Below are 144,179 nucleotides of genomic sequence, written 5' to 3'. Positions count from 1 at the left end.
TTTCACCTCCAAATGACATTTGTCCCCACCCCAGGATTCTGCACCCTCTCTGTTTTAGTTTTCTTCAGAGCATTTAGCACTTCTAATGGATTATATAACTTATTTATTGCTCCCTCTCCACCTCCTCCATCCCATAATGCTTAAAGATTTTGTCTCCTCCCTGCCCCCCCACCCACCTCCTGCCATATCCCTGGTTTTTAGATAAGTGTCTGGCATGTAGGAGGCTTTCAGGACATGCTTGAATGAATGAATGAATGAATGATGTGTGATTGACTGAGCCTCCCCCAACACCAGCCACGCTGGGGGCTAAGTGAAGACACTGCAGTCCTGGGGAGGGAGGGCGGGTTGGCTACAAAAAAAGCCCCACTTGCTGCTACTAAAACCCTGAAGTCCTTCTATCTCATTCTTTATCAAAAATACACATCTTTCTCCTTCCAGCACAATCAGTTCAAAATCAGTAAAACAGAGCATCTCTTTTCATGTCTGTAAGAGCCTCACTCCTTGCTCCTCAGCGCAGATGCTGGCAAAGCTGGCCTGCCCTCCAGGGGGGAGGGGTCTGCACCCTTCGTTGAGGTTGGAGGTTTGGGAGACCAGGGATGTTCTCCTGTTCCGGTGGGAGCACGGAGCAGAGACGTCTGCCTCTCTGGCAGCGCCGACCTCAACTGCTGGGACTGAATGCAGGGGTGCTGAGAAGGGGTCTCTGGGGAGTAAGCAGAGGCCGGCTGCAGAATGGGCCTCCCGGGATGGCTGGGAGTGGGGGAGGGGGCAGGTGTGAGGAGGTGAGAAGGGGGACACGGAGATGTCTCCCCCACACAGGTAAGGCAGTGATAAATTGGGGCCATCTGTGCTGTTGTTAGACATTCTAAGTGGAGAGCCAGACTCCCAGAACAAAGAAAACAGCTCTTCAAAGAGACAGGGAGGGAGGGAGGGAGGGAGAGAGAAAAACACAAACACAGCGGCAGCCCGCTCACACTCTCACGCCCCTCATCTAATCATAAAAACATATTCCAAACAGGTTCCAGAGCTGTCCTTGGGAAGGATGTTTGAAATATATATATATATATAGAGAGAGAGAGAGAGATCCCTGAAATTCTAACTGTCAGATCTCTCAGGAAATGGCTCTGCTTGAACAGACTTTCCTGGACCTTCATTTCATGAATGTTGAAAACAGAATTTTTATAAGACAAAGCCAAACAGAACTGGTGACAATTGTGCTTGGAAGCTCTTTCTTATTTTCTCTTCCTCCATATCCACCCGCACCCTCCTGCCCCTGTCAGCTGCTTTTCCCGCATTCCCCACAGACCCCCATGGCTTCTGGAAGCTCTGAGGGCCTTCTTTTCATTACGTGGGGTCAGGAGCATGAGGAGGGCTGGAGACTGTGGGAACAGCCCAACCTCAGGAGCAGGAGCTGGAGGGCTGCAATGGGGCAGCCCTGGTCCCTGCAGGGCTGCCGTGCTTGGCCCCTAACCCTGTGGGGGCTCAGTCTTCTCATCCCTATAATGGGAATAATGTGCCCATTGCATGGAGCTATGGTGAGGAGTTGAGGAGACAATGGATGTAAATGGGTGAGGGGGTCCTTGGGTCCTTGAGAAAGTCTCTGAGGACTCTTTCCCTCCTGAGCTTGGAGGCAACCCCAGAAGGCTTCCCAGCCAGGGGCACCTGGGTGGCACAGTTGTTAAGCCTCTGCGTTCGGCTCAGGGCATGATCCAATGTGATCCCAGCGTTCTGGGATCGAGCCCCACATCAGGCTTTTCCGCTGGGAGCCTGCTTCTCCCTCTCCCACTCCCCCTGCCTGTGTTCCCTCTCTCGCTGGCTGTCTCTATCTCTGTCGAATAAATAAATAAAATCTTAAAAAAAAAAAAAAAAAAAAGAAGGCTTCCCAGCCAGCCTTTTGTGTCTGGGCCACAATCTCCTGGGATCACAGCTATTCCCTCTTAAAATTTCTGTTTCTCTCCGTTTCTTGACAAAAAAGAGGTGGGCTTGTAGGCAGGTAAAAAAACAGTGTAGGGGGACGAGATGAAGGAGTTTGTGGCTGTTGACAGGGAGGGAACAGACCAAAACAATGTGTGTTCACAGGTTCCTCTGTGTCAGACTCTGAATGTGACATTTTATGAAATCTTACCCATCCCTCCGAACCTCCCTGCCAGGAAGTGGACACTCTTACCCCATATTCCAGAAAGGGAAGCCAAGGCTCTGACTGGAAATAATTTGCTCAGAATGACCCAGCTAGGTTCAGTTCAGATCTGTCTCTTCTGGGTCCTGCTCCCACTGAACTTGTCTTCCACGGACTGCTGTGTGACCTCAGGCATATTGCCTCATGTCTCTGGGCTCTCTTCCCCACACCCGTAAAGCAAGAGGGGTGGACCAGAGGACCCGAGTGTGAGGCTTCCTGATGGGACAGATTGTGTATTGTCAAGATAGTCCCGTCCATCCCTGAAGGTGGGTTGTGACTTCTGCTCCCTCTGGACAGGCTTGCCCCGGCGACTTGCTTTCGCCAGTGAAATCTAGTGGAAGTGATGTGTGCGGGGTGCGAGCAGAAGGTGAAGAGCCACTCCAGGCTCCCAACATTGCCTCTTCCTGGCCGGGGGGGTGGTTTGCTCGGGGCCAGCTGGGTCCTGGAGTGAAGAGGGTGTGGAACGGATCTCTGCAGACCCACCACGAACTGGCTGTTGTAAACCCCTAGGATTGGGGTCATTTGTTACTGCCACTGGACTTCGCTTAAACTGACAGATACAATGAGGGAAGGAGCAGGAGGGGAGGGGACTGATGCTGCCCCTCCCTGAGAAAGCAGGGGACAGGAAGTGCCTGGGACTTCCCCTGATGTGTAAATAGCTCACTGACTTCATCGAACTCCCACTGATCTTCCAGAACCGGTGTGTGAAGATTGTGGGCGTGGCAAGGGACGCTAATGTCCTGGGCACCGTGGAGCTGCCTGGTCAGAGCCTTGCCATCCGCTGCTCAGGTAAGAAAAGAGAGAGAAGTAGACAAGAGGTCCGTCCTACAGAGGATGTTGCGAGATGGTTCTTCTGTTTCTTTCAGGGCAGCAGACTCGTGCAGGTGATTTAGGACAGCCCCCTTACTTCACAGGTAAAGAACTTGAGGACCTGGGAGGTTAAAGGACTTGTATGGGGGTCGTGCTGCCAGCGAGGGTAGGAGCTGAGACTCGGGCCCAGGCGGAGGAATGCTAGCCTGCGTTGGACTTTCTTGTTTCCTTTGAGGGATTAGCAGTAAAAATTCTCCCAAGGAAAGGGCAAGTTATTTGACTTGAGGGCTAGTAAGGGAGGTGGGAGCTGGGGACGGGGTTCCCCCAGCCCCCCCGGAAAGCGAAGTCGTGAGCGGGCAGAGCAGGAGGACAGGCCTCCACTTCCTCCAGCAGGTGAGCATGAGGATTTAGAAGGAGGGGGTGCCCTGGGTGGTGAAAGGACAGGACCCGGCGGTGAGGGCCTAGCATGCACAGGCTTCGGATCACCCACTTACCATATTTCATCTCGCGCAGATCCTATGACACAATCAGAAGATTCCTGTTTATTATATGAGCCACTCGGGGCTTAGGGAAGTTACAACAGTTCCCAAGCTCTCACCGCATGTAAGTGGCAGATCTGGGCAGTGGACTGCATCAGCATGACCTTGCTGAGGGAGGCGGCGGAGAGAGGGTGGAGGCAGGGGGCCCTGGGGGGNNNNGGGCGGTGCCCCACCTCCCTGGCAGCAGCTGAGGAATGAGCCAGGTTGCTGGTGTGGTCGTGCGGAAAGATCCGTAGGACCCCTGGAGCCCCCGGGGGCTGCCTGCTTGGGACAGACCCCAGCTTACAGACCCGTCAGTACAGGATTCTGGCAGGGAGGGGCTGGGCCAGGGGAGAGCTTGACAGAGCCTGGCTGTGGCCCAACGCACGTTTGTGGCTGGACATTTCCTCCCAACTAATAAACAAACAATCATTATTTTTCTCTGGTCAAACGGAAGCTAGTCTCCGAGCGCTCAGCAAGAGAGCAAAACTAGCAGGTTATTGACAGACAGGGAGCGCTTAAGAGGCCACAGACCGATGAGGATCTGAGATTGATTATTGGAACCCCTTCCAGCCTCCCCAAGGGGCTCCCCACTCTGTTTTCTCTCCCGGGCAGGGCTCTGGCGGCTCCCCCAGCCATTAGCTGGACCGTGGGGCGGGCTGGGCCCCGTCTGCCCTAATTCAGCGGGGAGGGAACATATTTGTAACATGAGGAACGTGAGGGCTCTCAAAAGTGCACGGCTTCAGCCGCAAACCCTGGACCCACATGGGTCTATTTGCTTCTGCAGCAGGGCAAAACCAGCACATTTCATCAAGACAGAAAACACTGACCCCAGATGTAGCACCTCCCCCCACGCCCCCATTTTTACCCTCTAGGAACCAGAGCCCAGGGACCTTGGAGTACCCTCTCACCAGGAGGTGGGGCAGAAGGAAGGAGGGGACAGCTGTCCACCCCGGTCTGCCGCTGACAGTCAGAACATGGAATGACAAAGCGACCGGGAACCAGGGAGGCCAGCCAGCAGGAGCTACGTCCATGACACCCTGAAATTCCGGTCAACCCCTAAAATTGTGGATAAAATATTGTACATGTGGTCCATGGCATTGATGAGATTTTCAAAGGGCCCAATGCAAGCTGAGTACCGGGACGTTGGCCACCCTCCGCCTTTCTGGCATGGAGTGGCTGCTCCTGTTGGTGTTTATTCGAACAGCCGTGAGAGGACACCCCTGAGTGTTACCTGCCACCACCCTCTCTCTGCCCCCACTGCCCAGCGAGCAGCTGCACGCTTCGATTTCTGAACATGGGGCACGTCATACTCAGCCAAGTCAGCTGGTAGGGCCCCCATCCACTGGCCTACCAGGCCACAACCTCCTGGCCCTCCTGGGGGGACAGCCCTGCCCCACCATTCCCAGTCCTCAGCACACACACGAAGGGAGAATGGGCTCTGCAAGAGCAGCTCCTGAGTGCCCATGTGGCCCAAGTGTGTGTCCAGCCTCCCTCATGCTGCAGACAGGCGGGGCCTCTGCACGCTGGGCCGTGTGGCCTGTGGGCAGGCTTCCCGGGCAAGGAAATGCCAGAGGCTCTGAGGATGCGGAGGAGGACTTAGCCTCTTCTCAGGCCTCCTTGAAGGAATCACCAGAGTTTCCAGAAGGGAGGCACCAGGATGGTTAGTGGGCCTGCGCGTGGTCCTGGGGGAGACGGAGGAGACAGAATTAGCCTGAGAGCTTGAGGCACCATGCAACGAGGAAGACGTCCCAGCGATGGCCTGGTGCGACAGCCTCACGAGGACCTGGTCTCCAGTGGAGGGGGGATGCCGGCCAAGGCCTGGGGCTTTCATGCTACCACAGCGAGAGGGGAAGGGAGGAGACCAGATGGTGTTCTCTCCAAGCCCATTCCCCGGCCCTGCCCACATCGAGGGCAGGGGACGCGAGTCTGCAGCTGGTGCAGAAGCCACTGTTTTCTCCAGAACCCCTGAGAGCATGGGCAAAGGCATCCTCAAAGACAAAGGATGGCTCCCCGACAGCAGTGGCACGAGCTCCAGGAGGCCTCTTGGGGGCCTCCAACGGGGACCCGGGCACGACTGTGCCAGAGGAAGTTTCCGGAGATGCTGCCATCAAAGGCGGAGCCCTGGCCAGCAGACTCCCCATGAGTTCAGGGGGTGACACAGGACACACAGCACAGCAGGGACCTCTCTCTGTTTCACACCAAAGGACATCGGATGGCTCTCCCAGGGAGGGAGAAAAATAACAAAGTGCTTTCCAGCCTCACATTAGACAAGTCCATTAACTGGTCACTTGTTGTCTTTCATCTGTGGTTCAGTACCAGCCACTAATGGTCATTAATAAAAGATAAAGGTGGTTGAACTTCACAATTCTGGCAGTTTGTACCAGGTTGCACTTCACAGTTTGGACGGATGGACAACACTTAAATTTGCAGACTCTTGTGAGTTAGACCCACAGGCCCTCCTGCCCCTACCTTGTCCTTCCGTGTGTGTGTGTGCGCGCGCGCGTGCGCACGCACGCGTTTTAAGATTTATTTATTTATTTATTTATTTTAAAGGTGGGGCGGGGGGAGAGAATCTCTAGCAGACTCCTTGCTGAGCGTGGAGCCCGATGCAGGGCTTGATCTCATGACCCTGAGATCATGACCCTGAGATCATGACCTGAGCTGAAATCAAAAGTTGGTCACTTAACCGACTGAGCCACCCAGGCGCCTGGCCACGTGGTTCTTTGCCTGAAACTGTCATCATTAGAATCCTTGCCCCATCGCCTAGGCTTGTCCAAATTGCACAGAGTTGGCTCTACTGAAGAGCAGGACTTCTCCCTACCTACGTCCTTCCCAAACCCGAGGTCAGGTGTACAGTTTGAAAAACTCACCAAGAGGTCCAGAGTCTGGTCAAGGCTTTACAGTCCTTCCTTAAGTCCAGTTCCTGCCCTGGACTCATGCCCCGAATCCTAGATGTCACCCCAGTGTTCAGCAGGTGACCTGGTCTGTGAGGCACCTGCTGTCCTGCCGGGAAGCCGTGGACAGTGTCGGTGCCTTGGGGTTCAGCCACAGCGGCCTCAGGCACCAAGACAAATGCAAACTGAACATTGAGGCTTTGGGGACCATGGTACAAATAAAAGAATAATTAGCACACTTCCGATTGCTCTCTCTTCCTGGGATCAAGAGGCACAGACACGAAGCGCCCGCATCACACACAGGCCACACTCCGCACTAGAGGCGGGAACCACGAGTGAGCAGAGCACCCGACGTTTGTAAGTCAAGTCAGGGCAGCCGGAGAGAGCGGGGACCAAATCTCACCCGCTTAACGTTTCCAGGCATGTCTCTCTCTGCGGTTATTGTCTTATCAAAGATTTATATCTGTCTCATAAGCATCGTTCAATCCTTGGTGTCTGGTGAGGCCTAAAGCCAAGAATTGACATTTCTTCAATGTAAATAGGAAATATTACAGGATGAGTTGAGATCATTTTTTTAAAAAATTGCTTTCTTGACTTTTAACCCTGCGGTCTTGCCGACTGTTTAACTCCCCCTGCAGTGGCTCAGGACCGAGCCTGTGATTTCTGTCATGCGACACCGGGGTTTCGAAGCCCACCATCCACCTCTCCAAACAGTAGCTCAGGTCTGCCGGTCCAAGTCACCAAACGAACCCCAAAGTTCCAAGAGGGCGGGAGGATGGGCCTCGAGGGAGACACGTGGCTGTGACCATGTGCGTGGCCCAGCCTGGGAACGAGTCTCCTTCATGACTAGGAGAATCGCGCGGGCACTCGGAGGGCCTTCCCCAGGGAAACCAGGTTAGTGACAGCAGGTGGCGTGTGGGTGGGTTCAAGGTAGTATGTGCAACTGTCTCTTTACGGAACCGCCGCTCTGTGCCGTTTTAGAAACATCACTTCTTCTGATGCTCACAGCTGCGTGGCGCTAGTCCCAGGAGTCCCCAGTCGCCAGGCAAACACGGAGACATCTGTAGGCCAAGGGTCATGCTGAGGCCACACAGCCCCACGGTCACTTTGACTGTGGTCCTAGGAGCTGGTCTTGCGGAACGAAGGCCCACCTGTGCCCACTGAGGGCCCGGCCACGAGCTGGTGGTCACATCTGCGGTGAGGAGCTCGATCTAGGAGGCAGGGATTGAGGGTAGAGTGTGTGTGTGTGCAAGCATGTGGGCTCTGGTGAGGAGCAAGTTGAGAGGAGAGGGGACTGGAGGGTGGGATGGGGAGACAAGAAGTAAGGGCCACTCCCCTGCCCCTTCTCCTGCCTCTCCTGTCTCCATGCCCCCTGGCCTCCTCCTTCACATCCCCTCACTGCTTCTCTGTCCCTCAGCTGCCATCTCTGCCCTGGGCCGACCCCTGGTGCCGGGGAGGGGGTGGGTGAGGGCCTCCCTGGTGCTGCCTATCAGCGGCTGGAATGGCCGAGACACATAGTCCTCTCCAGCTCGCAGGCGGTGGAGACCGCCAGCCTGTGCTCAGGGTAGGGGCTCCCTTCTTCAGTAAGGCCTGAGCCTGGCGTGGCTGGCTTCTAGAAACTTACAGATGAAGCAGGTAAACTGTGGGGGGTGTGCACGTGTGTAAGCATGTGTGTGCACATGTGTGTATATGCACGTGTGTATGGGTGTGCACATGTGCGTGTGCCCGTGCAGAAAGTGTGTGTGAGTGCCTGTGTGTGTGGGTGTTTACGTGCCTGTGTGTGCTTGTCCCAGGTGTACGTGTGCCTGTGTGTGTAAGCATGTATGTGCACACGTGTGCACGCGTGTGTGTGCAGTGACGAGCTCACCTAGGTTGCCTCAAACACGGAGCTGGCCTGGTGCACGTAGAGCCCCATTCAAATGGCAGACATTCCATTTACGCGCCCGTGTGTAGAGACGAACAAAGGGAAAGGCACCTACAGACAGAGATGAGGAAATACACTGGTTTCTGCGCTTTTCTGAGGATTTCCCCTTCTCCTATTCAGGCTCCACTTCTCGGAAGCATTCCGGTATTCAGGTTTCTATTTCTCCGGGAAGGAGAGAACACGGCCGGGACTGCCTCCAACCTCCCTGTCTGGCCCCGTGGGCCTCCCATCACCCCTCCTGGCCTGGCGCACTGCTGGGTGCAGAGCGGAAGCTCAGAACAGTCGGGGGAACAACGAGCATTCACCCCTCCCGCCCTGGCCTTGCCCTCTGCCCTCCCGGCCCCCCCTTGCCCCCAGCTCTGGGACAGCAGCTGTATTTTCTGCTTTGCTTCCTTCCAGCTCCCGGCTCCTCCTTGGCAGAGCTGGGAAGCACAGCGAGCGAGCGCGTGTGGCCTTGAGGGATGCGGCGGGCAGGGGACCCCTTGGCCCTGCTGGGGGTCCAGCACCTCTTAGGGCCCCAGCCGTGTGCTCCCGGGACTACTAACAGGAGGGGCTATTTCTGGGTCAGAGGAGAGAGCTCCTGAGGCCGACTGGGAGGGTATTTATAGAGCCAACCTTGGAGAATGGGGATGCTCATATCCCTGGAACCTTCCCTCATTTAGAAGTTTCTAAAGATAGAGCTGTGTGGCATCTGGTATGAGACAGGGTCCACTAATTCCTTTGAAATCCACCAAGAACATTCTCCTAATAAATGCTGACCGGTGTTCTCAGTGCTGACTTCTTCCTCTCCCTCAGCTCCCTCCTCCATGCTGCTCCTTGGCTGTCACTGGTGCATAACTGTCCCCTGCTGGGGAAACTGAGGGAGCAATCAGTAAGACACCTGCTTAGGGTAACGGAACATCTCTGTGGAGGTGCCCAACCGAGGGCTGGCCTCAGCAGCAGGGGAAGAAAGGGGACGGCAACTCACGTATCTAGTCACTTGCAGGCGCCGTGCCAGGTGCCAGAGGCAGGATGGCATTTCATCCTTGCAGGGTCTCTGTGAAGTCGGTGCTAGAATACCCGTCTTGCAGATGAAGAAGCTAAGGCTCAGGGACTTGCCTAAATTGCTCTAAACTGGTGAAGTCGAGATGCTGCTTACCCAGCTCAGCCTAGGACACCGGGGAGGGAGACAGGAGAATAGTGGCACTTGTCTCCAAATGTCACATGTGCGTTTAGACTCATGACCCCCAAAGCTAGTGGGTTTTAAGGCTGTACTTGGTGACGACTCCTTCCTCTCATCTTTGCCTGAAATGAGAACGATTTCCGCACACCAGGCCCGGTAGGCACAGTGTCTAGAGAGTGACAGATTCCCTCTCTCACCCCAATGCGGGACCCCCTCAGGTACCTTAGGAAATGTCCCCATTCCACTACCTGTCCACCATCCTTGACAAAATGAGGCTGGCAGGCGAATGGGTGGGTATTTGTTGAGTGCCTGCTGTATGCTAGACATCGCCTCTGTCCCGCGAGAAGACGCAGGGTTCTATCTGCTCCCACCCTCCGGGCAAGCCTGGGACTGAAGTGTTTCCTGTCCTGGTCATGGATGACGTGAGGACTTGGAGAGGTTAAGTACCGGCTCAGTGTCCCGCAGACAGCCCGAGGGGGCCCGGCCGAGATGCCGACCTCGGGAACGTCTGCCCCAGTCAGCACCCATCGACTTTCCGGCTCGGACAGCAGGTGGCACAGAGATCGAGTTCAGGAGCTGCCTGGCTGGTGCGGTATTTTTGCCGATTCTCCATCGATTGCTCCACATCTGACAACATCTCTTGTGCAGTGGGTAATGGGATCTGATGGTTAAGGTGACCCCAGCTCAGCCGAGCCACGGTCCATCTGTCCCTATTCCAAGCACGAGCTGCCTTCCAGCTGAGGCCGGGAGGGGGTGGGGGCCAACACTGAACTCCTGTGTTTGGACATGAGGCTGCGTGGCCAGGGCTGCCCGGGCAAGTGGCTGGAGGCCTGCCCCTCTCCAGGCCTGGGGGAATCTGGGGAACTCCCAGATGTCTTCTCGGCTCTTCTCCTGGGAAGCTAGGAGGGAGTGGACAGGATGGCAAGACCACCCATGAGAAAGGGAACTTGGGGTCTGCCGCTTCCTGGCTGAGAATGTTCCGATCTGTCCTGATGACTTAAACTCTACTCATCCTTAGGGGCCTGTCTAAAGTTCCCTGCTTCTGGAAAACTCATTTCTCTACCTACCAGAACACCTGTTTTTTGCTCTACGCATTCTGGAGCTACAAAATCAGTGAACTTCAGAGAACGCAGTCGCTCTCCTAGCCAGCTCTGGAATTCCTTCCCCATCATCCCTCTAACATCCATCCTCTTCTAGCCTCCCTACTTCTCAAAGCAGCCCATTCCTTGATGAGACAGCTTGAAGCATTTGAACATTTCCTCCCTTTGAACAGAAATATGGTGGCCCATCACTGAGCCCTACCCTCTGGATTTGGTCCCTTGGCAGCCTCCAGATCTTCAGAGAAAACTCTTAGGGCCCCTCCGGGTCTTCTCTTTCCCAAACAAGACTATGGTCTGTCCTGCAGCTCAGGCGGCCATCCATGTGAAGACCCCTGCAGAGCTACCCAGAGGCCAGGCAGGATTGGTGGGGAACATGCATTTCGGCCTTCCGGGGAGCAGCTGGTGTGAGAGCAACACGGCAGGTAGGGCCCCGCCCCACTGGGGGAGGAAGTCATCCTTGTGCCCGTGTTATTCATGAAGGACTGAGGCCGCGAAGTGAAAGTACAAGGTACAGCATTTCTGTTACTCCAAACTCATGCTCCTTTCTTCCACCGTGGTACCTACTTGTTCGTTCTCTTCCTGTTTCATGGGTGAAAGTCTCAGGTCCCCCGGAGGTTGCTTGATGTCTGAGGCCCCGACCAGGCCTGTAACCCCTCCCACCCCCACTGCGCACCCATGGGTGGGAAAGCAGGGATCATGTGCCTTACTCCTCCTGCCTCCCCGTGGCTGCGGACGCCCGTCCCCACGCCCAGCTGGCCAAGGCCTCCAGAGCTGGCAGAAAATGTCCCTGTGCCCTGCCCCCACCCCAGCCTCCGGTGACCAAGGCATCCCTTCAATTTAACCAAGAAGGGGTAATCCCTGCCCCCACCCACTCCTCAGGGACTTGAGAGGTGGCTCTTTGAAGAGAGGTACTAGGTACGTGGCGTCATTCTTCTTACCGAGAGACTCATAATAATCGTCTTAGCAGCCACTGATTTTCCTGGGGCCCCACTGTCTCTCAGGAGGAGTCCCTCGACCCAGTCCTAGCCTGGGGCCTGCCTCCCCTTGTGCCGAGCGGTGCCCTCTGCCGGTGGGAATGAGTCCCAGGGTCCCGGAGCATCTCCGCGCGGTGATCAAGAGGCAGGGGAGGAAGCCGATCTCACGCTTACCTCCTTCGTCCTGCCTGCGGACTTTCTCTCCTCCTCTCTGTCCTCAAATGCCACCCCAGCCCGTCTTGGAGAAAGAGCAAGTGGCAGCACAGAGCCTGACGATCCCGCCCCTGCCCCAGCGGAGCCGGAGAAGAGCTTGTCACTGTCCCCACAGTCCCAGTGAAGCTGGGGGCTACCGAGGCGGGGCCCCAACATGGGGAGTCAGCAGGGCAGGGGGTGGGCTGGAGCTGTACGGAGCCCTGGTGCCGCAGCTTGAGTGTAAATCACAGTGGATTGGGCTGCTTGGGACAAAGACACATGTCGGGCCCTTGCCTTTGTCTTTGGGAACGGCCTCCTCTCTTCCCCTGAGCTTTTGCTCCGTTGTGGCCTCTTGGTCACATCATCTCAGTTTCCCCAGACGGAGCTGTTCCGTTCCTCTTGTGTCCAGAGCACTTACGTGTCTCTGTGCTCCATTAGCAAGGAGGGGACCGGGCAGGGAGGTGGTCAGCTCTGCAGCCGCATGCAGAGCACTGCAGGCTTTTTAGAAGAGAATTTTGGAATGGTTACCATGTGCCAAGGTCTATGCAAAGAGCTTTATCTATATTACCCCACTTAATCCTCGCAACGATTTCTACTGCCATTTTACAAACGAGGAGACTGAGGCTTACAGAGTTCAAAGTAGCCCAACGTCATACAGAAAAGACAGGGTGGGGGTTCAAACAAGGTCTGGGGGATTTCTGGACCTACACATCTAACCACTACCCCATTCAGCAAGGATCACTGGAAGGCAGCAAATGTTTGGGGACTGACTAAATGGTACACACATGTGAGGGAGGGAGGGACAGAGGGAGGGTCTACCTGTACAGCCTGAATGACCAGCTGCGTGCTGGCCCTGATCTGTGATTGTAGAGGCATGTTAAGGACAGACACTAGCATGCCCTGGTTTTATTTATTTATTATATATTATTATATATATAATATATATTAAATATTATATATTATTATTTATTTATTTTTTAAAAGATTTTATTTATTCATTTGACAGAGATAGAGACAGCCAGCGAGAGAGGGAACACAAGCAGGGGGAGTGGGAGAGGAAGAAGCAGGCTCCCAGCGGAGAAGATTGGGATCTGGGATCTGGCTTGATCCCAGAACGCGGGGATCACGCCCTGAGCCGAAGGCGTTAAGCCCTCAGACGCTTAACGACTGAGCTACCCAGGTGCCCCCGCATGCCCTGGTTTTAGGACAGAGCCCAAAGGCCTGAGTTTGCCCTGACTTTGTGAGCGGGTGGAGGTGAGAGGGTGGGGCAGCTTCGAGCACATGCTCCAGCCTGTGCTCTGGAGAATGACCTTCTGGAAAGCACAGCCTATTTTGTGTTCTCACTCTTCTCCCTCCCTCCCTCCCTCCCTCCCTCCCTTCCTTCCTTCCTTTTTTTAAGTCAGCTCCAGGCCCAAGTTGGGACTTGAACTCACCGATCAGGAGGCGGGTGGTCTAACCGACGGAGCCGGCAGGTGCCGCTGCGTTCTCACTTTCTAACCCCCCTCTTGGAGACAGTGGATGCTTGGTGGGTGCACATGCGATGCATTCATTAGACCATTGTTTCTACTCGTTAGTTCACTCACAGGGGGCCAGTCCTTGCTTCCATGGTCCACTCTTGTACAGAGCTCCCCAATGGGCCGTGTTCCCAGCCTCCCCAGCAGAGAGAGCCCCCGGGCCCTGGTATGGGGGACACCCCCCTCCTCCAGGCCTCCTTCAGTCTGTGTAAAATCCCACAGTGGACCTGGTTCTCGAAGTGCCTCCAGCTCTGACTTCTCCACCTTAAGATCCAGCCGGGCTGGGGCTTGTCCACGCGGCTCCCTGGGACGCCACTGCCGGCCTTCCGGACCGGCTGGGCCTCTGGCAGGTGACTCCCAGCACAGCTGGGAGAGTGAGCCGCTTCTTCTGCCCAGACAGCAGGCGCTGGAAATTATTCAGGAATAACAAACAGGCCAGAAACATTTGCATAAGGAATCACGCAGAACAATACATGTTATTTAAACCATCTCTGGTTGGCAACAGAAGCAAAAAGCAGCTGAGACAAATCTGCAATGCAAATCAGGCTGATTTGGAGCCGAGGCTCAGCGTGTTTGGGGGTGGGGGGCGCTGCCAGAGATGGGGAGAAAGAAAGCACCATTGTCTCCACTGCCCCCCCAACTCCCCCTTCTCTGCCCGCCTACATTTTCCCATTTCTCTCCTTCCTTCCCTTCTTCAGAGATTAATGGAAACAATTTGTCTTCTAATGTGACTACAGCTTATGAATTCTTTGTCTCACTCTAATCCTTTAAATTATCCACATAATAAAATATGTATCCAGTGATTTCAGGTCATAATTCGATCTTCCAGGGAAGGTGGGGAGGGGTAGGTGAGCTGAGACTTAGCTCCTCCTCTCCATTTGTCTTTACTTGTCATCTTTTTTTTGTTTTGTGGTGTTTGCTTAATGATCTTCCTCTTGCTGCTTCTTACCGTGCTGGGGTCAGGGCACAGGTGCGGACCTGAAGAGGGATCGCAGGACTGGGGGCCGTTCGGTCTCCTCAGCAGCGGCCGCAGATTCCTGCCTCCCCAGGGGTGGCCAGCTCTGGAGAACCAGGCTTTGAGTACCCAAGGTCCAAAGGGCCTTCAAACGCCAGGTGTCCCCAGTCTGTGGGTCTCAGGCAGGTGACAATTCAACATTGAGCAATCTGGGTGTTCCCTGTCTGCAGGACATCACAGGACAACTCCCTGCTGAACACACAGGCCAGTCCTTCCCTTGAGAGTCTGGCAAGCTTGCCGTGAGTCCCTGGAGGTCCCCAGTGTTGGCTGCCCTCAAAACTGTTTAAGAGGTGCCTTACCCACTGTGCATCTGAGAACCGGCCCTGGAACAGCAGACCCCAGGGGGCCATGCACTAGGCGCTGTCCTCGAAGCCCCACGGTATTCCATGAGGCAGTCACGGCCTGTGGTTCTGCATCGCATGGCCTGCACCCCGGGCCGAGCCAAGGGCTGGCCTGCGCACGGAAGGGAGGTCTAGTTGTAATTTGCATGAAAGCATCGGAAGGACAGGCTTGGCCCTGTCCTCATCACCATTCCAGTTTGCACGGGCATTGGGTCCTGGCTCCCCAGTGGCCTCGCCCTGGCTCCAGTGACTCAGGGAACCCCTTGGAAGTCTCTCCTTCCGTGTCTGCCCTTGGGCCTCACGGTGAGGGTGCACGCCTGGTCCGCAGAGCAGGGGGTGCCGGGGATGACCACAGGCCCCCTCCCCTAGTCTCCTTTGGCGATGCCTCCAGTTGAACCAACACTCCTGTTTACATGCCACTGCGCCATCATCAGAAACCCCCTCTCTGGGGCACCTGGGTGGCACAGCGGTTAAGCGTCTGCCTTCGGCTCAGGGCGTGATCCCAGCGTTAAGGGATCGAGCCCCACATCAGGCTCTTCTGCTATGAGCCTGCTTCTTCCTTTCCCACTCCCCCTGCTTGTGTTCCCTCTCTCACTGGCTGTCTCTATCTCTGTTGAATAAATAAATAAAATCTTAAAAAAAAAAAGAAATGCAGAATCCTAGACCCACCCCAGCGTTCTAGACCTGGTGAATCAGAATCTGCATTCAAAAAAAAAAAAAAAAAAAAGAAACCCCCTCTCTGTTGCAGGACAAGTGATCCCCCAGAGACAAGAACACAGTCTAGGCAGTGAGAAGCACCCCCCCCTCCAGGTCTTGCAGGGATGGGAAGGAGCAGCCAAGAGAAGGGAGGGAGCAGCGCTCTCAGGGACAGGATAAGAGAAGTGGGCTGCTGCAGGCCACGGGATGGGGGTGGGGGCTTTGAGTGGGCGGAGGGAGCAGGGAGGGGGAGGGGACCACTGGGAGCTGAGTAGGTCCTGGCCCAGGTGGAAGGGGAGGCCAGGACTAGCTAGTTAGGCCCTTACTCTCTTAGGCGCAGAAACCAGAAAACAGAGAGGCTTTATGAAACTCATTTGGAGGCAAAACCTGCCCTGAACAGAGGCTATTTATAGTCTTTTATTTATCCCCACTTGGCGTGAATATTCATGGCTCCCCTGCAGAAGTATTAATGTGCCTGATTGCTGGGAGTTGGCCCAGACCTGGCTGGGATGTTTTATACACCAGAGGGAATAAGCATCCTGTCACCTCCCTAACGTCAGAAACCTTCCAGATTCCAGAACACATCAGGCCCCAGGGGTTGGGGGTAGGTGCTGGGGACCAGGATGCATGGGAAAGCACATTTCGAGTGTGAGGGGGTAGTGGCAGGCACAGAAGGGCAGGGGCGGGGGGCCAGGGGGTTTGAAGGAGGCCTGAGAGGATCAGGCAGTGAGAGGGAGGATGGAGGGGACAAGGGTGGGGCATGAAGACTGCAGAGGGGGCTCAGGTGACTGGCTGGAGAGTGGGGGCCCTTCTTCGGTTTGCCAGCAGTGATGATGGGTTTCCAGTCAGATGCTTTCTATCAGAGCCTGTCTTGAGAAGGGGGTGCCCGAATGCACTGTCTCCCCTGGGAAGACAGGCTCAGCTCAGGCATCAGGAAGAGCTGCTGGGGCCCGATTATGGAACCACGAATGGTTTGTATCTGGGGCGCCCAGTGCTGTAGGCCCTTCGGCCTCTGGTCTCCAGTGTGATGGGGCTGCAGCCCTTATGGAGCCTGGAGGAAAACAGACAAGCAGATCATGAGAGCAAACCCTCAGGTTCTGCTCAGGGATTCTCTGCACAGATCTCTGGGTAGGGCCCAGGGCCTGGGGCTCGGGGATCCCACTTTGGGAAACAGAGCTCAGGCAAATGCCCTTTTCCAGAAGCGGAAATTAATCCTTCCCAAGAGCCCCATCTTCCTCCCTCTCCTACCCTTTCACTTGCTGTCCCGGGAAACATCTCTGCTAAAGTGGACTGTGACACGGAGAAGCTGAAATGACGGGAAGCCATATCACCGGGCTGTGATACCCCAAGGCCTGGTACCTCACAGGCGACAGGAATGCCTCAGAGGACTGTTTTCTTCTCTGCCTCTCCTGAGGGACAGCCAGTGCCTTGCTGTCTGATGTAAAAGCTTTTTTTCTTTTTTCCTCCCAAAGAATATCAGAGTTGGCCTGGCCTTAGAGAATATTCAGTCTGCTCGCCCCACTTTACAGGAGAGGAAACTGAGGCAAAGGTAGGGCAAGTGGAACCTGACTTCCGAGTTCCTTCTCCCTCCTGTTCCTCACCGGCCCATCCCCCAGAGCCTCCCTTCCTCATTCCAGGCTAAAAAAAATTCTCCTTCCTGAGGACTCACACGTTTTAAATATTTGGAGACTGTTGTCACGTCACTCTGTGGTTGTTGCTTAGCCCAACAGTCCAACAATGTATATTTAAATACTTTTTTTTTTGGTTCTGGTGCAGTCTTCCCTGGGTGCCTTCTTCCCCCCTTCGGTCATCCAGCCGGTCCCAGCGCTTCCTGTTCTGCTCTCCGGGCCTGGGAGGATGGACGGGGCCCCCGAGAGGCACAGGGAGAGGGCCCCGGGGAGGTGGGCGCAGGGAGGAGCCTGTTGCCCGCTCCGAGAAGAACTGGAGCCCACCGCTTCACACCCTCTGCGGGCACGCCGAGCACGGGCAACCCAGGGCTCCCCGGAGGCCGCTCACGGCAGAGAGGAAGTTGGAGGAGCCTGGACTCTGGATCCAGACTAAAGCCCGTGGAGCCCAGCTCGTGTGCGATCCTCAGTGTCTGAGCCTCTGATTCCTCATCTGTGAAGTGCCGTAACAATCGCCACCCTAGAGCGAGGTCAGGACCAGGACCTCTGGGGTTACCCTGACCTTGTTCATTGATGACATTTTCGACCTCCAATGCAGGACAGGCCTGACAAACCAGTTTAGGGGGGCAATGGGAGAAATTATTTGAAATTGGATTCTCCATGAAAAATCCAAGAATGCCTACTTGGGTTGTTCTTTTCATTGGTGATAATTGGTATTTAATTATAATTATTAACTAATAAAAGTAATTACCATTTATTCAGCAAGTTTAGGTCATTTTAATATGCATACTATATTTTCATTTAATTCCCATAAGAATTAAGTCGAGTAGTTTTTATTATTATTATTATTATTATTATTAAAGTTCCCATTTTACAGATGAGAAAGATGAGCTCAGAGAGGTCAAGTGACTTGACCAAGGTAATCTAGTGAACAGAATCAAGACCAAATTACCAAATCTTGTCTTCTAGATTAGTTAAGGCTTATTCCATGTTACCACATTCTAAAACTAGGAAGGCAAATTACTTTCTTGCCTACAAAACCATTCCCATGCCACAATTTTAGGCCTTTCAGAATGGGAACTAGAGTGGTTACATAAATTGTAGCATTTCATGCAACAGAATACTACATATCAGTACAAGTAAATAAGCTAGATCTACATATATCAACATGAGTATGATGGAAGGAGCACGTGTTGAGAGAAGTGAGGTGCAGAAGAATATACACAGTGTGATACCATTATATGTTGTTGTTGTTGTTGTTGTTTTAAAGATTTTATTTATTTATTTGACACAGAGAGAGAGACAGCCAGCAAGAGGGAACACAAGCAGGGGGAGTGGGAGAGGAAGAAGCAGGCTCCCAGTGGAGCAGGGAGCCCGATGTGGGGCTCGATCCCAGGACCCCGGGATCACGCCCTGACCGGAGGCAGGTGCTTAATGACTGAGCCACCCAGGCGCCCCCATTATATGTTTCAAAGAAGGGTCATATTTAAAAACAATAGCATGTGCTTACCGTAAAGCTCAGCAATTGGAATCTCAGCCATTCACATCAGAAGCATGAGAACTTATGTTCACAGAAGAGCTTCTGCACAAGTGCTCCCAGCAGCTTTATTTGTGAGAACGCTAAACTGGAAACCCCCCGGCCATGTTCCACCTTTTACTATTTGGCACATGATATCTGAAGGAACCCAGGAGCCCTGTACCATTAAAATAGCTCATCTTCACATCCCGGCCCCACCAACCTGCGGGCGTCATTTCAGCAACCAGAGAAAGCAGGCACGAACGGGGGACGTTATTTTAAGCAGAATAAATCAAGGTGTGTTGTCTGTCCAGTTTCTCCGAGGGCTCCCCAGCTGAAGAGGGGACCAGGGAGTGGGCAGAGAAGGGTTAAGAGGGAGGGAAGAGCTGGAGCATAAGGAACCCGCTCAGCTGGGGATTGTTGGCAATCAGTGAGAACCAGTTGAGCAAAGCCTGGGGAAGCAATGGAGTGTTTCCTGGGAGCCCCGGGAGAGGAGCATCAAGGTTTTGTTGGGAAATTGCAAGGATTTGGTGTCTGTCAAGTGTCATTAGTGCATTGGGAACTGGCTGGCCTTGAGAGCCAGGCTCTGGCCTTGCCTCACAGGCTCGTCAGATAAATGACATGGGGTTGGGACTCACATCACTGAAGTTGAAAGAGCAGCAGCCTGTGGTTTCTTTCTCCAGCTTGTGCTGAGGGTAAAACACCCCATGGTCCCCCAATATCCTTTTTCCACCTGGGGGCCACACGGTAGCCCAACCAGGCCCCCAGGCATCCAGGTGACAGTATCAAGCAGCACACTGTGTCTCAAAAATCAGCTACTGGCCCTAAAAAATGACAAGAGACTGAAGATTCAGGTAAACCTTGAGAGAGGCAGCAAAGAAAGCAGACTGTCTTCAGTTTTCCCCACACTGCCTTCCTGGCTGGCTACCCCACTTAGGCTCTCCACCAGCGGGGTGATTTAGAGCTGGGGGAAGAGCACATGAAGGGATAGGAAGGTCAGCTGAGAGTCAAAGGCAGAAGGGATGTCCTGGAGCGGTTTGCATTCTGCTCTGAGTAAGGCCGTCAGCAGCCCACCATGTATGGTGGTGTAGGATGTACACTGCCCAAATCCGGGAAGGGCCGTGCACATGATAATCTATGGGACTGGTGTCTCCTGGAGTGGGGCAGTGTACAACCTGCATCACTGTACGTGAGGAGACCTGGGATGAGTCTGCACGCCACAATACACCGCTAACATCTGTTAAGCACTATCTGCATCAGGCACTGTGTGAAGCGTTTTCTGTGTGTGATTTGATTTTCGCAGTAATTTGGCAAGTGGGGATTTTGCCGACTGTTACTGATGTACCAGGGAAGATGCCAAGTGTTCGCTTGCCACGTAAAGGTGTTCTGCTTTCATCAACTTCAAGTGCAAGTTTTAAAAGTATATGTCCAGCCTGTTTAGGTGCTGTGTAGGTGTCCACGCGCACGCATGTGTGGGAAAGTAGGATGCGTCTGAATTCACCTTGGCCATCGGTTATGAGAAGCCCGAGTCCTCATTCGTTCCAGGCGTATGATCCCTGCGGCTTACCTTTCTCTGGACCGGAGTTTCCTGCCTCCTTTATCCTGCCCCAAAGGGCTGTGGAGCTGGGCAGGGTCCTGTCTGATGATGGTAGCAGTGTGCAGTCCGGGTGGGAGGCCCACGGGAGATGGCCTCATCTCGGCGGTTTTCCTGCATGCTCATCCACACCAAGGGAAGAGAAAGCTTTCAGCTGCCTGGCTGTGGCCTCTCTCTGGCAGAGGCTCCGGGAGGAACCGGTGGGCGCCGTGGGGCGCCGTGCGTGCTGGCTCCGGCTCCCTGGCTGCCGGCACCATCAGGGCTGGTCGGGGGCTTTCCTCGGAGACTGCTGGCCTGCGGACGGGGGCATGATGACTCTCGCTCCATAGACCAGGTGATGGAGGCTAACCTGAGGTTCGGCAACTTGCCCGAGAGGATCGAACCAGAGCATGGCAGAGACTGGACCCCATCTGAGCCGGACTTCTTTATGACGAGTAGCCTCTCTCCCAAGCTTTGCCAGTGGTTCTCATTCCCAAACTAGAAAGATGGAGGAGCCAGACCTTCCCTGTGTGTGACAGCTCCTGGTCCCTGGAGCCTCGGTCTTGGGATATTAGAACACTTCCTCCTCGGAGTCACCACCTGCTTCCGCCGGCTCTCCCCACCTGGGCTCCCATTCAGACGACTCAAGGGAGGAGCCCTGTGCCAGGAGAGGCTGCTGACACCTGTAGGCAGCTAGTCTGCACCAGGCACAGCGTGAAGGGTTTACGTACGTGATTTAATCCTCTGTATGTGATTTTGCTCATTGTAGAGCTGCAGTAGGAAGAGGCCAAGTGTTCGCCTCCCACTTGAAGAGCCCATTGGGACTGCTGACTCAGCCTGTCTGACCGCTCGGATGATGGTGGGAGACAGAGAGGGGGTGCTTCTACCACCTGTCACCCGCAACTCAAAAATCCACCACCCACCAGCAGCCCTGCCTCAATTATCCTGGGATGTCATCAAAGCCTGTGAGAAACCTTTGGGGATGGTCCTTCATCCAGAGGGTCTCTGCATTAGTTAGAGGCCCCTGGCCCTAGAGGGGACCAAGGAGAAAGAAGGGCTCCCTTCTGCAGATGAGGTCCCTGGGCTGACCCTTTATTTTCATGGTCCACTTCTGAGTGGAGGTACCCCAAGTGCTGACCTCTGAGGTGCTACTTGGAAAGCAGGAAGTGACTACAGAGTCGAGGGAGTCTTGGGGGACAGCCACAGATGCCCAGCAAGGACAGCCCTGCGGAGCTGTTGATCAATTTGCCCAGCTGACGTCCCTCTGGGGCCTATGCAGCAAGGCCCCCTCTCAGGCTTCTCCAACAATTCCAGGTTCTTTCTGCCTGCACTCCAGGCAGATCCTATATTTCAGAGGGCTGGCTGTGCCCTTCCTGGATGCTCGCAGCCCAACAGCTTTTCTCTAGCACCTTGTCCTCACAAACTAACCGAATTCCAAATCTGCAGCTGGTCCGTGTCCTCTTGGTCCCACCCACACCTTATCTTGGATTTCAGACACCCCGGAGTGTCTGTCCGCATCATTCTGCTTCCAGTGGGCTAACGTCTCTCTCATTATGCACACACAGTGCTTCCCACCCCCACGGGACAGTGGCCTCCCACCGCCACAGCTGGTTCTTCCAAAGGGTTCAAAACAGCTTCGGGCATATGATCCCCTGCCTTCTCCCTGTGAGCTGCAGAGAGGCAGGGAGGAAGGGACTAGGGAAGATTTCTACTTCACGGCATTGCTTGCCAAAGCATCAGTCAGTTAGTTGACTCCAGATAACACAGTAATTAATAATGTGATACAATGCAATTTATAGGCACTCGTGCCTGAAGGCCTCTGGTCCCAAGGCCGTTGGTAAAAGGTAAACTTAAAAGCATCCATAATCTCAAAGAGGACATCGTGAACAGAGCTCACTGAGACTGAAGGTGACTGGGGGCCACCAGTGGTCCACACTCAGTGGACAGCAGCCGAGGCTCTCAGCTCGCAAGGGAATCCCCGCCCCTTGAAATCCAGACTCGACAGGGTAGGCGTTGGGCTGTATACACTTGACTGCTGACGTCCCCTGCACAGAATCACAACAGACTTCTTAAGAAAAACCTGCCATTCTTTCTCTCTCCTGTTGGAAGGGGAGGGACAGGAAAGTCATAGATGGGCATAAGTTGGAATCCCAGCTCTCTCATTTACTGACTACTGACCCCAAGTGTCTCTGTGCCCCCCACTTTCCACTCTATAGGATGAACAGCTGCACACCCTCTGAGCTTACAAAGTGCTTATTTGCATGCATTATTTCCTGTCATTCTTTAATGACTCTCTGGGGTTTTACAGCCCAGACTACCTGCCCAGCGTCTCCTCTCATCTGCTTCCTTGCTAACCGATGCCTCCTTTTACTGTAGGTGGTGATGTGCAAGACTAGAAGACATTTCCCAGCCTCCCTTTCCTGACGGCCAGGGACGGTCAATGAGATGTAAGCAAAAAAAATTTTTTGGGGGGGCACCTGGGTGGCTCAGTCGTTAAGCATCTGCCTTCAGCTCAGGGCGTGATCCCAGCATTCTGGGATCGAGTGCTGCATCGGGCTCCTCCTCTGGGAGCCTGCTTCTTCCTCTCCCACTCCCCCTGCTTGTGTTCCCTCTCTCGCTGGCTGTCTCTCTCTGTCAAATAAAAAAATAAAATCTTGGAAAAAAATTTTTTTTTGGGGGGGGGAGGAGGAGGAGACCCAGGAAAATCCTTGAAAGGAGCTGACTCAGCTGGGAGTATGCCCTTTTGCCCATCCCTTTTTCTTTCTAATTTCTACCTAGGATCCAGCACCATGGTTGGCATTCTGACAGCCATCTTGGACCATGGGATGAACTTGAAGTTGGAAGCCACATGCCTGGGATGGCGACATTGTAAAATAAAGCCTGGAGTCTCCCATGGCTATGGAACTGCCGTGGCATCTTGGAACGACCTACACATGACAGGATAATAAGCTTCTATGTTGTTAAAGCCCAAATCTGCCTTACATGGTACAAGATGATTATCCTGTCTTTCAAAGGGGAAACTGCAGCTAAGCGAGATTAAGCAACTTGCCCAAAGCCACCCCTTTAGGTCAAAGAGGCTACAGTCACATTGCTGCAAGAGAGAGCACTGCCTTTCCACATTCCTGAAACGTTCTTCAGTTTGCAAAGATCTGCAAACATGGAGAATCAGATGCTGTTCTTTTGCTGGAGGGTGAAAGTATCTTGCTGCCCTCTGCAGCTGCCATTTCCCGAGGGCTCTTTTTATCTCTCTGGATTTCTTTTTTATTTCTCTATCCTCTTTATCCTTGGCTCACTGCTGTTCTGTACTTCCCTAAACCATTTTACCCACCAGTGGGAGGGTACTGCTTGGCAACTCCGAGCCCCAGAGCACAAAGTGAGGGAAGCCTAGGACAGGGCAGCCCCTGCTTCCGCATGTCCCCGAGAAGAGGCTGAGCCATTCCGTCCCTGGAGCTCTTGGACTTCACAGCCTCGCTCCCCAGCATGGCTGGCACAGAGGACACATCTTCTAGCTGTCGATCAACCTGTTTCCCCACTGAATGAAGAAGGAGTGGACAGGGGTGCGGGAACTTCTGGGAGGTCTGTGAGAAGCTGGGACGAGGTGGCCTGTCACAGGAGGGGGAGCTGGGCTCAGTCAGGCCCCCGGTGTGCTGGGGCAGACAGAGGAGCAGACGTTCCATGTCCTGGGGAGATGTACAATTTAAGAAGGAAACACCAAGTTTCACCATGCCCCTCAAAGGAAAGCCTCGACACGGACATTTGGGCTTTTGCCGTCCGCTGATCCATCTGCTGGCTCTGGAAACCCCGAATGTTGGTCTTTAGTTTGGCAGGGTGGATTCATGAGCAGTAAGTAGGGCCGGGGCATCCTAAGAGAGGGGAGCTGGCTGTGGGCACCATATGAAGGGGCAGCTCCCATTTCTGGGACTGGCGGGGGTTTTAATTGCCATGAGAGCAGACAGGGAGTGGCAGAGATGTCCTCAAGAATTGGGGACCGAGAAGATACTAAAGACTTTTGTTTGTTTGTGTACAAAGTATTCTGAAGGGAGAAAGGAGATTCGTATTAAGTTTTTCACTCCTTACTCAACCCCACAGCAGTGGAGCCTGGGAAAATGATTCTCTGCCCCACTGACCAACCAGATGAATGAAACAAATAATAGTGAGAGCCAACATGTCCACACCAGCTACTGTGCTGGGTGCTGCTGTGTTTTTTATGATAACTTTCTGTAGTAGGTGCTATGATTATACCCATTTTACAAAAAGAGAACACCGAGACACAGAACAGTTTAGTGACCCGCCCAAGGTCCCCGAGTTGGAGAGTGGCGGAGACTAAGAGGAACTCATTGCAGCTATGAATTCTCAACAGATGCTGAACTTTGGGGTTTCTGGGAAAGCATGGAGACAGAGCCCCTTTGGTTCAGTCCCCGGCTCTGCCACTCACTAGACTGGTTTTACCACCAAATGTCCCAGGCCAGATAACTAGGACATTAAAATCTCTTTCATATGAGGAATGTGTGGAAAATGCCTGGCCCCACTTATTCCATAATAATCCATTATTTTGAATATGGTCTCTCTCTCTCTTTTTTCCCAAATATGTGTTCATTGCTCTTTTAATATAGTCACTGGAACCTCACCACCTACCTCTAGGTCAGATAAGAACAAGGTCAGGCGCAGTTATGCTCACTTTATATATGAGGAAAATGAAGCCCAACAATGTTTCCTGAACTCCTTCCAGAGCATTTACTATCTTTCTTGCCTTTTAAATATTAAATCTTCTTTTATTTTTTTAAAAGATTTTATTTATTTATTTGACAGAGAGAGGCAGCCAGTGAGAGAGGGAACGCAAGCAGGGGGAGTGGGAGAGGAAGAAGCAGGCTCCTAGCAGAGGAGCCTGATGCGGGGCTCGATCCCAGAACACCGGGATCACGCCCTGAGCCGAAGGCAGACGCTTATCGACTGAGCCACCCAGGCGCCCCTAAATATTAAATCTTCTAAATGATTCACACAGTACAGAAGACTATACTGCGGCTTTCCCGTGCTCTTTCTTGGCATTCCCCACTATCAGTGTTCCGGCAGGTGTCCTTCTAGTCTCTGTTCCAAGCACAGAGCCTCCTCACGGCTGATTCTGAGGCAGCACGCGTGTGCTCCTGCTGTATTCATTGCTGGCCTGCTGTGTTTCACAGTATGTCCCGCCCTAGATGCCTGCTCCTTTTTTAAATGGCTCCATGACACTCCCTAGTATAGATGTATCATTGCTTATCCGTTCTGGAACTGTTGGACATCTAGGTTAGTCCCAGTTTCTGATGACTGTAGTAGGTGTTGCAATGATCACTCTAACGTGTCTGCTTTGGTGCACACGTTCAGTGGGTTTTGTAGATTTCTAGAAGTGTAACTACGTGTCTAATAGCACAGATATTCTAACATTTTAAGTACTACCAAATTGTAATCCAAACAAGTTTTGCCAAATGACTTAGCCACTGGGGCGTCTGGGTGGTGCAGTCAGTCGAGTGTCGGACCGTTGGTTTCGGCTCAGGTCCTGATCTCAGGGTTGTGAGATCGACGTCCGTACGGGGCTCTGCGCTCATTGTGGAGTCTGCTTGGGGTTCTCTCCCTCTGCCTCTGCCCCTCCCTGCTGTGCTCTCTCTCTCAAATAAATAAATAAATAAATCTTTTTAAAAAAATGTCATGTCCGCTGACAGGGTTCAGGAGTAGCCCTTCTCTTCTCTCTTGCCAAGACTGGGTATGTTCAATTTTCTGAATGTTTATCTCTCTGGTGGGTAAAAAACGAACACCCTATTTTTGTTTTCTATTGAATTTCCCTGATTACAGCACAAGCATCTTTTAAAAACATTTAATAGCCATTTGTATTTCTTCTTTTACAAAATTGCATTCATATCCTTTCCCTCTCCTTCCATTGGGTTTTGGCTTTTCTCTATTGATATGTAGTAACTTTCCATAGATTAGATACTGATATTTTTCCCCCATTGACTATATTGCAAACGTTCAGCATCTGGTCTTGCTCTCTCACCTCTTAACTTTGTGATGTGATATCTTTTGACCTATAGATGTTTTAAACTTCTAAGCATCGCCTCTCTTAATATTTCAAATTATCAATTGTTCCACGCTTACGGACAAATATAAAGAATATAATTCATATACTTACCACCAGCTCTATAAAATCTTAATACTTTGCCACATTGAAATATTTCCACCATCTTGTAATTTTTGATGGCAGTTTAGTTTTACCTTTTTAAAAACAAAAAAAATAATATATTTTTTTTTACGGTAAATTGCAATGACACTTCCCGGCATGTTTTATAAATTGCTATGGTCCCCATTGCTCCTTGTGATCCGTATCTTCCCTATGGGTTTACTTTGTTTCTAAATGAAGTATGTCCTTGATAATGCTTTTAGTGAGAGGCTGTAAAATTCTTTTGGTATTTTTTATGGATAGAAATGTTTTTCTTTTGCTTACACTCTTAAATAATAGCTGTGGCAGTACCGCTAGCTGCCTAGCCCACACTCTTGTCCTCCTTCTTCCTTAGAAACAGAATTGGAACACTAATTTTATTTGGGGCAACTGTATGCTCAGCAGAAAGACTACATTTTCCAGACTCTTATAGTCATGAGTGGCCAATGAGATGTAAGCAGGAAACACTGGGGGGGGGGAAATCTTCCTAAAGGGGCCCAACTTAGCTTAGAGGGACACACTTTTACCCTTGTCCTTTGGTGGGACATGGGAGCCTCCATGTGACAATGAAGAGAGAAGCCACAAGCTAAGGAAAGCAGAGCCGAAGCAAGGAGAGTGGGTTTCCAGGTTTTGTGATAGCCTCTCTAGGCTGCCCCTTCCACACTCCTTTGATTTGAGACAGTGAACTCTTTTTTAAAAAAAGATTTTATTTATTTATTTATTTGAGAGAGAGAGAGAGAGAGCAAGGGGAGGAGCAGAGGGAGAGGGATAAGCAGCCCCCCGCTGGGTGCGGAGCCCAACACGGGGCTCCATCTCACAACGTTGAGATCATGACCTGAGCTGAAATCAAGAGTCCTACGTCTACCTGACTGAACCACCCAGGTGCCTCGGACAATGAACTCTATCTGATTTAAGTCTCTGCCCATATTTTGATTTGATTATTTGTTTCACGTGTATTGAGATTGAGAAGTTCTTTGTAGATCTTGGGTACTAGTCTTTTACCTGTAGTGTCATTTGCAAATATCTTCTCCCATTCCGTGGGCTGCCTCTTAGTTTGGTTTAAGTCTCTGTTCTTAGGTCTTTGATGCTAACAGCAAAATTCAGTCCTGGGTTTATATTTACTTTCCCTTCACCCATTGAGGGTGATACTCTACTGTCCTTGGCACCTGCTTTTGTGGGTGACAGGTCTGCTATTAGTCTAGTCCTTCTGTCTTCTTATCTGGTAACTTTAACGATTTCTCCTTGAACCTTGGTATCTGTTAACATGTCTGTGACTGGATTTGCTTTTATTTATTTTACTAGATAACTTGAATGTATTTTTCATTTAATGACTCACATCTTCATCCAAATTTGGAAAGAGTTCAGCAATTATCTCTTCAAATACTGATTCTCTGTCATTCTTTTCATTTTCTCTTTTTCTGGAATTAGATGGATGTAAAAGCCTCTCTTTCGATTGTTCCTTCTGGTTTCTTAACTGTAGTGCGTAAATTGAGTGAATTCCTTGGTTCCATCTTCCAGATTATACAACCTTTCTTCAATAGTGCCCTGTCTGAGCTTTTACCAACGATTGAGCTTGTTAAATTTCAGTGATATTTTTCTTTAATTTCTCAGATTTCGGGATGCCTGGGTGGCTCGGTCAGCTAAGCATCTGCCTTCGGCTCAAGTTGTGATCTCAGGGTCCTGGGATCGAGTCCTGCATCAGGCTCCTTGTTTGGTGGGGAGCCTGCTTCTCCTTCTGCCTGCCATTCCCCCTGCTTATGCTCTCTCTCTCTGACAAATAATAAATAAAATCTTTAAAAAAAATAATTTCTCAGATTTCTAATGGGTTCTTTTTCTTATTTCACTATCTTTATTTTTTTATTGTTTAGTTTAATCGTTTCTTATTCTTTTCACTTTGGAAGTTATTGTTTCACTTTTCTCTAAGGAGGTACTAAAGATAAAGTACTGAAAAACCTTTGTTCAACTGTTGTGTAAAATTAACCTTATCTAAAAAGTTCTCATCACAAATAAAAAAAATTTATAACTATATGTGGTGCTGGATGTTAACTTGATTTACTGTGCTGATCGTTTCACAATATATACACACAGTGAATCCTTATACTATACATCCGAAACTAATACAATGTTGTATGTCAATTTAAAAAAGTGTTCTATAAAAAAAAGAAATGTCATAGCTAATTATTAAAATATATACATCCGCTTCTGCTTAAAACCATTTACAATGGGGCACCTGGGTGGGTCAAGGTTAAGCGTCTGCCTTTGGCTCAGGTCATGATCCTGGGGTCCTGGGATGGAGCCCTGCTTCGGGCTCCCTGCTCAGCGGGGAGCCTAGTTCTCCTGCTCCCTCTGCCATTCCCCCCACTTGTGCTCTCTGGCTCTCTCTCTCAGTCAAGTGAAAAAATAAAATCTTTAACAAAATAAAAAAAATTATAGCTCTTTACTGCACATAGAATAAAATGATAAACCTAAGCGAGGCTTGTGTGAACTGGTTGGCCACTGGCAACTGCACAACCTCATTTCTCACTGATACCCTCTTCACTCCAGCCATTCTGGTCCATATTTAGTTCCTTCAACACAACAAGACCTTTCCTACCACAGGACCTTTGCACATACTGCTCTCTTTCTGTGCTGCTCTTCAGTTAGTGCTTCACAAGACTGACTTTTTTTCTTTCTGTCCTTCATATCTTAAGTTAAAAGGCACCAAAAACAGAGCAGTGATTATCTATCTCTCCATGGTACAACGTGGTATAATTTATTTATATTCCTTATTTATTTATTTACTATATTTTGGCTTGGACTTTTAAAATCTTTATTCCATATACATTATTTTCAAAAAGGAAAAAAAGACCCAATAAATAATTTTGATCTTTAGCATGCTTGATGTGTTTGGTAAGAAATAAAATAACTGATACTACATTAACCCCCAAATAAATAGATTAGTCTCACTGCCATTTGTTGAAAAAAAGAATTTCATCTGCAGTGAATTTGTGTTGCAAATGCTTTGCTGGCTGTCTGTATGAGTTTTAATTTCTTTACATATTTTGGGATTTTGGTTTGAAGCCTCATTTTGAATGGAAAGTTTTTGGTTTTTTTGCTTTTTTTCTCTCTCCCTCTTCCTTATCCTTACCCCTCTCTATCTAGCTGTTTTGTGGTTGCCCTTACCTGACTAGAGTTACCAGATAAAATAGGGGATACTCCATTACAATTGGATTTCAGCTAACCACCAAATAACTTTTCTTAGTGCGTGCCTCAAATATTGAATGAGATGTGCTTATGCTATAAAATTATTTGTCATTTAGCTGATATCCAAATTTCAATGAGTATCCTGCATTTTTATGTGCTAAATCTGGCGGCCTTATACCTGACCTTCTGTGTCCCTATCGAGATTTTATTATGGGGATTTGGGTTAGCACTCCATGTGATATTTAGGTTACCAACTAAAACAAAACAAAACAGCTGCCTTTTTAGGGCCACAGGGAAACAATCATGCTACCTGAGAGAGGAGAATTTCCTCTTCTGGGATGGGAGCTTCCCTCCTGCTTGCAAGCGTGAAAGCCCAGTGCTGGAGGCCTAGCCCTCCCTCAGCTCTCCCGGGAACCTCCGGAGAGCACCTTTTCTCTGATGCCACTGTCCGCCATGTCAACAGAACCTTGATGTGTCTTGTACAGAGGTCAAAATAGTTAGATGTCGTGAAATCATGATTTACCAAAGAAAGAGAAAAAGCAGTTCCTGTCTCCAAAGAGTTTGTATTCTAGTTTGAAGTCAGAACAGACACAGGAAGAAGCACAAAAAAAAAAAAAAAAAAAAAAAAAAAAAATTTCAAAGCAGAAGCAACAACAGTCAGTAACAACGTGACGCGAAGGCTGTTAGCGGAGGGAAGCCGTGAACGGAGATGGTGTTCCAGAAAAGGACGGTGATGCTTGCTGAGCATGTATCATGAGCTCCCAAGATGATCTCACTTAATTCTCAGTACAGTTTTATGAGGCAGAACTGAGCATCCTGATTTTACAGGGGAGGAAGTGGAGGCTCAGTATGATTCAATGTCTTGTCCTGTGTCACATGATTAATAAGTAGGTCTTCCATCCACGCACTCTTTTCCCAAAGCCAAGGGTCAGTGCTGCTTAGTTGGCACGGGAACCGTTGGAAATGAGGTCAAAGAATAATGGTCCCATTTTAAAACCTCAAAATGCAAAGTTGGAAAAACACCACAGCAATCTTGTTTGAAAAGGACTCCCCTGCAATGTTTTCCATTGTTTTTTCCTGTGCTTTCCTAGAGACAGACCTTGGATGGATCAAAAGATATTGACCAAGGTCGCAGCAGAACAGAAAAGGAGTTCAGAACTATGGCTATCGATGTTTTCGTCCGTCTGCTTCGATGTCTACACCCTGCCTTCCTTGAGCCCTGGACTAATTCCGGAGGGCTTAGAGTAATTTGAATCACCACCCTAAATGCCGTGATGACATAAACTGTGGCTGGGTTTTGATGAATTCCTTTGGAAGGTGAGTTACGGTGCTCTGAGAGAGCGGGGTGCTATAAAGTTTTATATCCCCGAGTCGGGAACGGCTCTGTTTCCTCAGAGTGGCAGAGACGCCAGTAACTTATTTCTGTCTTCTCAAATATGTGGCAATGAAGTTTACGGCATCACAGACCATCAACCTGCACGCGCTCACAGCTCTTTCCTGGCGTCTCTCAGCTTCGTCCATGTCATCTGGGGGGCGTGAGACAGGAGGAGTGTCTGCCACGGGTTGGGCTGAGCTTGTAGGCTGCCTGTGAGTAAGAGGGCAATGGCACTGGGCTGCCCATGCGGAAAAGGACAGGATGTATGCGAGTGACTCTGAGCACTGAATGGGGGAAATGGTTAATGGCTGGACTGGAAGCAAGTTGGGAGACCCGACCGCTGAGTCTGCGTGCCGTGCCTGAACCCAAAGGACAGGAGACGTTGGAAAGGCGGGGGAATGTGTTCCCCTGAGCCTGCCCCTCCCTCCAAAAAGCCTTGAGAAGAGAGATAGAGAGAACTGAGCCCACAGAGTGCAGACGAAATTATCCACCGCACTGCTTCTCCGTGTTAGCAAGCATGATGGGAGATCGACTGAACCCCATCATTGCTTTTGTAATGGAAACTTACGTTTGTGTTTACTTAATGATTTTCCACTTCCATGAAGCCATTGTCTTGCACATGCATTTCTTCATTCAGTGTTTATTGAGTGTCTACTATGCGTTGGGCATGTTATCGAGCCCTGGGATGCAATGAAGAATCACGCTAACATGGTCCCCCCCCCCCGAAAGAGCTTGTCTTTCAGTGGGACAGCTGGATAGTAATCAGTCAAAAGCCATCAAGATATTACTACCAAAAGGAGTTCACTGTATTCTTTTTATTTATTTTTTTAAAGATTTTATTTGTAAGCAATCTTTGCACCCAGTGTGGGGCTTGAACTCACAACCCTGAGGTCAAGAGTCACATGCTGTCCTGACTGAGCCAGCCAAGCGCCCTATTCACTATATTCCGAAGATCCGTTCTGTGTGTCAGGCATTGTCCGAGGAGCTGAGGACATAGCAATGAGCAGAGTGAAATCCTGCCCTCATGAAGCTTATGTCCTAGCACAGGAGACAAAACACAGATAAACATATAATTTCAAAATAAACATACAATGTTAGTTCAGGTATTTATATGTGCTGTGATAAAAATAAGGCAGGAGGATTGGTCAGAATGTGACTGAGTGGCCACTTTAGGTAAGATGGCCTAGGAGGGCCCCTCTGGAGGGATGAGTCTTGAGCAAGGAACAAGGAGAACTGGAGGAGGATCTGGGGGGAGATCATTCCAGGTCAAGAGAACAGCACATGCAAAGGTCCTGAGGCAGGAATGGTGGGAATGAGGTCAGTGGGAGGCTGTTGCAGGAGCCGAGCAGGGAGACGCTGGGCACTTGGGCCAGGTTGTTGGGGGTGGAGGAGGTGAGATGGTGTGTGTTTTGGAATTTCCTTTATTATAAGAGGATTTGACCTGGTCAAGGAGGTCAGGACAGGCTTTCCCGAGGAAGTAACATTTGCATGAAGATCTGAAAGCCGAGTAGAAGTAATTAGGCGAAGATGGAAGGACCCAATATTCCAGCACATAAATGAGCAGGCCCTGTGGAGAAGCAAGTTAAGCTTGAGACCCTGAAAGGAGGTCAGTGTGCCCAGGCAAAAATGAGGAGTGAGGTGAAGCTGGAAAAATGGGCGGGATAGGTCACAGGGGGTTTTGTGAGCCCTGTGGAGGACACTGGCTGTTTTTCTCAGTGCAGCAGAAGCAACCGAATCAGATATGCATCTTTGAAAGGCTTCTAAGCGCAGAGTCGGGGAAGCTCCACTGTCTTATTGATACCTTCTGAGAGAGGTTCTTCTATCCCCACTCTACACAAAAGGAAATGGAGTCTCAGAGAGTTGATGGCGCTTAGCCAGGCACACAGCAATGCTGACTCTGGAGTCTGGAGCCACAGCCCATTGTACCTGTTCACCTTTGTTACTCTGTCCCCTCCCCAACCCAGCAAGCCACCCCCTGCCCCCAACCAGAGCACTCAACAGTGACCCGCACAACTATGGTTGTTTCCACCTGTTCCTTCTCAGACTGGGGGGCGCTTCATCCCCCTTTCCATCTTTCCAGGGTTGTGACTTCTTTCTTGGGGTTGGAAAGTTTCAAGGATGCAGACGTGGTCTTCATTTCCCTACCCCAGTTAGCTTTTTCGAAGTAAGCGTTCTCTTTTTCATGGAGTCGTGGAGCGGTGACATACTGTTACTCCCATTCATTGATTTCTGTCACATCATTCCTCCTTCTTTCCCTCCCTTCCTCAAACTTCTGCTGGGCTCTGGGCTCGCACTAGGCTCCAGGGTTACAGAAACAATCCTTGGCTATCTGGAAGAAGAGATACGCAAACTAGCAATCGTTGGCTAAACTGGCAAGTCGGCCAGATGTTTCCCCTTGCTGGAGACCCCGGGGAGGTAAGGGTGTGTGGAGGGAGGTAGGGACTGGGCCGTGAGACAGGAGAAAGGAGGCAGAGGGAGCTTCCCAGAGAAACTTAGCAACTTTCTTGGCGATTCGCTCCACTAGGAGCCCCCGAGTAGAAAAAGCCTCTATGAAAAGCTGTGAGGTGCTTCTGGCCCTCACAGATCGTGCTAACAAGAAAGATGGGAGCTGACAGAGTATGAAATTTTCAACAGCTCTGGCACCAGAGGCCCAGAAATGGGGCTAGTGCTCCTTGAGACCACCAAGGAGAGACCAACGGTTCCTCTGGGGGGTCCCCGTCTCCCCCTGCCCTGCTGGGCGCACAGAGGTCAGCTGGTCCCACGGCGTGAGGAAGGCTGCTCCGGGATCATGGTGTCGGGTGGTTGTGGGTTGTGTTTCTTTGTTTACTGATTTATTTCGCCCGTCAAACTCAGGCTTATTGACAGGCCTGAGCCTGCCCCTGCGTAGATTCCCCCCGCCGGCCGCAGTGCACACAGAAATAATTAGTTGCTGAGGTGTCGGGAGCAGATGTTGAACTGACATCTTCCCTTTACTAGTGTCAAATTCAGCAGTTTTCCTGCTTCCCTATAAATTACGGGCTGCTTGCTGCCTTCCTCTCGCCACGGCCTACCTGGCGGGCTTTCCTCCCTCATTAAGAGCAGAGCCAACCCCTCCACGCTGACCTCGGCCTATAAGGTGTCCCCTCCTTCCCCCTTTTGGCCTTTTGCATTTTATTTTTTCCTTTTTTGGTGGACATGGGGGGAGGAGAGGGGGGCTGGGGTAGGCTGTCTCCCTCCCTGCTAAGAAAAGCCGTGGCTCTCACTGCTTCTCAGAGACCTGGGGCCCCTGGAGCGGGGAGAGTCCATTAATTGCTTCCTATCAGGGCCGTGACCTTTGTCTCCATGGGGCATCCTGAGGCCTTTTAGGCACATGCTCTCAAAGGTGGCTGTGCTCTCCAAAGCCTTGCTGGGTTCTGAACAGCATACAACCTCTGTGTTCTGAAACCACTAGAAAAGGCAGGGTAGGGTGTAGGGGGCATGTCAGGGATGGCACCTGTCGGGGGCTGGGGAAAATCTCCGGAGAACGCTTCAGAATGCAGAGCTGTGCTAAGCCTTGTGTTTTAGAAAGAGTGTCACGAGCAGGGCTGACACAGGGGGTAACACCAGGGCTGGCAGGAAATGGGTTTATTCATTCACTCAACTAATGTTCAGGGAGTTCTTTCATGGGCCAGTCATGGTACTAGGTCCTGGGGGTGCTGTGCACGGTCCCTGCTCTCACAGAGCCCACAGAGCAGGGGAGGCTGGTGGGCCATACTAAGGAAGCGGACCTTTATTACAAAGGTGCTCGGGCCTCTGAGCATTCTGAAGCAAGGGGGTGATGTGAGCCAATTTGCATTTTAGAACCATCACTCTGGAGGCCGAGGGAAGACTGATTGGGGCCGGGATGCTGAAGGACACCAAGGACCTCATTAGAAAACTTGTAATAGTCTGGCTGAGATAGGACTTCGGTCCCAAGAGGCTGAGGCAGTAGGTATGGAGGGAAGAGGAATTTTGGAGGCACAGATAGGAGGACTTATGGATTGGGGCTAAAATGGGTTTAAATCATGATCTCACCGCCTGGAGAAAGGTAAAGGATCTATGCCAGGTCACGCAGCCTGTAGGACTTGGCAGGACCAAGGTGTGATGCCAGCATACTGACTGCCTCTGAAGGGTCCTGGTCACCAGTCATGAGCAGCTACTGTCCCTCCGGATGAAGACCTGGAAGTTGCCTCCCGTCACCTAATCTACAGAACCTGGGGTTTGGAAGATGGTCTTGAAGGTGGTTGTGTCCAGCAGTTTACATACTTAGCAATCCAGCCACAGTCTTCCCACCAAAGATGAATCCAGCACCTGGACGCAGGGAGCTCACTATCCCCGTGGCTGCCCACTTTACCCTTGGAGAACTTCTTCCCCAAGTTACACCCAAATCAGTCTCCAATACGCTCTGCTCCGTGTTGTTAGTCCCATTCTGGGAGGTCAATAAAAAAACCACAACACAACACCATACAGCAGATTGCAAAGCTCCTGACGGATAGTGAGTTCTCATTCCAGAAGCAAAATCTACCTGGACAAGATGCACGAGCTCAGACGTTGTCAAGCATCAAACATCTGGGGTTGGGCACAGTGGGGTGAGTTGTGCTTCTCACCCCTGTCCCCTGACTGAGCCACTTCGAGCAGTAGGTGAGGACCCTTTTCAGCTGGGCAGTGCAGGAAACTCATGGATACTATCTCCCTCTCCAAGCCCTGGATTTCTAGGTTCCAAACCGAGTGTCTCCCACAGCCTGCTCTCTGTGACGTACATACGGATCCATTGGAACCTTGTTTGTTCCCGTGAACCACTCGCTCGTTCCCTTCTGCGTGCGCATGAGGGGTGGGGCTGCATGAGATCTCAGCGCTGCAACACTGTCCTGTTTCCTAATCCTCTGCAACCAACCTAATTATCTGATTTATCGGCTCCACTACCAACGGTGGTAAGGCTCCGTTTCTAACTTTTAATTGGCCGTAAAGTCAGGTGCCACCATGACCTCTTGCTAAACTCTTCCCATTAAGCTTCCATGTTTACGTAGCACCATAAATTTGCCTCATCAGTCCTCCAGAAACTTCTCCAATTTCTGCTTGTTTTTGTGAAGGCAATTATCTTCCTGTTTCTCTTGCAGGTCTCCTCAAAGCCCAAGATTTCTTCACCTGCAGACGCAGGGTGTGTATCTGCTCTTCCCTCCGCCCCCCTGCCCAGCCTGGAGATGCTCCAGCTCTTGCCTTTGCTCCAGCCACGTACTGTTGGAAGCCATCCTCTGGCTTCCTCTTTTTCATGCATCTCGAGGTCAATTCACACATCTGCCCCTTTGATCACCTATAACTTTGATTTTTTTTGGACCGCTCCTCAGCCAGGCAATTACACATTTCAACAATGGTCAAAGAACCCTGTGCCCTCCCTCCCTCCTAAAGTACCCTGAATTTATTAATACAAGTTTTGCAGCAGAAAAGAATAAAGAGAGCTGTAAAAGCTGGGGAAAACCATGAAACAGAAGTGAAACCAACGTACACCCAAGCCACAGTTCAGGCAATGGAGAAGATATGCCTGGAAAAAAATGAAAGAAAATTTAAGGTTATTATTCACAGTAATAATAATAACAAAAATAAGCACAAATAGATCAAAATTATAGTTGCCTAATACATATCATGTAAAAACGAAATATTGTTAGAATTGAAAAAGAGACGAGCACCGACCCCAACAATAAATGAGTGAGGCATAAGATGAGCTGGAGAATTAAGAACATAGTAAGATTAAATAAACGACAAAATAGGAAGATTCAGTCTCTGGCAAATAGCAGGAAAGCTTAACAACTATGGAAATAATACATGAGGACATAATAGGAGAGTGTTTCCCAGAGCTATTTAATATAGAATTTAATCTGTATAGAGTCCCTTTCAGAATTAATCACCAGAGAAACATGATCAGAAAATGCCACAACAAAGCTTTAAAGACCAAGAAAGTATGTATCAAGGAAATAGAAAGAGGAGAAATGGAATTTAAAGTAGCTGGGGTCTTGTGACCCAAACAATAGAAGCAGGGGGAGTAGGGGAAGCGTGTAAGATTCTTACCATGTCCCGTATCTACACTCCTTTATTCCAATAAGAGAGAAGGAAAACCTGCCCTTGAATGACCCAAGGCTGTGTTGTTCAGGATTCTCCAAGTTATCTTACAGATCAGATCCTATTAAATAAACAGCGAAAAGACTCCATAGAATTAAATAGAAGTTATTGCAAATCGTGATACATAAGAATAAAAACAGCTTGGAAAACTTTGTCTGTTTATTCTTCTGTGAACATTTGAAGAGCCTCTAAGGTACGCCAGGTACTGGGTTGTACGCCAGGCACTGGGTCTGTTGCTAGAAACTTGCCCTTGCAGGCATTTTTTGTTTCACAATGACAGTTATTAAAATGCTCTAGCACTGGCTTAGAAACAGAATATAGGTCACTGAGAGATAACACAGATTCCAGAAGGAGACTCTAAAGAAGAAATATTAGGAGAATATGTGACAGGTGAGTGTAAGGAACCACGGGGAAACACATAATTGCGTGTTTCATTGTGATCACTAGAAGCTACGGGGAGAAAAATCAAGACCCCTAATTTATACCATAGAGCGTCATAAATCTAGGTGGATTCAAGATACAATATTAAAAAAATAATAAAATAGAATCTTATCCTTAGTAAACTGTGAAGGGGACCTAATTTCTTCCTTGCTTGAATTCTAACATTTTCAGCAATAAGGATGACAGGTTAAGATCCACACGGATTTAAAACTTCATGAGAAACAACAGAATCCAGATATAAAGGAAATGAATAGGAAACACGTATCCCAGATATGACAAAGAAAAGTTTGAATTCCAAGTATATAAAACACACATCATTAGGGGATGAAACCGCGTGTCTGTTGAGCCTATGTCTAGAGAATGTAAGTAAATCTCAAATGCAATAATAAAGTTAGTGAGGAAGATAATCCATCTCACACCTAATTAAAAAAAAAAAAAGGAAGATAAAGCAACTGTGAGCTCCCACATACATCCATTAGCAAAAAAACAAGCTAAAATAATAAAACCCAGTGCTGATACAGCTCTCTGCAGACAGTTGTCTCCTATCACCAGTGTCAGCGTTAATATTCTGGAGGACAGACCACGAATAAGTAACCCACACACAAGCACATACTCTGAGGCAATGTTTCTCCTTCTTTTTGCCATTAGATTAAAATCTGTTTTTATACGGATGTTCTGGGAGCATTGCTTGTAACAGGGAAGGCCAAAATACTCACAAACTGGGGAGAGGTTAAGTAAGTGGAACCTTATCAGTACAAAAGAATATGATAAAACCACCGGCCACAAATTGAAAGTTATTCACATATATGGAAAAAGTATATACAAAGACTTGAAGAGAAAAGCACAAAATGTAAGATCCATTGACTATCATGAATTTTTTCTTTTTCTTTCTTTTCTTTCTTTCTCTTTCTTTCTTTCTTTCTTTCTTTCTTTCTTTTTTTGTTTCTTTCTTTCAATGATTTTATTTATTTGTTTATTTGACAGAGAGATAGAGCCAAAGAGCACAAGCCAGGGGAATGACAGAGGGAGAAGGAGAAGCAGGTTCTCTGCTTAGGAAGCCCAATCCGGGGCTCGATCCCAGGACCCCAGGATCGTGACCTGAGCTGAAGGCAGATGCTTAACCGACGAAGCCACCCAGGCGCCCCACACATCCTGCCTTTCTCACTCACTTCTCTCTCACACCTCTTCCTTCCCCATTTAGCACCAACCTTCCTTAAAATGATTCCAAAAGCATTGTTTTGTAATCAGGCTCTCTGTCTGAGCCAAACGTCTCCCTGAAGGGCCTTTGCCTCGCTACTTCGCCTCCCTCATACTTCACTCACATCCCAACAGGCAGAAAAGAAGCATTTTTGAATCCTTCTACGTGGTTTCCTCGAAATAACATTCCATTTGAGATCAGGTGGCAAAAGAAGGCTGAGCTGTGATGGAGACCTCCCACGAGTGGTGAGTCAGCCAACCCCGGGGTTTGGGCAGCTCTGTTGTGCATCATAGCGGTTCTGGGCCTCCCGCAAGTGCCTGGAAGACTTAATCATTGAGCCCCGCCTGAAGCAGGGGCTGGGAAACTAAGGCCTGCCACCCATTTTATTACAATCTGCTGGCTAAGACTTGAAACTAAAGCAAAAAGAGTATTTTTTGGTGACGTGTGAAAATTACGTGAAATCCAAATTTTAAACATTTATAAAGAAAGCTTAACTGGAACATGGCCACCCTTATTTTGTGCCCATTTGAGTAGTTATGACAGAGGGGTCCTGACAGCCTAGAACATCTACTCTCTGGCCCTTCACAGACTTGGCTATCCCCGGGCTAAAGGAAGGGCTCCTCTCCTTGAAGGCTGCCTGGCCAGCTCAAGTGTGCCCCTTTGCAGGGCAGCGGGAGCCCGCGCTGCTGGGGACTCCCTGTGCCTCTGCTCTAAGCCCTCATGTGCAGGACTCCATGGAAATACTCCTGCTCTCTCTCGGACCTGCGCAAAAGACCTCTCATCCCCAGGGGACCTCCTTTTTCATTCTAGGACCATGGAATGAGTCTCTGCAGAGGAAAAACGACATTCATGACCGTACTCATGGCCCAGAGTGGGGGCTGAGGGTGGGATGGAGAGGTGAAGGCTGTCTTCAGAGGGCTTCGATATTATCCCCCAGGTAGAAGCTGAATGATTCTAGCATGTTCTCAGCACTAGAGATATGAACTTGGTCCAGTGGGAGCTGAGTCAGAACCATCAGAACACAGCAAGCCCGCTTACCTCACCTGAGATGCTGGGTCCACCCACGGGGCTCACCACATGGGAGGGCTGTTCTCTTTTTTGGATCTTCTATCTCCCAACTCCATCCGTAGAACGCTCAAGATGGAGTTTTCACTTAAAAACAAAACAAAATAACACAGCACAAGTTCAGCCCCACTCTCACCCCGGAGACTTTATCTTACTAAGTTGTCTCAGCAAGAGAATCGAGAAGTACTATGACTCATTGTAATAAGGTAGATATTGTGACAAGAAAGATGTTAACATCTTAATGAAAGCCCTAAGGGGAAATTTGCATAACACAGTCTCTTTGTTGCTTAAAAAAAGCCACTGATGCCTTATTAAAAAAAATCAAAACCCAATTTTGTTAAATATTCAATCTGGGAATGATTTGGAATATTCCCCTTATCTCCTGGGTGTTTTTTTTTTTCTCCTGACAGAATCACAGATGCTCTGGGTTGGCGAGGCCCATCTTCCCTCAGCCCACCTTCCTTGAGGGTCCTGTGGTGGTGCACTGTCTGATTCCTTCCAGAGCCCTGTGTGTTCTGAAACCCCGGAAGAACCAGAGGACAGAGACTGGAAACTCTGAAAAGGTAACAAGAAATCCCATTGCTCACATCCCCCTCTATTCTTACACACATCTGTGCCCTCAACTCCATTAAAAAAAAAATCTCTTACTCTTGTCGATTGTTTCCTTTGCTGTGCAAAAGGTTTTTATCCTGATGAAGTCCCAAAAGTTCATTTTTCCTTGTGTTTTCCGAACCATAAGAGACTCCTAACTGTAGGGAGCAAACTGAGTGTTGCTGGAGGGGAGAGGGTAGGAGGCGATAGGGTGACTGGGTGATGGGCATTGAGGAGGGCACTTGATGTAATGAGCACTGGGTGTTATATGCACCTGACGAATCACTAAATTCTACCCCTGAAACTACTAATTTGGTATATGTTAACTAAATTGAATTTAAATAAAAAATTAAAAAAAGAAAAAACCTCAATTGGATTTGAGTCTCCTGAAATCTATTTTTCATTTTGAAATCTGTCCAATGTTCCTTGAACACACCCACTGACAGGGAGCTCACCACTTCTTCAGGCGGGATAGGCTACATGGGGCGGGAATCTGCCTCCCATTAACCTCCCCTACTGTCCTAGCCTTTCCTTTGGGATTAATAAATGACCTAATCTCTCTTTTTTGTGGCAGCTCTTCACGTGGTTGTAGACAATGACTGTATATATTCTTAGGGTCCTACAATAGCAATTTTTCTTTTTCAATCATATAGTAACGTTAAAAAGTTCCATTGAGCCCTAACCCTCTGGCTGGTTTTTGATGGCAACACAATGTCAATAGATTTTCCACTAAAAAACATCTCCATCCTTGGAAGCCAGGTGGTACTCTCCTTTTATGTCGGTGCACCCCCGAAAGGAAAGAGCAGGGGCCAGAACTGTATCACCCCTAGCAGTTAAGGCAACTTGGCACAGGGCAAAATGTTTTAGCTGCAAGGACATCAATTATTCTTTACAAGAAGAGATGAATTTACACTCTGCACCCCACTGGGAGACATGGCGAGGTCTGCATGTGTGCGTGTGTGCATGTGTGGTGGGGGCGCGAGGCGGACTCGACAGCTCCCGCTGACATCAGGTGTGATGGAAGGTTTGGAGGAGATGCTTGTGTCCTCCTGGGTATATGATACCTAGGAAAGGGACTTTACTGCATGCCAGGGGATAAGGAGAGCAAAGCGTTATAGGGTCATTTGGTCAGCGGGGACTCATTGGATAGGAGGAGAAGGAAGAGGGTCCTAAATGAACCAAGTCAAGGTTACTGGCCTTGCTCAAGGTCAGGAGGTCACTCAGAAGTGGGTGGTGAGCAGAGGTTTCCTTCTTTACTCATTCAGCTGACCACATCCCCCCCTGCAGTCCAAGGAAGTCTCCTCGCCAGTTCTGCAGATCCAGAATGTGTTCCTCAGTAGGGCACCAGCAGCACCAACGGCAGCTTGACTGCCACAGGCACCCAAAATTGTTGCTGTGTTATCTGCCTCCTTACACTGCAGCAGCTCTGCGTTCTGGCCTGTGGCTGCAATCACCATTCTTGGCAGAGACTCGAGTGGGGACAAAAACCAAACAAAACAAATGGCCGGCCCTTTTGTGGCCCAGTTTCCAAGGTAGGGCATCTATATATAGCCCTTCCAGAGCAGGTCAGCTCCAGGGTGAGGGCCCTGCTCCTGAGGCTCAGATGGAGGCAGACCACAGAGGAGAGGTGAACTCCCAGGAGAATGTTCTGGGCCTTGCTCAATTTTAAGCCAGCAGCCAGTCTCACAGAGATTTTATGGATACGGGGGAAAAGCCCTGCAAGAATCATCTCTGTTTTTCTCCTCCATCATGGCCCTCCTCCGCTCACTATACTGTGAAGAGAGGGCCGGTGCAGTGGTCTGAATCTGAGCTTCGTGCCTCCCTTTCTTTCATCCTCCTTTTTACTAAATGAGTAGTTGGGGCACCCAGAGTGCTGACAGGTAGGCTTTGACAACTCTGTCTCTAATGCCACCTCAAAGGTCATTTACTCAACCTTGTGTTTTTTTTCACATGAGAAGAACAGACTCTGGGTACCCAAGAGCAGAGCCTCTCAGATGTTTGGAGGGACCTGGGCCACTTCAGTCTTTTGCACCTCCTTGTATATTAAAATAAAAGAAGCAGTTAAAAATGAGAGTTACAAAAATTGGGCATATCTTAAATGTTTACATTTTGCAAATCAGAACTCTTTACAGAAAAAAAATGCAGTCCAGTGTATCTTGATAGTCACAAAATCTTAGAAAAATAGTGCTGTGCTGTAGGCAGTGTTGTATAGTCACAAACTTAAGTTTAAGGTTGAACGATGAAGTCTTCGTTCTTCAGTCCCATGTATCTTTAGGACGGTCTGAGGAGCTTTATTTGGGGAGGTCAAAGGTCTTATTTGAGGCCAGAGTGAATGTGGAGCCTAACTGGCTCTGCTGCCGTCTTTGCCTCTTCTGAGTTCTTCCAGCTGTGTGAGCTGGACCACCCATGTCTTCATCAGGGCAGAGAACATAACTTGGTGTTTTTGGCTTTCTTTGATTTAGTATCTTATTAAAGTTCTGCTTGTTTAAAATACATAAAAGTCAAAACTTTTATTTCATGGTGGAGCCACGAGTGAAGCAAATTTAGGGGCAGAATGAAGATCCTGGTCATAGCAACCTACTGGTGCTGTGGTAGTCACTTCCAAGATGGCTCCCAATGATCCTGGCCTACATATCCTTCTATATTGAATAGGACTAACCCTGCAACCAATAGGAGACTGAGGGAGCGTGACTCCCAAGGCTTGGTCAGCAAATACATTGTGATTTCTGCCTTGCTCATTCTTGGACTCTGAGTGAACCCAGCTACTATGTCCTGAAGACACTCAAGTAGCACAAGAAGATGACCAGGTGGGGAGGAACTGAGGCCTATTACTGACAACTAGTATCCGGTGGATCCTCCCGCCCCAGTTAAACCTTCAGATGAATGCAACCTCCTAAGACATCCTGAGCCAGTCCCAGATTCCTGATATTCAGAAACTGAGTGTAATAATAATTGTTTATCGTAAGTTGCTAGGTTTTGGAGTAATTTGTTATTCAGCAATAAATGACTAACATTGTCATTTTATATAACAAACCTAGTAAATAACTAACGTGGGTCACCCAGGTCACTGTCTGTAGTTATTCACCACCTTCTCCTTGTCTGGCGTGGTGTCTGAAATTCTTGAATTTGGGGGTCATTCTCTTCTGGACGTACTTTTCAGGAGTGTCATCTTAAAAGGCAAAGAGCTCTGTACATGTTTTTATCTTAACCCTTAAACTGCAATGTGCTAACCCCTGAAAGGACACAGTTCACAGCCGGCTGAGAGAAGAGTACTCCTGGGAGATAGGACTTATGGATAAGAGATGAGAACACACTTCTGCTGTTGAGGAGAAAGCAATGGAGTATAGACTCCAAGTCAGAGAACTCAGTTTGAGTTCTTGCTTCATCTGTGTGAGTATGGGCAAGCCATGTCACCTCATGAACCTTTGTTTCTTCTACTGTACAATGGGAATAATATAAGTATCTAACTCATAGTTTCCCCCCTCCCCCAGCCCGCAAGGGATAAGCAATAGTAAGACACACAGAAGCATTTTTTAAATATTTTATTTTATTATTTAAAGATTTTATTTTTAAGTAATCTCTGTACCCAGTGTGGGGCCTTGAACCTGAGATCAAGGGTCACACGCTCTACTGACTGAGCCAGCCAGGTGCCCCCACACAAAGGCACTGTATAAGTCAGAAAGACTGATACAAAAGTTAGCTTGTTTAAGTACAATCGCTAAACAACAAAGTCAGCTTCCCAAGAGAGGAATACGGGCTCTTTTCCCATTTGTTCGGTGCCTTTTCTGTGCCATGAATTATTAGGAGTAGGGACATACAGATGAATAAAATAAGTTTCCTGACCTCAGGGGGTTCATAGTATGTGGAGTGATAAATAAGAAAACAGGCAATTACAATAAAATGTAAAAGGTGCTAAGCACAGGGTAATTAATTCCTTTCTTCATCAAACATTCATTGAGTGCCTTTCCCCACAAGTCAATGTGCTGGATGCTATTGGTACGTAAGCCATGAATAAGAAGCCCACTGAGAAGGCTGCCGGGGGGAGGCATCGTTGAGATCTCCGTGAGGTCTGAGGAGGAGAGAGTCCAGTGAGGTTTAAGAATAAGGGTATAGAGCAATGTTCATAGCAGCATTGTCCACAATAGCTAAATCGTGGAAGGAGCCGAGATGCCCTTCAACAGATGACTGGATTAAGAAGTTGTGGTCCATATATACAATGGAATATTACTCAGCTATCAGAAAGAACGAATTCTCAACATTTGCTGCAACATGGACGGCACTGGAGGAGATAATGCTAAGTGAAATAAGTCAAGCAGAGAAAGACAACTATCATATGATTTCTCTCATCTATGGAACATAAGAACGAGGATGATCAGTAGGGGAAAAAAGGGATAAAGAAAGGGGAGGTAATCAGAAGCGGGAATGAAGCATGAGAGACTATGGACTATGAGAAACAAACTGAGGGCCTCAAAGGGGAGGGGGGTGGGGGAATGGGATAGACCGGTGATGGGTAGTAAGGAGGGCACGTATTGCATGGTGCACTGGGTGTTATACGCAACTAATGAATCATCGAGCCTTACATCGGAAACCGGGGATGTACTGTACGGTGACTAACATAATATAATAAAAAATCATTAAAAAAAAAAGAATAAGGATATAGAGGCAAGGTGCATCAAGGCACAGAGGCGGCACCAGCAGGGTGACTTGGGGGTACGTTCTCCCTCTCAGCACTCTGGGTAAAGTCGACACTGTTGAAAGGAACCCTCCCTCAAGGATGACTGGCTGACCCAGAACTCTGTTTAACCAGTTTACTCTAGGTAAAACAATGTGCCTGATATCCCGAGTGGGGGTGCCTGTCAACTCCCAATTACCCATCAGTGTTAGCCTAGCCCGTCTCCGGGTTCTGCTCGGTTATGGGCCCTTTTGCACTGTTGAGTGACTTAGAGAATACCAACCAACTTAAATATTAGCCCAACTGATAATTAGGTTAATTAAGCTAATAATTAGGAAGATAAATTTATTGTGCAAGAAGTCATCTAAAGTATGCCAAGGCCAATTAAAATTAAAATTAAAATGATCTGCCATTTGGGGTTTCCTGTATCCCTGACCTCAGTGTTCGCTCGGACCATCCATCCTTGACTGTGCACAGGAAGGAGCCCCTCTTCCTCTACGCTCACGTCTGCTGCTCCGAGCTCCTGGCTGCTGAGACAAAGCGGAGAGAGCAAAGTGTTCTTTGGGGTCACAAGCCTATAATCCGATGCACAGAAATATCTCATTGCCTCCAAATGACTAAAGTAAAAGATCAGCTGATTTCATTTCCTCATCAAGATGGATGATTTCCAAGTGCCAAAACTGAACTACGCGCTTAAAGCCATTTGCTCCCAAGGCCTGGTCCTGGCAGCGTCCCCTCCCTCGGCTGCTGTAACCAGCCCTCGGCGACAAGCAAGATGAGCTCAATGTGGACGGGCATTTAATTTGATTTCCAGGCTAACATATCCCTCGAAGGTACAGAATTCCCTAAGGAGATATAAGATGGGCTTATTATTCACTGGGTAGAGTTATCCAGACACCCCTGAGTATAAGACAGAGCAGAAACAAGTCACATGAACGGGTGCTAGGAGTCTGACGTCTTTGCCCAAACAGGCTCACTGTTTTGAGGGCTTGCCCTCTGGGCAAGGAGCCTGAGGATTTTGTGTCACTCCTGCTTGTCTCTCACATGCAGACCTTGCTCAGCCGTCTCATCCTGGCCGACATGCCGAGCTCTGTGTCATTTCTATTTAGGGTAATAAAAGGGATATGATCGTCATGCTGACAGGAGGAAAGGATTTGCTTGTCTCTTCGGGTTGGTTCTCGCCATACTACACTGCACACGGCGTTGCTGAGCTTAGCTCCGCGCTGGGTCTCTATCTCAGCTCAGATCAGCTTGTCCTGCTGTCCTCTCCCTTTGCCAAGGTTCCCAGTGACCCAGCTCTCGGCCACCAGCCACTCTGCCCATGGCTCGCTCCCCTCCCTGAGGTTCATTGCAAAGGGCAGTGCTGCCATCTTTGTTTCCTCCATCCCTTTCTCTCACAGACCCCCTTTGCCTTGAGTCACTTGCTATAAATCCTGAGCTTTGGCCCGCAGTTTTCATTGCTGAGTGTGTGACTCAACAAAGCTCATGGTGTTTGGCTCTCTCACTGCTCAGTGATTCACTCACCATCCGTGGCCATATAGCATATGTGGTTGAGATTTATGCCTCTGCAAAATCACACACCTCCACGTGTCGGAGATTTTGGGGGCTGCTGGTAACTGGTGAAGGTGATGGTGTTAGCTTCTTGGGTGCCAAGGATCTGCTGAATCAGAGTGCTGCTGGGACACAAAGTATAAATAGGAAGCAAGGATTTAATTGGCATCAGCTACTGTTATTATTTGCTTACGCAGAGCATAGCTAGTATGAACAGAACCAGTCTTCGTGTACCTTCTGTCCTGGTAGCAATGCTCCAATTTTCTTGGGCAGCCAGCAGCGTTTCAAGCCCGCTTGCTTCTGTCTCCAAATTTTCTATACACCTACTACCTGGGCTGTACAGTTGTCAGGTGACTTTTTTGCTTTATGGTGACTTTGAATGTGGATCTGGTGTTAATTACCTGAGAGAACCAATCACTTGGTCTATGGGGGAGAAAAAGGAAATGTTAAATATCAACTGAGATTTTTGTTTGGAAACTAAAGGTGTGAGATAAAATACAGGGCGATCTGGCAAAAGGCCTTTGTAAATCCATGGCAGAGACAGGGAGGACTTGAAATCAAGAAGTAAGTGGTAGTGGGGTTGGAGAGGAAGAGATGGTTAGGAAAGGCACTTAGTAAGTCAGGTAATCAGAACTTCGGGACTAATAAGCTGGGAGAAGTAATTGAAGGAGACTTTTAGATTTGTTGGTATATTTCGAGATACAGGAGATACAAGAAGGATGAAGGCATGGTAGGGAAGTTTAAGAAGTTTGTAGATGTGGTGGGACAGGAAATTAAAGAAGCTCTGATTAATGATCCTTATATTTTTGCCTGTAAATTTTTTTTCTGGTCTGTTTACTGGACTTCTTCTTTGTCTCATTAATAAATTCAGTTTTGGATATGTTTGAGCATCCTTGTCTGCACTTGAGAATTAGAAATCTGGGTTGGGAATAATATCTGGAAGTCACCCATGAGTAAAGGATGTTAAAGCCATAGATCTGGACTAGATCATCTAGGAAGGGTATAAAGCCTGGAAACAGAAGCAAAAAGAAACCTGAAGAAGGGGTCGTGGGGGAAGACGATGAGCACCTGAAAAGGGGCAGTAAAGAAAAAAATAGGAAAAACCAGAAGGGAATTCTGTCTTGGAAGATAAAGAAAAAAAAGTTTTAGGGAGTCAATGGCTGAGACTGTTAAATGATAGAAAAAAGTTAAGTAAGGTCAAAGTGGGAAAATATGTCACATTTGATGTTTAGACAGTTTGGGACATCATCAAAGCATTTTCAGGAGATAGCAAAGAGAGAAGTGAAAATGCATTAGGTTGGCTGTGAATAGTTAAGAACATCTTGAATAAGAAATATAAATCTTTTCAATAAATGATGCTAGGTCAGTTGGATATCCATATAAAAATTAATTTTGGACTCCCCATGTACCAATTTAAAAAATCAATCACAGATAGATGGTAGAGAAAGCAATAAAATTTTCTGAAGACAATGTATGATAATATCTTCATCATCTTGATGTAGGCAAATATTTCTTAAACAGAGCACAAACCCACTAAACATAAAAGAAAAAATGATAAATTGAACTATAATAAAATCAAGAGCCTCAATTTATCAAAAGGTATTATTAATAGACTGAAAAGACAAGCCATGGAGTGAAATAAAATACCTATAATACTCACATCAAATAAAGAACTCATATCTAGTATATATAGAGAACTCTTACATATCAATAAGAAAAAGACAAAATGCCCAATTAAAGGTGAGTAAATAGCTTAAAAAGTCATTTCCCAAAAGAGGAAAACCAAATGGATCAGTAAACATGAATAGATGCTTAATATTAATTAACATTCATCAGGAAATTGCAAGTTAAAACTACAATGAGCTGCTACTATATATCCGTTAAAATGGCTAAAATTAAACACACTGATAATACCAAGTATTGGCAAGGATATATAGAAACTGAAACTACCTCACACTTCTGGTGGAAGTATATATTAATACAACCATTTTTGAAAACTGTTCGCAGTGTATTATGAAGTTGAGTAGGGGGGAGGGGGCACCTGGGTGGTGCCACAGTGGGTTAAACATTCAACTCTTGGTTTCAGCTCAGGTCATGATCTCAGGGTCCTGGGTTTGAGACCCATGTCAGGCTCCACTCTCAGCAGGGAATCTGCTTGAGGATTCTCTCTGTCCCTCTCCCTCTGCCCCCCAGTCTCTCTCTCTAAAATCAATCAATCAATCAATCAATCAATCTTCAAAAAAATAAAGTTGAGCACGGGAAGAAGTAAAGTTGAATGTGGATACAAATAGTATGTAGGTATGGTGGGAACTGGAAGTTAAAAGAGTTCTAATTAATGATCTTTAGTTTTTGCATATAAGTTTTATCCAGCCAATTTAGTGGATATCTTTTTTACTTGCTCTAAAACTTTTTCAGTTAACTCCTTTGGATTTTATAGATAACAAATCATATTATCTATAGATAATTGAAATTTAGTATTAAATTAGTCAATATTTATACTCTTAAATCTTTTTCTTGTCTAATTGCATTGGCAAGGATGTAAAAAACAATAATGAATAGGAACATTATTAATGAGCGTCTTATTTTATTCCTGATTTGAGTGCAAAGCTTCAAATGTTTCACCATTAAGTATGATGTTGGTTGTAGATTTTTGGTAGATGTACTTCAAATAACAAAGAAGTTTACTACATTTCCACTTTACTAAGAGTATTTTATATTAAAAATGGATGTGGAATTTTATTAATGCCTTTTACCATCTACTGAAATGACTTGAAGAGTCATTTTCTTTATTAATGCAATAGTTTGCATTATTAGATTTCCAATTTAGCCATCTTTGTGTTTCCAAATAAAGCCCTTGAAAGGTTAAAATAACAAAGTAATTATGTACCTTTTAAAATTCATAGACTTCATCTTTGAAACTGACTGTATATAGAGACTTCTTTGGAAGGGAATTTTTTTCCAATTATTTTTTTCTATTGCTTCCATGGCTATTGATCTAATCTGGCATTATATTTAAAAACAAATACTTTTAATAATATATAAATTCCTAGCAAATAATCCTTTTGATCTAAACTTTCATATTCAGTGGTAAATGTTGTACATGATACACTTTCACAATCGTTACTATTTCCTAAATAGCTGTGGTTATGTATTTATCTTCATTTATGTTTTCTTTCTTGACCATATATGTCAATAAATTGTTTTTCCTTTTTAAGAACCAGCATTCATTAAGTCTATTTTATCTTTTATTATTATTATTGAACTACAGCAGACACACAATGTTTGTTACATTAGTTTCAGGTGTACAACATAGTGATTCGACAAGACTATACATTATGCTATGCTCAACACAAATGTAGGTAACATACATACACCAAACAATGCTATTACAATACCATTGACTATATTCTGTGTGTTGTAACTTTTTTTATTCTATTCTTTTTTGACTATATTCTGTATGCTGGATCTTTTTTCTTTTTTAAAAAATATTTCATTTATTTATTTTGAGAGAGAGAGAAAGAGATAGAGAATGAGCAGTGGGGAGGGGCAAAGAGGGAGGGAGAAGCAGACTTCCCGCTAAGCAGGGAGCCTGATGCAGGGCTCCAACCAAGGACCTTGGGATCATGACCTGAGCTGAAGGCAAATGCTTAACTGACTGAGCCACCCAGGTACCCCTGTATGCTGTATCTTTCATCCCTGTGAATTATTCATTCCATACCTGGAAGCTTGTCCCTCCCACTCCTTTCATGCATTTTGCCCATCACCCCTCATTATCCCCTCTGGTCCATCAGTTTGTTCTTTGTGTTTATGGTTTTCTGCTTTTTCATTTGTTTGCTCATTTGTTTTTTAGATTCCACATACGAGTGAAATCATATGGCATGTATCTTTCTCTGACTGACTTACTTCTCTTAGCCTTATACCCTCTAGATCTATCCATGTTGTTGCAAATGGCAAGAGCTCATTCTTTTGTATGGCTGAGTAATATTCCATTATCTATATATTTATAAATATATCTCATCTTCTCTATTCATCTATTAATGAATACTTGGACTGCTTCCATATCTTGACTATTGTAAATAATGCTGCAATAAACATAGGGGTGCATATATCTTTTCAAATTAATGGTTTCATTTTCTTTGGGTAAATACTCAGTAGTGGAATTCCTGAATCATATGAATTTTTGTTTTTAATTTCTTGAGGAAGCTCCATACTGTTTTCCGCAGTGGCTGCACCAATTTACATTCCCACCAACAGTGCATGAGAGTTTCCTTTTCTTCACATCCTCGCCAACACTTGTTGTTTCTTGTATTTTTGGTACTAGCCATTCTGACAAATATGAGGATTATTAGGTCTATTTTAAAGAATTCATTATTTTTCAGTTATATTAATTCTTTCCTTCTGTTAAAATTATTTTGCTGTTTTTGAGCTTCCAACTCCCTCACTTATTTATAAATTTGAATTTTGTTTTTTATTTGACTTTTAGCCTTAGCTCAGCATATATACTCAATTTTCTATTACTTTCTACATTTCATTAACTCAGATAAGATGTACAGACAGCTAAATGAAAAGATTTCTAGGCTACAATTTCATAGATTTTGATAAATGCCTGTAGTCCTGTAAAGATATAGAACATTGCCCTCCCATTCACACCTATTCTGATTTCTATTGCCTTATAATAACTTTACAATCACTTTATTGTCTTATCATAACAGTAACTTTGCCTGTTCTTGAACTTCATATAAATAGCCAGAAAAGCAAGTGTTGGAAGTTCCGGAATTAAGACTCAGTTTTACTCATTCTTAAACTTTATCCTCGTTGGTTCACAGATCTTCCCTTTGGCCTCTTGGTTCCACTTTCTGAGTCATCCTTCCTCTTCTACAAAAGGTAACATGTGTTTGCAGTGAAAATTTTCTTAGCCTGTTTCCTGTCAGGAGAATTTTAAGGGTCCAAAGACTTCTTTTTATTTTGTATTTTCTCTGTCTTTTCCATCTAGGCTGGCCATGTTTTTGTTGCTATCATTCCATTGAAAGCTTTGTGGATCTCCTGGGAATCTTATCAAAATCAACTCCATTAAACAAAAGCTACACCCACAAATCTTGAGAAAAATTCTTCTCTACCTTGGAATTTTGCTGAGGGACAACACCCTTAAACTTTTTAGAAGCGCTATTATTTGTTCCAGGAGGTCTGTTAGGTGTAGCCTTGAAATTTTTAAAGAGTCTTAATTAATTAATTAATTAATTTATTTATTATTTATATAGACTTTATTTTTAAGTTATCTCTACACCCAACGTGAGGCTCGAACTTACAACCCCATGATCGAGAGCGACATTCTCCCCCGACTGAGCCAGTCAAGGAGACCCTAAAGGGTCTTTTCTAAATGGTATGGTAGGCCGAGGTACCATCTTTGATATTTCTGAGGTTTTAACAAAGAACATTATAGCCATAACCTCAGCTCACTTTAGAAGATGTGTTCCTGGTAGTGCCCTAGATTTGATCTTTGCTCAGAAGCCATTTCTTAATTTTAACATCGTTTCCGACCTAGGGAGGCTGAAGGATTTTCAAAACCATAAATTTCCAGTTCCTTCATGTTTCGCAGTCCTTCTTTTAGTATATATTTCTCCTCTTACATTTCCCATAAATATTATAAGCATTTTGCCTGTAAATATTTCCAGATAGGTCACCCAGTTCATTGGGTATATTTTTTATTTTCCACATCACTGCAAGTGACAGTATTGCTAAACTTCCTGCCACTACATAACAAAGACCCCTTCCCTCCAATTTCCAATAGCCAATGAGCCATATGAAACTGCCACGTTTATATATAAAAAATGGTTGGATTTTGGCCAGTTTCATATAGTTCAACCTAATAACCCATTTCTGTTAGTTTCATGAGTGGGAGGGATTACTGACAGTTGGCTTCTATTTAGCATATTCTTAACCTTGCCTGCACACGAAAATCACCTTGGGAGCTTTTAAAAATCATGATGCCCAGGCTTCACCTCAGAGCAATTAGATCCAACCCTCTAGAGCCTCAACCTCGGCCTCACTGGTTTCCAACTTCCTAGATGATTCCATGTGTGGCCCAACTTGAGAACCATGGCTTCAGGGTATGTATGTAGCTTCTTTCCTGGGCCGAGACTATTCAATGTCGCTGTGGCCTTACGCTATCTGGAACAGTACTGATTCTCTAGCCCTGACACTGACTTCTACGTTAAAACTTTAATGTTAGAATTCCCATTTTCGAGAGCAATATTTAAAATCTGACTCAGGTAAACACTAAAGTTATTCTGAAAGTAGGAAATTAGAAACAGCTGTTCCATCACCCTGTGATTCATTAATTTCTCTTATTTTATCCTCTGGTGCCTGTGATTTGAAAGGGCCTGTGGAAGACCAATGGAAACCCCACTCTTTTTTTGTTGAGCTGTTCTTTTTTTTCTCTCATTGGATTCACAGCTTCCTTAGTTTTGTGGGCTTTGTTGTCGATCTTTTCCCTCTTACCTGTCAGAACCTTCTTCTGATGCGGACTGCTCGTTGGCTTCTTGACATTCCAATGCTGCTTTGGATTTGTTTTTACATTTCTTTTGCCACTTCTGTGATTATGGAAGAGACAGGGGGCAATATTATGTGGTTGGTCAGTTAATACTTACTGAGCACTTGGTATGTGCCCACTCCCCTTCTAAAAGCTCTACATCCATCAGATTATTGACCCAGCTTGTGAGGAAGGGGTCTCAGGGTTCTCCAGAGACACAAAACCAATAGAGAAAAGGTTTGCTATAAAGAATTGGCTCACTTGACTGTGGAGGCTGACAAGTCCCATCATCTGCAGTTGGCAAGCTGGAGACCCAGCAGAGATAATGGGGCGGTTCTATCTGAGTCTAAAGGCCAGGGTACAGGCCAGCTTTCCAGTTCCAAAGCTGGCAGCCTCGAGATCCAGAAAGATCCAGTTTTCAGTTGAAGTCCAAGGGCAGGAAAAAGCAGTGTTCCAGTTCAAAGTCAGTGAGACAAGAGGAATCCTCTCTTACATAAGGGAGGGCCAATCATTGTGTTCTACTCAGGCTTTCAGCTGTTTTGATGAGACCCTCCCATATCAGGGAAAACAACTTGCTTTACTCAGTCTACCAACTAAAATGTTAATCTCACCCCAAAACACCCTCACAGAAACACTCAGAATAATGTTTGACCATATATCTGGGCACCTGGTGGCACAGTCGAGTTGACATATAAAGTTCACCATCACGTTCTCATCTTATTTTGTAGGTGAAGAAACCAAGGCAGCGTGCAGCTGCTGAGGATGGAGCTGGGATTCAAACCCAGGCTGCCTGGCTCGAGAGGGCATGTTCTTCACCCCTACACAGGTTTGGGAGCACAGGTGAGACAAGAGAGGGCACAGGTGAGCCTGGAGAGCCAGGATTAGCGTGCCACTTAACTTGCCAAGTCACAGCTCTCAGGGCTGACCAGACTTCTAGAATGGGGTGGGACACAGTCTCCCTAGCTGCTCTTTTCTTTGCGGGCTCTTAAAATAGACTGACAGACCTTTTTTGCTTTAACAGTTTTATTCCCAATACTTGAGAAAGGGCAGGAATAAAGGGGTTGGAGGTGTTAAACAAACAAACAAACAAACAAACCAAAAACCCCATCTTGGGGGGATTTAAAAAGCTTCTAGAAACTTACAGGATTCTCATAGGAAATTACCTTGTTTCTGATTCTTGTCCTACGTTAGTATCTGGAAGCTTTGATCATCTGCTTTTGTTTTCAGTTTGTGAGGGTGGAACTCACCAAACCTTCTCTCTTACTCAGTCTGCTGGAGTCTTCAGACAAGCAATTTACAAATATCAGGAGCTTTGGGGTGCCGGGGTGGCTCAGTCAGTTAAGCATCCGACTCTTGATTTCGGCTCAGGTCAACATCTCAGGGTTGTGGGATTGAACCCTGTGTGGGGCTCCCCGCTCAGAGGGGAGTCTACTTGAGATTGTCTCTCTCTCCCTCTGCCCCTCCCCCATGCATGGGTACACTCTCTCCAAAATAAATAAATAAATAAATAAATAAATAAATAAATCTTAAAAAAAATATCAGGAGCTTAGTTTTTTCCCCTGACAAAATATTATTCAGTATCCCAGTATGTTAAACACATAAAGGCAGCATTTTGTTAGTATACATTTATTCAATAAATTCATACAAACTTTTTCCTAATTTTTACAAAGTTAATCAAAGAGAAAACTGAGTTTATTTTGATGAACACAAAAATAGGAAATCATAGCTGTATAAGGCATTTGCAGTCTTATACAAACCTCAACATCCAATTTATTTCTGTAATCTCTTTTGAATATACAATATCAAGGAAATCCTGATTTAAACAGATAAATCCTGACTCAAACAGAATCCTGATTCTCGAGTTTCTCTTTGATCAAACCAATCCCAAAGCACTGAAGGGAACTTGTAGGACTTTTTGTTCCAAAGTCAAATCAACAACAATATCTAATAAGTAGCTTATTTCCTTATCATAAATTAAGAAAACAATCAATAAACATCCATGCTTAAAATAAATGCTAAGCTTGTCAATTTCATGACAGTAACACAATGAAAAGTGTTCTGATTTTCCTTGTTATTTCTTATTAATTATAGCTCCGTACAGGCTGAGTAAATGTGCCTGAACCTTGTTCATAGCTGTATGAAAGTGCCTCAGAAGAGCCTACCCCCTAGTAGCCATAAAATACATGTTTGTAGAATGAATGAATGTACAAACCAACTTTTCCTAGTATCTCATTAAGTATTGGAGTATACATACATTTTTGTTTTTACTTTTTAAATTTTCATTTGTGCATGTGCATGCAAACTTCATAATCAATGACTCATTTACAAGACTTCCAAATATATTCCCAGAAATGGCAGTAGAAGTTCTCTAAGGTCTGCGTGAAAACGAGTTCATGAGGCAGGGTGAAGTTAACTCATTGGTTGGTTGTCTTCAATATCAAAGTTAGCATTGGGCATAGTTGAGCTTGTGATGAGCTTTACTACAGTTGAAAACATTATATTACCACCTTGAGTCAAAACATTTGTGGAACCCTACACATGTCATGGAACTCAGGGTTAGCCCTTGGGTTCCAAGGAGCACCTTTGACAACTGCTTGTGAAATTTATGAAGTTTATGTCTCTAGCACACAGCTCTGAAGGCAGGGAGGGCTCACAAAGGGCATCACAGGTCACCATTCAAGTGTCCCTCCCCCCTTGGTGTGAAGAAGGTACCCATCTCTTAGTAAAACCACAACAGTTTCATGACTGATTTTTTTTTTACCTCTATGTGCCAGACCAGTGTTCCAAGGACTTTACATTTATTGATTCATTTGTTCTTAAAACAACCCATTTGAACAGGTCTTATCATTATTATTCCCATTTCATAAGGGAATGAGGGAGCTGAGTTAGAGAAGGCACCCAGCTGGGCAATGGCCGAGCACGGAGCTGTCCTGCGTGGACTAACTCGGAAGCCCGTGAACCCGCTACCCCGCACTGACATCTGGTGGGGCTCCCTGGAGCCAACTTGTTGGGACTTACACGTAGAAACTTGCAGCCTCACAGTCATTTCCATGTTTAATTTATTTCTTTACTCTGACTTCAATAATAATAATAATAGTAATGACAAGAGGCACCTGGGTCATGCAGTTGATTTGAGTGTTGGACTCTTGCTTTCCGCTCAAGTTGTGATCTCAGGGTCATGAGATTGAGCCCCAGGTCCGGCTCAGTGGGGACCCTGCTTGGATTCTCTCTCCCTGTCCCTCTGCCCATCCCACTCGTGTTCTCTCTCTCTCTCAAATAAATAAATAAATAAATAAATAAATAAATCTTTAAAAAAATAATAGTAGTGACAAGAATACACTTTAGTACATTGGTCCAAATGATATTAGTGAATTTAGGGCTGTGTTTGCTATTTCAGGACAGTCAGATCTCAGAGCTGATCAAAATGGCCTGCATGTCAATCTCCAGTGCCTGTTTTAATGAGATGCTATCTAAAAATTCTTTAAAAATATCTTATTTACTTGAAGAAAAATTTAGTGTTGCAGATTATTTTTTTTAAAGCAGATAAATTAAACACAGATTGAATGCACCATTGTGGGAGAGTAGATGTGGTGACTCTGTTCTTCCAGCAATTGTTTTGATTAAAATTACTTGGCAACCTTGTGCTCAAAGAGAGTAGCTCAAAACAATTCGGCCTTCTGTCGACAGAAGGTAAACACGAGCACAGAATCCCACAGTGCTGTTAGAAGATGACTCTAGCATGTAATTTCATTACTTTTTAAGGTTGTGATTTTTAAAAAGTAAAAAAAAAAATCATGTCAAGATTTTGAGGAATACTGAGAATATATCCAGAAACAGTCCCCCAAGGAGCTCTCCCAGGATTCTGGTTTGGGAAGCACAGACTTCACAGTGTTTCCTTGCGTCCCAGTTCTCTGCATGGTGCACTGACCCCAGCTCCACGGAAAGAGAGGAGAAAAGGCTCCCGCAACGACACCCTAGATCTCAACCTCCTTTCCCAGGAAGGCAGCAACACTGGAGTTTATCCTCCGCTATGGAAATGGGGATGAGAGATGTGTGAGTCAGACAGGAGCTGGGAGGTGAAAGCTGGCGACGTCAGAACGCTCCATGGGCCCATCTGCCAGATCCAAATGTCAAAGGAGGCTTTGCTTGCTCTGCAGCTGCAAGGCGAGAAGGGCACCTTCCCTCACCGCCCCCAGATCAAAGAGCAGGTGGATTTTTAACTTGAAGAGGCAGCGGAGAGGCATCTGAACTTTATTATATACAAATATATGTATAAATAAACATCAATGTGAATATAAATAAATATATTTATTACTGAGATAACTGGGGAAATTTAAACACAGTCTGAGCACTAGATTAAATTCCGGAATGATGTTCGTTGGGATAATGGTTTTGGTATTTTAATTATGTTAAAAAAATGGCAGGAGGTTGGGTAGACAGATGAAAGCAGCTTGGCAAATGTTAGCAAGCTGGGTGATGAGTACATAAGGATTTGGGTTTTTTTTTTCCCCTCTACTTTGTTTTGTGCCAAATTTTCCATTGTGAAGATTTTTTTTTTAAAGCAGGAAAAAGTGATCTTTATATTTGAAAAAGTTGGGAACCACTCTTATAGAAACGATGCAAATAACTAATTCATATTCAGTGACAGAAAGCTGATTATTCCTGATTTGACAACTTGGTGTGATTCCATTGAAATAAAACCAAAATAAGGAGTCATAAAACATGATTTCCAGTATAAACCAGGCCACTTACTTTAATCCCCCTGGGCCTTAGATGATTCCTCCTCCGTGAAGACAGAATAACTTCCCACTTATTTAAATTAAACAGACATTTATAAAGCCTATAACATTAAATAAGATCATTCACATTTAAACTATGTAAAATAAGAAATTCTATATGAAGGGATGTGACTGTCACCGTAGTAGTTATTTTCATCAACATCGTTATCATTATTCAAATATATTTAGTTATAAGAGAGTGACAACGAGTAGATTCGGAATATTTCCTCTTGAAGGTAAGCCTGTGTAATGTGCCTGGGTGTTTGGCAGAGAGGATATGATCAAATGGAACAGAATAGGGTTGGATTCTCGTCTCCTGGTTTGAGAGACCTAGATATAGAAGACTCTTGTGCCTCTTAGGCCAAGGCAGCTTTTCATCCATCTGTCCATCCATCCATCTATCCATCCATCCATCCATCCATCCATCCATTCATCCATCCAACAAACACATGCCAGGTACTTCCTACTATGTCCAGACAGTGTGCCGGATGCCAAGGATGAAAAGGAGATCGAAGTTGAGTGGGAGGGACAGACATCTAAGAAGATGATTATAACAGAATATGACGTCACAGAAACATGGAATGGAGAAACTCAATTCAGCCTTGGAGGGGGAAGGGGAAATATTAGGTAGGCTTCTTGAAGCTATGTTGGTCAGATAGAAAGAGTGGGGGAAGAGCATTCCAGTAGAGGGATAGCGTGACCAAAGACATGGAAGATGTGCCTTAGGAAACCACAAAATGGCAGGGGCGCTGTTTTTTTTTTTTTTCCAGAGGCAGGAGGACCCAAAGTTGAAAGTACCTATCAGAGCGGAGTCAGAGCAAGATAACAGGCCAGAAGCTAGACCAGAGGTTGGGCCAGGCATGGAGAGAGCAATTCTGAATGATTGAGGGACAAGACTGCAGTGGCAAGTAGGAGTTTATTAAGGGTTGGCAGGGGTGGGGAGGGAGCTGCTGGGCATTTCCCCGCATTCTGGCTCAGTTCTATTTAAAGGGCCCTCAGGGTACACAGCCCACTTTAAGCTGAGGAAGCTGAGGGTACTGCTCAGGTATAAGCCACTGGCCTGAAGGTGGTCTAAACAACAGCAAGCTCTAATTAGAGATGCCACAGAGGAGTGCACGTGCTGAGTGCACATTAATTCAGGCCTCGCAGGTGATCCAACGGACGTACCACTTCCAACTTGGTAAGAAAAATGGTGATTATGTATATATATATATATATATATATATACACACACACACACACACATATATATATTAAATTTTATATATAATTTCACTGCCACTGAATATGAATTAGTTATTTGCATTGTTTCTATGAGAGTGATTCCCAACTTTTTCAAATAGATCACTTTTTCCTGCTATATTTTATTTTTTTTCTTTTAAAGATTTTATTTATTTATTTGAGAGAGAGTGAAAGAGAGCATGAGCAGGGGAAGTGGCAGAGGAAGAAAGAGAAGCCGGCTCCCCACTGAGCAAGGAGCCCAAGGCAGGACTTGATCCCGGGACCCTGGGATCATGACCTGAGCCGAAGGCAGACACTTAACTGACTGAGCCACCCAGGCACCCCACTTTTTCCTGCTTAGAAAAAAAATCTTCACAATGGAAAATTTGGCCCAAAACAAAGTAGAGAAAAACCCCCTGAATCCCTATGTGCTCATCACCCGGCTTGCTAGCATTTGCCAAAGCTGCTTTCATCTGTCTACCCATTCTCCTCCTGTCATTTTTTAGCATATTTAAAATACCAAAACCATTATTCCAACACAATTAACAGTAATTCCAGAATATAATTTAGTGTTCAGACTGTGTTCAAATTTCCCTAGTTAGCTCAGCTAGTTACTTTTCTGTTTGTTTCGGTATCTAATCAGCGTCCATACACTGCATTGGGTTGCTATGTCTTTAAACCCCTGAGAGTTTTTCCACTGATTTTTTTATTATGCCATTTATTTGTTGAGAAAACCAGGCCATTTCTTTTTCTTTTCAAAAGATTTATTTATTTATTTTAGAGAGACAGAGCAGGGGGAGAGGCAGAGGGAGAGGGAGAGGGAGAATCCTCAAGCAGTCTCCCCACTGAGCATGGAGCCTGATGTAGGGCTTGATCCCAGGGCCCTGCAACCATGACCTGAACCAAAATCAAGAGTCAGCCACTTAACTAACTGAGCCACGCAGGTGCCCCCAAACCAAGTCATTTCTGTGGCAGAATTTCCCACATTCTGGATATGGCTGATTTAATCTTTCTGGTGTTATTTGATATGTTCTTTGGCCCCTGATTTTTCAGAAACACTTTTTAAACTTATAAACTTTTATAGATTTTCTTCTCCCCTGTCTTAGCTCAGACTACTGGAGCAAAATACCACAGATTAGGTGGCTTAAAAAATAGCCATTTATTTTTTCACAGTTCTGGAGACTGGAATTCTAAGACCAGGGTGCTAGTACGTTGGGTTCTAGTGAGAGCTCTCTTCCTGGCCTTGCAGGTGTCTGTCTTCTTGCTGTGTGCTCACATGGCTTTGCTTAGTGTGCGCACATGGACAGAGATCTCTTTTTTCTCTCCTTATAAGGCCACTAATCCCATTGGGGGGTCCCTCCCCCACAACCAATTCTAAACTTAATGACTTCTCAAAGGCCCCACCTCAAAATGCCATCACATTAGGTGTTAGGGCTTCAAAATATGAATTTTGGTGGGGGGACACAAACTTTCATCCATGACATCCCCCAAGCACAGGCCACAATCAACACACAGGTGTGGCTGCTTTTTTTTTTTTTTTTTTGCAGTTTCACTGAGAAAATTCAACATGACAAAAAAATCCACTGTGAATTCCATAATGCTTACAATCAACAATTGGATAATATTTATGACCATAGTATTACATATATTTGATTTTAGCAAAGTCCAGCTTATCAATTCTTTCTTTCATGAATTGTGCCTTTGGTGTGGTATCTACAGTACCTAGAAATTGTCCTTCAGATTCATCATGGGAAATTTTGGAAGAGTCATAAGAACAATCCAGAACCATGGTGCTGAGAAGCACAATGCTGGGCCTACAGAAGCGAGTAGGGAGGCGATGGGAAATGCTGTAGGCTTTGGTTGTACAAGAGTTCAAATGATCTACATGAAACTGTTCCAAAGATCACAGCTGTTTAAAGTAACTCTATGGAGAGAAGTTCTATGAACCTCCCCGAATTTAGCACCCATGATAGACAGAAAACCTGTAGGTATTTTACCATTGCTTTAATCTATCTATCTATCTATCTATCTATCTATCTATCTATCTATCTATATGTGCATATGAATGCTGCCTTTTGCAATGCTTACCAGAAGAAATGTTAGTTCTAGAAATGGACTATAGAAAATACTTGTTTTTGCAAAATAGCCTGAGACCAAGGTCATTCTATAAAGGAGTTCTGTCTTTTCTTTTGTAATGGAAATTAGCAATTTATCTTAAGAAAGTTATTGAGAGCCTATTTCATTTATTTGCATAATGATAAAGTGTGCCAGCATTTCTCCATTTGCTAATTTGCTATTATCAATGAAGAGAGACACACAAAACCTCAGGAAAAAGGCATTAAAGGCACCCAAGCATCCTTTGGATCTCCTTTATGAATCAGTCTGCTTTGCAAAATGAAACTGGCGCCTCTGTAAAGACATATTTCTATATAAATCTCATGTAATTAATAAACCTTGTTTAAATGCATGGTAGGCAAAATACTACCTTCTTCTTGTGTGGTATCTCCTTATGATGTAATCTTAACACACAGAGACACACGCCTCTCTTCTTCCAATATCTGCGTTTAGCTACTGCATAAACAGAACAACACTGCACAGGAAATGGGAGCAGTTCTTGATAACTTATTGGATACGGGGATTGAGAAAAAGGAGAAGTCCAGGATAATTCCCTGGTTCTGGCCTTAGTGTCTAGAAAAGCCATTGACAGAGATAGGAGAAAGCCCTAAAGCTGAGTTGCCTTTTAACATTAAACACTTTCAGAACAGAACAAAATCTCTGTGATTGGTTTTAAGATCTGATATCAGACTGAGCTAAAAAAAATTGTTAAATATTTTCTGAAGCCCAGACATAATAGAAAGAACTGACCTCCAGTGGAAACACTGGACACGAAGGTTCGGGTGAGCTTCCCTGATTGGCGATACTTTACACGGGCTGTCATACATCATTGCTTGGAGAATGGAATGTATCCCATATGACTCCACTGGGAGTGGACGCTTGGAAGCACATGCCTGGTTTCTCCTGCACTTTGCCTCACATACCTTTCCCTTTTGCTGACTTTAATCTGTGTCTGTTTGCTGTGATAAACTATAAACCTGAGCATAACTGCTTTTTTCAGTCTTACGAGTCCTTCTAGTAACTGATGGAGCTTGAGGGTGGTCTTGGACACCCCTGACACGGAATCTCAGAGACAAAAATTTGGATGGAAATGACAGGTTGGAGTAAACTTGAGAGTGTCCTGAAAGACCCTGAATTGCATAGGAAAGCAGAAGGGTTACAATAGCTCTAGGTACCAGTACTTTTGAAGTGTATCCTGAAAGTTAGAAGATAGATTGGACTTGAATTTGATCCTATAAGCAAAGAAAGGATGAGTCTGTTGACAACTCCAGGGAGAGACTCTTCAAAACTTTTAGACAGCGTTCAAGAGTAGAACCTGATACAGATGTGACTTTGGCTCTCACCTCATGTCTGTGAATGACCTTGACCCAGAAATAGGATTTTTGATATGAAAGTAAAGACTGGAAAGGGAACTGGCTCCATTGCTGGATCTCCAACATTGCTGAACATTTTCAAAGTGCTTTAGGACAAAAGAAGAATAAGGCTAATGTCTTACAGATAAAACAACTAGATAGTCCCATCCTAGTCAATAAACTCAGGTAAAGGATCCTCTAATTTTACACGCTTGTAGACACTATGAGCAAAAAGGTCATGGGACGAACAATTTTCTTCTGCCAACTAAGAAACTATAGGAAAAAATAATAGGGTGGGACATGGACAAGGGCCCCAAGCTTCAGGTTCCTTTTTGAACATCTCCAAAAGGGTTTCATATGATCTTCCATAATGATTTTACATATGACTATTGTTTGTTTTTTCTCAGGATGTATAGATTCTTTTCCTTGTCAGAGAGCTATGGCTCTGAAAAAAATTCCCTGACTTTGTGTTCCCAACCTTGGGAATTGTAATCCATCTCTCTGGTAATCTATCCCTCAGGAATATACATTTTATTGGGAGTGCCATTTAAAGAGCTTTGCAAAGCCTTTCCACCTGGGGACTTTACTATCCACATCATCCCCAGTCTTTGGAAAACTGAAAAATACAAATGGAATTCCAAACTAAAATTAGCAAGACTCTCAGACCTCTGGAACATCCGTGGCCTAAGGTCTTGCTACTGGTTTTAATGACAATGAGATCGACTCCTGGGGTTCATCAACTGTCCCTTTCTAAGTAAAAAGCTGACCCACGTGTCTAGAGATATCACTTCGGATCCTAGACTCTGCTCTATTTCATGCAGATTTCATTTGTCCCAATATGCAAAAATCTTATGTAACACACCCGATTTTAGCATTAATAGGTATGGGCAGCCTTCCTTCAACATCTTTCTGAACAACATTTGCATGACTTAAACCTCTGAAAAAGTGGTTTTCTGGAAGAGACATTGGAGACAGATAGGCTTCAACCTTCAATAAAAATACCCTTAGTAGGTACTGTCAAGAAATGGATGTCTGGCTGGCTTATTCGGTTAGGCATCTGCCTTTGGCTCAGGTCATGATCCCAGGGTCCTGGGATTGAGTCCCACATTGGGCTCATTGCTTAGTGGGGAGCCTGCTTCTCCCTCTTCCTGCCACTCCCCCTGCTTGTGCTATCTCCCTCTCTGACAAATAAATAAACAAAAATCTTAAAAAAGATAAAAGAAAGAAAAGAAATGACTAGCATAGCCATAAAATTCCAAGGGGTTGGCCCTTGGATTTATGTCTCTCAAATAAAGAGACACAAGCCATCCCCAAATCACTGGAAGACTCTCCCAGCCGGAGCCTATAAGCTGAGGATTCTGATAATCTTCAGAGAGGAGGAGACAGCTTCTATCCAATAGCTAGATCAAGTAGACAACAAAGTAAATTGTTCCTGCAACTTCTACCCAAGACCCATCAAATAAAAGCCAGATTTCCAGAGCCACAGATTATGATGCTTTAATTTGCGCTTCGTGTTCTTTCTTTTCCTAGCTGGTTATTCTTTCCTTTCTTTAAAAATCTGCTCACAAGTACCGTAACCCTTAACTGTGGCACCCATATGGCTTCTGTCTTAATACTGCTCTTTGCATCCCCAGCCACTTCTTGGTGAGAGCCCGATATCTGGCTATGATTTGCTAATGATTTGTAAAAAATATACAATAAAATTAACTGTTGGCTTTATACTCATTTTTCTTTGGTTGCCATCTACTTTTCTTCATTCTGGGTCCCTTGTAATGAATTGGTTGGTTTCCTCAACCACTTGGTGACTTTTTAGGTGGCAAACACCAAAAAAGCTCTAAGAGCCAAAAATCTGAGACTTACTTTCACATCACAACTTGGAAGGAAACATCCTATTTCCACTGAAACAACACCTGGGAACCTTTTATAGGAAATGGCCTATGTAACTGAATGTTCCCAGAAACAGACCTTGGAAAGGGATTATGAGACACATGGGCCATGGGTCTTGGAACATCTTTGAGCTGCCCTACTTTTGCAGACCTTAGCAGAGAGGCTCACTGTTAAAGCCCAACTTCATGCTTCTTTGTTTCAGATGGACCTAATGATCTGTCTTCTATAAATCTCACCGGCTAGTGACAAACCATTCTTATCAAGCACTGCCAAAACCAGATTCAATAACTTCATAGGGATATTTTGGCTGATCACTGATCATTGGGAGGTTCCCAATGACTAGGATTGGATTTAGGGCCAAAAAGCCTATAATTCACAAGCCAGATGGGGATTTGTAATCTCGAAAAACTGATGCCTGCCTTCAAATAGTCTCTGATACTACCCAGAATATCTTTTGGCCTATCCATTTTCCCTCTTGGAAGAAGAGATTGTTAGATAACTCAGAAAGCTGGGCTTTGATTTGATGCCCCAAATTGTAATCATTAAGGTGAATTCTGAACAGTTCCTTCTTCTTTGAGACTCTTTATTTCATGTCTGAAATAAAGGCCCCAAAAGTCTAGGAATTTTTATATTTTATTGCACTGAGAAGGGCGGTAGGCCATGCTGCTACAGTGCTGCCATAGACGTCCTTACTCGAGAAGTTTATAAGATTGGGCAGATGGTGATTCACAATAGAGCAGCCCCGCGATATAATATTGGCCTTTCAAAGTGGAACATGTGCTATTTTAGGAGAAGAATGTTATACTTAAATTTCTATAGATCTGGAAAACAGGCATAGAAATTAGGAAAGTAGGTAATTTAACTAATATCTCCATTTATGGTTCTGCAAACTGCTCCCCCTGGAATGGACTCTTTTCTCTTGGATATACTTGGTTCCAGCTTTCTGTGGACAACAGAACTCTGATCATCGCCCCTCTGTTATTATTAGTCATACCGCAGTGTTCAAATACTCGTGTGCACTTGCCATTCTGTCTAAAGATCTAACAAATTATCAGCCAGCAAAAGCTGTGTATCAGTTTTCTATCACTGCCACAAGAAATTACCTCTAACTTAGTGGATTTAAATAATGCAACTTTATGGGGCGCCTGGGTGGCTCACTCGTTAAGCGTCTGCCTTTGGCTCAGGGCGTGATCCCGGCGTTCTGGGAGCCTGCTTCTTCCTCTCCCCCTCCCCCTGCTTGTGTTCCCTCTCTTGCTGGCTATGTCTCTGTCAAATAAATAAATAAAATCTTAAAAAAAAATAATGCAACTTTATTATGTCACTGTTGTGTAGGTCAGAAGTCTGGGCTAGTTTGTTTCTTCCACTTAATTTTCAAAAGGCTGAAGTCAAGGTGTTGGCAGACTGGACTCCTACTGGGAGGTTCTGGGAAGAATTTGCTTCCAAGCACATTCAAGTTGTAGCCAAAATTCATTTTCTTGCAGCTATAAACCAGACGGTCCCTTTTCCTTGCTGGCAGTTAGCTGGAGACTACCCTGAGCATCTATAGGCCTCCCTTTGGTCCTTGCGCATGGGTCCCTACTTCTCAGAGCCAGCAATGACATGTCAAATCCCTTTTGCACCTAGAATCTTCCCGGCTTCCCCTTCTGCTGTATCTCCAGTGCTTCTAGCTGGAGAGACTCCTTAGCTTTTCAGGGGTCTCGAAATTAGACAGGGCCCACCAGATAACCCAGGATGGTCTTTCTATTTTAGGATTAGTAACCTTAATTATAATTGCAAAGTTCCCTTTGCCATGTAATATAACATATTCACAGATTCCAGGGATTAAGGCCTGGACATCTTTGAAAGGCCATTGTTCTGCCTACCGCAAGCAGGAGAACCCGATGCTTATGGAGGTAGCAACAACTACTATCAGAAACTGACACATGACCATGACACCTCAAACATTAGTGCAGATCTGGCTTGACCACAACTCTAGAAGTCAATGGTTTATTCTCCAGCTCAGGCGGAAGAATGACCACAAGGCAGGACTAAGGACTGAGACCTCTGTGAAAATGCAGTCATCTGGTCTGCAAGCCAATTTATGTAGATAAACAGTTTTCTTATGTGTGCTAACATCTTTCTTAAACCAGAATAATAATTTGCTTACCCAAATAGACAAGTTTGTTTAGCAAGCACAAGTGTGCATATCAAGATTCACATCAAGGCCTTCTCTTTGGTGTGTCCACTAAACCTAAACTAGTATGTCAGGAACTGTCTTATTAATCTAGGTCCTTCCCTTAAAAGACCAACTCTTAAATTCTTTGATTCAAGATCCCAGAGAGCTGTAAATACTCTTCCTTAACTTCCCGTTGAAACACCGCTACGACTCTGACAAGATGGTGTTCTCTTTTTTGCAGTAAGTTTAATAAACTCAATTTTGCTTGTTCAAAAGGTTTAGGTTTAGCTGATGGGCTCTGAGGGGCAGTTGACACCTCCCCATAGGCAGCGCATCTTTCTTTGATTCCTGCGAGGCCAGAGTGGAGTGGGGAGGGGGCCACAGCAGAGACTGAAGAAGATCCGGCCAACATTGGTAGGTTTAGCTTGTGCCATTGATGAGATGGAATGCCGGAGGGGCCGTGTCTGCACAGCTGTTGAAGCTCTGCCATCCTGTGACAGCTCTGCACAGACTCTCAGAATCCGTCTTATCAGCACAGCAGCACACGCTCTGGCCCAGAGTGAGCCTTCAGTTGTCTGAGGAGAATGGTGTGTGTAACTGTGTCATTCAGGCATGGGGCAGTGCTCAAGCCTACTTTCCCCTACAAAGCTGAGTGAGTTGGAGGGAGAAGAATGAGGGAACAGTTCTGTCTTGGATTCTTTATTCTAGAACAGCACCCAGTTGTGGGGGATTGGGAGGACGTTGTTCACTGGGCTGTGAGAATTTGAAATCCTCAGTGTTCCCAGCTTTCCCCCCACAGGGAAATATGGGCAGGAGGTCAGAGGGTGAGGCAGAGGGGTTTAGGACAAGCCCCGAGAACTTCCTAGAAGTCTGAAGTAAGGGGACTGCCATGTCTGATGGAACTAAGAACTTGTCCTCACCTCCGACGACTCAAGGCTCCAGGTTTCTTTCCAGAACATTCAGATCTTGGAAACAGGCAAAGATGGATGTGTGGGTGAGGGGCGCAAGGATGGCTAGATGCTTAAATTCTGTTGGTGGACTCATGACTACTCACTAGAAAAGAGGAAACTTCCATTTGCCCAGTGTCCTGTCACTGAGGAAACCTATTCCCTCATCTTTTTCTTTTATTAGAGTGAGATTCTGGTCCCTTGGTTCCAGGGGTCGTAGGAGGCTACCCTGCTGGGATGGGACTAAGATGGGTGCTGTGTGGGCCCTGCTCTTAGGGGACTGTTCTAAGAAGGGAGGAACAGACATGGCATCCATGCCACAGATGTTATGGAGGCAGGCTCTCAGGTAGCATTGGCCCCGCACACTCTGTTACTTCTCCATTCCAGAATAAACAGCTGAAAAGAAAGGAAGGAAGAAGGCAAAAGAAGCAGGAGTTCCGAGATCTGAAGCTTTGGGGCTGTTACGGGCTGAATTGTGTACTCCCCAAATTCATCTAAGTTCTAACTTCCAGAACCTCAGAATGTGACTGTATTTGAAGGCGGGGTCTTGAGGTGGGTAATTAAGGTAAAATGAAGTCATTAGGTTGGGCCCTAATTCAGCGACTGGTATCTTGATAAGAAGAAGAAATTTGGATGCAGAGAGAAGCCCAGATGGATGCGCAGGGAGAAGATGGTCATGTACGAGCTGAAGAGAGAGACCTCAGAAGAAACAACACTGCTGACGTTTTGATCTCAGACTTCCAGCTTCCAGAACTTGAGGCAATAAATCTCTGTTGCTTAAATCACCCAGTCTGTGGTACTTGGTTAGGGCAGCCCCAGCAAAAAAATGCCAGGGCTTGAGGCGGTGGTGCCTTGGGGGGCTGGGAGCTGAGGGTGCATCGTTGAACTGTCAATTACTGCTCTATTTGGGGCCTTTATTCCTGCGGTTGTGGTTTTTCTTCCTCCCTGTCCTTTACTATTTCCTGTTCTCACTTCCTTCTGTCCCTTTTATTACCAATGGTCCTACTTTCAGATTTGAATATGCAACAAGTTTTGACTCAGAGATTCAGAGAATTGATTTATTATTTATTCCTTATAAGTCAAAGCAAATGCAAAAGAAAAAAAGAAAAGAAAAGAAAGAAAGATAGAAAGAAAGGCAAGAAAAAAGAACAAAAGAAAGAAAGGGAAAAGGTAAAGTATCACATAAAATTAAACTTAAAACATCACGTAAGGGGCGCCTGGGTGGCACAGCGGTTAATCGTCTGCCTTTGGCTCAGGGCATGATCCCGGCGTTACAGGATCGAGTCCCACATCAGGCTCTTCCGCTATGAGCCTGCTTCTTCCTCTCCCACTCCCCCTGCTTGTGTTCCCTCTCTTGCTGGCTGTCTCTCTCTGTCGAATAAATAAAAAAAAATCTTTACAAAAAAAAAAAATAAAACATCACATAAAACTCCCTTTGAGTGCTACCATGAGCCCTGGTGAATTGAATGGGGGCAGGGAGAATGGATATTTGGGATGGAGGAGGGGTAACATTCCTCAGTGTTAGCAGAACATTTTGCTGGATGGAATCTTAAAGCCACCAGATCCAACTTTCTTTCTTTTTTTTTATAATAATATTTTTTATAATAATATTTTTTTATTATATTATGTTAGTCACCATACAGTACATCCCTAGTTTTTGATGTAAAGTTCCATGATTCATTACTTGCTTATAACACCCAGTGCACCATGCAATACGTGCCCTCCTTAATACCCATCACCAGCTTATCCCATTCTCCCACCCCCCTCTCCTCTGAAACCCTCAGTTTGTTTCCCAGAGTCCATAGTCTTTTTATTATAAGTTGTCACAACATACAGTACTACTCTAGTTTTGATGTAAAGTCCATGATTCATTACTTGCGAGTAACACCCAGTACCATGTGCACCTCACTTCATCACCAGCCTACTCATTCTCACTTCCCCTTCTGAGCCTCAGCTGTTCCTAGAATTGTAGTCTCTCATGGTTCATTCCCTCTTCTGTTTACCCCCCCTTTCTTCTTCCCTTTCTTCTCCTACCGATCTTCCTAGTTCTTATGTTCCATAAATGAGTGAAAACATATGATAATTGTCTTTCTCTGCTTGACTTATTTCGCTTAGCATTATCTCCTCCAGTGCCGTCCATGTTGCAGCAAATGTTGAGAAATCATTCTTTTTGATGGCTGAGTAATATTCCATTGTATATATGGACCATATCTTCTTAATCCAGTCATCTGTTGAAGGGCATCTTGTCTCCTCCCATGATTTAGCTATTGTGGACAATGCTGCTATGAACATTGGGGTGCATATGGCCCTTCTCTTCACTATGTCTGTATCTTTGGGGTAAATACCCAGTAGTGCAATTGCTGGATCATAGGGTGGCTCAATTTTTTACTTTTTTAGGGGACCTCCACACTGTTCTCCAAAGTGGCTGTACCAACTTGCATTCCCACCAACAATGTAGGAGGAATCCCCTTTCTCCATATCCTCTCCAACATTTGTTGTTTCCTGCCTTGTCAATTTTTGCCATTCTAACTGGCATAAGGTGGTATCTCAATGTGGTTTTGATTTGAATTTCCCTGATGGCTGATGATTTTGGAAGATCGGTAGGAGAAGAAAGGGAAGAAGAAAGGTGGGGGTAAACAGAAGGGGGAATGAATCATGAGAGACTATGGACTCTGGGAAACAAACTGAGGGCTTCAGAGGGGCGGCGGGTGGGGGTATGGGATAGGCTGGTGATGGGTATTAAGGAGGGCACGTATTGCATGGTACACTGGGTGTTATATGCAAGTAATGAATCATGGAACTTTACATCAAAAACTAAGGATGTACTGTATGGTGACTAACATAATATAATAAAAAATATTATTATAAAAAAAAAACAGGAGAAAAGTCTACAAATTTTACTGAATTTTTACATGTACATGGGAGTCTTCACAAGAGAATGAAGACTTAAAGAAGTGACCTGAGCAGAAAGCTGTTATAGCTTTTAGACAAAGAAACAATAAATTTGTGAAGAATTGACAAGACAGAGAAGACAGTTTGGGCTCCAGGTAGTAAATGGTGAAGAAGTAGCTAGGAAGATAGAGTTAGTTCAGAACGTTTTGTTTGTACAGATTTCTAAGCCCCAAATTCCCTGTCTCTGGTGATAAGAGTGTCTCACTTCCTCCTGGTACAGAGAAGGTACCTTTTACATGGGAGATTCATCCCTGTTTCAGGGAAGTGAGGTGAAGGGCAGGAGGTCAGAGTGACCTTCCTACACCTCCTGTCTCCTCAGACTCCTTCAGCTTAAGACACTCACTGTACCAAGGCGCCATATTTTGGGGGTAGTGTGTCCTGAATCCTATCCCCACTCTATACAATTTTATGCAGGTTAAATCAAGTTAATTTAATAGTAATATTAATTATGCTTCTTTATTTAAAAAATTGAAAGTTTTTTTTTTTTAAGTGTTAGTGGTCTACATCCTTCTTGATTGTTCACTCTTGAGTCTTGGCGGCAGCTTTCCCACCGACCTAAGATAATTTACTGAGGCCTTAAACTAACGAAGGGCAACACCAAGTTTGCCCCCATGCCCCGCAGTCTGTGCTCCTCCCGCTGTGTGTCAGGATCCCATCATTGCTGCCCCTCCTCCTCAGCCTGGTACTTAGATGCTGGAGGACACAACGCCTAGGAAAAGCCTTCTTCCATTCTTTCATCATTTACTATAAAATATTTTTGTGAACCTCAACTCTAGGCATAGCTTTTCCAAAAAGGTTTATCTTTAAAGTGTGGGAAATTATTCCTACTACCGAGTTTTAAGGATAAAACAAGGTACTTTTGTGGTATCTTGTAAGCTCCAAAGAACCAATGTCTGCCATTTTAGTCATCATAATAATAAACTCAGAAAACCAGTAGAATGGAGGGTGTGAGTAAGATCCTTAGGAGTGGACAGACAATACACTCAAGCGAACTGCGGAGGAAAAAAGTGTAAGTTCAACCCCAACAGAGTTGCAGGAAATGCTAATTTTCCTTCCCTCGTTTTAGGAAATGGGCAGAGAAGACACTGTGGTGATTGGGACTTGAGCCAGGCTCAAAAGTCAGGGTGGGGGTTAGAAAGCCAAGGAGGAAGAGAGGAGACGCTCCTAATCGTGGAACAGCAAGACAGCCTCACAGAGACTACCACACGGACAGTGTGTCTAGCGGACAGCGAGGGGCGCAGCTTGGCTGAAACAGGTAGATGGGTTTTGAGAACAAGAGGTGGGCAAGGAGAGGTGGGGTGGAGTCTCACTGGGGAGGCATCCCCATACCAGGCTAAGGCGTTTGGTCCTCAAGTGATGGGTAACAGACAGCCCTTAAAGCTTGGGGGTGGAGGACTGACCCTACCAAAGTGATATTTTAGCAATCTGACTGTGGAGCTTACAATGGAATGGAAGGAGAGAGGTTACATGTTAGGACCCCAGTTGCTTGGTCTAGGAGTGAGGCCACCAGAGCGCTGCCCTCAGCAGATCCTGTTGGAATGGAAAGGGAAACAAGAAGAGACTGGACAAAGAAGGAATAAGAGGGTGTAAAAACTGCCTCAGTTTGGTAGCCGGAGAGACAGATTGCGAGGTAAAGCCAAAATGACCTCAAATCTGGGTGACTGGATGAATGGTGATATATTAGCAGAAAAAAGGAAGTCGCTAGGTGGCCCTGATTTGGGAGCGTGAGTAGTAAAATCCAAAACGAGGGATTTGAGTTTTAATTTAATACTGGAACATTCAAGTGGTGGGTCCCATAGGCAATGGGAGGTGAAATGCTTAGGAGAAAGATCAGCCCTGAAAATAGAGGCTTGGACAGTATTCTCCATGAAAAGTAATAGATTTGCAAGAATAAACACGCTTTCTGAGTGTGAAAGTCTGAACACCACTGTCATCTTTTAAAAAAATATTTCCAAGGAAAAGTTATTTTGAATGCCAGGTAATTTACAGACGAGGTCAAAATGAGGGCCAAACAAGGCTCCAGGCCCTTTTGAAAGTTGCTACGCTCACCTTGCCTTTTAGGCCGGAACTCATGTCCCTGTGTAGCATCGAGCAGAGAAGAGCTGGCCTGCCAGTGGGGTGTCCAGGCTTCCAGGCACATTGAGGCTTGGTCCGTGCCTCGGGATTTGTGCAAACAGGCGTTGTCCCAAGAGGTGTGAGAGGTGAGGGAGAGGCCAGAATCTTGACTTGCTGCAGGACAGAAGCATATCAGAATCAACAGAAGTGGGGCTTTTAAAAACAGCACATATACCCTCAATTTTAACATGCCCATCCATCTCACATGGGTCACCCCCATGCTGAGCTGAGAGGGGGATGTGTCCGAGGTGTGGGGCATGAAAAAGACCAAGGACACTGGCGGCCTGAAGGCTGAGCAAGGAGACGTGGGGAGTGAAGAAGAAGAGAAGACAAGGAGCTGGAGGAGGAAGATTGGAGGAGGCTGGAGACTCGGAGGGGAAGCCAGATGGAGAGCCACTGAGGGGAGGCCCTTTCACAAAGGAGGCTGTGGCTGAGACGGTTGAGGCCTGGCTGGAGAGGGGAAAAGTGGAGGGAGGCTGTGTCCTGGTAGAAAAACCTTTGGATTGACTGACCCACTGTGGTTATGCAACCACCTCAAAATCCACTCTTTTGAGGATGACACGCATTACACATAATTTATTCTAGGAGTGGGTTACACAAGGGTCAGTCCTAAAGGCAGTGAAAGCATTTCACTGGAAAGCGGTGAGTTTAATGACGATGTGGAGCTGAGTCCTCAATGAGCAGAAAAAAAAATCAATGGGACAAAAATGAACTATTTTCCATTCATTGATTTTGTTGCCCTTCAGAGTCACATCAGAGGCACTCAGTTACTTTTTACACTTTTCAGGCTCCTCATGGGGAGTCCTGTCAACACCGAGGGTGACTCAGGAACATGAAGGGCCGGACTTCTCCCCAGACAAGGTGCCCGGGCAAATGCGTGAATTGGCCACTGGCCACCTCTCTGCATTTCTGAGGAGAAAGGGGCTCTCCCAAGGGAGCGCTGGCCCCTCGGCATCGCGGACCTCACTGCTCTGCTGTTCTGCTTCACCGTCTCCTGCTGAGACCTGCTGAGCATGGTGCTGCTGCCCCTCCCAGGCCCTGGGTGGCCCTGGGGCATGGCGGGTGCCCGCTCCTGGCTTGACTTCCTCGTGCAAGGCTCGCAGTGGCCAGTCCACATTTTCTCATTCTTCTTAAGTCTATTGTCTTTCTGAGAGTCTCGGGCAAATCGAGACCTCCTTGTGCCCTCCTTCACCTCCCTTCCTCTTCACCTGTGCATTTCTTCGCCATGTCCCAGAGGCAAAACTGACGGCAAAACTCACCTCAAGTCTCTTCTTTCTTGTATCTGTGCCCCTTGCAATATGACTTCGTGCTTCCTCCAGTAGAAAGGTGGTACCGCCCCTGCTCCCCGTGAATGGGAGATGGCCTTGTGACTTGCTTAGCCCAAGGGCATGGGACAGAAGTGATGATGTGCCCCCTCCAGATTAGAGCTCAAGAACTCTCGAGGCTCCTGTTATATCTCTCTCAGAACCCCTCCACTGCCTGAGCATAAGCCCAGGCTACCTGCCGGGAGATGGGGACCATGGAGAGGGACAGCTGAGGTGCCCAGCAGAGCGACCTTAGACCAGCCAAGCTCCTAGCCAGCTCAGCAGCTGACCACAGACACACGAGCAAACCTAGCTGATGTCGACCACACTTGGTCCAGAAAACGGAACTGACCAGCCTGCACGTGCCCCTGTAACACACATCAAATATAACGCTTTAAGTCACCGAGTTTGGAAGTGATCTGTTACACAGCAATGGCTGACTGATGCAGAGAATCTTTTCCTTTCTGGGGCTGATCTGTTCTTAGTCACCTCCTTACCCATCTCTAGGGGATCCTGGCTTTCTCACTTCTCTGTTTTGAAAAAGCCTTTCCCTGATGGCCTCCTCTGTTCATGCCTCCAGTGGACACAGCTTCTACATTCCTTCATTTCTTCTCTCTGTTGCTAGATGAGGGGGCAGGGGCGGTTTCTTCTGTCGGATTCTCCCTCTGATCTCTGGCAGGCAGGCCTCTGTCCCCAGTATCCTCCTGAGGACTTTTCTCAAAATGGGCCCATTGACCAGGCCACTTGCTCTCCAGAGGATCTCTCAAGGTCACCATTAAAGTCAGGGTTTGAAGGCCTCTCTGTGGCCACTGACACTGTTTAATACACTCCCATGGCCTCTGCTGTATCACCTTCTCCTCTCTCTTGTCCCTTTTCCCTAGCTATGCCTTCTCCTCGCTAACCAGCTGGCATCATCCACTTCGTAACTGCAGACATCTCCAATTTTCTCTCACATGCTTCCATCTTGCAATTTAATTTACTTTAGGCAAATGACACACACACAATCTCAAGTCCTGGCCTTAAATCCAATCCTATCATTTTTAAAGGTCTAATTTGACACTTTCACTTGGCTGTCCAGCTCTCACCTCCTACTCAGCATTTCTGAAGATGCTCTTGCCTTCTCCTTTCTAACCACACCCCCTTCAGTATTTCCACCACCATCACCTACCAAGCTCGAAGTCTTTGATTTTTCCCTGCTTCTAGTCCCCACGTCTAACCTCTGTGGGGTCTCATAGTTTTATTTGTTCCCCCATCAGCACAGCCCCCTCTCTCATTCAGGCTGTCATGATTTCTTGTTTAACTATTACAGAAGCCACCCAATGCCCCTCCGTACATCTAGTCTCTTCCCCGGCACCTCACCCTGACACCCAGGCCAGATTATCTGCTTGGAACACCTCTTACCTCATGCCAGCCCTCTGTGCCAGAACCTTCCATGGCTCCTATTTTTCTTTCTCCACTCTGTTTTCCAGAACACTTTCTTGGAGAGCTACTTAGAGATAGGCTATTGGATCTCCCTACGTGGGGTGGTGATGCAGGATGATGTAAGGTGTCCCAGCTCCTCCTTTATACGGGGTCAGGTACCGAAGCCTTCTTCCCATCACACCATCCCTGGAAGCTGAATCCCATGATGAGGGCCCCCATGGTGATCTCAACTATAGACCACTGCCCTTCCTATGATGTCCTTCTCTGATAATGAGGCCCCTACCCCCTGGGCCCTGTATGTGCTCCACTTTTTCTGGACTCTCGTCTAACTTCTGACTTTCCCCATAATCTGCCTGGATGGTTAGTGGACCTCCTCAGCCCTTAAGGTCTAGATCCAATTTCCTCCAGCTGCTAGTGCACGTTCCGCGGAATTGCAATGCCTACATCAAGATGACCCTGCTTCTGTGATGTGTAAATTCTCATTGTTGCCTCGGCCCTGAACGCCTGCCTCCGTGGAATGAGCTCATTTTATGGATCACCACATTGTCCCATGGCATCAGCTGCTTCTCTCTGCCCCACATTGACCCAGCTTGGAAATGTGTCTGTTTTCTTTGATTCATGATCTTTGAGCATAAAGCAGACTTTGATATCAATTTGGAAGGGGAATAGGAAGGTGGTTATTTACACTGCAGCAATCCACATCTTCAAATTAAACGCTAGATATTTTTGTTCTGAAAGTCTTGTTGGCCATCTGCTCCTGAGGCTGCTTTGAAGGCTTGTTTGTCTCTATATAGCACCCATCCTCACTCCTCACTCCAGGTTGGACCCCTGGACCTCGAACTCTTCTTGCTCTGTTTATGCAGAGCCAGACAGAAGGTGGTAGAGAAGGAAACTACCCCCTGCTCCCTGGGTTATCCATGTCCATCAGATGCTCAGCAAAACTAGAGCTTCCATTTAACCAGCCACACCTTCCTTAGAAAGCTATGTGGTTTAAGTAAATATCTCCTGATGTCCTCTCCCTACCACTCAGCAGCTCTTTCCTAGGTTTGGGGGCATACTCCTTCCAGCCCCTTCCCTATTAACCCTATTCCTGATCATTCCAGCCTGGCTACCACTATGGCTCTTAGAGTCATCTGCTGCCTGGATTCTTTGTTGCTACCAATTGTGAGAATGTTCTGGAAATTCAAAACTTCTACGTACACCTGGGAATTTGATTTCCTGAGCCTCTTCCTGCTCTTGGGCCCTGCAGGTTTCCGAGGCAAGCTTGCTGGTAGAGGGCAATGATTTCCCATCCACAGGCGAAGTTCACTCCAATTAATTTACTGCAGGTTGATAGCAACTTGGTTCCCTGTCTCTGGTACCTAACAGGCTAGGTCCCTGGCAATGGGCTTGCAACATGAGTGCCCCCTCTTTGTCCCAGGCAGTGATTTTCCTTGCAAGACACAGTGGCATAGGCTCTTTAGGGTCTTGGGGATTTAGTGAACAGGCTTCTTTCAGAGTGCTTCTATGACATAAGCCTATGTGTTTGTCTTGCTTTCAATTTTGGATTCAAAACAGCCATCTTGGATGAGCTCGTCTGAAAAGTTGCTGCCACCTTTGGAAGGCAAGGGGTACTCTCCCCCTTCGCTGCGGGTCCTATCTCATACAGAATGAAAGCCAGTGGGGGCTGAGGTGTTCCCCAGATCATTGGCCTTAAAATGAGCAATTCTGCTCATGTATAGAAACTGGTGATGGTATTGTGAAGCGGGGTCTTACAAATTACACAGTGGAGCATGAGCTGTATGTCTAACCAATATGCTATAGGGAAGGACGGCCTCTGCCTATACCTGGAAGCCACTGATGGGGGCTCTGAGGCCCTCCCCCCTCTCCCTTGGCTCATGACGGATGGTGGGAAGGCCTAACAGGTAAAAGGTCACGTGTGCAGCTAGCTTGCTGACTTTCCATGCTTCCAACCCTACGAAGACGATGGAGGCCCTCCTTCTCACAGACCTTCACATGTAGGCCTGTATTTTGTAACATGTTTGCCTTTTAGAGCCTTTGATGTTCACTCATGGATCTAAGAAAGGATTGTCAGTGGGTGAGGAGGGAGACAGGCACTGAGAGTTTTCTGTCTCTTCAAAGGTAGCCATTTATCCAATGAAGTGAAGAGAAGTGGTCTCCGAAATCAGGGACCGTGTGATCCCGCAGAGCCAATGATAAGAACACGGGGGACAGACACATTCTTCTCTTTGAGCCATGCATTCGTGAGACACAGCACCAGGTGCCTGGGCACACAAGGGAACGAGGCTCTGCCCTCAGGGGGTTCACGTGTGACGGAGACACAGGGATGCAAGGGGCTTATTACCGCACGAGGTGGCGAGCACGGTGAACGCACGCACTAAGCCTGGTTGGAGTCTCTGGGGAGAGTTCATAGGAACAGTGAATTTTTAGTTTAATACTTAAGGTTGAGATTAATTTTTCTCACAGAGAAGGTGGTTCTAGCAACAGAAACAGAATGTACAAAGTTGTGCAAGCATGTGGACTGGCAATAGCCTCTGATGAGAAACAGAGGCAGTAGCCTCTGATGGGGAAAAGGGAGACTAGAAAACACCATGGAAAGGACTGGCACTTAGCTGGGCAATGCGGAGGGACTGAAGCATTTAGGCTGAAAGGCATAGTCAGATGTGTAGGTTAGAAAAACAACGGAGGAGGGGTGGGAAGAGGGGATTGGTGGGTCAGGGGGAGAAAAGTTGGAGCCCATGATGGAGGCAGTTGTAATTGGCCCAGAGGTGAGGAAGGAAAAAAGGGAACACTATGTCCTTGAAATTGAGCCCATGGGGCCTGCTGACCACCAGGTGTTGTGGGAGAGACAGGGCAGTGACCCAGGCTCCAGTTTGGAGGGCTGGCTGGCCTGAGCAGAAGCTTGGAGGAGAGAGAGCATGGTGCCCTGTGGAAACACACTGGGGATGGAGAAGAGAGTTCCACTCAGCTGGTGCACGATGTAGGAGGGAACATGGCTGGATGGAGAATTGGGGGCAGATCTTGGAGGGTTGTACACGCTTGACTAAAAAATGTGACATTCATTCTGCAGGCTCTTAAGTGCCACTGAGGGGTTTTAGGTAGGACAAAATGTGAATGGATTCATGTTTCTGAAGTACGGCTAAGTTCATAGGTGATGGTGGATAAGGCTGCTTTGGAAGGGGTATAGATTGAAGAAGAGGGTCAAGCCTGAACCCTGCAGATATTCTTGTCTACGATGTGATGTCAGGGGTTTGGGAGAGAGAAGCAATGAGAAAACTGCTGAAAGTCTAGCGTGGTGATCCTGCAGAGGAGAGAGGGGCATGGGCTGGGTCTGCAGTCAAAACCTTGGGACTGGAAGCAGGGAGGGATATAAATATGATAGGCATATGGGGGGTGGGAGAGAGTTGGGGTAAGGGGTCTAACTCAGGGACTGGGCCTTCTTCTTGTGACAGATGGTGCGGGGACCCTAGAGCCAGCCATCCGGAGGCTGCCTCACCCATGAGATAATGGGAAGGGCTAACCACAGCCATGCCCCACGCAGGGGTCTGGTTGTGGGGAGAACTTCAAGTCCTTCCCAGGGAATTCGAACATCTTTTGCAGAGGAGGTCCCTCCCAGCCCCCAGGACTGGCCCAGATGGACTTCCTGTGCTGAATTCTCTTCCTGGGAAGACTTTGAAATATAGCAAAGAAAAATCAATGGTTGAGTCCAAGAAAACTCTAGCTTCCCTTAAGCATTGAGGTGATGGAGCCCTGGGACGGAGTTGGAGACATGGGAAGGTCTGGGACCCATGTTATTCGGCTCTCCATTTCTCCAGGCTGGTGCTGCTCCCAGGCTGTGTGTGTCGTGGCCTCATTTGCTCCTGTTGTCTTTGTGACCTAACTCTCTGTTGGCCAGTGGGCCACACTGCAGCTCCCCCGTCTTCACCACACAACAGACAATGATGTCACGGGCCATGCTTATTTTTAATAGCTCCTTAAAATTCTGGTCCCTTCCCAGCACTTACACAGCTATTTCTGCTGAGTGCTTAATCAGTAGGTCCAAGATGTGAGCTGGGGCCATGCACAAAGGAGCAATCCTGCTTGTTGGCTTTTATGTGGGATGTGGACCTCTGTGTGCCCCATGACAGCCCATCCTGATACCTGCCTCCCTTTACTTCAGGAGAAACTCAGTGCAGCAAATATTTACCAGAAATCCCTATGTGCCATGGGCTGACACTAAAAATGGTCACCCTCTTGTTTGTCTGCCTTTTAAGAAATTAAAGTCTGGGCTGGGAATGAAGACACAGAGCTATTAGAAACTCCAGGCCCGCCAGACTCTGCCCCTTAATGTCACAACCTGAAATGCTCACTGAGTGTGGTTTCCTGGGCACCTGGGCATGACTTTTAGCTGAAAAACAATGCACATACTTATATTCACACAACGCATGCATAGAGTAGACACTTTTTTCATATAGTAGATACTTTTTTCAACTAACGTGACTAGACCTGAAAAGAAAATCCAATCACTCAATGAATGATGAAGGAAGTCACTGCTGGGATGATGTCAAATTAGTTTATGACATGAGCTGGTTGTCACCTGGGAAAGCAGAGGCCTTGGTCTTCGAAGGTAGAAAGATCAGGGTTCAAATGCCTTCTTCACCAATTACCAGCTGGGACATGGGGAGAGTTCGTCACCTTGCTAAGCAAGTTTTTACTAGGTGATGCTCACTGTTATAAGCGCTCATTGAGTTTAATTCCCACAACACCCAACCAGGTAGATACCACAGCCCTGGCTCTCCTGGATGGTGATGGGCGTTAAAGGTGGTCATGCTAAGAGCACCAACACACCACTTGCAAACCCATGGTACACACAGCTGGTCTTCACACCACCAGCATGGGACACAGGACACTTAAGTTCTGATGATGTACGGAGGACGAGCTGCAGGAGGACGGCCCCTGGAGCCTGGGTGCTTGGTCAGCTCCACGATCTGGGAGTCTGTCCGGCTTAGTGCCCTGAGGGATGGTGGCAGCTGGATTAGTCTGCTCTGGCTGCCAGAGGAGAATGCCCCTGGCTAGGTGGCTTAAATAGCAGACATTTATTTTTTTTACAGTCTGGAGGCCAGAAGTTCAAGCCCAAGGTGCAGACAGGTTGATTTGTGGTGAGGCCTCTCTTCCTAGATTGCCTCCTCACTGTGCCCTCACGTGGCCTTAGAGTGCCCTCTGGTACCTCTTCTTTTTTACTTTATTTAAATTCAACTAATTAACATAGAGTGTATTATTAGTTTCAGAGGTAGAGTTCAGTGATTCATCAGCTGCATGTAACACCCAGGGCTCGTTACATCCTGTGCCCTCCATAATGTCCATCACCCAGTTAGCCCATCCCCCCAACCATCTCCCCTCCAGCAACACTCAGTTTGTTCCCTAGAGTTAAGAGTCTCTCATGGTTTGCTTCCCTCTCTGATTTCCTCTTATTTCATTTTTCCCTCCCTTCCCCCATGATCCTCTGTTTTGTTTCTTAAATTTCACATATGAGTGAAAACCTATAATAACTGTCTTTCTCTGATTGACTTATTTCACTTAGCATAATACTCTCTAGTTCCATCCACATTGTTGCAAATGGCAGGATTTCATTCTTTTTGATGGCTGTGTAGTATCAAAGGATGCAAACATAGTGATCTGGTTCCTCTTCTTATGAGGACACTAGTCCGATTGAATTACGGTCACACTGTTATACACTCATTTAACCCAATCACCTCCCCAAAGGCCCTATCTCCAAACATAGTCACTTTGGGGGGTTAGGGCATCCGTGTATATGTTTTAGGGACAACAAGCATTCAGTCTAGAACACCTGGTGGTGTCAGGGACAGGTCAGCAGTCAGCACCTACACAGGCTTTGCCTCTTCAGCATAACGTAGTGGTTAAGAGCGGGGCACCTGGCTGGCTTGGTCCCTGGAGCATGGGACTCTGGATCTCGGGGTTGTGAATTCGAACCCCATGTTGGGTGTAGAGATTACTTTTTAAAAAAAGGGCAGAGACTCTAAGATCGGACTGCCAGGGTTTGTATCCCAGCTCTACCACTGACTCTCTGGGTAAAGATAGTAGTACCTAACTACTTGCGCCTCAGTTTCCCGCATCAGTGAGATGCGGATGCCAATACTACAGCCTCATAAACTAATTGTGTGGATTACATGAAATAAAGCGTAAAAGCTGTTAGTACCCAACCGGGCACATAGTGACACTGCGAATGCTTGTCAAACCCAAACCCAGGGGAATGGGTAATTACTGACTCAAATCTCTTTTGTCCGAGTGTTTGCCCAGCCTGTGTAAAATGGAGCTTGGCTCCATTTTAGACTGTGTGTGTGTGTGTGTGTGTGTGTGTGTGAGAGAGAGAGAGAGAGAGAGAGAGAAAGAGAGAGAGAGAGAGAGATTAATTTAAAGACAAAGGCTTTTACTTTTTTTTTTTTTTTTTTTGAAGACACAGGCTCTTTCCTCAAGAGCCTACAGTTTTCATAGGGCCATTTATATCCAGGAAACTATTAAAGGGGAACAAGGACACTGTTCGGCATCCAAGGCATTTCCCTGATGGCCCGTCCAAGGGCTTTCTAACTCGGCGAGGCCACTCTTGCTTGCATTTCCCTGGGAAGAAAGTTCAACAGGGTCCACTTACAGTTACAGCTAAAGCCATCTTGCGTTAACCCCCCCACCGGGATCCTGTGACCCAAATCCTTCCTTTAACGGTTCTTAGTGGAGGCTTTCTTCTTTGCCCTATTGTTTTGGTATTGACTTTTGCCTGTAGCTGTACAAAGACAGTGCATTTCTGTTCTAAATCCTTTCCAGGGAAGATGTTCTCCATGTCTTCCCAACTTTCTTTCTTATGAGGGCCACAGAGAGGGGCTCCCCTGTGCTCACTGCCTGTTAAAATCCTTCTAGTGCTTCTGGTCATTGACTTCACTTCCTATTTTCCCAGGAGTGAAAAGACGACTATAGGACAAGGCTGGGCAATGACGCATCTTGACTCTTGCCTCACACCCCACCCCTTACACACCCAGGGAGCCTACAGGCTTATTTCCAATTAATTAATTACTAGAGCACATGTTATGCATCTGTGATGTGCTGGGCGTTGTGCTAAAGGATGGGAATGCAGAGCTGAGTTAGGCAGCCCTTACTCAGAGTCTCATGGGGAGACAGACGAGGCGACAGATACAGAAGAGCATGACGGGCCCTACGCTGGATGCTACGGGAAGCCATGTGTGGGGAAGGAGGGCCTGATGAGACCAAGTGTTCGAGAATGCCTTCTGGCAGAGCTGATGCTTGAACTGAGTTTTCAAAGATGAGCAGTGGTTTGGTAGCCACGGAAAGAAGTAATGGCAGAAGTCAATGCAAATAAGAAAGCTTGGAAGCCTAGGACGGTAGCGCGGCTGAAGTTAGAGTGTGTGGCAGGAGGAAGAGGGGTGAGCCTGGAGAGATTGGCCCAGACTTCTTTTCATTAATCACAGGAAGGAAGACATTATGCTATTCTTATTTACAGGTGGGACAACTGAGAGGTTACCTCTGGTCACAAAGTCGGGTCATAGCAGAGCTGGATGGAGTCCAGGGACATAAACCCAGATGGAGCATAAACCAGGATCCAGAACTAGGAGGAGCAAGGGATTCTCACTGCTTCTGCACTTCCATGTTTTTCTGGGCGGCCTTTCTTCCCTCCTTACTTGACTTGCTTGGCTTGGAAACATTCCCCCTGTTTCCTTCTGACTTATCACATTTTCTCTGTAAACTCTGCTTCTGGGAAAGCACAAGCCAGCCCTTTCTCCTCCAGCTAGTCTCAGGAACTGCAGGCAAAGGCATTAAATATTTTCGGTGGATTTACTCCTGTATTTGTGCTCTGGCTCAGCACCCACCTTCCAGAAAAGCTGTAAAATTAAGCTCCTAACTGTAGTTCTGTGCTGAGAATTCCCCCTGCAGCTAGTCAGTCTCAAGGGCAAATGGGCCCTTGGAATGTTCAAGCAAGATGGCTAAGTGCCTTCTGTGTTCTAGAAGCTGTGCTGAGAGTGGGGGTACAGAGAGGAGCACGGTGCACGTGCTTCCCTCGATGAATTTATGGACGGACCTGCAAACAGATCATATGGAATCAGATGGCATGGGGAGGGCTGGGTGGTCGAGGTTGGTGTGGTCTCTGGACTTTGACCAAGTGCACTGGGTGATTTTTCTGCTCTTAGGTTTCAGCATCACTGCTCAAATGGCTGGGAAGGAATTGCCATTCAATTCTGATTACTTCTCACATAAGAATTACACACATGTTCTTTACTTGAGATGATGAATGTTTAACCTCCAAAATAATTCCCAGCTCTAAAAATATTGCTAGTTATTACTTAATGTTTACTCTGTTCCACGTATTGAGTAACAGGCTTTACTCTCTATATGAGTTAAGCGCTCCAACAGTTTCATGACATCTATATTATTACCCCATTTCACAGATGATGATTCATGATGTTAAGTAACTTGCTAGTCAATGGGTTCCTGATTCAAGCCCCTCTATAACCCTGACCAAGGTCCTCATCTTCCTAGAGCTTCTCATCTCCGTGCTGTGACTCCAGGTCAAACACCCACATCTCTTTTCTGCCCTAAGGCCTCCTGGAAAGATGAGCCGATGAGCCTCGAGGTTGCCTGTGTGGTGGAGGAACAGCAGAGGGCTCAGCATGTGGCAGCAGTGGGCTGGAAAGCAAAGGGCCAAGCCAACCGCAGAGAGGGGATCCAGTGACCCTCAGCTTCCCGCCTTCCCCTGCCCTCCCAGCTCTGTTTGTTGTCTTCCCTGTTTCTGTGTTTACATTCCACCTTGTAATTAAGCAATCAGCTTTTTCTCAGTGATTACTCACGATCTCAGCTGGCAAAAGTCACTTGATCTTTGGCTCTATGCCTTCCCATCAGAGTGTCGCCCCGTGCATGTGCTAATCACCCAGAACCCCCCGCGGCCCTGCTTGGCATGCTTGCTTTGGAGCCAGCTCAAGCCACGTGCCCTCTAGTTGCAGCTGCCCCACCTGGCCTGGCCAGGGTGACTGTCACCTGAAGTTTCTCCATGGGAGAGCAGGGCTTTGTAGGTTTTGTCGCGATCTGCCTGTGGCCATTGAGTTGGGGGTGAGGGCAGCTGCCTCCTGTTCACACTCGATGGGGATGGCACTGTCAGCCCCTGAATGAGGAATGAAGCCCACTTGGGAGGAGTTCTGCAAATAGGCCGCCCACTGGTGTGTCCTTGCAGAGCCTGCTCTGTTGCTGGGCAAAGAACAGGAGAATAGATGGTGCCAAGTGAGCCCCTGAGAGTAGACTTAATCAGAGCGGTCCACCCTTGACATTTACGAGGAGGCTGAACAAACAGTCTGCAAGCTCAGAGTCGAAGTTTCTCACCTGCTTACTAAATAACGGCAAGGTGGAGGGTTTTTAAAAATATATATATACTGAAGTTTATAGTGCGAACATTTTATGGCTGCAAAAGCCATTCTTTCCTCTCAGTTCTATTTCTTTTCTCTCTCCTCTCCCTTATCTGTACATTTCATTCTCCGCCTTGCCAATGCAGTCAGCTGCTGTCCCTGGGCTTTCTCTCCTTCATCTCCCTTCATCATCATATTTTGACAATCCTTCGATCCTTGTATAATCGAGGCAGCTGTTCAATTTGCTCCCAGCTGACTCACAGCAGAGGGGGGCTCTGATAGAAGAAAGCTCCAGGAACAACAGAGGTATCTGAGGACTCATTGCCTGGACTTCAGTAAGCTCCTTGAGGACACAATTTATTTCTCAGTATTCTTTATATCTTCTTCCATCCCTCCCCTGTTACTAGTATTTCATACGTGCACATTTAATCAAAAGAAGGCAAATGCAGAAGCAAACCGGAGCTCACATCTCGTGTTGCTTGGAGCCCTCAATTGTCATCTCTGAGAGGATTGTCTCCAATGATTTCGCAGTCCCCTTATTATGTCTGAGGTTTGCCGGTTTTTGAGTGAAGCAGCCAGTGACAGGAGTGTGGGACCTTTCCTCTTCTATGCAGGCTCCTCTCTGTGGGTCAGATGAGCAAATCCTACAGCCCGATGACGTCTTCTTCTGGGGTGTCTGATTGGCCTTCAGTGAACTTCTCGCTTACACGCCAGTCTGATCCTGTCCCCAGTTGCAGAGGAGGAGGAGGAAAAGGAGTGGGGAAGGGCAAGGTGAAAGGTGGTTCAGGGGTACAAGTGAGTCAGAGTGCCTCTAGAGAGAGGACACAGTACATGAGGTCAGAGAGAAAAACCTACACAGCTACACATTCAGTTAATATTTACTGAGCATCCACTATTTGCCAGGCATGGTGGTCAGTGCTGGGAGTACAATGGGGCAAAAACACCCAGTGCTGGCCATCAGGAATGTTGTCTTCTAATTTAGGGTGGAGCTGCTGATTCTTTAATGGACATACAGATCATCTGGGGATCTTGTTGTAATCAGTGTTCTGACTCTGTTGGTCTGGGGGGCCTGAGATTCTGCATCTTGAATAAGTTCTGAGGTGGCCCCCATGCTGTTGGTCCCACGACAACATATTGAAGACCAGGGATCAAGAGGAGAAGGCGAGTCTTGAAGGGGCTGAAAATCCTGGAGGGAGGAGGGAGACCCAAACGGTGTCAGTAGCCGAACTGGACAGGAGAACAGTTTAGAACAAATGGAGTGGTAGGCATTTGAGGAATCAAGGACGTGGTAAAAGGAAGTAGAGGAAAAAGACAGAGATTGATTGAGAAAGGAACACAGAGAAAGAGATCGGTGGTAGGAACAGACAAAGAGGTAGAAAGTAGGAATTCTAGAGATAAAGGTTCAGAGCTGCTCTTTCTCCAGAAATAGACTCACCATAACAGCCAGCCCAGGATGGACAAGGCCATGGGCTGAAGCCAGAGGAACTAGGAGGTCAGGAATGGAAAGGCCCTTGGAATCTGGGCCTCCCACATTGGAAGAAGGAGAGAGACAGAAGATGTCAGTCAATAATACCGAGCTAACGTGCAAGTGTAGTAGGAGAGAGCTAGTACAGATTAGAGAAAAGCACCAATTATAGAAAGAAATGATTCATTCTTCTATTGTTGAGGAGATCTTGTAACCCAAAGTAGGTGAACAAAGGCTAACTAGATCTTAAGGGGCCTCCTTAAATGAAGAGATGAGAACAGTTTGTCATCAACCTGATAATATACAGGTGCTATATAAATGGCCCTTTACGATGGCTAAGGATGCTTGAAAACAGCTCTTCCTTGCACACTTGAAATATTCTGCTTGCAGTTTAACGTCATGCGTTAGTGATGTCTGAGTGAATGAGGGCCCCTTGAGCGCACATCCCTATGACTACCATCTCTGGTGGAGTGGTGCGGTTTAGCTGATGGTGGTTCCAGGAATGGGTACACCATGGATGGTTCTGTATGAAACCCCCCAGGGTTTCCTCTCCCTATCTCCCTTCCTCCCCTGCCTTGGCCTTCAGTGGGCCCTGCCAGCCAGCAATAACACAGGGATGAGATGCGAGGTCCTGTGTCTGGCTCTTGATAATCAGGAAAGTCTATGCAACCAAGCATGGGGTCAGTGGCTCAGAGGCTCTGTCACCTGAACTCTGTTACTGTTGAGAAAGCACATCATTGAGATGAGGAAAGGAAATGCCATCTGTTTATACCTGACCAGTCCTGTCTTCCTGGAGCCCTTTGCTCTCTCCCTTCCTTGCCTCACATGTGGATTTTCTCGGGATCTCTTGCTTTCATGATGTTGTTGTCACCAGAAGGGAACAGCAGGCAGGGAAGGAAGAGGCCAGGCGTTTACTGTGCTGGCTGTGAGACACCTGGACACTTCAGCAGCTCCTGAGACAGGCCTCCCACAGAGCAAGAAGCAGTGGGCCAGCTTTCCTCCATTCCTTTTTTTTTTTTTTAAGATTTTATTTATTTATTTGACAGAGAGAGACAGACAGCCAGCGAGAGAGGGAACACAAGCAGGGGGAGTGGGAGAGGAAGAAGCAGGCTCCCAGCAGAGCAGGGAACCCAATGTGGGGCTTGATCCCAGGACTCTGGGATCATGCCCTGAGCCAAAGGCAGATGCTTTACGACTGAGCCACCTAGGCACCCCAGCTTTCCTCCATTCCTTAAAAGAGAGACAGGAAACCTGACAGAGACAGATTAGATGTGAGGAAGGGATTCCATAAGATCATGAACTGTTGGGACTGTGACCAGCCATGAGACCACCCCAGGGGTCTAAAAAGACAAGGGCGATTTTTATTTTTCTTGGGATGTTGGAGTGTGATCCCACATAGAAAACACTGGAGTAATCTCCCTCCTTCTGATGCTGGGTTTGTCCTCCCCGTGTCATTTGGGTATGATCAAGGATGCTTCACCAGTTGCGGGACTGATGGAGACCATGCTTTCCATGTCAGAGACTTGCTCAAGTCCGGCCTTGGCCTCCCAGGTATGGAGAAGTGTTCCCTGTGGGGCCCACAGGAGTAGGGCACCTGGTTCTGGGCAGAGTCCTGATGTGCCTTCTGCTCCAACTGCTGAGGTGGGGCCATGGGTCCCAGTGGTGGCCGCTCTGGGTTTGTGGGCCAGCTGGCCACTTAGAATAATCCTCCTTTGTCACTGCTATTGACCCCAGTTCTTCTCCTAAGGAACCCAAGATAGTAGTCCACCCACAGGCACAGCATTCCCTATGTCCATACTCTAGGCTCTGAGTTAGGAATTACTGGGACCACAGAGGAGCACGAGACCTCATTCTTATGTGAGCACTTCAAGAAATATTCAGACTACTTGAAAAGACCAGAAATACTCACCAATAGACAAAATGTAATCTGCCAAAGATCAGGAGCCCCACACAAGGATAAGATGCTGTCAGCAGCATCTGAGTAATGAGTGGGACCAGCTCTGGCATGAAGGATGCAGATGCCCATTGGGGCCAACGCCCTTCCTTTGTATAAACCAGCTGTCAGTTTGGGGTCTCCACATCCCTTGAAGGTAGATGAATTGCTTTGAATAGGCCTCCAATTGCAGGAATTATTAAAGTTAAAGGCTTTTCCAAGATTTTGACTAATCTCGGAAACAGTGGATGGGTTGATTTTAAGCAAAATGAAATGTATATTGTCCTTACTTCCTTTGCCTAAAAGATTCCATCTTTCTAGCAGGATATCTCTGTCCCTCTCCATGCTGACCCCAATGTGAAACTTAGATCTTTGCAAAGCTCTTCCTCCCAAACCAAAAAAAGTCACTCTCGCTAAGTAGTACGCTTTTGGGTGGACTGTACTACAGGTCTTGGAAAGCACCACCAGGCAGGACAGACTTCTGCTCTCTCTGTGCTCTCTTTTCTCCTCTCCTTCCCAAACCCCTCTCAGTCTCTGCCTCTGAGGGCTCTAGCCCATCCCTCCATTCCTTCCCTTCCTTAGAGCCTGGCGTTACTGGATTTCCAGGGGAAGGGCCTCATTCCTATCATAAACACTTGTCAGATTATATTCCCAACAAAGACTGTTTTTTTCTGAAGAGAAACTTGGCTACCAGCTAGTACAGTAGTATAGACTTCCCCACTTTGCTACCTTGTAGTTGGATGGACTTTGGGCACCACCCTCTTTTCGTAAATAAGGAGGCTGAGACTCAGACAGTTGAGTGAGATAAGAGGTGACAGCTGTATCATGTCGTGGAAAGACAAATTTCAGATCAGGCAGAATTAGTTTAAATCTTAACTCTGCACATCACTAGTTATATGACCTTGAGTAGATTACTTAGTCTTTCTGAGCTTTGGTTTCCTCCTCTGTAATTCCTACCTAGCCATTTTATTAGGAAGAATAACTAAGATAATGCATGTGAGAATGTCTTGTCCAATGCCTGACATAGAAGACGGGCTCTGCTCATGGAGTGTTTGGCCTGAAATTATGGACTGGTGGTGGCAGGCATATCTCTTGATGGCCAGGGCACTATCTGATGATGGCATCCCACTGTATCAGTCAGGGTCAAGCAGAGAGTCAGACCAGCAGGAGACATATACTAAGTGAACTTATTGCAAGGAATTGGCTTGTATAATTGTGGGGCTGGACAAGCAAATCTGAAATCCAGAACCCAGGCTGTCACGAAGGGCATGCTGGAACTCTCAGACATGGCTTGGAACTGCTGTCAATAGGAGGAATTTCTTCTCCACTGAGGAAACCCCAGCTCTGCTTTTAAGATCTTTCAACTGATTGAATCATGCCCACCCAGCTCATTAAGGGTAACCTCTTTCACTTAGAGTTAAGTGATTATGGACTTCAATCACATTTACAAAATACTGTTGCAGCAACACTTAGGTTAGTGTTTGAGTGAATAACTTGAGACTGTTACCTGGCCAAGTGTGACACATAAAACCAACCATCAAACTCACTAACCTGTGAGCTTTCCGAAGGCAGGAGCCATGATTCCATCTCTGCGTTCAAGCTGCCACTGGCAGGTGCTCAGTGGAAGTCAGGTTGTAGAGTCTCTTGAAGGTGCTCCTCAGGAGGTTGAATTTTATCCTAAAGGCAATGGGGAGCCATTGCAGGATCTTGAGCAGGAGTGGAAGGGATGTAGCCACTGCTTATTGCATGGAAGCCCTGTGCCAACACATGGCTCCTCTCCGAGGAAGGGGGGAATGGAGTCTGATGCCAGTGTTCCTCGTGGGTGGATTGCTCCTGCTGGGGAGGCATTTCTCTTGAGTTCTTTCTAAAGGGTAGAGACTCCCTGGGGAATGTGTTCCAGACAGGCTGCTAAATATAGTCCTCTGCCTTTTTACAAACCATGATATTTTACCCTGAAATTATGCCCAGGCTTTGGAGGAGAGTGCATCCCCTCAAATGTGACCCTGGGGGCTCCTTTCTTTGACTACTACTTGGGGACAGGGTAGTTAGATCATTCCCACTGGTGGCTGGATTGTGATTTGGACAATCACGTGCAGAGAGGAAGCAAGAACAGATGTCAGCCTTACTGGTGTCCCTGCCCTAGAGGCTTCTGTCCCAGGGAAATTAGCCGTGCTGCAGTAGACACGAAGCGAGAGCTTCTCACATCTTGATTAGAAAACAAAGGCCAAGAGATCTCATTTACTGCTATGCACCCAAGCCACTGCACGGCTTCCACTGCCTCTGACCCAGAGCAAAACCCCATCAGAAAACTTCCTGCTGCCCTGCTGATGCAGGGGTGTTACCGGCAGAGCCGAGTCCTACATGCTCTTGCTGATTTCCCCAGCAAAGCAAGCTCATCTGGCCCAGGATGGAGCCACCAAAGGGCCACCTGCAACCTTGAACATGGAGTAATGTATTAATTTCATCTTTCAATGCTCGGATGAGTGAATTGCCTCATATCCCCTCCCCTCACATAAAGACCTCATTTTTGCTTTTGAAAGAACTTAATATTATTTTTAATCACATCATTATTATAATCCTGAATGAGATTTTGGAGGGTTTTCCTGCTGCTTCTGGGGTTCCTTGAGGATGTCTGAAGATTCCCCATTGATTCTAGAGGTCTGTAGAGTGGAGCCTCACACCAGATCATACTAAACCCACGGACCAAGAGGCCCCCGAGAGGTTGTTCAGTTCATCCTCTGGTCCAGGGCTGCCCCAATCTGAGTGAGTTTAGTTCCAATCAGTTCAACCCATATTTATTAAATCCCTCCCATGTCATTCTTTGTGCATAAAAGGGTGAGCTGGATGTGTCCTCAAGGGGCACTGCTAAGTTGGGGAGACAGACTATGATGATAAGGGATGGTACAGGCAACACTAAAGATATGTCCAGGCTGCCAAGTAAGCCTGGAAGAGGGCACTGCATTCATTGTGGCTGGCACAGGGTTTCTTAGATGGAAAAACCTAGACTGAACCTTGAGTGATGAGTAAGACTTTCCATGTGAAAAGAGGATGAAGCGAAGCAGAGGAGAGAAGGGTGTTCAGAGCAGAGGGGCTAGAGTATGCAAAGTCACAGAGCTGAAAACAGCCTGGGTTGGGGCAGGAAACAAAGACTAGATTGGTGCCGCTGGAAGGCAAAGGTGTGAGACACATGGTAGGTATCCCGGCCTTTATCTGGGAGAGGGACTGGTCTGGTCAGACTTGGTTTATAGATACCTCTGTCTGCTGCACGAGGATGCTTTGCAAGAAAGCAAAACAAGAAGCAGTTAGAGGCAACCCTGCTGTGTAGGTAAAAGATAATGTGTCCTTGACCTTGGGGAAGAGAGGACAGATTAGGGAGATATTTGAGAGACATCATCGGGCTTTGAGAATTTTATACCATTCCCTCAAACATTCTGAAGCAGCACCCCTTATCGTGTGAAATTCTTTCTCCTATCTTGCCTGAATCTTTCCTGATGCAAGGTAAGCACATTCCCTAGTGCAGCCTTCACTTCTTTCCAGTGAGTGCTGCCTCTGTGCTGTGTCAGGGAAGTCTAGAACTAAGAGCCTTGGATGCAACCTCCATGTCTCTTTGTTGGATCAGATGCTTGTCTCTGATTCACCATAACTCAGGAAGAACGTGCTAAGCATAGTTGGTGTGGGAAACCTTGGTTTAGGGCTTCTGAGAGCCTTGGACTTCTCTCCCAGGCCTTTCATCCCCTATCTGGCATCCTAGCATTGCCCTCTGCATCTCAGATGAGCATGCCTACAGATTCCCTTCAGGGTCAGGAGGGAGCAGTATTCACTCAGATGATTAACAAGTCCAAATTGGGGTTCAGAAGCCCCAGTTAGCATGTGACTGCCAAAGTCTCCATGCCTGATGCAGGTCAAGCTCTTATCCTTGGTGGACATCTGTTTGCTCATCTGTCAGGGGAGCTAACCATACTGTCATCGCATGATTCTCACTGGAATCTGGAGGATTCAGAATGTGCCTAGGCTAGTGCCTAGGTAGGGCGAGCCACGTGGCGTGGGCTGCGAGGGCAATGGGCAGAATTTGACCACTTTCAGTTCCATCCCCTAAAGAACCTCTCCCTGTCTCTCACATTCTTGGGAGGCCCTGGAGCTGAAGGTGGGTGTGTCCAAGTAAAGCACCGTCCTAGATGCCTCTCATCTCCAGACAAGGGAAAGGAGGAGTCTGCTTTGCCCTGTCTGCTGTTCTCAGCCCTCAGAAGGAGGCCACAGCATTCTGAGCTCACCCTCCTTCCCTTCACTCAGAAAATACCTCACTCTTACTCTTGGGAAGAGGTGGATGGCCACTTGCTTAAAGAGCTCATCCTATCATGTGCTAATCGGAGCCCTGGGCCAGGAGCTGCTCATCTTCCCAGGAGGCTAACAATGAGATGTAAAGGTAAAGCTTTATGGACGGAGCCGAGCCCTAAGCAGGCAGCCCTGAGGTACTTAAGGCGGCTCCTCACAGCCAAACAGCAAGGAAATGGGGCTTCTGAGAATTTCCTGAGAAATCTAAAGCTCCTTTTAAATAGCAAGAAGACGTTCTGACGGTGGGGAGGGCATTTTCGGTTGCTACGTTTCGTTTGAAGACAGCCTCACTTCCAAGGCACTCATCTGTCCTCTGCACCCAGAGCTGGAGACCGTCTTTATAGGAAACCTCATATTGGTCTTTAAGCCCAGACCCTCGGCCTCCCCTTGCACACATGAAGATGAGGGAAGAGTAGTTTGAGCAGGAACAAGGTATGTTGAGGAAGTATCAAGTACAATTTCCTTACTCCAGAATGCAGTAACAAACGCTTTAGGCTTTTCTTTACATTTCACAACCTCCAGGAGCCCCCTGTTAGGTGGGGGCAGATATACTTTGGTTTTATCTCCATTTTAAGAATGAACAAGATGAGTCAGAAAATGGCAAAGTTTGTGCAAAGAGAAGTGGAGTAGGGATGAGGAAACATGGCTGCCCGTCATGAGTGCCCTGAGACCTGCAAGTGTCAGACCCTTCATTGGTAGAATGAACGACCAGGGTGTGAGGTCAGTGGTTTGCAGAATGGAATTCTTGGGACATGAGCGCCTCTGTGCCCATAAGAGCATGTAACGGAAGCCAGAACTCAAGAATTTTTATGCCAGCTTCAGTCAGAGCTCTCCACTTTTATCTCTTACATACTAAGATTCCACGTGGAATTTCATTTGAAGACAGGGTTTCTCAGTTTGAAAACCACTGAATTAAATTGTGTCTAAGTTCCCTTCCACTTCCAAAAGCTGTGACTCTCTTGAGTCAGGTCTCCTTGGTCATGATCCTATGCCCTCTCTACCCTTTCTCCCAGATGGGTGGGTGTCCATGGAGCAGGGCAGCGTCTCCTCCCTGGGCTGGTGGCCTGCCTCAGGCCAGTCACCTTTACTTCGATCAGAAGTATCTCCACCATGGAGATGGAGTGGGGATGGGGGACTTTCATCTTGGCATCTCCAGCGCTCGTCACGTTGTAGGCAGTCCTAAATGAGGGTGGGAAAGCTCCATTCCAAGTAGAAAGACTTTTAGAAGAACCTACCCTCCAAACAAATTACTTGTCTTGACCCTGGGCCTCTGGAGACACTGGAGACTCTGGAGCTGAAGGGAGGAGCCACTAGGAGACTGTTCTTAAGCTCCAAGATTAACAAGTTAATTGCTACCAGCTAGTGGGTTGGGGTGCCATTTGTGACAGATTTCTGCTAGTAAAGGAGATACGAATAGGGTCGTGGGTAATGAATAGTGCAGAGGGTGGTCAAAATATCTGGTCATCCCATGGTTCGCTGCCTTTGGAATCTTTCAGTTTTCTGCCACTTGCTTTCTTCTCATTTGAATATAAAGGGAGTTATGATAAAGGTGAGATCTCCTAGATAGCTTCAGTCACTGGTGACAGGGGGTGAGGGAGTATTGTGATCTCCAAATACATCTCTTTACTTCCAGTGTGGTTGTTTTCAGTTTTTCTTTTCACCGCAAAGCAAGGTGGTGATTTTTAGATGCTGGAGGTAACCCATGCCACCATAAAAATAAGGATCGGTGGACTCGTTGAGGGAAGCAGAAGTGAAGACATCACCCTGAGCTCTGCTATGACACTGGACCGAGTGCTTTGCCAGAGGCCATCACCACCACCAACTACCACCACGGTGCAGTGAAAATGACTTCCAAGTACTCTTTTTGTCTTTTGTTGTATCTTTGTATTTTTTGTTCAAGGCTCAAAGTCCTGATAAACAAGATGTAATTGGCTGATTCCTAAGTGATTGGATTAAGTCATACAGTTAGTCTCTGGTTATAAAAGTAGTAGAGGTTTCTGGGCCACTTGGCTTCCATAATGGGAGGTGGCCAATGAAAATAAGAACCCAAAACTATCCTCTGTCTAGATTTCACAAAATAAGAAAAAAGGTAAGTCCATGTAAGTAATTTGGGACATATAGTGAAACTACCAGCTAATGACCAAAGTTCTTTTCTCTTATTCCTGGGCACAGAGTTAGACTGCATTTCCTGAAGTTCCCTGTAGTTGGGTGTGGCATGTGACTGAGTGCTAACCCATGAATACATGGGGACGTGATGCCATTTCCCACGCATCACTTTCATGGATAGCCCTGTGCATGCCCGTCCATGCTCCTTTTCCCTCTGGCTGGCTGCAGTGGAGATAATCACCCAACGTGATCTTGAGAGCCATGAGAGCCGTATGTTGAAGATGGCAGATCCACAAGACAGAAGAAGCTTAGGTCTCTGAATTACCTCCTGGAGGAGAGGTGTCTGTCTCAGCTGTTAGGGGGAAAAGAAGCATGTTCATTATGTTGAGTCATGGAAGTTTTGATGTTTGCCTGTTATAGCTAGCATTGCCTTCAATGAATATTGAGTGTTACTACGGAAAGGGCTAGAAGATGGACAGTCAAGCCATTTACACATCTCCACCTTGAAGATAGGCAAGGTCAGGACGGGTGTTTGGGATCAGTCTGCAGAGGGTCTTGGAGGCCTAGATATCCAAAAATAAACATACGAAGTTGGATTCTCTTTGGTCATCATAACACCACTTGGAAGATCAGCAGTGCTGTGGGAATGTTAGGTGGACTCCTGCAGGAGGGTTCAGACAGACTGATTAACCCACCAGGAGTTGCTTTTCTAAGACAAGCAAGAATATCGGCAATTCACCCATTTGACTTGGCAACTTGAGGATGATCTAATGAGGGTGAAGTGGGGCTACTGCCAGGGCTGTCAAAGTGATGTGCTGAATGTTCGATGTGTCAGTTCCTCAAGGACCCTCATGGGTCCAGCATCCCCTATGCCCCTTGTTCCTGCCTCACCACCACGCACACTATTTTCCCTTCCTGGTCACGGTTCCAGAAAGAGCACTGGACTGGGAATCAGGGAAACTAGGTTCAAGTCCCCATTCTGCCATAAGTGGTTGTATGGCCTTAGGAAGTTTTATCAGTTCTCTGGGCTAGAAAATGAAGGTGTTGGACTCGATTGTTTGGTGATTTTTCCCTCCCACCCTATCACTCTGCTTAGATGGCTTTCTAAACGTGCTACTGATCTCTTGGCCCCAGAGCGGTAAATAAACAAGCTTCCCTGCTCTGTGTGATACCTCCTTGGGTGCCTTCAGCCCGTGCTTTCCCATAACCCAGTTTATCCAACTTGCCAATGGGCAGTGCTCCCGAGTCCCTCCCATGCTTGGCGTCGTGAAGAGTTCCAGAAGAGGAAGGCAACTCTGTCTTAGAAGAGCTCGAATCGGATGTGAGTCTCTTGACTTCTAATAGTAGCTTAGGGGGTTAGGGAATGGGCTGCTTTTTATGAGTCTGTCGTTTGGGGGGAGGGGAACGGGGATGCAAATCAGCTCCTCAAGAGCGCGAAACCAAGCCTTCTGGGTCCTAGTCAAGTGTGCAGGTGGCTGGGCTTTTGCCTGCGAAGATTTTTTTTGTGCTCTGAGGACCTCTTTAACTTCAAGTGAGCTTGTGCTTTCATGAAGGGCAGGGATGGACTTGAAAGGAGAGCTGAGAGCTTCAGCTGCCACTGTAGGGTGGGGGCGGAGGCTGAGAAAGAATCAGGGGTTCGTGCCTGTTCCTGGCGTCCACGCTGCCAGGTTGTTTGACCTGCTGTGGGGAAGGGACGCGGTGGAGGAGGCCCCCTCCCTCGCTTCCCCAGGCCTGTGCCGGCTTGGAGCAAAGAAAGGGCTGAGTCTTTGTCCCCTCTGTCTTCCCCACTCCAGGCTGGCAGGAGATTGTTCTCTGGGGGCTTCTCCGCTCCCTTCTCGGGGCTACTGAGGCCTCCCTTCCAGCTTTGTCAGCCTCTCGGTCAGTGTTAGGGTTACTGTGTCACGGGACACTTGGCTCCAGGACCAAAGGCCCAGGGTTAAGAGTGTGTGTGAATCTTGGTCAGGCGGGAAGCGGCTCCAAGTCTCGGCTTTAAAACAACTTGTTTTCAGAATACTGTGTGTGTGTGTGTGTGTGTGTGTGTGTGTGTGTGCCCGCGCACCACGGTGAGGGGGGCCATGGCAGTGGGGGAGAGGTAGAGGTCAGGACAGTGTCGTCATTTTCTAGGGTTGCTGTGACAAAGTACCAAAAAACTGGGTTGGGTGGCTTAAAAAAATACAAATGTATTGTCTCCCAGTTCCGGCTGCTGGATGTCCAGAATCAGGTGGTCGGCGGGCCTGCTGTGTCTGAAGCCTGCAAAGGAGCGCCCGGCCTGGTGTCTCGTGCCTGGCAATCCTTGGTGTTTCTTGACTCATAGATATATCACTCCAATCTCTGCCTCCCATCTTCACCTGTGTTTTCCCTGCGTGTCTCTGGGTCCAAATTTCCTCTTCTTATAAGGACATTAGTCACTAGATTAGCGGCCACTCTAATCCTGTATGAGCTCATTTTAACTTGATTGCACCTGCAGACCCGACTTCCAAATAAGGTCACGCTCGCAGCTGGCAGGGCTGAGGGTTTGAACATATCTTTTTGGAGGACACAATTCAAGGCACATCAGGAAGGTGCCTGTTTGAGGTTCTTATCAGCTCAAAGCTTTGAAGGAGGTGGAGCCTGAAGCATTGATCTCTTACTTCATATAAGCCTTGGGAGGGTGCAGTGTCCTGGCGCCCGCGCCCCGGAACTCATTCCTCAAGGCGTCATTCACAGTGAATCAAGAAAAAGAAAATGAGGGGCGCCTGGGTGGCACAGCGGTTAAGCGCCTGCCTTCGGCTCAGGGCGTGATCCCGGCATTCTGGGATCGAGCCCCACATCAGGCTCCTCCGCTATGAGCCTGCTTCTTCCTCTCCCACTCCCCCTGCTTGTGTTCCCTCTCTCGCTGGCTGTCTCTATCTCTGTCAAATAAATAAATAAAATCTTAAAAAAAAAAAAAAAAGATTTAAAAAAAAAAAGAAAAAGAAAATGAGAATAAAGCCACTCTCCTGTTTTGTTTTGTTTTGTTTTGTTTTGGTGAATCGAATTCTTATGAGCACAAACTGAATGGTGAGTGGCTGGCCTTTCTATGTGTCCCTTTTTTGCTCGTTCTTTCTGGTGTTCCTTGGGTTACTGTTGGTCATTTCATCTACTCAAGAAGAACCTGGTCCCTGAAGACAGGAGCCGTGTCTTTTTTTAAAATTTTTTAAGATTTTATTTATTTGACAGAGAGAGAGAGAGAAAGAGCGAACGCAAGCAGGGAGAGGGGGCAGAGAGAGAGAGAGAAGCAGGCTCCCCGCTGAGCAGGGAGCTCGATGCAGTACTCAATCCCAGGACCCTGGGATCGTGACCTGGGCCAAAGGCCGACGCTTAACCGACTGAGCCACCCAGGCGCCCCAGGAGCCGTGTTTTAAAGTTCCTGCACGCCTTAAGCATGGAACCTAGTAGAGAGACACAGAGTGGATTCTCCCTGCTTGAGAAAGGATAGATTTATTTTAAATTCCTTCTGCTCCTGTCCTTGTTGTGCCTTGAAGGTCATTCTCTCCATTCAGAGTGCCCCTTCTGAGTGAAGGATGAGGGCCCCCGGAGTCTTCAAGCCGGATGAGGGGCCTTCCTGTGCGAGGCCCTTGAGTCAAGTGGGGCTGTGGGAGGGGCTGGCTTGAGTTTGGTCCCATCATCAGTATTACGCTGTGCTCCCCAGAGCTCTTCACAGCTCCACAAAGACCTCCAGGCACATCATGCTTGGCCCTTCAGACCAGGAGGCCTCAGGCTTCAGAGTTCCAGGCAAGAGCAGCCCAGCAGGTCTCTGTATTTTACCCAGGCCGAAGGGCCTGCTGTGGCCTTGGAACCAGAAACAGAGGTGGGGTGAAGACCTGCAGGGAACTGGGGCTTCCTTATCAAAAAAGAGAAGAAAATAAATAAATAGAACTTGATAAAGCCAATAGCGTTCAGCCTTGGGAATGGTATTGGCAAAGCCAGCAGGCTACCTGCATTATAACCTTTTATCTTATTTCACACAGTTTGGGGCATTTCTGATTGTATTAAGGCCCAGACTCTTGCTCTTAGCCAGTTCCCCCGCGCAAGGACTATGGCTGCTGTAAACATATTCGGAATTCCTAGGAAAGCTGAATGGGGGAAAGCAAGTGGAGTGGCATGGTTTCTCTCTGGTCCATTACTTAGCTCTTGTCAGACCTGCTGGCTGACTCTGCCCCGGTTGCTGGTCAGTCCTGCCATTATGCTTTACTTTCATACCTGGAAAAATACACTGTAGGCAAAAATTCAGTTTTAATTGACATATAAAAATGTATAGTTTCAATTTTATCCGAGTTTGCTCTAGGATCAAGCCTGTTGGGACATCCCATGAAGCAAAGCTCTGAGGGGTCAATGGCAGGAAGACTGGGGACTAACTCTTGAGTGGGGAGAGATGCAGCCGCTCACACTTATTTCAAGGGCAATGAGCCATCCCCAGAATGGAGGGATTATAGCCTCCATGGAAAAATAGCCATGGCCTTCCACTCCGATTGCCTTCATTCAGCCCCCATGGTCTGATGCCTGGACCCTGGGGTTGCCAAAGAAGCATTGTAAGTACCCAGGGTCATTTCTAGCTCCTCCGAGAGGCACAAAGAACCTCTCCTGACAGTAGCCTCGGGCTGGTGTTGGCTGCTTCGGCAGCAGGTTTGCTAACGGGAGTTGGAGGTCTGGGTCATGGTCTTGGCTTGGAAGGAAGCAGTGCTGGTCACCTTGGCGGTGGCCTTGGTATTGTGGCTTGGCTGTGGAAGCCCTGCCCGCTGGGGTTCGTGATGCAGCTCTGGGCCCAGTGTTGGCCGGAGCCCCTTTTAGCTTTCTGATGCCCTCGTTGACAGAAGCAGCACCTTGGGGGGGGGGCTTGGGGGTCACCAGCAGTCATGTAGTGACAGAAGTGGGCATTGGTGGCATTGCTGCCATCTGGGGGCACCTAGAGACACCAGCAGAGCGAGCCGGATTTGCAGCATAGGAAATGGCACTGGTGCACGCAGCTAAGGCGTGTTCTGGGAATCCACGAGGCCCCGCCAGGCCATGCCTGGATGGAGTGTAAAAGGAACGAGAATTCCCACAGACTGGAAGGGTGTGAAGTGAAGAGTCCTGTTTCTGCCTGTGGTCACTGAGTCACCCAGGAAGGCTGCTAGAAGGCTCAGCCTGCAAAGCTGGAACATTCCCCTGGCACCTTGACGGGACCGAGGCACGTGTCGATCAAACCAGATAGCCAGGAGTCTCAAAGGGAGATGATAATTTTTTTTTTGAAGGCAGACTTTCTAAAAATGTAGAGAAGGGGCTGGACATCTATCCTGATTGAGAGGACCAGGAGACATGGGACCCCAGAAGAGAGAATGTGCCAGAAGCAGAGCTGGGCATGTTACCTTGACATTGCAGGCCCAGCTGGTGACCTCGTCAGAACCTCAGGCTGATTATTTTCTCTCTACCCCAAGCCCTTGCTCTGCTCTTCACAAACTGCTTTCTTTTTACTTTCCAAAGCCAAAGGAGTATTGGCATGAGTTGTTCCCACAACTCAATTTAGTTTCTTTCAGTTCAATTCAACAAATATTTATTGAGTGAAGCAGTCCTGAGAGCCTGGAATGCAGAGAACACATATATGAGAGACACTGCTCTTGCTGCCCACAGGTCTGTGATTCCTGTGGTGATGGAGGTGGGGTAAGACCGGCACGGCCTGCCCCCGTAACGCGCACACACCTGTCAAGGGTCTTTGAGGCATATTGGGAAAGAGAAGGGGTAATTGAGGAAGTCCCAGCATCCCTCAAGGAGGCTTGCCGAAGACACTCTCTCTACCCGCTGTAGAGGGAGGAGTGGGGGGGGGAGGCTTACTTTGCTTGCTCTGTGCCTTTGTCCTCACAGGGTAACTCAAGGCAGTGGGAGGTTACCAGCGGGCTGGGGTAAGCAGATGATGTTATGGGTTGAACCAAAAAGATATGTTCAAGGCCTCACCCCTGCTACCTATAAATATGACCTTATGTGGAATTAGAGTCCGAACATAATCAAGTAATGAAGTTAAGATGAGGTGGCCCCTAGTCCAGTGACTAACGTCTTCATAAGAAGAGGGAAATGTGGACACCAGCAGACATGGTGAGAGGAATTCCATGTGACGACAGAGGGAGAGGTTGAATTGCTTGCAGCTGCAAGCCAAAGAATACCAAGGAATATTCCAGCAGCGACTGGAGGTTGGGAAGAGGTGAGGAAGAATTCTCCCCTACAGGGCCCAGGGGGAGCACAGCCCTGCTGACTCCCTGATTTTGGACTTCTGTGAGACAGCAAAGTTCGCACCCGCTGTGTTAAAGCTGGAACCAGGTACCACTCTTCACTTGGCTGCGGGAAGAAGCTTATCCGGGGACTTTAATCCTTCATTGGGATCTCATGGTTGGCACACCTCAGCCCCACTCTCCCTCTCCTGTCCTCAGGACTGTCTTTGCGAGTGTCCCCCCTTGTTCCTTGTTCTTTTGGTGGTTCTCCACACATCCAAAATGCCCACAGGGACGGGTCTTTCCCCAGGATGTGTCACCGCCCTCCAGGAGTTCATGACTTCATGCTTGGTGGATTCGCGGTAGAGTGACATCCTGAGTGAGAGCCTTCAGCAAGACATTTGTGCCTCTCTGGAGCTGGACGGTGGCTTGGATGGACATGCGCACTCCACGTGTGGCACCTTTGGCTGGTCCCTCAGTGTCCACTGCATATTTCCCAGTTGCCCACATCTCTCTCTCTCTCTCTCTCTCTCTCTCTCTCTCACACACACACACACACACACACACACAGACACACACACTCAGTAGTGCTCAGAACCCCTATGTTCTCTCAGCTAAGGGTGGCAAACTCAGCTTCAGATTCCAACTGAACTACACATGCGGTGCTCTCTCTTGCCTTGTCTGGAGCCCTGTGCTTCCTATGACATGAGCAATTCATAAAACAAACAACTGTTCGTGACGGATTGAGAATGGGAGCTCTTTAGCGTGGAAGACCCTGGCAGGGTTTTAGCCTGTATTCAGGCTGCACGTTTCTTCCACTCTGCAAGCCAATGAATTGAGCGGATGCTTGGAGTTGAGCACGACTGAGAAGTGGGAGATCCTATTATTGGACTTAGTGACCCGGGAATGGAGAGAAAGGAAAATTTTTTTGTCCTCCTTTTTTCCCCCTTAACCTGTGATTTCTATTTCCATCTCCCTTTAGGGATGGCGCCATGCTCAGGTCCGCGATCACAGGACACCGTGGCCCGGCTGCATGCCTTTCCCCACAGCACAGAATCCCAGAATTGGGGGGCACAGGAGGGAGCGCCCCCTCACCGGCTGGTCTGCTGTGGCAAGCTGGCTCCCCCACCCCAGGCTTAGAACAAACGCCCTTCCCACCCCACCCCGCAGCTCAGCTCTGTTCAAATATCTCATTTTCTCTCCTGGGCCTTCCTACAAATCCTCTGTTTATCCTGCTCTTTCTCCCACCTGCTGACTGGCAAGTTCTTTCCACCCTGGAGTTGAGGCTCCCGGCCCACACCTTTGCCTGCCTGTGCTTCCCATCTACTCTTTTGTCTTGATACCAGGTCATTTAATTTTTGATTGTAGGGCATTAGATGGGTTTAAAGATATCAGTTCATCGCTGTTTAGATTCCAGTCAAACCCTCTTAGTATCTCTGCTGTTAAAGTGCCCTGCCCTGACTGCCCAGCCTGCCGGAGCCTTGGGCCCGGCCACTTCCCGCTCAACCGCCAGAGGCGCCCTTGGTGCTGCCTCGGCCTCCGCCTCCAGACCCCAGATGGACCTCCAGACCCCGCCTCCAGCTCTGTCAAGCTGACTTTTCTGTCGGTTACTACTAAGCTGGAGATGGCAGGTCCTGGCTGACCAGGAAAGTAACCTAAGGTTCCTGGAACCTCTTCTGGGCTTCGGTCAGTCTCCCCTTTGGCATAAAGAAAGTGTGTGGGGTGAGAGGCAGTGAGGGAGGGGAGGTCCTGCTTCTCGTGGGGGGTCCGGGAGTAGCAGGCTATGGCCGGACCCCACGCACTGAGAGCCCTGAGCAAAGTATCACTGTTGGAGTAACGTGTGGTTCTGAGCTTTGTTTTCACCTCTCCCTCCCTCAGTGTCTTCATCCATAAAATGGGGATGATAGTGTCTAGCTGAATAACATGTTAGGAAGAATGAATTAAAACCTCTATGTGTATATACATTTCTTTGGCTTTTCTATATTTCTACATGTATAATATATATGAACGCGTATATAAACATGTATATATGAACAACTACATCTGCTGCCTGGTAAATGCTAAATAAATGTTATTTATCCTGATCGTAATCGTGTAGGAAACACAGCCTTAGAGATATAGGCCCTCGGACTCCATGATGTACTTGTATGAATATGGCCAATTATTTAATGCTTTATTATTATCATTTGCTATTTATATCAAGCTTATATATTTTTTATCATATTATTATTCTTCTGGGTTAGGTGTTGTCTTTGAGCCCACATACTCTCACTGGGAAGTGGGGTTGGAAATTGCTGTTCGGCCTCCTTCAGGGGGTCCAGCAAGACGTCAGTGCGTTTCGCAAAGGGTTGGCAAGCGCAAGGTGGCGCTGCTCTCGGCAGGTATGTGGCAGACAAACAGCCAGCTGCGTGGACTCTGCCCTTTGCCCCCCCAAGCCTCTCACGCACCCTGTACCCTCCATGCCCACACTGGGACTCCCCCAGCACCCTCCTGCGCTAGGAATCTGGTAGTACTAGTAAACCACAGTGATCACCACTAGTCCTTTCCTACAGGGAATGAGGACAGATGCTGGCCTCCGCAGTTTTCAACCAGTTGTGTCACTTTGAGGAAGTGCTCACTGCTCTCTGATTGGTGGGGTTCAGCCAGATGACACATGGGCTCTGCAACCTCGAACACGCTATGAATCTAAGGTTCCAAGGAACACAAACAGGTTCACAGGACAGATGTCAAGTCTGGCTTTCTCCAGAGTTTGGGGACTCATCCTCAATAATGACACTGAGGCCATAATCCTGGGCAAAGCCTGCTGGCTGCATCGGCCAGCCCGTGGTCAGCCTGTGGTCAGCCTGGTGGTCAGCCTGTGGTCAGCCTGGCGGTCACAGGATGAGCCACAATGACAACACCTGGCAGTGGGTAATAAAATAGATGACTAGAGGGGACATGTGCAGGACTCAAAGAGAAATGACCTTCCATCCTGCTGGTGGGGACATGGGGACACACACCTTTCCAGGAAAGGTCCCTGGCCAAGGAGGGGACACTGGATACACCCAGCTATGTCAGGGTGAGTGTGTCTCTTTCCTTCTTTGGACCTTGGCACCCTCATCTGTAAAATGGAACAGACAGTGGTAGGAAAAGATCAGCTGTGACGCTCTTTCCAGCTCTGACACTCTACAAGTTCATTATTTCCTTTCTTCTAGGTGCCCCTGGCTAGCAGCCCAGACTGAGGCTGGTCTCTGTGTAGGATCCTTTTACCTACTTTCTTACCAGGGCTTTCATTCATCTTTATTCTCTGGTACAAGATAAATGTATGCTCTCACCTACTTAGGAGACTCTTTTGCTCCATTTTTCTTCCTAAACACTTAAATAAATGAAATCTAGTATGTAAAGTGCTTCGCCCAATACCTAGCTCATAATAATGTATTCACATGTATATGTATATGTGCTCCTAATATATGTTTTCCTCTAACTTTTTCTTCTAGCCTAAATATCTATGTCATTTAAAATACTTTTTATTTTTTTTAAAACTCAGGACTACTTAGCTTGTTCTTTGCAATAAGAAGTTCTCTTTCAGGGGTGCCTGGGTGGCTCAGTTGGTTAAGCATCCGACTCTTGATTTTGGCTCAGGTCATGATCTCAAGGTCATGAGATCGAGCGCTGCAGGGCTCTGCACTGGGCGTGGAGTCGGCTTGAGATTTTCCTTCTCCCTCTACCTCTGCTCCCTCACTGCTCTTGCCACATCCCCCCCCCCCAAAGTTTTTTTCAAAAGTAGTTCATACATTCAAGGTTGCAGCAGGCTGGACCCCAGTCACTTTGAGGTGCCCAGCACCACGTCAGATTTAAAAGCAAGGGTCTGTCTTCAGATTTGACGAAGTCCCCAGGAACACATGTTTTCTGGAGATGCAGCCCTTGCTCAGTACTGAGGGGGTGTGCGTAGTTAGGTTGCTGATACGCAAAGGGATGGTTTGCCTATGAGGCCAAAGAAACTCAAAATCTGACTTTGAGCTGTTGGATGTATACTTTCCAATAGTGCTTGCTATTCCAAGTGAGAAAGTACAAGTTCTTCTCAGATGGGGCTTGAGTTTGCTTCTCTGAATCTAAGCTACCATCAAATTGGAAAAAAAAAAAAGTGATCTGGACCCCCAGTCACCCTGTGATAGTAGTGAGGAAAGCAGGAAGACTTTACTATTTCTGAGGGCTGTTCCTTCCCAGATGCCTAGACCCTCCCCTGTAGCCTCACATCCGATCCTCAGAACATGTTCTAAGTGGAACAGAGCCTGAAGTAGAGATTATTGTTCTCATTTTTGGGAAGAGGAAATGCAAACTCAAGAGGCTGCTATAAAGAGGTGATAAACGGGAGGAAGACTGGTCTTGGGGAGAGTGGCAGGTCCCTGGTTGGACCCAGATTAGAACCTGTGTTCTGTGAGCCACCTGTGTGCAGCTTACAGAATTTTTACAGACTGACTCTTGAATGGGGGTAGGAAGACTCTAAGATAAACTTAGCCTGGATCCAACAACTCTGATCTTCTTCAGAAGCCTCACGAGGGCACATCGCCTTTGTATTTGTTTGAAGCGCACAAGATTTTCTACTACTAACAGAAAGATGTAGAACATACCATGGCAGAACAAACCAATAGTTTGCACTCTTACGGCTGAATAGGGAGCGATGGGGAGCCAGTAGGGTCTTCTGTCTCCCATGACAAGGGAGCTTTCTACCCATGTTGGGGCTTTCTTCTTCCTCTGTATCTACATCTGGGAATCACACTCTAGCTACTTGAAGAGAGGAAGTCAAAGGAGGGTGGGGAGAAGACTAGAATAAAGAGCACTGGTTGGCGCTTGCCTCTTAAGGAAAGAAGAAGAGGACAAGAGATATAAAAAAGGGAGAGGTAAAAAACAGAAGAGAGGAGAAGGAGAATGACTCCAGACGCAAGAGCAGTAGATACCACACTGGTTGATTTATGGATGTTGAACTATCCTTGCCACCCAAGAATAAATTCCACTTGGTCCTGGTGAATAATCCTTTTAATGTACTGTTGGATCTTATTAGCTAGTATCTTGGTGAGAATTTTTGCATCCAAGTTCATCAGAGATATTTGTCTGTAATTCTCCTTTCTAGAGGAGAACATAGGCAGGAAACTTTGACCTTGGCCACAGCAACTTCTTGCTAGACATGTCTCCAAAGACAAGAGAAACAAAAGTAAAAATGAACAGTTGGAACTTCATCAAGATAAAAAGCTTTGGAACAACAAAGGAAAGAGTCAACAAAACTAAAAGGCAACCTATGCAATGGGAGAAGATATGTGCAAATGTCCTACCAGATAAAGGGCTACTATCAAAAATCTATAAAGAACTTATCAAACCCAACACCCAAAGAACAAATAATCCAGTCAACAAATGGGCAGAAGACATGAACAGATATTTCTCCAAAAAAGACATACATATTAACAATAGACACATGAAAAAGTGCTCAACATCACTCAGCATCAGGGAAATACAAATCAAAACCACAATGGGATACCACCTCATGCCAGTCAGAACAGCTGAAATTAACGAGTCAGGAATTGACAGATGCTGGCGAGGATGCAGAGAAAGGGGAGCCCTCCTACACTGTTGGTGGGCATGCAAGCTGGTGCAGCTACTCTGGAAAACAGTATGACAGTTCCTCAAAAAGTTACAAATAGAGCTACCCAGCAACCCAGCAATTGCACTACTAGGTATTTACCCAAAGGATACAAACATAGTGATCCAAAGGGGTACCTGTCCCCCAGTGTTTACAGCAGCAGTGTACACAATAGCCAAACTATGGAAAGAGCCAAGATGTCCCATCGACAGATGAATGGATAAAGAAGATGTGGTATATATGGATATTATGCTAAGCAAAATCAGTCAGTCAGAGAAAGACAAATACCATATGATTTCACTCATATGTGGAACTTAAGAAACAAAACAGATGAACATAGAGGAAGGGAAGGAAAAATAAAATAAGATGAAAGTTGAGAGGGAGGCAAACCATAAGAGACGCTGAACTCTAGGAAACAGATTGAGGGTTGCTGGAGGGGACGTTGGTGGGGGAATGGGCTAGATGGGTGATGGGTATTAAGGAGGGCACTTGATGTAATGAGCACTAGGTGTTATATGCAACTGATGAGTCACTAAATTCTACCTCTGAAACTAATAAAAAAAAAAAGAGCAGTAGATAACAAAGATGCAAAGAGATAGAGGAAGTAAATAATAAAGACCTTTTAGAAAAATGAAGCATGAAGCCAAAGTGCCAATGGGTGCTGGTGATGCCTTTCTGAAAATTGGAAAAATGTTCTTTTGTCCACTCTGGTGCCTCTGGCAACGTTTGTTCCCTATTTGTGGCACTTGAGCTAAACTAGTGGTCGACCCTTGCTTTAAAGGGTAATAACTTCTCAGGCTGATCCAGATTGCTGTTGCCGGCAGGGACTCAGAGAGACAGACGCCCTGTGGCTGAAGGATTAGCAGGAGTCCCAGCGTGCCAGCTTCAGGCAGGGGAAGGAAAGGAGGAAGTGAGGGAGGGCAGCAAGGTTGGGGGTAGGAGATCCGATAAAGGGCCAGCGCCTGTGGTCTTTCCTTCTCTTTCCTTCCGTTGCTTTCATTCACCAGGGATTGAATGCACTCCCTCTGTCAATCACTGTTCGAGGCATCATGATCTCAGTTAATCTTCAAGATAACCCTTTGGTATAAATATTATTTTCTCCATTTCACAGATGAAAAAATGGGAGCTCAGAGTACATTTCTCAAGGTAGAAAAGAGAAGGTTTACATTTTGTCGTGCCTGATTCAGAACCTTGCTGCTTGCAATAAACCACACGACGAGGGGGCTAAAAATGGCTAGGCTATAAAATACACTCCGGAGCAGCAATATTTACTGCACCTGTTTGCAAGAACCAGGTACTGTTCTAGGCTTTTGGGCGCGCGACTCAGGCAGATGCCCTGGCATCCTGGAGAGTGGTAGGTGCCCTGGGGGATTGGCCCATAAACAAACAGAAAGATGGGCTGTAAAGTGTCAGCTGGTGTTCAGGGGGACGGAACAAAATAATGCTGGGAGAGGCACGGGAAGGCGGCAACACTGCTGGCCGCGTGCGAGGGTGTCAGGAAAGACCTCCCTGAGGGGTAGCGTTCGAGCAGCGAGGGAGAAAGGTCAGGCACGTGCAGGCAAGTGAGACAGATACTCAACAGACAGCTGCTGGGTTTCTACTGTGTTTCTCATCTGTTATTTCATTTGATCGATATAACACCACAGAGAGGGAGTCATTATTATGCCCCCCTTTTTTGATAAGGGAGTGGAGATGTGGAGGTATAAGGGACTAGCCAGAGGCTGTGAACTCTCTGAGTAGTTTAGAAGTTTAGACAGGGTCCAATCTGCCTCAAGCCTAGGCTCTTACCTCCTTTCGACCACAGAGGCCCCTGGAGGCAGAACATGACGAGGTCCCCAGAGCCCAAGTCATAGTGTCCTATCAACTTCCAGCCAAGCGGGAACCAAGGGGGCAGGTGCTGTACCCAGAAAGGATATTTATTCATAAAGCCAGGACCAGCCAAAGCTAAAAGCAAGGAGGGCTTTTTAAAAATGTGTGTATTCAAAAATGTTTGCTGAATAATAGCGAGCATGGATGGAGTAATAGCTAGCAGGTGCTGTTCTAGTGCTTTCCATGAATGAAGTCACACAACCTGAACAGCCACCCTATGATGAAGGTATAATTATTATCCCCAATTTACATATATGAAAACCAAAGAGAAAGGTGCCTGTTCAAGCTGAGTGTGAGTGCCAGAGCAAGGACTCAAATCCAGGCAGGCCAGTGTGGGAACCAGCTTCCACTCTGACTCTCTACTTCCTGCCGTGGAAGTAAGGGCTGAGGAGAGGGAGGTGTGAGCTAGGCTGTCAGGGTGGGAAGGTTTCAGCTGCTGCAGAGTCAGCCTGAGTAACAGAGGATGATGGAGGGTCACTGAAGTGTGACAAGCCAGAATCGTCCCTGGCCGGTCACCCCTCCAGCCCCTATGCTGTTGTTAAGGAACTAGGGTACAAAGCAGCAGGGAACAGCTGCTGGAGAAGGGAGGAGACCTAGCCCCTTGGATTAGAGCTCCCTCACAGGAGAGAGGGCTCAGGCAGGAAGGGGGGGAGGACTTGAAGTTTCTAATATGGCCGACACAAAAGAAGATAAGACCTAAAATAAGGCCTCCATTTTCAAAGGAAATTAATACTAGGGCTCAAAGCAAAATGAGAGGAAGGAACCCCATGCCCCAGGCAGAAGGGTGGTGGGGCTGGCTTTGACCCCAGGCTGCCCAACCATGATGTGGTCTGTGAGCTCCAGGGAAAGTCACCTACCCCAGGACCCAACTCTTGCCCTTGTCTATAGGAAAGGGGGAAGATATGAGCTCTATCCTGTCTAATCCTTTGCTGCACTGAAGGGAGACATCTGCTCTGCTCTTGCTAATTTAGTGTGGGAAGCCTGGCTCGCTCTCCGGTGTAGATAACGATTCCCACTAGCTGGCAGGCAGACTGGGGATCCAGGGGCCCAGCCGTATCCCTCCCTGGCTAGCATTCCATCACTCGGCAGCTTGCCCTCCCCAGGCAGGCTGCAGCTGGTCAGGCAACCTATATGCCAAAGCTGAGGCACCGGCAGGAGGAGGGGCAGGGTTCCTACCTCAGAACGAGATAGTGCAAACTTGCTCATACAGGCTCAGGGCTGCAGCTTCCCAGAATAGGGCTCTGCTCAGAGTCCTCTGAGCCAGTTGTGCCCAGACAGAAGTCAAAGGAGTGGCAGGTGTTTGGAGGAGGTGTTCCAAGCTGGATATGGCACGGGGTCTGGGGGTGAGGAGGAGAGCAGGTTTGTCAAGGATGGATGGACGTGGTCCCTGGACTTGCCACCTTCACCCAGGTGGGCATACCACAAGTGGGGCAGCAGAGCCCTGTGATGGCCCTGATAACAGGTTTGGGCACAGAGTCTCTCCAACTGGAAAAGCACAGGTAACCACATAGGCTTCAGAACAAATATGTGCTCTGGGGTAGACTCACCCTGTTTCCAGTGTCCTGCATTTTCTACATGGATGCAGCAATGGCTGCCTTATCATTTCACTGGGCCTTCTCTCTACACTCTCCAAGAAAAGAACTTGGGATCACACCTGTCCTCAGCAGATTGATGAAGAAGGAAATGTTTATCTTTTCTCCCTGAATCCTGATGGCATCTTCACCCCACCCTGCTCTTGCTTCTATGTTCTAAGTATCTATCTGTTCCTATGTTCCCAGTAAGATGCTTCTCACCCCAGTTGAAGGCATTTCCCTAAGAGGAATTCGAATTTTCCTGGGAGCCTTAGAGGATTCAAAAGTTAAGCCAGCTTGACAAAAACCCAACACAAATTAGCTTAAGCAGAAAGAGAATTTATCAGCTCACCTAACTGGAAGATTCATGGCTGATTGTATCTGGGGGCTCAAATGACATTATCTGGGCTCTTTTTCCCGAGCATTAACTCTTTCTTGCTGGGTTTGGCGTCATTGTTTTTAACTGTGGATGGGTTCCTCCATAAGGTCAGGGAAGATGGCTACGGTCAATGTCAGGCTTACAAGGTTCCTGTTTGACAGCCCCATTAGAAAAAGAATGTTTCATTTCCCATTACTAAGTAATCTTCTGGTTGGCCTTGCCAATTAGCCCATGTCCCCAGCCCTGCACCTATCACTGTATCTAGAGTGTGAACTTGGGTTGGCCAGGTCTAGGTCTACGTCAAGTGTCCAGGTTAGTGCCTGTGTTAGAGGATGGGCAATCTGGTTCCAGGAAAAAAAAAAAAAAAAGAATGAGGTTGGAGAGAGGCAAAGTAATAAATACAACGGTCTAACATAATGGTGTCTGCCATCTTGTGGCACACATTAGGAGAAAGATTTGGGGTAGGGATTCCTTCCCACTTACTCCACTAACACACTGAGCAGATCCTAGCTCTTCAGTGAGTTATCAGGAGCTTGGAATTATCCAACTGCCCTAGTTTATTCTCCAGTTCAGGCAAGCCCCCCACCCCATCCCCTCTTGCACAGAAAAGCTCTTTTTATAGGCTTCTTCTATCCATCAGTGCTCTTAAAACTTCTTGGGGGCTCTTCCTTATGCTCCCTCCCCCAGCCAGTGCCTGGCTGAAACTCTAGCCTTCCTGTCTGTATGGCAGTCAGCCAACACTCCAGGACTCTTTCCAGACATCACCCCCATTGTACAATGAGGTCACCAAAGCCTGCTGAGTCAGGCTGGGACTGAGCCCAAACCCAGCCCTGGCTTTAGGAGGACAGGAAATTCTCTGTCTCCTTGTGAGGGTAAGCTTTGGAGCTCCATTACTCTCCTGGTCATTTTTAAGAATTCCTCCCTCTACCTCCCAGAAAATGAAGCCCAAATCATGAACTTGTCCTTTGTAAACAAATCCCTCAGCCATTAGTTCAATACAATCCTACATTGGAAGGAAATGGAATGGACAAGTGGACAAGTTAGATACTCCATCCACTGAACTAATGTTTGAATCTCCCTACAATGTCCTAAGAAGTGGCCAGCCTTCCCAAGTTGGACCACTTTTAGAAAGTCCTCATTATCAGGAAACTCTGTGGGCAACTATTCCTCTCCTCTTTTTCCGTTCTCTATGGACCCTGGGAGGAACACTAGTTCCAGACCTTCACTTTACAGGTCTGGGAGTCAGTCCTCTAGGCAGCTTCTTTAGATGGTCTGAATATTTGCTTCCTGATTTTTGAGCTCCCAGACATTGCAGAATTTCCCTAGTCCCCACATGGTCAGGGGCTATGCTATAGGAGGGGGTACAAAACTCCGTGGGAGTCTGTGGGGCACTGTCCAAATACTTTTGTCCTCTCTTCTCCAGTGTTGGGACTCTGACTGGATTGAGCTGTTTCTTTGATTTAGGGGAGCCAGTTATTGCCAAGGGTGCTGTGCCTTACACTCTTGGGCCCCCAACTTACAGATCGTCACTGTTGGGCCCTCTACCTACGGAATGTGACAATGAATGGTCTTGAAAATTAAGTGTGAGGGTGCACAGTTCATAGCAGGGTTCTTCTGCCCAGGGGAGGGTAGAATCACAATAAGACCACATGAAGTGCCTAGTGTCCTCACCCGTGCTATGGGGTGATTTGTGGTGAGAAAGATAAGAGTCCATTTGCCTCCCAAATCGTATCTCTTAACTGGAAAAGCCTTTATTCAATATACTCAATTTTTCCCCTCAACCTAGCAGACTTAGTGGACTTTAGAAGAGCCCCCTGGTATATTGTCAGATGCTTCCTGAAGGCAATCCATGTCCTAGCTCTCAAGGAGTTTACATTCTTCTAGGAGGAAAGGGCAATAATGTGTAATTCTACATAACTGTGGCCTGGGAAACAGACATTTGGAAAGTAGAGAGGTCAGAGTCAAAAGTTATGTAGGAGGGATGGGTTGGGAAATAGGAAGACTTGCTCAGGACGAGTTACCTGAAACAATCCTGCCATTCTAAATTTCTCCTTTTTTTCTGAACTGACTACTGCCTTCTTGTGGCCTTCTTATCTAGCAGATCACACTCTCAGCTTTCTGCAGATGCCACATCAGAACTCAGTGACTGGATGCATTTTATTGAAACACCCTCTGAAATCGTGTGTGCACTCCCCAGGGATGAGAGAAGACAGTGTGGTGCTTCACAAAGAGGATGACTTTAGAGTTCAATAGATGTGCATTTAATTTGGGTTCTACACTTAACTAGAGGTGTGGCCTTGATCAAGCCACTTAACGTTTGAGCTTCAGTTTTCCCATTTATAAATAGAAGGGTAATGTTTACCTTGTAAGTTCCACACCATGTTCTCTCTCACCTCAAAGTTTGCACATGCTGTGCCTTCTGCTTAATTCTCTCCCCCACTCTTTGCTGAGATAATTTCTCATTCTTCAGGCCTCAGCTTAGATGCCCCCCTCCTCAGGAAGTACCCTTGTCCTCAAAGATCAGGTTGGCTTTTATCTCTACGTGCTCATTTATTCCATTGTATTTGACCATATCTCAACACTTATGCACCCTGCACTGAATGGTCTTTCTTGCCCCCCTCTCCCACTTTGAAGAGCTGGAAACTTCATGAGGACAGGAACTATGGTTTGTTAACACTCACATCCCATCTTTGTCCTGCTCTGTTCACTTTTCATCTAAAGAAAGTAGGAAAAAGTGAGCCACATTAGGTAAGGAATTCACAATTCTGGAAGTCTGAAGAAAATGTCAACAGCTCACTGAGTGCTTATTAGCTGAGTGCTTTGCAACAATTCAGCTCATCAAATCGCCAGCTCCATCCCAGTACTGTGTTAGGCACCAGGCGATGATCTCCTTTTGGTACAGAAATCGAGCGATGTGTCTTCTGAACTGATTTTAAAGCCCAGTAGTTTCCAACTTCATGAGATTTACAGCCAGTTTTGTATATGTGAAACTACCCAAATCACCAAGAGAATTAGTTTTCTTAGAGAATTCTCATCAGCAATAGCAATTTCCACAGTTTGTTTGGCACCTGTAGTTGTAAATAATTTATTTTAAAAACTCAGCTGCATATAAATTTATTACAACAATCTAGACACTTTATCGTACACAAAAATAATGATAGCTATGGTTCTTTCTTCTATTTATTTCAGGTGCTGTCACTTCTGAAGTGCACATTCATTGTATATAGAGGTTAATAGCGTAACCTCCATGGTCAGATGGCCTGTATTTCACCCCCACCCCCGCTATTCACTAACTGTGTGATCTGGGGCAAATCATTATATCTCTCTGTGCCTCAGTTTCCTGATCTATAAAGCTATAATAGTAGCATCTGCATTATAGGGTTATTATATATATTAAATGAGCTAATACATGTAAGGGCTTATAACAGTGCCTGACACCTACTAAATACTCTCTAAATGCTAGCTATAATTATTTGCTAGATATAAATTAAATATAAGAAACATGTTTTGATATGATCAACTTTATATTCCCTGCCAATTCTATGGTTCTGTCTCTCTATACCATTCCAATCCCTCAGCATTTCTATTCAGTAGGGAGGGGGCAGCATTATCCACATTTTACAAACAGTGAAATTGAGCCATAAAGAAGCAAAATGTCCAGTAAGCATGTGGCAGTCTGAAACTGGAACGCAACTTTGTAGATGTAAGTATTAGGACTCTTTTCAGGAGGTTCTGAGACTATACACTTAAAAAACAGTGTAAGACATTCCTTAGGAGCCTGTGAGAAGTGACCCCTTGATGGCTTTTCGCTGCCACAGGTCTCTATGGATGCTCAAAGAGGTCGCCTCTCTCTCCACCTCTGAGATGATCTCAGGCCACAGCTTCCCATATATTTTTCTTACCAGCTTTCAAAAAAGCCGTATTAGGACATTAAATGAGGAGGTGACTAGATACTTTCTCCTTCATTCCCTGCATTGCCTGCCTCTTTAAGCACTCCAATTCTGGGTTGTCATAAGTATCAACATAGCTCACCTGGCTGTAGACCCTGACTCTTAAAAGGATGTCATTCTGCTGAGTCAGGACCTGAAAGCACTCGAGACCCCCACAACTGATCTTTCAAAAAACGTTCTCTCCCCAACCACTTCCCAACCCCCATTCCACACTTTACTTCTGCAATTGTGGACAAAGAATCTGCAAAAGCTCCTGTCTTCTCCCTCTTCCTCGGCTTCCCTCTCTCTTCCTATCTGGGTTGGCCAGAAGGAGGACTTCGACTATACAAGACCCTCTCTGTGCGGAAGCAGCCCCCAGGAGTTTGTGAGTACGGGGATTGCTCCTGTGTCTGAATGTGAACCCTTCAAAACGACTCAGGATGCTTTTCTTCTCTGTCCACTAGGGGGCTGCTTGTAGGGGGATGGAAAAAACGAAGGCTTAAAAAAAATATATCATGCTGCTGAAATTTCAGCAAGAGGGGAAAAGAGAGAGCGCGTGAGAGAGAGACAGCAAAGCAGTCCCAGGCTTCCTTGTCTCTCACGTCAGAGGCAGGAACCTACTGTGATAAGGCTGTTGGCTCAACACGCAGAGACCGAGAAAGGCACAGACACAGAGAACGAGAGAAGAGGGGTCCCCCCGACCCAAGGAATTACCACCAGTGGAGTGAAGCCACCTGACTTTTTAATCTTATTTTTGTTGCCTCCTCTTTCTCCTTCCACTCTAGCCCTGTCAGCTTGGGTTTCATTTCTTTCGTGGAGCCTCCTCTCTTCCTCCCAGAAGAGGAAGGGAAGAAAAGGGAGAGAGGTGGGTTCTCTAGGTGAGCGCATCAGCTGGTTCCAGCCCGCACAGACAAGAATTCTCTTCGCAGGAAGCTCCTCTCGCTCCCCTGCCGCCCACCCTCAGCCGGGTAAGTCCAGCGCACTTGCTCCTTTGATTTCCTTGCTAGCGTGATTTCAGCACCACGGAGAGCTATGAGATGCATTTTTGGTTCCTGTGTGTCTGTGTGTTCCTGCAGGGCGCTTGGCACTAAGGTTACATCTATCTTTCTGCTGCCAGTCGAGCCGAGTTCTGCGTAGGGAAAAGGAAGGCACAAAACTGTGTCTACCGAATTACAGGGGGATGTGGACTCTGGCCTTTGGGTGTGTGTGTGTATGTGTGTGTATGTGCGCTGTTGCATAAGATAGGTGAGGTCTGAGCTAAATTGTCAGTGGGTCTCTGTGTGTCTCTGTGTAGGGCTGTTCTTTTTCTATGTAGATAAGAGGGAAGGTTTGGGGAATTAGCCATGCACCTTCTTTAACTCTTTCCGGACAAACCGTGGAGGGAAAGTGTTGCAAAAGAAGCCTGAGGGGGTTGGGAGTGGGGATAGAGTTAAAAGTTATGCTCCTCTGTGAGAGCTCGGAAGAGGTGGCTTTTTAAATGTCAGTTTCCCCAGGATCTCTGAGTTCTTGCTGTGGAGAAAGCCCAGTCTGACCTTTTACTTTCTCTCCTGGTGTGAATCTGTAGCAAGTGGGCAGGTGCAACAAGTAAGCAGCAGGTGGGGGTGGTTTTGGGGGCTGAGATCCCCCTGACTTCACGCTGGTATGGAAGTGTCAGTGTCTTGAGCTTTACAGAGGTTGGTCAATGTGGATTATACTACATTTACAAGAAGGCAGGACGTGCTGTCCACTTTTTTTTTTTTTTTTTTGGTCATCTTTGACTATGTGTGGTTGGAAAGAGGACAAAGTCTGTTCTGCCCTGTTTTCTGCCAGTGGAAGACAGCTCAGGAGAAAGGCTTATCTCCTTATGTCTGGGAAAGCAGAAGTGAACCTAGACTGGTCCTGACTCAAAAAGGTTTGAGGTAGTGCTATGTCCTCCAGCACTGAGAGGTTTCACAGATGGGCTCATCATTGCTTTAACTTCATCGCTACTTTTTTTTTTTTTTTGAAAGGTACTTCTCTGTCTCTTCTGCTTCTTGCCCCTCAGAAATACGTTCAATCAATTCCCTGCAACTGCCTTGGTTTTGCCTTGGCGACACTAACTGTCTGTATACCCCAGCCCTTCAGTCTCACTCACAGCTGCTTGGGTGGGGTCACTCAACAAGTGGTGTTGGGGACTTCCTTTAATCATCCATGTTTCCATGAAGCCAGCATCCCAAGGGGAATTTTAAAGAGATGTAGTTTCTGATAAGAGCGAACCTTATCTTGAACTGGCCCATAATTATTTAAACTTCTGCTCACTTTCTTCGAGAGGAGATCCAGAATGGGTGGTTTCACTCTTTNNNNCCCCCAGTGAACTCTAAGGTGGTAACTCTGTGTTTTTCTTTTAATTCAGCATTCTGGGTCCCTCCTCCAAACTGAACAAAATGCTCTCTGCCTCTGGTTGGGGAGCCTTCTGGTGAGAGACATAGTCTTGTGTGAAATGGCACTGCTGTTGGGTTTTTTGTTTTGTTGTTGTTGTTGTTGTTGTTGTTGTTGTTTTTACTACACTAGCCATTGAATCCAGAAACCCTGGCATCTCCCTAGAATGCAGGAAGTGGAATGCAGTGAGCAAAATAGTGAAATCAGAGGTTTTAATGGTAGGGAAAGAGATTGAAATAGACAAAGCAGAGCATCAGAAACCAACACTGACTCATTGAAATTTCAACTCTCCCAACTCCTCCCATCCTTGAAATCTTCCAGTTTGAACAAGAAAGTAGATAGATTTCTGCATGACATATCCCTGAAGGTTTGAAAGAAATTCATGTCCTTGCAGTGGACCCTATCCAAAGCCACCATTTATTACTGAAGTCACCATACTTAGTGGTCATTATCTCATTAATGCCCTTAAATTCTTTCTGAAAGAAGTGCTCCATGTCATTACTGGGCCCATTTAATAAATGGGGAGACATAGGCATTTAAAGTGTTAGGCTAGAGGGTAGCAAAAGCGGAAATAGAACTTCTGGTCTTCTAATATTTCATCACCTGTGAAATGCAGAAATGCTCATGTGAGGGAGAGCAGGGATGTATTGCTCCCCAGTGGACAGATTTGCAACTGAGACCTTTTAGTGAACTCAGTGTAGAGCAGTGGCTTCTCCCTGGTGAAGAATGAGAATCAAGAGAATCTCAAGGTGTTTCTGGCCTTAGGTTCTCAACCAAGAAGATGGCTGGGAGCCAGCTGAAGAGCTCTCTGGACTTACTGTAAAAAAAGAGAACTCCCAGCTGGTGACCTCTAGGCTGGACTGAGGTCATGCTCCTGATTGCCACACTCACTTTGCCCTAGAAATCCCGTTAAAGGCACCCTTCCAGGGCACATTGCGGTAGGTGTTTTGGTTTTAAGTATTTGATGACTTTTCTCTCCTCCAAGCCTTTTCTGCGGGCAGCTGCATTGAGTACTCTGTGGCTCAAAATGTGGAGAGGGTGACTAGGGAACAGGGGAGGGCTGGGTTCTGAGCACCTACAGAAACCCTAAGAGAGGAGTGGGGGACTGGACACAAGCCCACCCCACATACAAAACCTCTGCTCCCTTGGCAGCCCTAGCCTTCACATCTGGCCAGCATTTTGGAGAGAAAACCACTGTATTTTCATATCTAGCCCTCACTCATGAAGCAGGGGAGACTCTGCTGGGTTGCCTCAGATCTGGGGGAGATGAGAGATGTCAAGAAAGGTGGAGGGAAAGAAAAAGGTTGGCATCCTGCCCTCTTCTCCATAACTCTTTTGCCTGGAGAGGGCCACTGTTACATTTTTTTCAAAAAAAAAAAATTCAGGTATAGTTTGCATATAATAAAATGTACTGATATTAAGTATTCATATTAGTAAGTTTTGACAATTGCATACACCCGTTTAGCCACTACCCCAAACATGATACACAAGATTTCCCTGTTCTTTCTGACCAATCTTTCCTCCCCTAACCCCATCACTTTCTGACTTCTCTTACCATGGCATTCACTGCTACTTTTTGCAGTGGAAATATGTTGCTCAATCAGTTATTTAATAGATGTGTCATGTAGACTATAGTAGACTTTTAAGAGAACATTTAAGAGGTCTGAGGCTATTGTTACTGGGTGGCTGAGAGAGTGGGGGAGGGGTGTATTCCTCATCCAAGTTTATGGTCATGGTTTGGAAAGTCATATGGTCATTACAAGTGTGTGAGTGAATGTGCGTGAGTGTGTGTGTGTGCACGCGTGCGTGCGTGCACGCAGGCAAGCCACAATCAAATCCAAATAGGAACCTGGAAGCCCTTTCAGGTCTCTACCTCTGAGCTGACCTGTTATTTGATGGTACAGTGCATGGAGATGTTGAAATTTCTATTAAAAACTTGAAATTGAGCATTCACGTGGCTGGTCATGAATCATCTCATCTGGTCTCCAGGAGGGTGAGGTGAGGAAAGAGTACCTGTGTGAACTTCCTAGGGAAAGGGAAAGGGAAAGGGAAAGAGAAAGAGAAAGAGAAAGGGAAAGGAAAGGTCACTGTGATAGTGCTTACGCCATGAAATTCAGCTCCATCTACAAAAGTCTTGGCCGAGAAGATTGCCGTTCCTCCTTATTCAAGAGTGGCTATAGAACCAGAAGACTCTGGGGCAACTCATGTACCATGATACCTTTATAGCTTCATCCAGGGATGTCCATTCTACTCCCATCCTTGTTTTTTTTTTTCTTAGAAGTTTTTATAAAAGATTTTATTTATTTATTTCAGAGAGAGAGAGAGAGCGGGAAATAGCGAGCACAAACATGAGCAGGGGAAGGGCAGAGGAAGAAGCAGATTACTGCTGAGCAAGGAGCCCAACTTGGGGCTCCATTCCAAGACCCTGGGATCATGACCTGAGCTGAAGGCAGATCTTAACCCACTGAGCCACCCAGCTGCCCCTCCCATCCCTGGTTGTAGGTCAGGTTGAAGAGTGTCTTCTATTTTACCATGAAGAAGCAATGAAGTTATCAGAAGATTTTGATGACTTTGGTGGGAAACACACACACACACACACACACACACACACACACACCTTACATAATTAGTCCTGTCATCTTACCTGTCCAATTTTCTCCCATTCTGTATCTGTAGAAGCTCTATGTTCAGGGAATGTTGGATAGAGATGAGGCATTCTGTGCACAATTTGAGTATGAGGTCCTCAACTAACAGATTAGAGATTTTGGCAGTAAATCAGGGACTTGAGCAGACCTCAAAATTTGTCTAAGTAGGTCGTAGAGCTATTTCCATGCTTAGAGGGCAAACACATGCTTTGCCTTCCTTCACTCAGGGACTCTACTGAGCACCTTCTCCCCAGGCTCTGCTGCTTTCTGGGATTGCCTACCCCAGAGAATGCATCCGGTCAGCTCATTTATGGGAAGTCTCCTTCCTGATTCAGGTCTCCCAGCCAGGATCCCACAGTGTGGAGTGTAGGCTGCTAAGCCACTGGGCCATGGCAGGTCAGAAGAGAGTCAGAGTGAGGATTTCTTAATGTCTAGGTAGAAGTTGTGCAGAAATTCAAAATTCGAATGGCTTCCACAAAGCCAATTCCAGCAGATGATTTGGGAGAAGTACAGAGACACACCTTTGCCTTGTTAACTATAGGCTGCGTTAAAAAAAGATCAGATGAGATTCCCCACCTAAATGGAGTTTCATCTTAAGAAAAAGTTCAGTGGGAAGGGGAAATTGGAATAGGTTTTTAAAAGCTATTTCCAACGGTATATACGAATCACTACATCTTTACCTTGAAATATGACTTCGGACTAGACCTGTATTGATCTATTTAGAACACAGCAAGTAACCAGTATGTCAGTTGGAAAAGGGAGTTTAAGCAGCTTTACCCTCTTCTCTTGCCCTTTTTTCTTCCTTGTGGTAAAGTATACATGGTATAAAACTTACCTCTTTAGCCATGTTTGAGTGTAGAGTTCAGTGGCATTAAGCACACTTACATCGTTGTGCATAATGATGATGCATAAGCTGGGAAGGACCCGGAAATGTGCCCACAAAGGTGAGGGCTGTCTCCCCCATTTCCCAGTATCTCTCTGGGCTAAGACATCACTACCATCCACTCCAGAATGTTTCCATCTTCCCCAACTGAAACTCTATACCCATTGAACAATTACTCTCCATCATGCCTCCTTTCCCCCCAGCCCCTGGCAACAACCACTCTATTTCTGTCTTCATGAATCAGACATGGTACCTCCTATAAGTGGAATTATACCATATTTGTCTTTATGTAACTGGCTTATAACACTTAGAAGGATGTCTTCAACGTCCATTTCTGTTGTAGCATGTGTCAGGACTTCATTCCTTTTTAAGGCTGAAAACATTCCATTGTGTGTATGTACCATATTTTGTTTATCCACTCAGCCATTGATGGACATTTGGTTGCTTCCTCCTCTGCTTCTTTAATTCTGGTCAATTGCCTCTGCTTTACTCTCCAACAAAGTGGGAAAGGGAGACTATCTGATCATAGCTCCCACCGTGATTGAAATTCTTCCCTTTCCCCTCTGAGAACCACACAGTTGGTTTCCTGGAGGCAAATCAAGGAAGATAAGTAGGGGGTTGGCGCATTCCCCCCACCCCTGTCCTTTCCAGTTGGGTCTGATTCCTGTACTTTGGCCTTCACTGTTAAGTGAACAACAGACGCAGTTCAATAGACTGGGATCCTAAACTTCCCTCTATTCCCCCGCTGAAGGGCACCAGTCTTATCCCAGGGAGATACTGGGAGATAGGGGGAGACATAGCCCTCACCCTTGTGGGCACATTTCTGAGTCCTTCCCAGTTTATGCATTATAAAGTGAGACTCCGTGATGGGAGAAGGAGTTCTGGGGTCAGGGACAAGTAAGCAATAGACTCACTACAGTTTTCTGAAGGATCTTAGCTCTGATCTCCTCTGTCCTTAGAGCAGGGCACTTCCAAGCTCACCCCCACCTGGCTCTTATAATGACATCTTATGCTTTAGCTGTAGGTGATTGAGTAAAAGGTTATTACCAGGATTCATGAGGAGTCCATGGGTCTTTTAATCTGGATGTGTCTTTATCATACTATATGTTATAAAAGAGACAAAGAAGGAAAAGCCTAGAACATTGATCCCAGGACAGTATCAACCCAGAATGGCTAATATTTGACAACAGCTTAGGAATGTCTCTGGGCTGGAATTTTGTCTTTGATTTCAGTTCACCTAAAAATTCATACTTCTGGGCCCTGGCAACTTGGATCTTTCTATTGCTTAAGGATAACACCTGGCAACATAGAGTGAGTGCTTTCTACGAGCTTCTGCCAAGTGCATGGCACAGAGAAGACCCTTAAAAAAATGTTTGCTGTTATTACTAACAATAAACACTTTAAACTCTTTATATCATTTAGTGGCTAAAACACTGCAACACAGAGTATTATCCCCATTTTAAAGATGAGAAAACTGAGGCACGGTGACTTGTTCAACTTTATACAGCTAGGAAGTGATAGGGCTGGTTCAAAGTCTGTGCCTTAACCACTTACGTTGCCTTTACCATCCTTTGGCAATTAATGATGGCTTCGTTGTGATTCCTCTTAAGCGTCTTCAGAGGAATTTTACATCTTGCATTATTGCTAAACTTTTTTTTTTTTTCTACACGGTGTAGTTTTAATGAGGTAAGAACAGGGCTATTCTCATATGCTTCTCCCCCTATTGCTGATCTTTATAGGTAAAAAATCTGGATGCCTCTCCACTTAGGTGATTCTGTTAGGGCTGAAGAGCCCAGCACAGGGCCTGGCATACAGCAAAGCTCAATAAAAAGGTTCTCATTTGCTGTTGGTTCTGCTCAACCTAGGTCTAGGAATTCCTACAATTGTTTTCCTAATATAATAATAATAATAATAATAATAATAATAATAATTCCTATTTATGGAATGTTCAGAATGGGCCAGGCACTCTACTAGGCTGTACAATACAGTATCTCACTTAATTCTCACAATAATGGGAAAAAATAGCTCTCACTTAATGGAGGTCACTGTGTGAAGCGGTCTGAGCTAATTGCGGTATGTATCTTCTAGTTAATCCTCACAACAACCAGGGGGAAGGTGGGCAAGGGGAACCTCCTTCAGCCAAAAGAGAAAGGGAGACCCTGGTCATCGAACAATTTGACTTGAAATAGAGGACAGCACACGTAGACGGAGGGCAACAAATCTAAATTCAGAGAGGCTGCATAGCTTGCCTGAGGACACACAGCTAGATGGTGGCAGGACTGGTTTTGAACCCAATCTTTTTGAAACAGAGCTCAAGTCCTTCCACTGTTCTCTGCAGCTTTGGTTTTAGCCATGTTCTCTTCCCCCAGGCCACATGGGCTACAAGAAGAAGGACCTGGGGAGGTAAGACCAGGAAACTTGGCTTCAAAGCCCTGTTCCACCATGTCTGACCTTGCACTCTTGGGCCATTACTTAACCTGTCTTAATCTGAGATTGCTCATTAGGAGCTTCTCTACTCTCCGCCCCACCCCAAGAAGCCTATAGAATCCATCAGATCTTCTTTAAGGAGTTCTTACGAAAATTAAATGCACAGAAGCACAGTGTCTAGGACAGCGGCTGGCATGGAGCATGAATGGTTGAGCCACTTGCAAATTCCTGAAGCCTGGGGCCTGGGTGCAGTCTGGGGTACTTGTGTTTTAACAAGCGAGCAATTATCTGGGCTGACCTGGATTTACATTCTCCTCAAGTACTAATGGTCTGGGCTGGCCCGTGTTTTATATCACCTTGATTTTAAGAGCATGTGTTGACTATTTTTTCTTCTCCTCCTTCAGCACCAAGAACTTGGCAGGCTGATATTTAAAAATATCTGAAAGATGCCTTTTGCCAATTAATTATCTGGAAATTGTACTGGATCAAAAAGAATTTGAGCCTTAAGGAGACACTGGATTTTTGAGCCCCATTGCGCACTCAGTTGGGGACCGTGAACCTTGGGATTCCTTTCCTCTTGCCTTTCCCTCCCTCCAGATTCTTCTGCCCTTCTGAGTTTTATTTATGAAACATTTTCCCTTCCCTTATAATTCTGTTTTCCATAAGAAGAACATCTAACAGCCACCTCCTGGCTGGGCTAGAGTAATTGTTTGAATTTTTTGACGGTGTGCAATTTCAAAGGCTTGAGTTTATATAGATTACCTTGAATTTGTCTCCGCAAGTGCATCAGGAGAGAAGCTGCTGCCTGCCTGGTGAAGTATTGTAAACCCCATAGTCACCGCGTGCCGGCATCTGCGTGGATGGTCTGTTTATCTAAATGGATTTCTGTAAAACAGATACCTTAATAAACCCGGTTTTGCCAGCCTACCCAGCCTATACCCAGGTCGGCAGTGGGCCCTGGCCAAGGGACAGGTGCAGGGAGGAAGTTGGCCCCAGCCGCATGCCCCTCCACCTGGCCAGCTGTGAGTGGGGAGGTCCGTGCAGATAGGGCGAGGGCAGCACCAGGCCCTGGAGCGCCGCCAGGAGAAGGGGCGAGGCCCGGAATACCAGATGAGAGCCCCGCAAATGGTCATGTCAGAAAGGGCAGAGGCCACTCCGCCTATAAAGGGGCTGTCTCCTCACGGTGACCTAGTCTGTGCACGGGGAGCTAGAACTTATAAACCCAGCCATAAAGCCTCCCGTTCAAAGCCGTATATATTTATAGAGATATAAATGAAGTTTAATGCCGGTGAAACTCACTATAAAAGCAAAAGACTTCATCTGTATCTATACTTCAGGTGCAAAACAGTTCAAGGCTCGCCGCCTTTCGCCCCCTGAGAGCGGCGGTGTGCACACGCGCCCCTGTGGCCCGGATGCAGGGCCGGCAGGGGGGTGGGAGAAGCAGGTCTTCCGCGCACCTGCAAGCGAGGCCCCCAGCAACCGCACGCTCCCCTTATCTCTGAAGGCTGTTTAAAAGCAGCGAGAAGAAAAGAGAAAAAAGGAAAAAGCACTGCCAAAATCAAGCGGCTTCAAACAGTCAGGAGTCTGGCTTTTAAGTAAAACAATTTGAGGAAGGTTGGCTTTTCATCCACCTCGGAAGCTGCCAGATTTCTGCTCCTCGGAGCTCCAGGTGGGATACAGCGATGAGACTGCAAAGCCTGGGCTGACCTGCCCCCTCCCTGGTGTGTGCGCTCCACTGCCTGCCTTGCAAGTCTCATCACTGCCCACGTGGGGCTGGCAGAAGTGTTCAGTGAAACCCTGACAAACAGGCATTTGAATCCAGGCTCTGCCACTTACTAGCTGTGCGGCCTTGAGGACGTCACTTGACTTCTCTGAGCCATACTTTCCTCGCCGGTGAAAAGGGGTAAACAGTTCCTACCTCTCAGAATTGCTGCATTGGTTAAATGAGATGTCATTTTGTATATGAAGGCTCATAATGGCGTTCAGCACACAGAGACTTTTCAGTCCATACAGTTCTCTCTTGATGGAAGTGTCTATGCAGAAAAGGTGCATTTTGAGGGTAGAGGTCAGGGTCACATGGCTACTTGGACTATATTCTTCCCAGGGGCGTGGCCTGAGCCTGGCTGCAGGAACAAGTACAGTGGGAAGACCAGCAGTGACTTGCACCCTCCCCTCCTTTCATCTTGCTACCAGCTCTTCTCAGTCTTACGCAGGCCTCTGGGCCAGAGTGCCCACAGCAGGCTCTCAGGGGAAGGTTGATTGACGATTGCCCCTGGGGTGGGACCAGTCTGTGTTCCTATAACTGGCTTCCAGAAAAGCTCAGAGGCAGGAACGCTGCTCACCTGGGGATACAGTTCCCTGGGGAGTATCTTTGGGTTCCTAGGGGTGCCTTTCCAGACTTAACCCTGAAGAGGTCAGCAAATCACGCCAATGGCATAGGTTTCATTCCTGGGTCAGCCTCAATCCAAGGGAGGGACTGAGTGGAATGTTCTGGAGGAGAGGGAAGGGTGCTGTTGATCTGGACCCTGATATGAGCTGAGTGGGGGTGGGGAAGAGACCACTATCTGTCAATCTCTTATTAAAAATGGTCTGAGGCACAGTGCAAGAGTTATTAAAATGCAGAGTAAGAGCCTGCCGTAGGCTCCTCCCCACCCCCGCCCCCTTTTCATTTGTATTTTATCAGCTTAATTTAGTGAGAATGAAAGACTCAGGCAGCCATCCTTGGAGACTGGGAGGGAAAAAAAAAATAAAGCCACCAGAGATGGACTAGGGTGGCTTCCTTGACAGCCTCCTCCCTCTGATCCCACAGGGGTCTCTTCCCAGCCCCCCACAGCTCCTCTTCTCTGTGGCAGTAACCCAAGGAGACAGTGAACAGTACGGAGCCCTCTCTCTCTATTCCTGTGGGCCTCTGGAGACCACATTTGACAGGCCAGGGATCCCACCTGACATCCCCAGCTCTGCCACAGTGGGGAACCTGGTCCTTGAAATGTTTGCCCTTTTCCTGTTAAGTTCTTAAGGTCAAATGTTGTGAAAGGGATTATTAGCCCATGGCAAAAGCCTGCCAGGAAGGGAAGAGCCTTTTCATTTCTGAAGTTTTGTGCCACACCCCAGAGTTAGCCCTAGCAGCTCCCTGAGCAGACCCTGCCAGTGATGAGGTAGGAATTGTGGGGAGTGGTTACCCAAGATCTGCTTCTGGGATGTTCAGGATCTCCTGGATTCATAAATCACCGGCTGGATCCAAAAATAGCTCCATGCTTATTTTAATAATTGCTAACACCTACACGATTTAAACTATTGCCAGGCAATGATCTTAGTACTGCACACACAAAAAGGTAATAAATCTGTCCAGTCACCTTTTGAGTGAGGTACAATTATTATCCCCATTTTACCGATGGAAAAACTAAGGTGCAGAGAGATTGCTTAATTTTCCTGGAGGTGTACAATAAATGGCAGAGTCAGAATTTGAACCCAGGAACTCTGTGCACTTAGTTACCATGCCGTCCTGAGCAGCGCTCAGAAACCTCCCAGGTTCTCCGTTGCCAGAGAGAGAGAAGCAAAAAGCTGGAGAACCCTAGTCCTCACAAGCTTGTCTGAATCACAAAGGTTGGTTTAAAAATAAGACCAAAGCAGTCTCTATTTCTCTTGGGGGCTCAGTGTTGTCACTTCTTCCACTCCCCCTCCTTTGGGGAGTCAGTCTGTTTTTTCAACAAAGCCTCATCTAACTCCTTCAGGATGAGAAAAGAATTCAGCTTCAAGGCTAGTGAGTTTTCTTAAATGCATTTTCCTTCATCCAGTCTCTCAAGGTGGCGTCAATTCTCATCTATCCACAAAAGCCTCGTTCACTTTGTGGTTTATCCACTCCGGGGATTATCTGGGCCACAGTTGTAACTACCCATTCACTTGTGGGCTACTTCTTTTAGCTCTGCTCTGCCACTGTGCAGGATGAAACTCCTGTAACGGATTCTCAAATGATTGGTCCAGCTGGGAGGAGTACTGCAGGCGGGTGCAGCAAAGCCCGATTTGTTCCTGGTGAGATTTCTTGTTCAGTTGGGAGGATGTAAATTGCACGCCAGCGGTGGTCAGGACCACCGATGATGGCAGGGAAGGCAGGTAGTGTTTGCTGGGGGCATAGGGCGGCTGGATGTAGCCCAGCTGTATCTCTGCTCTGTAGTCAGAGATGGGGATGGTGGCAGAATATCAGCCAAAGGAGCGGGTGTGCTGTGCAGTGCTTCAGAGCATCCCCCACCCCCAAAATGTGCCAGGCAGTGTGGCAGACTGAGCCAAGAGGCAGGTCCATCCCGGAGCAGAAGCACTGGGGACAGAGGAGACCTGAGCACCCCAGTGCAGGCTTGCTTAGAGGCTGGTGTTTCGTTCTTGCACGGAGGCTGAGCCAGAAACTTGGGGGGAATGCACATCCCAGGTCTGGGTGAGGTGATTCAGGGCTGAGAATCTCTCCCAAGCTTGGGCCAATCATCCAGAGGCAGGAAGGCCCAGGGTTAGGGAGAACGGCTTCAGTTCTGAAGACAGCGGACTTGAGCTTAGACCCTAGCTCTGCCTATCTCTCGCTTCTCGGTGAGGTCACTCAATCTCTCAAAGCCTCTACTCTAATATAAGGATGATAACACCTCTTAGGAATTTTGTGAAAATCGGATGAGGCAACATCTATAGGGATCCTGGCACTTTATAAATATTCAATAAATGTTGATTACCTTTTCCCAGTAGCAATAACATCTTACGTTGTTGTTGTGCTTCATAATTTTCATAATACGATTATATATTATTATATTTGGTCAACCATTTGTGAAAGTAAGCAAAATGACTCTTATTAATTACTCCCATTTTATACATGGGGAAATTACTATAGTTTGAGTGGCTTGTCCAAAATAGCACAGGTGGTAAGTGACAGAATTGAGATCACAAATCTTGAAGCTTTGGACTTAATCATTTTATAGCCCTCTCTGTTGTGCTGTGATTGGGCTGGTAATTGAAATGAAAAAGAGCTAGAAGATCCTCTGCCCAGGTACCCAGGCGACAGAATCATTTCCCATGGGCTCTACAGCATCTCATGGGAATTGGACAGGGCTTGGCATTATCCCTCAAAGGCTTTGGCATCAGGTTTTCAAGTCCTTTCATTTCTACAATGTGTTCTGAGATAGCTCCCTCAGTAGATTAATGCTTAATGCTATGACAGCCAAGTTTCCTGCGGGCCAGATAGTTTTGGCTTTCCTGCCTCCCCAGCCAGCCATCTTGAGAACCTGAGTCACTCATCACAGCACTACCCAGGGATAAGCTCCCACCCTGTTCTACCACTAGCAAAAGAACACAGAGCCTGTGTCCACCAGGCAAGTAGCATCAAATGTTACCTCCACAGAGAAGCTTGCCCTAAAAATCTTATCTAAAATAGCTTTCCTTGACACTAAAAGCAAAGGCAACAAAAGCAAAAATAAATAAATGGGACTATAAGAAACTGAGAAACTTTGCACAGCAAAGGAAACCATCAGCAAAATGAAATGGCAACCTATGAGTGGGATAAAATAATTGCAAACCATATAAAAAATAAGGGGTTAATATTCAAAATATGCAAGGAACTCATACAACTCAATAACAAAAAAAAAAAAAAGAAAGAAAAGAAAGAAAGAAAGAAAGAATCTAATTAAAATTGGGCAAAGGACGTAAACAGACATTTTCCCCGAGAAGACATACGGATGGCCAACAGACACATGAAGAAATGCTGAACATCAGTCAGCATCAGGGACATGCAAATCGAAACTACAAGGAGATACCACCTCGCACCTGTTGTAATGGCTATCAACGAAAAGATAAGAGGTAGCACGTGCTGGTGAGGATGTGGAGTAAAGGGAGCCCTGTGCACTGTTGGTGGGAATGTCACCTGGTGCAGCCACTATGGAAAACAGTATAAAGGTCCCTCAAGGAATTAAAAATAGAATTACCATATGATCCAGCGATTCCACTTTTGGGTATATATCCAAAGGGAATGAAATCAGTATCTGAAAGAGGTATCGGCACTCCCATATTCACAGCAGCATTATTCACAATACCCAAGGTATAGAAACAGCCTAAGTGTCTATTGATGGATGAAAGGATAAAGAAGATGTGAAATACACACACACGCACACACCCACAGGAATATTATTCAGCCTTAGAAAAGAAGAAAATCCTGTCATTTGTGACAACATGGATGAAACTGAAGGGCATTAGGCTAAGTGAAATAAGCCAGACAGAGAAAGAGGAATAGTGCATGGTGTCACTTATTCATGAAATCTTAAGAAAAAAAAAAAAGCTGAACTCTTAGAAACGGGAAGTAGCAAAGTGGTTGCCAAGGGCTGGGAGGTGGGGGAAATAGGGAAAGGTTAAAAAATAAATACACAAAACAGCTCTCCTTGTCACTCTACCATTTTGTTTCTATTTATCACATTTATCACCAGCCAACATAATATTTGATTTTTTTCCTGCTGTTGATCTCCTTTCAATAGAATGCAAATTCTATGAGAATAAGAAATTTGTCTTATTCACATTTGGATTCCTAGCCTGGACCACTGTGTTTAGTAAATTAGTTAAATGAGTGAATGAATGGGTCTTCATCCAGTATTCTCTTTTTTTAAAAAAAAAACAAAGATATACTGTATGGTGACTAACATAACATAATAAAAAATTATTATTAAAAAAAGAAAATATATGAATAAATAATTTTTAAAGAAAAAAATAAAATCCAAAAACAGTAAAAAAATATTTTTTTAAAGATTTTATTTATTTTTATTTTTAAATTTTTTATTATGTTATGTTAGTCACCATACAGTGCATCCTTAGTTTTTGATGTAGTGTTCCATGATTCATTGTTTGCTTATAACACCCAGTGCACCATGCAATATGTGCCGTCCTTAATACCCATCGCTGGCCTACCCCAATCCCCCACCCTCCTCCCCTCTGAAACCCTCAGTTTGTTTCCCAGAGTCCATAGTCTCTCGTGGTTCACTCCCCTTTCTGTTTACCAACCCCCCTTCATTCTTCCCTTCCTTCTCCTACCGATCTCCCTGCTATTCCTTATGTTCCATAAATGAGTGAAACCATATGATAACTGTCTTTCTCTGCTTGACTTATTTCACTTGGCATTATCTCCTCCAGTCCCGTCCATGTTGCTGCAAATGTTGGGTAATCTCTCTTTCTGATGGCTGAGTAATATTCCATTATATATATGGACCACATCTAAGATTTTATTTACTTACTTGAGAGAGACAGAGAAAGAGAGAGAGAGAGGAAGAGAGAGAGCATGAGTGGGGATGGTGCGGGGAGAGGGAGAAGCAGACTACTTGCTGAGCAGGGAGCCCAATGTGGGACTCCAACCCAGGACCCCAGGACCATGACTTGAGCTGAAGGCAGACACTTAAGCCACCCAGGCACCCCAGTATTCTCTGTTTTAACAAGCCATTACTAAGGACCTACTCTGAGCCAGGCATTTTGTTAACGGCTGGAGTTGAAAGAGACATGGCTCCCTGTCTTTGAGGACATCCCAATCTGGTCAGGGTGGAGGGCCAGCCACAAAGATAGGTAACTACCTCATAGCATAATGAAGTGTTAATGTCTAGGAACCAGCTGCATGGGGGAAGGGGATGGGACAGAGGGACTGCTTGGGGTACCCCACTAACCAGAGAAGGAACAGTATATGCAAAGGCTGAGAATCATAGAAAGGGCATGTTGGGAGGTAACTGAGAGACGGAATGTAGCAAGAGCACAGGATCACCGGGTCATGGTGCTGCCATATTGGAGGATGCAAGCTTGTTGCCCTGTTCATCAGACAATTTAAGGCACAGCCTAACTAAATTTTATTTGTGATTGAGATATTCTCTTATATTAGGCATATCTTTTCCTACAAGCTCTGTAAGTCAGAGAGCGATGGTGTGGACTTAGAGAGGGGGGATGGGACCGCTAAACCCCTCATCTCTGACAGAATTGGGGGATACTATGCTCTCATTTTCAAAAGATGCAGCCAGGTTCCCAGCCACCCATGCTGCTTTCTCTACTTTCTCCTATAAAAATGACACCACTCGGATTGCTAATACAGAGGTTAAAGGCGAGATTGTTTAGTGAGAATGAGGAATAGAGAACAAAAGAAAGAAAAGCCCTGGGACCAGAAACCTTGAATGCTCATTCTGTTTCCTTTAACTGTGGCTTAAGAAAATTGTCTGTTCTGTTTCTTCAACTCCTTCTCTTCTGGAAAGAGGATGCGGCTGGAAGGCTCCCATGCCAGGGCTCCAGTCCGGGAAAGTGCTTCCCTATTGATTTGTATGTCAGCAATTCAAATGGAGGTATTTATACTGTGACTGAGCACCTAATAAAAATTTAAATTATTGTTAAAAAAATCCGAAAGGGAGGAAAAAACTCATCAAGGAACAACCTCATAAAGAAAGTAAAAAACAACAACAAAAAACAAAATACAAAAAAACCACACACACACACCAAAATAAAACCAAGCAAAACAAAAACAAAAATACAACAACAAAAAAAACAGCCACAGACAATTCAAGGTCCTTAGGAAGGAGGCTGGGAGATTAGGATTGTGAGGATTGCCAAAATGTGCCTCCTGGCCCTTGCGTTTCTCCTTTTAATGCCTCTCCCTCCCATCTAAACACATTTCCTGGGCTCTGCAGCTCTGACTTCAGAAACTGGCTTCATCACTCATTAGCTGTGGGGCTTGGGCAAATGACGGAGATTTGTCTCTAAGCCCTCCTCCTGCATAAATAGGAAGAAACAATGGCATCTCAAATATTACATAGGCAAAATTTTTGGAGCAGAGCTGAGCACATAGTAGGAACTCAACAGATATTTATATCCAAACTCCCTTCTCCCTTTGCAGAGTCCCTATTCAGATTCTTTCTTAAAAGCCGTGCCCTACAGCCTATTAAAATCTGATTGCAGCCAGCTGCTGTCTTACTTGAAAGGGTCTGAGCCACTAAATCACACCTATGCATAAATGATTGATAATGAATTAATAGGTTAGGTGGTGGCCCTTATGGAAAGCAGAAGGAAAGGAATTGAGGAAGCTTTAACAGCAGAATGTCAGAAGCCAGTTACATGCTTCTGTAGGGATATTTTGGGCGATGGGGCTCCTGCAATGTCCTTTAAATTATGCCTGTTAGGAAACTCTCTCTCTCTGGTCATTTGTAAGGACAGATGATACACAGGTCAGGAAAGCAGGGAACGGCTCTCTCAAACTTCAATGACAGCATCAGAGGGCCCACTCACTTCCTTGACCATAGCCTTGCCCTTGACAATGCCATTACCTGCACTTTTTTCAAAGTCCTGCTCTCAAGCTTCTTGACTCTGACAACTCATCCTTTTCTTCTGCTCTAGTGCCCCAAGCCCAGCAATCACAGAATAGCACTGGCTTCTCCCAGCCCCTGACCCTGCCTCTTTTTTTCACTCTCCATTGCCTCACTTTACCAGGCTTAGATTCTGTCCTCCATTTTTGCCATTAATCTCTTGCAAAAACGTCTCCAGACTCCTTGTCCTGTACTCACCTTCTTGTCAGGTGTGAACCTGGCTAAACCTACCTACTGATCATGCTTACATGTCAGAGAAAAATGGTTGTGCAGACTGTTGTTGCCTTACAATTATGGCTGTAAATCTCGAGTGGATACTGAGAACGGTCTGGCAATTCCATGACTCTTCCTTAATATGTTCACTTTTCCACTGTCCATAAAGACAATTTTATATCTCCTTTCTCCAAAGACTGCCTCCTTCCTTTTAGATTTCTTCCAGCTGATGACCTTACTGGTATTTTTACGGCCAGGAACTCCCTTATCTTCCTGCCACCGACTCCACACCTTTCGCTATCGCTGTGCCTGTCCTCTCGGTTTTCCCTCCTCATTACTGGGTGCTATGCCCCTGCTCTGTGCAAAGGCCGGCCCCCTCTGTGTTCTGGACCTCATCACCTCATGCTTCCTAAGGACCTTATTCCTGCAATTATCACCACTTCTTTCTTGAATCTTCAATTTCCCCCTCACTACTTCATTTTCCAATAAGCATGTAAATGTGCTGTGTTATCTCCAACCTTAAGAAACACGAACGCTCCTCCTGACTGTACTCTCCTTCCAGTTTCCACTCTATTGTTCAGCTGTCATCGACAGCAAAACTTACTAAAAGCACTGTGACCTCATGTTGCCATATCTCAACATCATTTCTGTTACTTTTGTACTTGACCTCTCAGCATCATTAGCAATTACTCCTTTCCTTAAACCACTGTCTTCCCTTGGCTTTGGTAACATGCTCCTCTTAGGTTTTCCCTCTGTTTCAAAGGGCACTACTCTGCTGATTTCTCTTTCTGTACTCAATCTCTAAAAGTTAGAGAGCTGTAGAGTTCAGTCATGGGCCCCTCTCTCTTCTCCAGCCTCACTTTCACCTCAGGTGGCCACATACCACTTCTACACCAATGGCTAACCAAATCCATGCTTTCAGCTCTGACATCTTTCTGGAAACCAGGTTAGACACCCCAACAGTCTATATGGTAGCTGTACTTTGATATTTTATAAAATCCTCCAACTTAATATGTGCAAAGAGAATTCTTGATTCATTGATGCCCCAAACTTACCTCTTCTAGTTTCTCTGTTCTCTGTGAAAGGTCCTACACCTAGCTAGTTGCTCAAGTGAAAAAACTAGAAGTCATCATTCATTCCTCTGTCCTCACTCACCACTCCATATTTAATCCAATAGCAAGTTCTGTTGAGTCTATCTCTAAAGAAAGTTTCAAATCCTTCCTCTATTATGAATGCCCCAGCTCTTGCTTGGACCACTGCAAAAGCCCCTAACTATTATTCCTGTTTCCATTCTTCCCCTGGAGCCAGTCTGTACTTTAAAGTGATCTGTTGAAAATTTAAATTAGGTGATTTTCCTTCCTGTCTTAAAATCCTTCAGTGATCTCCCTCACACTAAGAATAAAGTTAAAATGTTTTGAAACATTTTAATGAAATGAAATCTTTCCTCTCTCTTTGACCTGCATGTTATATCTCCCTATACTATTCACTCGGTGCCATTCATGTTGGTTAATCAAAAATGCCAATCTCAGCATCTCAGGACTTTTGCAATATCTGTTTCCTAGATTTTAGAGAAATTTTAGAAAGCACCTAAAACTCTCTCATTTTACAGACAAAGAGACTGAGGCCAGAGTAGGGAAGTCTCATAGCAAATTAGTGGTAAAACCAAGACCAGCTGGATTGCCAATACAGTACTTTTTCCATTAGAATGTGCTGGGTCATTGCTGCCCTCTGAATGCCTCATCATTGTGAGTTGCAGAAACCTTCATCTCGGTAGAAACATAGATCTGGGATTTGGTTTAATCTTGGTTGTAATTTGAAGCAGGTATACCTGGCTAACCCTAAACACTGTTGTGAAAACTGTAGTCCTTGAACGTTACTATGGAGAAATTTGGGATTTTTAACAAAAATCTTATAGATCTAAAATTTCTGGGCAATATATGACTCCTGGAAAAAGATTCACCATTTTTTGACCCCACACGAATTGTTTAATAGACAATAGGGTCAAGCTGTCATTAGCGTTCCCTTGTCATTCCTTAAGTGGGTCCCTTATCATGACCTGCTCCCTTTCCTTAGAGTTATCTTTGAGTAGCGTGGGAGAGAAGATCTTCATTTCAGTCTAATGTAGATCTGTGGTCCCTTCAAGCCTTTGTTTTTTCTTGGCTGTCACTCCTTTCATGACACATTGGGGCCCACTCAGGCTGACGTCCTCAGGCCTGCCCTCTTCTATGTCTGTTGCCTGTAATCAAGGGTTATTTGTGTGTCAGATTTACTTCACTAAAAACAGCCACTACTTTGAAGGATATCATATCATGCTGTCATTACATTATTTTGGGAAAATAAGACTATTTAAAAAATACCCAATCTTTTTTTTATAATTTCACATTTTTCTCTGTGCTTTAAAAGCCCATATTATCCTGTTCGAGTAAAGATTAGTTGGACGGCATTGGTTTGGCCATTTATTCCTGGGTAATCTTTGAAGATTGGTGTTTTAGCATATCCAATAGCACTAGTAACTTAAATGTTTTCTTTCATCATATTTACTATCGTTTGAATAACCCATTTTCTGCTTCATTTACTTGGCCATTCTATGGCAGAAGTGCTGGGATCCTCAGGGTGGCTTCTAAACACTTGAAGCTTTTTGTTCTCATTGCGTTTCTTATGTACTTGGCACCTCAGATGCTTTCTTCCATCACTTCACTTCCATCTCCATGACACATCTAGAATGCACAGATAAACACACTGGAGGTGCTCAGGTAAGAGACACCGATGTTGCAGAAACTGTCCTCAGTTCCGAATATCCAGCAGTGACTAAGACCTCTAAGCTCATGAAACATGCATTCTAGGGGAGATATGCAACAAAAGCACTGCCAAGTTCTTCTGATGGCCTAGCCCATCTTCATCTGTAAATCTCAATTCAGATGCTTCTTCCTCCCAGGAGTCATTTCTGGATCTCCAGAGCAGGCCAGGTGCCCCTGTTACATGCTGTCATGGGAGCTTGTAAGCTTCTCTTTACCATTTTAAGTTTGTAAGTTGTAAAATGTAACATACACATAGAAGTGTGCATAAAACCTAAACATAAAATGTAATCAATAATAATTATTCAAGTTCCCTGTAACCACTTTCCAGGTCAAGCACTAGAACTTCACTAACACTCCTAGGACACGCTGTATGTCTCTTTCTGATCATAAACCCTTCCTTCCACCAGCGATAACGGCTTTAACTGCCTTCCTGACTTTGTGGTCACAATTGCCTTATTTTTAGCACGTTTAGAATTTATCAGCTTAGAAATATACATACATAAGGTATAGTTTATATATCTAATATCATTTTTATCAAATGTGGTCAAAGTATTAAGAATAAAAATATCAAATTTTATATAAACATACCAAATTTATCTCTTCAGAAATAGATGTATATTACATATAATACATATTTTATATACACATATGTATGTATATTTGCACACATAGGCTTAATTAATATCCAGTTTCCCAGTAAGTTCCAAAAGATCAGGAATAGTATTTATTTTCCCCACATTGTATTCCTAGGGTCTTGCCTAGTCCCTGGTACATTGTAAACCCTCAACAGATATTTGGGGGCTGAGTGGAGATGACACTCCGGTAGACTCCAGATAAGAGAACGGTCCTTATGAGGACCACTTTTCAGAATGGGGGCTACAAATTGGGGGTAAGGGATTCCACTGCCTATGAGGAACACCTCAAAAGCAATTGCCACTTTCCTCCCAGAAACTTGAAATAAATAAGAGAGGTGATTGAGCAAACTGTATGGGGAAATAATGATGTCTATTTGTGCATCTATTTATTAATATAACTATCCATTTATATGTCTGTATCTCCACCCATGTAATATTACACAAAAATACACCTCTTAAAATACACTAGAAAAATCAAGCATCATGGAAGAGCAGAATAGGAAAAATGATAACTGTCTCAAGTCTTAAGTATTGGCCTCCATTCCTGCCCTACAGGAATAAACCCTGTCCCTGTCAGCAACTCAGACCAGAAGATGGTAAGAAAATAAACTGTGTCTCAGGGATTTGATTCATGAGGGAGAAAAAACGTGGCAGGATCATGGAAACACATGAATTATTCACGATTCAAACCAGGTAAAGGGAAAGAGGAGGAGGGAATGACCAGGAAACACACATCGAGAAAATGAAGCTCTCCACCCCCAGGCAGAGGCCCGGGAGGGGGCAGCGGGAGCAACCCAGCACAAGGACAGAAACCAGGTGTGACAGGGAAGGAAAATCAACTGGTCCCTTAGACGGGTAAGCTGAGCACACTTGGTGGGAGTGAGGATGGCTTTACAGTTCTGGGGTGCATGAACCAAAGGAGTGACCCTACTTCTGGAAGCCAGTTACAGCTGGAGTAGCAGCCGGGTGCTCGTGATTGAGTTTAAAAATAAATCCTGATGCCAGGTTCGCTGCTGTCCTGTGATTGCGAAAGAGGGGAAAGGCACATCTGCCTGGAGTGGCAGCCTGGTAGGTGGAGTGGGGGAGTGGGAGCTCCAGGAGCTGAGAGCCGGAATAGAGAGGGATACGGAGGTGGAGGGGGTGATGCCCTCTGGAAAGCAGTGCTCTGCCCTCTGCTCGTGTGAGTGAGGAAGGTGGGGAACTAAGGAGGAAAGACAAGGCTTGTTCCTTCATGTAAAAGAGAGATTCAGGGTGGCGCTAAAGCAAGAGGCAGCCCTTGTGAGTAGGAGACCTGGAGGGGAAGGTGAAGCTGGATGTTAGAGGCAGTAAATGCAAGAGCAGAATGAACAGAAGCCAAGGTATCTTTAGGTACAGAACTACAGTCAAATTGCTTCAAGTGAGAGTCAAATGAGAGGCAGCCAGGTGGCACTTGGGCAGACCCATCTGGTTTAAAGCCCTGGGTGGGGCAAACACAGCCAGGGTGTGTCTGGTTATCCACACAGAGCACAGCTTGGTGGGTCCACAAGTATTAATAGGGCACTCATCGTGTGCCAGTCTGCTCTCAAGCAGCTTACTTTCTAACTCAAGGAGAGGGGTAAAGAACAGATAATCTAATAAGATTATTTTAGACACTGTAAAGTACTATGAAAACCGGGAAGTAGGATACTGTGTTAGAGACTAACTGGCGTGTTGGGAGATAGAGGGGACTGCTTCAGCGAGGGTGGTCAGGAAAGGGCTCCCCGATGAGGAGACATTTGAGTTGAGCCTTGGGAGAGGAGCAAGTCAGCCTCGTGCACATCTGGGGAAGTACAAAGCGAGCACAATGACGACAACTACAACCAAGAAAACTCAAAATCCGGGTCTTGCCCCCTTGCCGAATCTGTTCCCTCCATCTGTCAAATGAGGGGGTCGAGTTGGCTGATTGCCAAGTCCTGATTGGTGTGGCACGTGGTCTCTGGAAGTCTCCACGGAAGATGTGGGAATCGCCTTGGGTGTTGAAGGAAGACCCTCAAAGCGTGGATGATGTCATTTAAACCAGCACCAGAGCTCTAATACAGTCTTTGGAAATCTTCAATGAGAGCAAAACAGGGATGCTGGTTTTCTCCCTGATTGAGACATGCTCCTTCCTTCACCAGGCAGGAAACCTTGGTCCCAAGAGGCAGCCCATGCCCAAACTCCACTGCCTCTGGAAGCTTTGTTGAAACTAGAACCCATTGCTTCCTATTCCCATTACAAAACACCTCTATTTGGCCACTTACTGCATTATGCCTTTTAAAATACTTAATAAACCTACCAATCTATTTATACATCTACTTCTTTTATTTATTTGTAAGTGTCTTGTTAGTGTCTGAGCCCTGAGCACAGTGCCAGACTGGGACTGGTGCCCCGAGGAGGCTGAAGGATGGATGGATTGTGAATGGGGAGGTGCGTGAGCTAGCTCAGACTGTCACAACAAAATACTGCAGACCGGGCAGCTTAACCAAGAGGGATTGAGGTCTCACAGGTTTTGGAGGCTCCATGTCCAAATCAAGGTACCAGCTAATTCAATTCCCAATGAGGACTCTTCTTGTCTTGCTGTGTCCTCACATGGTGGGGAGAGAGAGAAAACTGGTCTCTTTTCCTATTATTTTTTTTTAAGATTTTATTTATTTATTCGACAGAGATAGAGACAGCCAGCGAGAGAGGAAACACAAGCAGGGGGAGTGGGAGAGGGAGAAGCAGGCTCATAGCGGAAGAGCCTGATGTGGGGCTCGATCCCAGAACGCCGGGATCACGCCCTGAGCCGAAGGCAGACGCTCAACCGCTGTGCCACCCAGGCGCCCCTCTTTTCCTATTATAAGGACACAATCTGATTCCCCTTTGGGGGCAGAAATGTGCTGTTCAGTGGGATGGTCCCGGAAAGATCGCAGGAAAGTCACCTGCCAGGCAGGCCCTGCCTCTTGTCAAGGTTGGGACTTGCTCAGCAGTGGTTTTCCCCTATGGCCATGTGGAAATGAGAAGGCTTAGGAGGAAAATGCACTTGACTCTAGTGGGATCCACCACAGGGCAAGTAAGGAGAATCAGATTCTTGTGTGAACAGCGGTTTTGATAATGGGAAAGAATGGAAGGAGTGGGATGACAAGTGGGGAAATGCAGGAGCAATTGATCTCTTCTGGGGCCAGGCATCATATCAGCTCTTCCAATGCGAGATGCTGGGGCTTGGGCAGCTTTGCTGCAAGACTGTAGTCATTCCAATGAGCAGCCGGGGCCAGGCAAGAAGAACAGCAACATTAATGAACGTGTTACTATTCTCAGTGCTTTCCACATGTTAACTTATCGCACGCTTATATTGGTTGCCTTATTTTGATAGAAGAACTAAAGGAGGTGAAGTAACCTGCCTACATTCTTACAGCTGGCAGTGATGGCTGTGAGCCTCAAATTTGAACTTTGCAGGCCAGAACCTAAGCACTGCCACCTCGGGATTGTGACGTCTGCTGTCATGTGCACCCTCCAGTGGGAGTGCTGCACAGGGAGCCTAAGGACCTCTGCTAAGCAACAGTAGCTTGGTCTTTTTAGATTATGTCTCAACCCCCCAATATGCCCTTGTCTGCAGCCCAGGAGCTGGTTTGCAGCCTGGTCAGAGCTACTACCTCTTCTGAGGATGGGGGGCCCTAGGCAGGTGGACTGCTATCTTCCCTACATCCTCCCCTTTTGGGCTTTTCCTCACCCAGTCTTCTGCAGGATGGGATCCAGAGATAGGGAGGGAAATGAGACAGGAGTAGAATAGCGAGAGACACAAAGAAGAGAGAGAGGACAGAAAAGGGACACCATAGAAAGGCCTGGGTGGCCAAAGGTAACCAACAGCTGCAGAATCGTGTAACCTCTTTCTCCGCAAGTAAGCAGGCTGCAGGCATCAAGAGGTGGGGCAAGTAAATGTCCCTGAAAATAAAATTCAGAGAAGCCCTTGGTCAGAAATATTCCAGCACTCTAAGATGGTGATGGAAATGGAAACCCAAACTCTGCTCTGGGGTGGTCTGCATCCTGAAGAAGCACTGGGCAGACTCAGGAGAGCTGAATTCTAGACCCACCTTGGCCATGAACAACCTCTGTAACCTTGGACGAATCATGGTCTCCCTGGGATTCTGTATAAATGAAGCAGCCCTGTGAGGGACTGCCAAGGCCCTTCCAACCCTTACAAGGTTCTGGGTTTGTCTGACCCTTTGTGGTACCGGTCTCCCAGTTGATAAGTTTATTCAGGATAGAATGAAAGTGTTAATGGACTCATCAAGGAGAGAAGGAAAGTCTCCGTGGCTTTGCCAAGCCCCCAGGCCAGCTCATCTTACTGCGCTGCCCAGCCTTGAAACCCCCAAGTGCCCATGGTCCCTCTTGCTTTTGTCTAGCTGTGACCTTGGCCACCTCATTTCCCATCCAGGCCTATAGTTCCTCAGCTTCAAGGGGGCAATGGCAGTCCTTGCCGCCCGCCTTCCTCTCCTGGGTTTTATGGGATGAATAGGATAATGTTTTCTAATTACTAAGTGCTCCTCAGAGCCGCAAGTGCTGCGAGTCAGGATAAAGGACTGCTAATCTGGCTGCTTTCAGGGATTATTCATCCAGAAACATAAGTGGGCATTTAAATGAGCACAGAGGCGGGGGATGGGGCCAGAGAAGGCCACGCAGAGAGGTGGCTGGGGAGGGGCTGGGGCAGAGCCCTGGGGGGTTGCTTGGCAGACACCCCCGGCTCTACATGGTACTTTGTTTGACCCACGATCTCAGGCTCCTCAAGTTTGAGTGTTCTTTGCTCCAGAATTTCCCCAGACCAATGCCCTTCGCTTGAAAAATATATTTTATTAACGCATGAGGTGGCTGGTCCCAGAAGGGAATGGCTGCTACCCACGGACAGTAGGATTCTTTGGTATTTTTAAACAGAGCCCTCTGCCATGCATGACAGATCTCCAGGCCCAGGCTTTGCCCCTAGAGTACTGGCTCTGAGACAGTCTGCCCGGGAAGCTGACTTTCTTGATTATTCAGGTAGCCGTGAGAGGGCTGCACAACGTAGGACCTGTGTCTGTGTGTGCGCATGTGCGTGTGTTCAGCCATGAGGCCGGCCTGTGTGAAGACAGTGAAGCTGTAACATCCCGCTCTTGGCTTTGACACCTGACGAAAACGACATGGTGTAGATGTCACAGCAAGGGCCTGTGCTAAGGGTAGTTAGGAAAGCACATGTCTTCGTGCTTGACTACACTGTAGGAAGTGGCTGGGCCCATGACCCTAGGTGTCACACCGTAGTGGGTTGATTTTCTAATTTGGAATTATTTTTAGGACAAGTAAAAAAGTCTATGATAAAAATTCAAATATATTCATTCCTTTCTTCAACATCCACTTATTAAGTAGCTAATTGGTCCAAGCTACCGTTAAGCAACATGAAAGGCAAACATTGTTAAACTAGCAATAGTTATTAGCTGTACTTCCACGAATAGTTGGAGTCATGATTCCCATTTTGCAGAACAGAAAACTGAGATTTTAAATAACCTATCTTTTTTTCATAGCCAAAGTTCTATTCATGAGGTGTCAGAATGTGAAGTTAGCTCTTCTGGCTCCACTTCAGGTGGTCCAAGGAATGGCTTTCATCTTTCAAGGAGGTGACAGTGGATAAAGGGGGTATAACAAAATGGCAGACCACCATGAGTGTATTACGTGTAAGTGACACAGAAATTCTGGGGAGGGATTCAGAAAGTTCCAAACAACAGGTGACATTTGGACCAGGTCTGGAAGACAGCATTTCCATAGTTGGAGAGAAAAGTGGAGGTCACCTTAGGCAGAAGGAAGAGTGGGGGCCCAGTTACAGAGGAAGGAGTGAACAGAGGGCATTGCATGTAGCCAACAGTCCAGCTTGGCTGGAATAGTCATCTTCAACCCCGGCTATGTGTCAGGATCACCCAAGTAGCCTTTCATATGGCCAGCACCTAGGTGATTCCATTGTGCAGCTTGGACTGAGACCCACTGGCACTGGGGAAGGTTGGAGGGGCTCCAAACCGAGGCTATCACAAGCACCTAGGTTCACATAAACAGGGTCTGAATAAAGGTGGTGACAATGGGAACAGAAAGTGAGAGATGGACAAGAGGTTTTTGAATTGCATGGCCTTCAGGAATGACTGGCCATGGCAGTGTGTAAGTGATGATGGAGGTTGGAGACTGGGTGCCATTCTCCAGAATGAGGGCTACAGCATGGAAAACAGCACAGTTGGGGGGAGGAGGAATAGAAGGAGGTGGTTTGCTTTTAGACATCTCACGTTTAAGGGCAATAATTATTGAACCGTCAGGCAGGAATACCCAGCTAGAATCATATGAGTGCCAAGTCTAGGCCGAGACCCAGGAATGGGGAATCTTGAGAATTCATCTCCCACAGAAGTAGTACTTGAGGCTGACGGAGCGCCCGAGCTCAGAGAGAGAACAGAGAGACAAAGGAGCAGAGGGCTCAGGTGGGAACGCCTACGTTAGGGAGGCAGGACAAAGAGAAGCTTAGGAGCAATTCCTAAATGGAAAATTGTTCCATTTGCATTAGCCGTGCCTGGGTGGGGTGGGGTGATGGGCAACAGAGTCATTTTTCATGGGCCTGGCTGCCCGCGACTCGGAAATTGATCAGCTGAGTCAATAGCTCCGTGCTCAGACTCGAAGCCCAGGCTGACGCATGTGCGGGACATAGGGCAGTTGCAGCCTCGCTCTCCCTCCCCAGAAACACAGCCTGCTCAGGCAGCTGGTGGAGCAGCTGAGCTCATTTTGCCACCACCGTGGCCTCTAAGCCCCACTAGCATGAGGGAAGAATCAACTCCAGACCCGCACAGGTTATAAATTTGCCCACCACGAAGAAGTCCTGCATTCTGAGATGTTCCAAAGATGAATTCTTCTTTTCCTGGGGGAGACAATTGAATCGGCCCTCACTGTTTAAGGGGGATCCCATGAGAGCCTTTCTCGTGACCTCCCAGCATCGTCCCATGGGACCAACTTGGTCCCAGAGATGAACCTGAGGATTTCCCTGGGGTCCTTCCTAGAAGGTTCCCTAGATGAATGAGCTAGAACTGAGGAGGGCAATAACAAGGAGTATTCAGGGGGCTTGGGCCTGGAAGCAGGACCCCTGAGCCTACATAGATGGATGGTCAGGCTTCATCATGGAGGACGGAGGAGAAAAACTTCCCAGGTGAACAGTCCACGTGCAGACATTCAGTCCACCTGCCTTTGGGAAGAGCTGGGGATGTGGAAGGAAAAGACGAGATGCCATGGAGGGAGAAGGAACATTTTAGCAAGATGGGCCCCTCATGGCCTACCTGAAGGGAATTTTGGGAGCCTTTGTGGGCAGCATAAAGACAGGCCACAGAAAGGGCACCGAGAACACCATCCTACCTGCCCCCCCCCCCCAGCAGCCCCAGCAAAGCAAATACACAGCAGCATGATGGCGAAGCGATGGTTCTGGATCTCTTGTTAAACACAGAATCTGAGTCAGTATGTCTCTCGGGGCTGGAGCGTCTGTATTTCTGACAGTTCCTCAGTGGCTGCTGACAGCACTGGTCAGTGGACTACACTTTGGGTAGCAAGGTTTTAGAGGCAGTTGACTGAATAAAAGCTAAGAGAGAGTGGAAGGGTTGGCCTTGGGTCCAACTGTGTCCCCACTGGCACTGTCCTAGGATCCCCTCTGGGACTGCCTCCCTCACTGCTGACCAGTGCCTGGGGCTGGGAAGGGGCTGGTGGGACAGGGGGCCACAGATCTCAGAAGGCTCCTCCCAGGCCGAGCTGCAGACTACGGCCTCTTGCCATCACGCGCGTTACCCGGTGCCTGGCTGTCTCAGTTTATTGGCTCCCGAGGCTCCCGGCTCAGGCAGAGTAATTACAGTTGAGGCCCTGATGAATTGGGGGCCAGTAATTAAAGCGCCTATTGATTTTCTACTTAGGAGTTCCCTGTAGCTGGAAACAAAAGTGGGGAGGGGAGAGAGATAAACAATCTGGGCAAGGTGTTTTGAAACAGGGGATTGTTCAGTGTGCATTAGCTGGGCCCGGCAGTAACTGGGGAGGGATTGTGGGGAGATCGTTTATCACTGGCCCATCTATCTAGAATTTGAGAATTGATCAGCTAGTCAATATGCTTCTGGGGCGTACTGCCAGCAGAATAGGGAGAAGGAGAATTGTCTTCTGCAAAGAGTTCATCCCTAGATCTCCAAACCATTAATCTGTCTTGTTTTGCTGCTTCATTTAGCTTATTTTAATTATGAATTGAAGCAATTGGCTCCTTTATATCATCTGCCTTCATCGGGCAACAATAGGCTTTCTGTCACTAGAAATTTGGCTTCTGGTAGCATCTAAGGCCAGACACCAGAATGCATGGGCTTGAGAGAGGAGTGTGATGGGGAGGAGAAGGTTCTAGAAGGAGAAGGGCTGAGGGTAAGTAGAGGTTGCTGGAAAGAGAATGGATACAAAGAAGGTTCTGGAGGCTGATGAGGGCAGAAGGGTGGGAGGAGTTTCAAAGGAAGGGCAAGGCCTTGAAGCCGAGGACAATAAGGGAAACAAGAGGCAAAGAGAAGGGAGAAGGACAGGACCAGAGGTCACTGTGAGGGAGACAGAGGCAAACAAAATAGGAAGACAGCTCTTGGTAGAAACACAAAGTGCATTTAAGTCTTATTTAAAGATTGCTTACGTTATTTTGGTGCATTTAACTCTTAATTCATCTTCTTTTCACTGAGCTAATGTGAAGTGTGAAAGAAAAACTAATGAGAAGAAGGCCTAACCGGCAATTTTATTTTAGTCAGCTCCGGGAGCTCTCTCTTCCTTCCCTCATGCTGGGTCACTTGATCAGAGATGATTCTTTTGTTTCTCAGAGGAATGTCACTCTTCTAAGCCTTTC

At 46.8% G+C, this 144,179-nt stretch overlaps 3 long non-coding RNA genes across 3 annotated transcripts; all 3 read left to right on the top strand.

Moving 5' to 3' along the window:
• Positions 1-1,885: 1,885 nt before the first annotated feature.
• Positions 1,886-5,861, top strand: LOC103668426. Its single transcript, XR_570028.2, has 5 exons — positions 1,886-2,439; positions 2,869-2,962; positions 3,040-3,087; positions 3,497-3,586; positions 4,377-5,861. It is a non-coding gene; the product is annotated as an uncharacterized LOC103668426 (long non-coding RNA).
• Positions 5,862-7,396: 1,535 nt separating this feature from the next.
• On the top strand, positions 7,397-9,091 carry LOC121103689. Its single transcript, XR_005835878.1, has 2 exons — positions 7,397-7,595; positions 8,443-9,091. It is a non-coding gene; the product is annotated as an uncharacterized LOC121103689 (long non-coding RNA).
• Positions 9,092-38,474: 29,383 nt separating this feature from the next.
• Positions 38,475-102,189, top strand: LOC103668424. The gene is made up of 4 exons (XR_005836378.1): positions 38,475-38,767; positions 39,998-40,150; positions 53,659-53,770; positions 101,595-102,189. It is a non-coding gene; the product is annotated as an uncharacterized LOC103668424 (long non-coding RNA).
• Positions 102,190-144,179: the final 41,990 nt, after the last annotated feature.

The sequence above is a fragment of the Ursus maritimus genome, unplaced genomic scaffold (genome assembly GCF_017311325.1).
Source record: "Ursus maritimus isolate PB19 unplaced genomic scaffold, ASM1731132v1 scaffold_2, whole genome shotgun sequence".
Taxonomy (NCBI): Eukaryota; Metazoa; Chordata; class Mammalia; order Carnivora; family Ursidae; genus Ursus; species Ursus maritimus.
Note: the sequence above shows the minus strand (reverse complement) of the source record. Positions and strands in the feature narration are given on the sequence as shown.